The 144,179-nt window shown below is 42.1% G+C and overlaps 1 protein-coding gene across 1 annotated transcript; it reads left to right on the forward strand.

Moving 5' to 3' along the window:
- The first annotated feature begins 10,128 nt into the window (after positions 1-10,128).
- Positions 10,129-82,367, forward strand: LOC145403632 (uncharacterized). The gene is made up of 15 exons (XM_080275311.1): positions 10,129-10,266; positions 29,821-30,001; positions 30,135-30,263; positions 30,861-31,045; positions 43,936-44,064; positions 44,957-45,112; positions 50,397-50,527; positions 51,620-51,725; positions 52,954-53,081; positions 53,448-53,640; positions 54,132-54,302; positions 73,006-73,147; positions 73,877-74,098; positions 74,338-74,468; positions 82,129-82,367. The coding sequence occupies exons 1-15, from the start codon at positions 10,132-10,134 to the stop codon at positions 82,291-82,293; spliced, it is 2,304 nt and encodes a 767-aa protein (XP_080131437.1). The 5' UTR covers positions 10,129-10,131; the 3' UTR covers positions 82,294-82,367.
- Positions 82,368-144,179: the final 61,812 nt, after the last annotated feature.

A 144,179-nucleotide genomic window follows, 5' to 3' on the forward strand; every position in this document is an offset into this window, starting at 1 on the left:
AATCCGATCCGTCAGCTTGGACGACAAAGACGCGGCTTAATTTTATTCAGGCCATCGCCAGAATATTTTCTTCAGCTGAGAAACCGTAGCAGTGAAATGGATGTCTTCAATGAATCTTGTCAAGAAGCTGAGTGTCGGCTGATCGTCCGTATACCAGAAAAATATATTCGATTATTCCATTGTTAATTTTAATTATTATGTGTCATAGTAGTAGGTGGGGGCACCCATTACCCACCCATTCGATGTACTCTCTCTCTCTCCACATGACAACACTGAACGGCCAGCCAAAATGCTTTCTTGTAACCCAGGAAACCATTTACTGTACTACGCTGGGTGGTACCCTAATAACCAGATGACACCTGGTGGCCCAGTGGGTTAAGGCGCTCCGGCCGGATGGAAACTGTTAGGATTTCCATCTGAGGGGCCACTGACATTTTGCTGGCATAATGCAACTCAAGGATGAGTGAAGCTGGTCATCCTTGCCTTAAATGTCGAGATTGATTAGCCTAGACCCGGACCCATGCGTTCCCGTTTATATTGGGCAACCTGGGCTTGGGTGATTAAAAAATTGTCCCTTTCATACAATGGCGTACTCCATTTTATTATTGCTATTCCCAGACGACTCTATTCACTTTAGGAGAGACTTTTCGATGCTAGAATTACATATCGCATCCATTTACTAATTTGATACTAGAAATCTTGCCAGAGCTGAATAATAATCATCAGATATTATTATTGTTATTATTATTATTATTATTATATTGTTTTTATTATTATTGTTTTTATTATTATTATTATTATTATTATTATTATTGTTTTATTATTATTATTATTATTATTATTATTTTTATTATTATTATTATTATTATTATTATTATTAGTAGTAGTAGTAGTAGTAGCAGCAGTAATAGTAGTAGTAGCCTTAGGTTGATCTAAAATGTGAACCCAGTGGAATGCAGCCACAAGTTGTCCTCCTCCTGCAGTCCACCACCCTCCTATTGAATGATAGGGAGAGAATTGAGGGTATTTTGTATAACCGGGCAGCTCCGCAGCCCAGCATATCAGTGCCACCACATGAAGGCTTCCCTCTGCAGCACCCCTTTCCGACACGAGACTGAAGGGTTAATCTTGAATCTGATGATGGGCAGTCTTACTTGCTATGTCCATCGCGGACGTTTTTTGCAGCGTTATTATGAGAAGCCTGGAGCATCAATTTGTCAAAAAATCTCAAGCATATCAATTTCGTTTATCTGATTTAATAGTAGTCGATTTTTTAAAATCTCGTACTTGCTACATAGAGATTCGTTTCTTTACCATAAGATTAAATTTTATTTTGTTTATATATCTATTTTTTGAGGGGGATACAGGTGTTAGATCCAGCCTTCACTGTTAGAGATTCATCCTAAGTGTAATGAAATTATTTGGAGTTGGCATAATATAAAAAAAAAATCCATCATCAGATTGAAGGGATTCATGATACAGCCATTAATAATAATTTATCAAGCGTTTGTTCTTCAAATCATCATTGCCGGGTTTGTCGATGTTGTGAGCCCGGTGGACTGCAGGCTGAAGTTCCCGTTCTCTGGCAGTTCACCATCCTCATTCCGGGGTTAGGGAGGGAGCTGAGAGAAGTTTGTATAACCGGGCAGAGGCGGCACCCGCCTATATCGCTGACACCACGTGAAGGCGTCTCTCTTCAGTGCAATCAGATGGGTTATATAAGAAACAATACCCGATTTTTTTTTTTTTACCTCATCACACTTGACAATGTCCGTTAATCACTTCAATCCGGTGACACATTTTTATACTTTCATCTTGCTACTATCGGACGGTTTTATTCAAGTTAGGAAAGACCTCCTGTATTGAAGAGATTAATGAACTCCGTATCAAACCCCCCCCCCCCAGTTGGGATAGACACCGCTAAGTTTAAAAATTTCGTTTGGGGAGAGCAAGATTAACCAGTTCAGTCTCGTGACATGATCTGTCACTGCTACCATCACACGATTTTATTGAGCTTTGAAGAAACTAACTGCAGGAGCTAGACAGAATATTCATTAACCCATTCATTGCTAGAAGTCTTCCAAACTGAACAACACCGTTAAAATTAAAGAATACGTCATTGGAGTGCAGTGGTTCATGTGATGGTCAAGGTTACAGCCGCTAAGTAGTGGCCATGGGAGCTTGGTGTACGGAGCTGGAACAACCGGATGAATAAGATAATCGTTCTGTGTAAGGGCAGCTCAAGGCCATCCCCTTGTTGTGATCTGTACCTGATGTTAGTTAATGCTGTCCTCCTCCCATCTCTCTCTCTCTCTCTCTCTCTCTCTCTCTCACACACACACACACACACACACACACACACACACACACACACACACACACACACACACACACACACACCGACGGCATTTGAGCTTGGCACTTGAGCCACCAGTTTTTTATTTCGTTTTATCCGCCAATCAATCATTCCTCCCTCCCTCCCATAAATTATCATCATCATTACGAACCCGGCTAATGACCATATCTTGTCGGTTTCCACACACACCTATTCCAATCCACTTGATAACGGAAACCACGAAGAAGAAATGGAGAGAATACGTTGATAATAACACAGCCTTCACCATCTGGGTATGTCATTTTTTTTTTTTTTCAATGTGACCGACTCTGGGCATAGGCTTCACAGCCTGCTTTTAAGGCCCAGTAGTCCTCCTACGTACCGTACATCTCTACATGTTAAGAGTACCGTATAACAATAATATTGTTCATTATGGAATAGTTATCAGTTTTTATGGTGGTGGATTTTGATGGCAGGAATGGTGGTGGTGGATTTGATTTTGTTTTCGGCATGCAAGAGAACCAAAGCTGGTAGTCTGCATGCTGTTTATGTAAGGAAAGCTAAACAAAAGGGAGCCAAATTCAACACCAGTTCACTTTCAGGTGCTTGGAAGCACTGCGTTTAAGACTGGAGGTCACAGTTAGAAGGAAATACAGAGTGGGGACGACAATTCGAGGCTTGACCTGTTGCATACATGAAGGACCTAGAGCACCGGTTAACTCTTGCTTTAGGGAGCTGGGCAGACAAGGGATGAGGGTGAGATATCAGACGGGAGCTATGGGCCCACTGTAATGGAGAAGGAGGGATAGTGGTAGTTGCTGTGTGATGAGAAAGGGGTCTGGAAGGGAGTGGAGATAGGTGGGAAAGGGGGTGGGTGTAGATAGGAGAGGAGGGGGAGGAAGGGAGGAAAGTGGTAGGGTTGAGACCAGTGGTGACGTAAGATTCGACCGTATCACAGTCTGGTCACACCTACACACGTGGAACAGTTATGGTTGTTCAGATGCTTAAAAAAAAAAAAATGAAGACCGCCACAACACAATAGTATTATCTAACAATTGGTAAAGTTCTAGCTTAACTTAAAAATTCTTTCCTAAACTCATAAAAGACGAATACACACACACACACACACGCACACACACACACACACACACACACACACACATCTAGTATGCCGAGATATAAACAAATTTATAAAGTTGCAAAAAACTCTCACCCCTAACACTGACATTAACGGAGTGTTACTACACCACATAGCAGTACAGATTGGCTGTTTTCTGTTTCACCTAAAGTGCAGTACTTTCTTGACCAAACATCTCTTGTTCATAATCTACTGTACACTTTTACTCCTAATACCATTCTCTGTTTCACCTAAAGTACCATTGACCAATAACAAGCACCTTTCTATATAATAAACAGGAGTGATACGGAAGGATGAATATCTTTGTTGGTTAGTGGAGTGAGGTGTGGTTAGGAAAGGGCTTTGAAAGGGCGGCAGATGGGTGGGTATACAGAAAAAAGGGGTGGGGAAGGAAGGGGCTGTGTGTGGGTGGAGGAAGAGGGGTGGGAGGAAAAGGGATAGGGAAGAGAGAGGAGAGGAGTGGGGTAAGGAGGAATAAGATGGACAAGGGAAATGATAGGAATGGGGAAGGAAGATGTGTGCGGGTGGGAAAGAAATGAGATGTGCGAGGAGAAGAGGTGGGAAGGAAGATGTGTGAGTGGGGGATGAGGTATGGGGATAGAAGATATGTGGGGGAGGGGAAGAGAGATGTGGAAGGAAGGAGATGTGTGGGATAGGGGAAGGGGTGAGTGGAAGGATGATCTGGGGAGGCGGGGAGAGGTTTAGAATAAAGGAGATGGGTGTGGGTGGGGAAAGAGGGGTGGGAAGGAAGGAGACGAGTGGGAAAATGGGAAAAGAAGGAGATGGGTGTGAGGGAAGAGGGATAGGGAAGTAAGATGTGTAGGTTTGGGTTTGAGCGCAGAGAAGTGGGGAAGAAGGGTGTGTAGCTGTGGGTGTGAGGAAAGAGCGGTGGGGAAGGAAAATGTGAGGGTTTGAGGAGGGATGGGGAAGGAAGATGTGTTAGTGTGGGGGAAGAGTGGTGGGGGAGGAAGGTGTGTGGGCGTGGGTGAGGGAATATGGGTCGGGAAGGAAGGTGTGTGGGTGCGAGTCAAGAGGGGTGGGAAAGGAAGATGCGAGGGTGTGAATGTGAGGAAAGAGGTGTGGAGAAGAAAAATGTGTGTGTGTGTGTGTGTGTGTGTGTGTGTGTGTGTGTGTGTGTGTGTGTGTGTGTGTGTGTGTGTGTGTGTGAGGGAAAAGGGGTAGTGAAGGATGATGTGTGGGTCTGATGGAAGAGGGGTGTGGAAGGAAGATGTGTGGGTGTGAGAGAAGAGGTATAAAGAAGGCAGACATGCAGGTGAGAGGGAAGAGAACTGGAGAAGGAAGATGTGTAGGTGTGAGGGAAGATGGGTGGGAAAGGAAGATGTGTCTGTGAGGGAAGAGGGGTGGGGAAAGAAAATGTGTAGGTGTGAGGGAAAAGGGGTAGGGGGAGACGTGTGTGAATGGGTGGAAGATCGGTGAAGATGGTAGATGTGAGTGTGTGTGTGTAATTTCACCGGGTCGGTCAGGATTACTTGATGGTCGTGATCGTCAGCTTTTGCCCTCCCGGAAGGGAGCTGAGAGCTCATATAGTCCGATCTAAGGGCAAGGCTGTGACCTTCACACACGCACACACCCGTCTCCTTACTTAAGGGGGACAGTGACCACCCACTTCGTCAGTGAAACTTTTCACAACCTGAGCGAGGCGCGAACTCCCGTTTACCAGATGGCAAGCGAGAACGTTACCACTGCGCCAGCGAGCGGTGTGTGTGTGTGTGTGTGTGTGTGTGTGAGAGAGAGAAATGGTGTTGAGAAGCGAGGGAATGTGTTGGAGGGGGAGGGGATGGGAAGGGAGGAGCCATTAGCTGAGATGATGAAAAGGCGGTATTTGGTAACTGGAATGAATCATGTCATTTTTATTTGGTCTCATCCAAGACAGCGAGAGACAAGTTTTCATTGAGTGCACTGCTGTGAGTAAGCTTGTAATATTTGATTATGACGGAAGGCAAGCTGGCAGAATGACTCAGCAGAAGTGCAGTATTGCTAGGAAAAACGCGGTGATGAAGTAGCTAAGATGATCTGTAGGTAGGAAAACATGTGGGTATTTTGCACGACAGAGCTGTGGCTGGGGGAGGAGAGGTGGGAAAGAAAGATGTGTGGGGGAGGGGCAAAGGGGTTGGTAAAGAAGATGATGTGTCGGGGGCGGGGGAAGGGAAGAGAAGGGGAAGGAAGGATGATTTATGAGGAGGTGTGGAGAAGGAAGATGCATGGGGGAAGGTGTGGGGGAAGGAAGGTGTGGGGAAGGAAGATGTGTGGTTGAAGATGTGAGGAAGGAAGATGTGTGGGGGAAGTGTGGGGAAGGAAGATGTGTGGGGGAAGTGTGGGGAAGGAAGATGTGTGGGGGAAGTGTGGGGAAGGAAGATGTGTGGGGGAAGTGTGGGGAAGGAAGATGTGTGGGGGAAGTGTGGGGAAGGAAGATGTGTGGGGGAAGATGTGGGGAAGGAAGTTTTGTGTGGGAAAGTGTGGGAAAGGAAGATGTGTAGGAGTTAAAGGCTTGGGGAAGGGAGAAGAGAAGTGGGTGGGGAAGGAGGGGGATGTGTGTGGGTAGGCGAAGAGGTGGGAAAGGAAGGAAAAATGCAATTCCTCCATAAAGACGGCTGTTTTCATTGTTGTGGAGTTTGTATGCTTCTGTGTTTACGTGTTTTTATTCTAGGTTTTGTGTTTTGTAGATATTAGTCCATGTCTGTCTACCCATGTCTGTCTCTCTGCCTTTCTCTGTTCATCTGTGTCTATCTATCTGTCTACGAGTATCAGCTTAGTCGACCTGTCTATCAGTCTGTCTGTTTATCTGTCTGTCGGTCTGTATCTGTCTGTCTGTCTTTTTGTCTTTCTTACTGTCTGTTTATCTATGTGTCTATTGTTAGGTCTCGCCCGAGGTCATACATGTAAATGCAAAGTCTAGGGATTAGGAACAGTAAAATGAACGAAGATAAACTAAACAATTATAATGATGATACAGTGATAACACTGACTCAAAATAATCTCTGCTTATTAGGCAGTTTTCACGAAAATATCGTAAATAACACTTGGTACATAAACAAAGTTGTACTTAGAATTAACCCATATACACAAACATGATAATAGCTTAATCAGTAATAATATGGAGAAGGCAGTGCACGTAAACATGTATTTATACACACACACACACACACACACACACACACACACACACACACACACACACACACACACACACACACACACACACACACACACACACACACACATATTTTTATATATGTACTGTATAAAAATTTAACGTGTCCGACTCTGGGAAAAGGCTTCAGGGTCTATCCCAAGCCCCAGTAGTCCACTTACACACCTCCACATGTCCCCATTTCGGCGCTAACACCCACCGTCCATATAGAATACATGCTATGGCTGTCTCATACAGGACTGGTGTACTGGTATTAGCGGGGTCTTCTGGTAGAGCAGTTAAGTCTGGTTTTGTGAAAATCAAATCCTTAAGCTGTTCCAAGCCCCTGCCGGGATTCGATCCTGGGCCCATTAGTACTGCAGGCCGCCTCTCTCTCTCTCTCTCTCTCTCTCTCTCTCTCTCTCTCTATATATATATATATATATATATATATATATATATATATATATATATATATATATATGAGGTGCGGCACGTCAGGAGGGGGCAAAGTACCATTTTGGGCGAAATCCATTTTTCTGCATATATCACTTTATTCACCCTTCTTCTTTACCTTGGTAGTGATTTGGTACCCATCCGGCACGATTCGTAAGGTCGAAAGTCCTGTTAGTGAAAGTATTTTTTTTTTTTTTTTTACTTTTCCGCCTCCAGTTCAGAGGCTATGAGAATGCCGGACAAATCATAAAGGGGTAATATCACGCTATAAGCAGGGCCACATGTTTTCTCGCTATGTTATTGTGTGCCACTGGCGCACGGGCCAATGAAAACTTGCGGAAGCATCCGCTTGCCAGCCCCGCATTCCCATTGTCTGCTCAGGTCTTGTCTGCGCAGATAAGCCATAGAGATTCCTAGTACACTAACTTATACTGCACTCCACCCACCACTCTGTTGCCCTATGTCTGGATCCACCTGCCCTGGATTACTAAGGATTACATCTTTTGCTTACTTCACAGTCACCTGTGGACATCCTGGATCAACCTTACCTGCAGAGTGAGTTTGGTACAATGTTCTACCTACTATCTTCCTTCTTAACCTTCTTACCTTCACTAGTAACTCCATACTTGTGCCCAGTTACCGGTCTTGTTAGTATTACACCTAATCTACCTCCAGTCTACTTTATCTACCTCCTATCTACCCTATTTATCTTCTGCCTAAAGTGCTTCATCATGTCTTCTGATTTTTTATATTAATATTCAATGTGTACACATTCATTGTTTTGTACTTGCCTGTTTTCAGATACTTATCTGTTGATTGCATACTTACCTGACTTTCCTGGAATATGACTTGGGGTGAGAGATAGGTGGGATTCATGCACAATTCCTTTTATTCTTGTTCTATAGTGAGTTAAATGAAAAACTTGCATCAAAAGTGCTGGCAGTGTCACTTCTTTTTAACTTGTTACACTACTGAACCTGGAAATTTTTGGAAAATTGGTCCTGTACAAAAAACATGACTGATACCGTCAATTACAGTATGTGGGATGAAAGAGTAGTCCTTGAATAAGCTTCAGTGCAAATATGAACATTAAACTCCATTGGGTTTGGAAATGGCACATGTTAAACACTGCCAAACTTTGGATGCGATTTTCTTGAAACGTAAAAAATGGCACTTGAGCCCCCTTCTGACGTGCCGCGCCTCTTTTATATATATATATATATATATATATATATATATATATATATATATATATATATATACATACACATATAAATATATATATATATTTATATATATAAATATATATATATATAAATACACACATACACATACATATATATATATATATATATATATATATATATATACACACACACACACACACACACACACACACACATACAATTATACATACGCGAGATCTGTTCAGAAACTATTCTACCTTAGGCCCTAAAAAAAAAAAAAAAATAGCTAACCCGCTGAGCTACGACACTAATCCCCCGCAAAGTAATTGATGCACGTACCCCAGCGTTCTTTCCACTGCCAGAAACATTTTTTAAAAGTTAGTTTTTGGTATCTCCTGCAGGTGCTTCGTCGCATTTGTCATGATCTTTTCACTCGGATGACCGTTGCACAAGACATGTTGGAGTGTGCAAACCGCAATCCAAACCTTCTGAAGACTGTTATCACTGGAGATGAGACTTAGGTGTATGGGTACGACCAAGAATCCGAAGCACAGTCATCCCAGTGGAGGCATGCAGGGTACCCTCGGTCAAAAAAGGCACAACAAGTCCGTGGCAACTCAAAGTTGAAATGCATGTTGACATTTTTTTTTTTTCGACGCACCAGGACAGACTTTTAACAAACATGACAACCTCAGCGTTATCTGCAGGCTTCGGGATGCAGTTCTGCAGAAGAAACCAGACCTTTGGAAAGCGGCAAGTTGGTAGCTACGCCACGACAATGTCCCTACCCATTCTTCTCAAATCATTCAGGAATTTTTGGCCAAGCACAACATCCTGCAGGTCTGGCAAGTTCCCTGCTCACCAGACATGGCTCCATGCGACTTTTGGTTATTCCTCAAGCTCAAAACTCCGTTGAAGGGTTCTTAGTTTGAGATTAGAGAGATCATGACGAATGTGACGAAGCACTTGCACGAGATACTGTGAAAAATGTTTCAGGCTGTGGAAAGAACACTGGGCTACGTGTGTCAAATCAGAAGGATACCTATTTGCTATTTTAGAGCATAAGATCTGATACTTTCTGAACAGACATCGTGCATATACTGTTTATATACATACATACACACACACACACACACACACACACACACACACACACATATATATATATATATATATATATATATATATATATATATATATATGTGTGTGTGTGTGTGTGTGTGTGTGTGTGTGTGTGTGTGTGTGTGTGTATTAAAACAGAGGGAGATGACACATCTAACCTCTCCATTTTGAAACTTTTCCCCCAAACTGAAGAAAATAGTCCGCATATTGCAAGAATTAATTTCAAGGGTAGGTCACCGGATTTAGGGCGATTGTTCAAACCCAGTTTGGCCATGTATATACGGGTCATGCTTTAACATACAGTGCTCCCAGTACTGACATTTGTCTTTCATTGTTTTCTGAATTCCATCTTTGTGTGATGGTCTTGTTGGTGATGATGATGATGATGGAGATGAATCTCCGACTTTTGTCCTTCACTTTCTTGTTTCTCAATCCTTCTCCTTTCCATCTGTATGAGATGGGAACATAATCATAGTTATGGTAGTGATGATGATGATTCACTGTTTAATTAATTACTAAATTTCAATGTCTCCCATGTTGCAGACGATGTGTGGGGGGTAACAGATTTGCCAAGGATGATGTGAGATCAACATAATGATGATGATGATAGTGCTAATTGTGATGCTGATGCCCCTGCTGCTGCTGATGATGATGATGATAATTGACGGCATAATAATTGCTAAATTCTTGTATCTTCCATGCTACAGGTATTTAGTGTGAGGTGTAATACACCCTGCCAAGGATGAAGAAGTGGGGCCGCGGAGAATACTGGGGTGTAGGCTCTGACTACGACCCTGACTGGCTCCTGACACCGACGCAGAAGAAGCTGCGGGATGACCTGATGGAGTTGTGCAGGGTTAAGATAAAGCCTCACGCGGTAAGTGACTCGAGGGAGGCAACCGTCTGTCCATTTTTACTTGGTCTGTAATTCTTACTACACATTGATAACTGTAGCTTGGTTTGATGGAGGTGTGATGAGGAAAGGCAAGACCTCACAAGGGTAGTGGCTCTGGGACTCCTATGGTCTGTCTGCTTTAACTTGGCCTGAACGTGTCCCATACTCCATGCATATTATATTGGTCTTAAATTATCCCTATATTATATCCACATCAACTTGGCGCAATATTGTCACTATACTCTGTCCACCTTAACTTCATTTAAACTTGCCAGTACTCTCAATTCACTTCTACCCCATTCCCCCACTCTCATTTATTTTTCTATCACAGTCTCCCAATTTTATTCACCTTTTTTTCAGTAACACTCAAACTCTCACTTATACACACACTTGTATTCTCCCAGTCACACCTTTCCACTTACTCTCACCTTCTCGCTCACTTTTCGCTCTAACTTTTACATACTCGTACTTTTCCCCACCTTCACGACCTCCCATTCCCACTCGATTATTCGCTCTCAAGCGTACTTAGTCTCACATTCAGTCAGACTAATTCTCCCTCACACTTACACTTGCTTATTTTCACATATACGAGTAAGAGTACTCACTCATAGTCAGTCACTCTCATGCTCTTTCACACATGTTTACTGTAATCACATGCTCACACATCTTTCAAGCCTCCTCTTTTCTTAATACTAGATGGAGCCTATTAAGTTATTGTGGCCTCCGGCTCATGCGAAACGCGAACCGGGTGGACTGCAGACTGAAGTTGTCCTCCTGCAATCCTCCACACTCCTTTTGGGGGATAGACAGGGAGTTGCTGCACGTTTTTGTAACCAGCTTGGAGTTACCTGATCTAACCCGAGACCTGCTGCCTACCTTATATGATAAAGCTGCAAGCACCTGTGGCCTACCTCATATGAGCGGGAATTACGAAGTTTCTGGAAGTAACAGCGTCATAGATATTTTATGGGTCCTTTGGGTGACTCTTATCACCCATATCCACCTCATTGCTTATTACCAGATGTTCAGTAACATCAGTTGCCATGAGCAGAAGTTACTCACTTCATAACAAGCTTACCACGATATAATCATCTCCAAAAGGGCAGCCTTAGTTCAGTGCTGTATAGGATAACGTAAAATCATGTACAAAGTCACTAAGAGATGTTGGAAATGAAATATGATGGTAAAAGAAGCATGTAAAAGTAGTGTACCATTCACGTATGGAAGAAAACTATGCTAACTGGCAAACATCCGTCACAAGGGGTGGGCACCCACCACCTCTCTTAGCCACTAATTTGTTAAGTAACACCAAAACAAAACGTGTCATTTTGAGTGATCCATCTCGCTCGTCTTTTCCTCACCAACCTTCTCACTACCATACCCTCGGGGAGTGCATTAGGAGCTACCATGAGCTTCAGAACTTCTAGACCGTTGATAAACAGATAAACAAGCAGAGCAGAGAGGACAGACAAAGTGACTGACGGATGTACAGACTAAATATTATATATATATAATTGATCCCCTTACCAAGTTAGAAATTAGAATTAGGATCCTTGATTGTAGTATGGTAATAAGTATAGTTTTCATAGCAAGCATAAATAGTTCAGTTAGGGAACTGGATAATTAGTTTAAATTTTCATTTATGTAAGTAAGTAGCTAATTTTTAGTCTCAGGTAAGGACCACACCAAAGAAAATGTAGTACAGAGGTGTAGAAATGCTAAAGTAATAAGATTTGAGAATAAGTGTACAAACAAGCTGGTAGATGGCGATGGCCAGCTCTAAGCAGACCAAGCGTTGTCAGCAACAGGAAGTAAGTTTCAACACTAAAAGACCTTTCTATATGGAGGTGCTCCGGTGCAACATTCCACCCTGGCTTAATGATATTCAGAGCCTTAGGATTTTGTGCGAGCAAGGTTGTAATTTTAGCACTTTTCATATTTTCTGCACTTGATGACCTTTGACCCCTGACCTCTCGGATATAGGTCATGCCGGTACGAAGCACACTTGTAGTACTCATGAACGTCTATAAGCATGTAAAGTTTAATTTGATTCCATCCACACATTGTGGAGCTAGGGAACTTGAAATTCGCAGAATAGCCCACCAGAGATACAACCTCTAAGTGGTGCTGCCAGTGACTAAAAGTGACTTTCGACTGTTATTTTTGTTTGGAGGTACTCCAGTGCAACATTCCACCCGAGAATCATGTCCATGGCTTAATTATCTTTTGAGCCTTAGCACTTTGTGCGAGAAAAGTCGTGCTTTTAGCTGTTCTCACTGTTTTCACGTTTGATGACCTTTGCCCCCTGACCTGGCCAATGTAGCACTTACGTCTACCATAGAAAGTTGTAGTACTAGTCAATATCATATAAGCATGCAAAACTTTCATTCAGTTCCATCAGGCCACTGAGGAACTAGGGGGGCAGTTTTGAAAACCGGCACTGGATGCTAGAGACTCTGAGGCCAATCTTCGCAGAGTTGCCACTTGTAAACTAGAGAAGAGGGAGGAAAAATGGAAGGAACACTTCCGATAGGCAATGACCTCAAGATTACGCTAAAGACGTCAGAGCTTTCTGCGCCCGTTAGTAAAGCTTCTACAGCTCAAAACGTGAAGAGTACGAAAAAAAAAGCGGGTCTTCGGCCGTTGCTAGGCAACGAGTAGTTGCCTAGCAACCAAAACCTTGCGGACACAGCTAGGTCATCGGCTGGTCAGTGTGTTCAAATTTGGTCGGAATCGGTTAATACTGAAGGGTAGAAGTGCCTGCCACAATTAATCAAGAAAAAAACAATGCAAGGAAAAAAGAAAACGCGACTAACAATAAGGGCAGCATGGAGCTGGCCAGTAGGTTAAGTATTGTACTTAGGGGAAAAATACTATTATCAGTGACAAGTTACTGACTCTTGTCTCCCACCTTCGCCTGAGAACAGTGTAGCCTATGAGGATTGCTTTATGTAGGTACAGTAGATAGGTAAATATGTTTACCAGATTAAGTAAAATGCAGTAGAAAGTAACAAGTGAGTAATAGAAACCTCACTAGGTTTTGGAAAAAAAAAAAAAAACATTTAAGTGGCAGTACTAGACTCACACTTGCCCCCTTCACCCAGGCGAGTAATAGATGCAGGCATATTTCAGGTAGGCTGGTGAATAACGTGGCTGTTATACCAAGAAAAAACAGTAACCACATCAAGTGGAACTAATAACTTAACACCGAGTAAGTAGGAAGATTTTTAAAAAAATATGAAAGAGGTGGCAATCCCAGTCTGACCCACCCTCCGTCATTGCCCAATTTCTCTCTTCCTACTTTCCTCCAATTTCTCAGCCTTCATATCTGTTTTAGGTTGATGATGTGATTAGCAGACTAAAGAAAACAGTAGACACATCGTGTGGTATTAACAAGTTCGGCTTTGTATGAAGAGAAAAAATATGAAGGTCATGGTAAAGAAGAGAGAGAAAAAAATATAAAGTTGGTGGCAGTGGCAATTTCAAACCTTAACCTGTTTCCTTGACGCCGTTTTCCTCCACCGTTCCTCCAATCTATTTCCCTTCCTTTCTTCTTCCTTTTTCTCCCTAATTTATCATCATGTCCGGTGGTGTGGCTAGACTGTTGCGTGCACGGATGAACGGTGTGGAAGAAAAGGAGAGGCGGGGATGATATGGCTTGGCAGGTGTAAACATAGGGTAGACAACAAGGGGATGTAAAGTGGGTGCGAGGTGGCAAGTGGTGGTGTGGCGGTTCTTTGTCGTGGCCTTGACTGGCTTCGAGCGGTAGTGGGCAAAAAGAGAGAGGACTGTAGTGGTGTCATATGGATAATAATGGTGAGCACAAACTCTTGGGCTTAGTAGGTATATCTGTGGTAGCTTGGTGAATAATGTGGTTACCAGACTTTAAAAAACGCATTAGACATATACATCATGTGGTAATGATAATTTAGTAAAGAAGTGGTTGGTGGGGGAGGTTCACTATCCACTCACTCGATGTAGTGTAGCTCTCGGGTGCCTGCCCTTTCCTCTCTTCCTTCCCTCTTTCTATCCTTCCCCTTCTGTCTTTCTTTCCTTCATTCTTTCCTCTTCTTTCTGTCTACGGATGACTCTACACCAGCGTTTCTTAACCTGGGGTGCTTTCACCCCCAAGGGTGCTGAAATAAATTTTGGGGGGTGCCGGAAAATGATGCATTATTTTTTTTTAATTGTTTTTGCTTAGTATTGGCATCCTTTATGTTTTTTTTTTTTTTTCGAGAATGTATAAAATAAACTGTTAGGCAGTACTTCACTTCACTTTAACCCTGCAGTAGTGTAACAACTGCAGTCCCAGTAACCAGATGTAAAGGGGTGCTGGACTGAGACCTTATTACAGGGGGGGGGTACTGAGGTCGGAAAAGGTTAAGAAACGCTGCTCCACACTAAATGACAATCCAAATGGTTTCCTGTACACCAGGAAACCATTTACTATGGTCGATGGTAACCATATAACCAAATTATGGCACCAGGTGGTTTAGTGGGCAATTATAGCGCTCCAATCGGATTGAGCCAATGCTGTTTTATATCCAAGGGAGGGTTGGGGTTTATTGCTCACTTAATGCCACTCAGGGATGAGTGAGGCTGGTCACTCTCATCTTAAATGTCAGGACCAGTTTGCCTAGCCCTGGGCTCCTACGCTGCTCATGGGGCAACATTGGATTATATGATGTTGATGATGATGATGATGAGATAAAGAAACAATATGAAGGAGGTGGCACTCCTATCCCCAACCATACCCTCCATCCTTGACACTTTTCCCGTCCTCCTCCTTTCCTTCACTCTCTCATCCTTCCTCCTCCTCCTCCTCCTCCTACCCTCTTTATCTCCGTGACCTCGTGACCTTCATGGTGTCTCTTGACGAGCGGTGTGTGGTAAAGAAAATAGTAAAGTGGGAACACAGTGCCCGTTGGGGGAAGGTCGGTGGGAATGGTGACGGAGCGAGAAGTGGCGGGTGCTGGGTAGCGGTAGTCAAGGCCTAAAGAATATTACGTGGTGCGGCATGATGTGGCCGAGAAAAGAGATGCGAGGTAAATAGTACGGATAGAGGATGGTAAAGTCGTCATAGGGATAATTAGTCATTGTGCACGAACGTTAGGGCTTAGTTCAGCACTCACTGTAGGGAGAGTTTTTTGCCCCTATACCCTGTTTCCCTTCCTCTCCTTCCTTCCACTGCCAATCGTACTTTTATTTCTCAAGTTTAGTGAATACTGTAATACGGTTTTTCGAACATAAAAAAAAAAAAAAAAAGATGTTGCAGCTACTGTACACACACAGAAAAATCAAATTATATCAAGGTTGGGGACCACGTCCTTTACCCAGCCAATATCTCGGCATCCGTGCTAACGTAGCTTTTTTTTTTTTTTTTTTTTTTTTTTTTTTTTTACCGCAGCTAAGTAAATAATTGTTGTCACAATGTTAACAAGGAATTAGGATGTCACTGTAAGGATTGAATCCTACTAAGGTGCAATTAGCATGTCACTGTAATGATTAAATCCAACTAAGGTTCTGTTATGTGAAAAATGAAATATTAATGGAGCACACAAACACACCTTATCACTACGGTGAGGGACCACATCCTCAACCCAGCTTGTCTCTTAACTTCCGAAGCAAATTATGTTTTTGTAATAGCTAGATAAATAATGCAGACGCCACACTAAAGACAACAAATTATGCTGCCATCGGCATGATTACATCAAACGTAAATGTAGTATAAGGTGAAAAAAAAAATCAATAATAAAAAAATTTACGATTTCACGTCCTCCAGGTCAAGCACCATTCCCAAACTTCACCGCATCGCGGGAGGTGAATCGTCGGTTTCCCTCCATAACTGCAATTTCCGACCATAATATCTCCGGGATTGTGTAAAAATAATCATGGGTAGATGTGCCTATCATTTGCCAACCGATGATGTACACACAACAAAAAACCTATCGTTACACCTTCTGCGCGATATAAAATGACACTACGAAATGAAGGTTTTTGATAACAGCCTCCTCCTTTGGTATCCCTGCGTGTGTTTGTTGCATATTTATTATAAGCTATATCCATTGCTTCTCCCATGCATATTTCTACCTCGTCCTATTTGGCAGCTCACCCACTGTCAGGCTTACCAACCCTAGCGAGACAGCCAGGTTGTTCAGTATGAAACACATCGGACCCCCCTGTAACGATAGTTTTTCTGCTGTGTGTACAGTTGCGAGCAGATGACTCGAGGCCACCTAGTTCACCAACATGTTGGTGTTTTATCTGGCAACGGTGGTAGCTGTGAACTTGACCGAGATTCAGTCAGCTGTTCGGGCGAAACAAACCCAGTGATAATTTGTCAATATGCAGTTCTAACTAGTCTCCGATCAATACCATGCAAGTAAACGTATTATACTGATAATAATTAACGTGTCATACACGTGGTAGATATATTTATAATCATAGTTTTACAACACAGGCATCCAAATAGTGCTGCGATCATTCATGTGAAACACACGGGTATCCCGAGCGTGCAGCTCCATCACCACCTTGGTTTGTGACGTAGGCACCACGTGACGTTACGTATGGGGGTGGAACTAGCTGACCGTTCATGATAATAAACATTTATAGAGAATAATCGTTCGACTTTATCACTCGAATATTAAAGAAACATTGGTTTTCTATGTCAAAACAAACCTATTAGAACTTCTAATCTAACATGCGTTAAATACCGCAGCCAACCAGTTGCCCCCTCACCCCCCTCACATCACACGTCACACCTCGTCCCGCCCTTCCTCATCCACCACCCTCCATATAACTCCCACACCCCCCTCCCCTTGTTCCGCCTACTGTGGTGTGAACCTTTAACTGTCCCACCTGCTTTGGAGTCAGAGGTCGACGAAAATGAGGTTCACGGTGAGGGATGACTGGCGTAACAGTATTTTTTGTGATGATAATGCTAGGTTGCTTGGAAACTAATAACCTTGCGGCATATCTCTTGAAAACTGGTAAAGTTTGTTTGGTTCGTGACGATAGTCGAACAAAATAAATCACTACCGATAACCGTGTGTGTCTCACATGAATGATCGCAACATTATTTGGATCCATGTTTTTTTTTTTTTATGTGGGGAAGAAGGAACCAAAGGCAATGAGCCCGCAAAACTGTTCCTTCCAAGAGAAAAACAAAATACAAGAGAGAGCCAAATTCAAGATCCATTCATTTCGAGATGCCTGGACACACTGCGTTTGAAAGACTGGAGATCATAGGAAGCAGGAAATACAGACAGAGGGAGACAGTTCCAGAGTTGACCTGTTGCATAAATGAAGGACTGGGAGTAACGGTTAACTCTTGCATTAGAGAGTTGGACAGAAAAGGGGTGAAAGTTTGCTGCTAGACGGGTGCTACGCGCCCGTCGTAGAAGTGGAGGAATGCATGCAGACAGTTCAGAGGAACAGTGACCATTGAAGTAGCGATAGAAAAGAGATAAAGATGCAACATTGCGGCGAAGAGACAGAGGCTGAAGGGAGTCAGTAAGAGGGGGAGAGTTAATGAGACGAAAAGCCTTTGACTCCACCCTATTGAGAAGAGCTGTATGTGGGGAACCTCCCCACACATGAGAGTTGTACTCCACACAGGGGTGGATAAAACCCCTGTATAGAGTCAACAATTGTGCAGGGGCAAAGAAGAAATGGAGTCGGCTTAGCACACCCAATCTTTTGGAAGCAGATTTTAAAAGAGATGTAATATGATCTTTCCAAGACAAGTCCCGAGCAAATGAAACCCCTAGCATGTTCAACGATGATGCGGGATTAAGTCGAGTATTGTTAACCATAAGTGGGTATACCTGCAGAAGATTTTGTCGGGTTGATAGGTGCAAAAACTGAGTCTTTGATGCATTAAAAACAACCAGATTATTTTTACCCCAGTCAGAGATACGAGCCAAGTCACACATTAGGTTTGCCATAGCCTCATCCCTTGCCTGTTGAAGTAACTGCTGAGATGGACGTTGTGGGAATCGAATGGAAAGGTGAAGAGTGGTTCATCAGCGTATGAGTGGATAGTGTTAGATGTACTGCTTAGAAGGTCATTGATGAATAAAAGGAAGAGAGTTGGTGATAGGACAGAGCCATGAGGAACACCAATGTTAATAGATCTAGGAGAAGAACGATAGCCGTCTGCAACAGCTGCTATAGAACGACCAGAAAGGAAGCTAGAGATGAAGGCACAGATAGAAGGATAGAAACCGTAAGAGGGCAGTTTGGAAATTAAAGATTTATGCCAGACTCGATCGAAAGCCTTTGAGATGTCAAGTGCAATGGCAAAGCTTTCGCCAAAATCCCGAAAGGAGGATGACCAGGAGTCTGAAAGGTAGGTGAGAAGATCGCCTGTGGAGCGTCCCTGACGGAACCCATACTGACGATCAGAAAGAAGGTTGTGATAGGAATGATGCTTTAAAATTTTTCTATTAAGAATAGACTCAAAAACTTTTGAGATACAGGATGTTAAAGCAATTGGACGATAGTTAGAGGGTTGGGAATGGTCACCCTTCTTTTGGACCGGCTGAATGAGAGCAAACTTCCAGCAAGAAGGAAAGGTACAAGTTGACAGACAAAGGCGAAAGAGTTTGCCTAGGCAGGGTGTAAGCACAGAAGCACAGTTCTTGAGAACAACAGGAGGGACTCCATCAGGCCCATATGCCTTATTAGTACTGAGGCCAGCAATGGCAGAAAATACATCAGCTGAAGAAACTTTAATGTTAGCCATGAGGAAGTCAGAGGGGGGAAGTGATGGAGGAACAGCACCGGAATCGTCTGAGGTGGAATTGGAGGAGAAAGTCTGAGCGAAGAGATCTGCTTTATCAGTAGAAGAAATAGCTACAGAGCCATCAGAGTAGAAAAGAGGAGGGAAGGATGATGAGGTAAAGTTGTTAGAAAGGTTTTTGGCAAGGTGCCAGAAGGAGCGAGAAGAGTTCTAGTTAGAGAGTTGCGAGCATTTTGTACGGATGAAATCATTTTTAGCAGAGTGAAGAACAGACTTAGCACGATTCCGGGCAGAAATGTATGAAAGATGTGATTCAGGGGTGGTTGGCTCCGGTACCTTTTGTAGGCCCTTTCCTTGTTGCAGACAGCATTAGAACAAGCGTGATTAAACCAAGGCTTTCGTGCATTAGTCAAAGGATATGAGAAAGGAATGTATGCTTCCATGCCCGAGAGAATAACCTCCGTAATGCGCAAGGCACACCCAGATGGCTCCCGGCCATGGAAGCAATAATCATTCCAGGGAAAATTAAAGAAGTACTGCCTGAGGGCCTCCCAATCCGCAGCTCCAAAGTGCCAGAGACGACGTTTTTTTGGAGGATCCGCAGGCCGCACTGGAGCGATAGGACAGGTTAAGGTGATGAGGTTGTGATCAGAGGAGCCCAATGGAGAGAAAAGATTAACAGTGTAAGCAGAAGGATTAGTTATAAGGAAGAGATCAAGTATGTTGGCGCTCTCTCCAAGGCGGTCAGGGATACGGGTAGGGTGCTGTACAAGCTGCTCTAAGTCTTTAAGGATAGAAAAGGTGTAGGCTTGTTCACCAGGTGGATCAGTGAAAGGAGAGGAGAGCCAAAGGTGGTGGTGAACATTGAAATCTCCAAGAATGGAGATTTCAGAGAAAGGAGAAATGGATAGAATGTGTTCCATCGTATAAGTAAGATAGTCAAAGAATTTTTGATAGTCAGTAGAATTAGGAGATAAGTAAACAGCACAGATATATTTAGTCAGAGAATGACAGGAAAGCCGAAGCCAGAGTGTAGAGAATTCAGAAGAATCGAGTTCAGGAACACGAGAGCAAGATAAGTTGTGTATATATACACAACAGCCACCTTTGGCTTTGAAATGACTATAGAGAAAGTAGGAGGATACAGAAAAGGGTTTGCTGTCAGTTGCCTCAGACAGCTGAGTCTCAGTTAGGAAAAGAAGGTGAGGTTTAGAGAAGGAGAGGTGGTGCTCAACAGAGCGAAAGTTAGAGGAAAGGCCACGAATGTTGCAGAAATGAAGAAGAGGAGAGTCAGACAGTGGTTCCAGGCACTTGAGTCGTCACCGGGAGAGGGGTTAAGGTGGGGGCATTTATGGTCCCCCCTCCCTGGGGACTCCGAGGCTATGCTATTTGACGCCATTTTTTCTGAAAATTTTGAAAAGGAAGTGTGGTGTGTACTGTGCATGTAGTTTGGTGTTGATAGTTGGAGAAACTTGTATTGGAGAGCATGCTGGCCTACTCTCTGTGTTACTGAGACACTGAAAAAGTTCAGCAAAGGGGGATGGTCGGGACCTAGTCCCGAGCGCTGATGAAACGGGAGCTGCAGCTCTCCCTGTCATCAGCTTTCCATCCACCTTGGGAGTACTGCCCTGCTCGACTGGTGCTACAGTCTACTCCTCACAGCTACTACGGTTATAAATATATCTACCACGTGTATGACACGTTAATCATTATCAGTATAATACGTTTACTTGCATGGTGTTGATGGGAGACCAGTTAGAGCTGCACATTGACAAATTGTACTGGGTTTGTTTGGCCCGAACAGCTGACTGAATCTCAGTCAAGTTCACAGGTACCACTGTTGACAGATAAAACACCAACATGTTGGTGAACTAGGTGGCCTCGAGTCATCTGCTCGCAATTGTACACTTCGTCGATATTCCCGCAGGTCGCTTACTACCATACTGCCGCATCCCAGAGCCTCTTCTGCACACCCCCTACCACAGTTACCGGGTTAATAGGCTCAACCACGTGATGGAGTACTCCTCCAGCACCACACACTTGGTTATGAAATAGACTTGCACCGGCGTTTATTTCCCGCGTGCCTCTAACTACATCAAACAGTCTGTGAATTAAGATGAAAATACCTCCCCCCCCCAAAAAAAAAGGTTACACATAAGGACTATTGCATCATCAGCTGTTTAGTGGCGGACATAAATAGACAAACTCCATTATGATAAACAACGAAACAGTGAGCAAGGACTTACGAAATCCAATAATGCAATATTGGTAGCCAGTTATTCTGAATCTTGTGCAAGTAGAGGGTACAGTACATCGGGGATAGGTCTCCAGCCCCTGCCACGTCATGGGTTTCAAAACATGATGAACTCTATGATGTTATTACCTCCAGGCAGTCCCTCCTACCTTGTCCTCTTTCACCTGTGCTCTAAACCTGTGACCTTGACCCACTACCTCCCGCATCATTCATTTGCTTAATTCTTTCTTTAGCACTCATATCTAACTTAACTTAGGTAACCAATAGCCTTCTGTTATTCCAAGTTTTTCTCCCTTTGCCCTGTTTCATTTGTGTTTATCCTTCTTTAAACCACATCGCCAAAAACGACTTTAACAGGTCACCCCACCCCCACCCTCCAACCCACATCACTCCCCTCCGTACCGGACGTAAAACAACTAAACTTTCCCTGTTATTCTTCTCCTTGATCATCCCTCCTTCCTCTCTCTTTCCCTTCCTCACCAACTCTGATTTATCTTTTCCTGGCTATCTGATTTTTTACTTAGTTATTCTTCTGCCATCTGTAACCTCCTTTCCTCCCTTCTTCTATTTTATATCCCCATCCTTTTCGTTCCTTTGTTTTCATTTATTAGTCAGATACCACATCACCGTTGGGGCACAAATCAACCCGTGACCTGGACTCATGCCTCTTGTTGACTTGATTCCTAATTTATTCACTTAACTTGAGTGTAATGCTGTATGGTAGTGAGACCTGGGCAGTAAAGGAAAAGGATATTTGGGAGGCTCAAACGTACAGAAATGACAATGATTAGGTGGATGTGCAGTGCGTCCTTGAATGAGAGGCCTGGGGGGAGAAGGAACTAGGTTTACAATGGAAGAGTTGACATGAAGGATGGGACTGGAGTGTATTTGTGTCGTGATGAGGAGGGGTAGATTGACATGATTTGGGCATGGGGAGAGGATGAGGGATGACATTTGGGTGCAGAAAGTGAATAGTGTGGACGTTGGGGATGGGGTTGCGAGATGCAGACTGAAAATGACTTGGGGCGAGGTCATAGACTGTGACCTCAAGGATAAGGAACTGAATAGGGGGCTGCCTGAGATCGAGCAGCATAAAGAGCTGCCATTGTGTGACCAAGGCCAACGTAAGAAAGCATGTTGAAGCCTTTATAAACGAATCGAAACGAACATCTTACCTTCCGTACACCCTGAACCCATCCTATCCCAACCAAATAACTCTATGCCACATCACCTCATCACAATTTATCTATCTATCTATCTATTGCCAGACGCCTTAATCCCGTAAGGGGTGGCCACAAACAAATCGCCTCCATGTCGCCCTGTCCTCCGCCATTTCACTGCCCTGCTTCCAGCTCAAACTCCCCTCTCTCATGTACCTCTCCACTCCATCCCTCCATCTCTTCCTCGGCCTCCCCCTCCCTCTCCTCCCCTCCACCTCACTCACATACACTCTCCTCGTCAGTTTCTCGCTCTCCATCCTCTCCACATGGCCAAACCATCTCAGTGGGTTTCTCCTAACGTTTCCTGTCACAACCACATCCACACCACAACGCTCCTTCACATCCTCATTTGTCAGTCTGTCTCTCCATGTGGCTCCACAGGCTCTTCTCAAATAACTCATTTCCACTGCTCTCACTCTTGACTTGTGTCCCTCCAGCAAGGTCCAAGCTTTACTTCCATACGTTAGAGATGGTATCACAATACTGTCATGTAGTAACTTTTTCACTTCCATGCTCACTTCCTTGTTTCTTATCACTGCTTTCAAGGGACCAGCAACCTTTCTTCCTTGCTGTACTCTTTCAAGCACTTCACCCTCTGAACTTCATCCCTTCTCATCACACTATCGAAGTACTTAAACGCACTCACATTTTCCATTTCCTCCTCATCCAACCTCACTGTACATTCACTGACTTCATTTCTCTCGAAGACCATAACTGTATTCTCCCTTACGTTCACCTTTAGATTCCGTTTCTTACACACTCTCCCAAACTCATCCACCAAGCCTTGCAGCTCCCCTTCGTCTTCATATAACAACAAAGTATCATCTTCAGTTACTTCAACAGACAAGGGATGAGGCTATGGCACACCTAATGTCTGACTTGGCTCGTATCTCTGACTGGGGTAAAAATAATCTTTTTGTTTTTAATGCATCAGAGACTCAGTTCTTACGCCTATCCATCCATCCATCCGTCATCCAATCCTACGTTGCCCCATGAGGAGCGTAGGAGCCCTGGGCTAGGAAAGTTGGTCCTGACATTCAAGATGAGAGTGACCAGCCTCACTCATCCCTGAGTGACATTACGTGAGCAATAAACCTCAACCATCCCTTGGATATAAACCTTCATCGGCTCAATCCGACTGGAGCGCCGCAGTTACCCACTAAACCACTAGGCGTCATAATTTGGTTATATGGTTACCACCCAGCGTAGTAAATGGTTTCCTGGTGTACAGGAAACCATTCGGCTTGTCACTCGGTGTAGAGTCACCCATAAGAAGGAAGATCAAAGAATGAAGGAAAGAAAGATGAAAGAGGGAGTGTAAAGTCACCCGTAGGAAGAAGGACGAGGAAAGAATGAAGTAAAGAAAGAGGAGGAAGGAAGGAAAGGAGGGAGGAAAGGAAAGGGTAGACACCCGAGAGCAGCATTATATCGAGTGATTGGATGGTGAGCGCCCCCACCTACCACAATCTTACACCTATCAAAATCTTCCACAGGAGTACCCACAAATGTTTGATAATATCCAGCTTAATCCTGCATCATCCTTGAACATGCTTGGGGTTTCATTCTCTCGGGCCTTATCTTGGAGAGATCATATTACATCTCTTGTAAAATCTGCTTCCAAGAGATTAGGTGTGCTTAGCCGACTTCGTACCTTCTTTACCCCTGCACAGTTGTTGACTTTGTACATGGGTTTTATTTGCCCCTCTGCAGAGTACAACTCTTATGTGTGGGAAGGCTCACCACATACAGCTCATCTCAATAGGATGGAGTCAAAGGCTTCTCGTCTCATTAACTCTCCTCCTCTTACTGGTTCCCTTCAACCTCTGACACTTCGCTGCACTGTTGCATCATTATCTCTTTTCTATCGTTACTTCAGTGGTAGCGTAGCACCCTTCTAGCAACAAACTCTCATCCCTTTTCTGTCCAACTCTCTAATGCAAGAGTTAACTATTACTCCCAGTCCTTCATTTATGTAACAGATCAACTCTGGAACTGTCTCCCTCTGTCTGTATTTCCTTCTTCCTGTTATCTCCAGTCTTTCAAACGCAGTGTATCCAGGTATCTCGAAGTGAACTGATCTTGAATTTGGTCTCTTTTGTATTTTTTTTCTTGGAATGAACGGTTTGTGGGCCTTTGGCCTTTGATTCCTTCTTTCTTGCTTAAAAAAAAAAAAAAATCAGCAAACAACAGTACAGGGACTCTGGGCATAGGCTTCATTGCCTGATCCCAAGGCCTGTAGTTCTCCTGCATACGATACACCTCTACATGTCACACTTCAGCTGTAACAACCACCGTCCATATTGAATACATGCTAGGGCTGTCTCATACAGGACTGGTGTATTGGTATTAGCGGGGGTATTTTACGACATGGCTGTGGGTCCTCTGGTAAATCAGTAAAGTTTCATTTTATAACATTCAAATCCTTAAACTGTTCCCTGCCCCAGAGGGGCTTTGCACCTGCGTCCGATAGGACTGCAGGCCTCCTCTTTACCGACTGAGCCAACGCCTGTGTGTGTGTGTGTGTGTGTGTGTGTGTGTGTGTGCCAGAATGTTTTATAATAAAACAGATGTGCAGTTTCTTCCTGTGCATTCAGAGAAATGGAAACCGCTTACCCAATCCTGCGATATGTATGCCGATTTCGTTGATATGCGCATATTCTTTCCCGCCATTTCTGATCGCTTTAATTTTTGGGAGGGGGTGCTGACTCCTCCAAGAATCACTGGGAGGATCACGCTCCCCAAATATCGCATTAAGGATCGGAGTTCGTTGTACAACATGTACTCAGATATCACAGCCGTATTTGCCCTCTTGGCTGGAAAATTGTATGTAGTGGAAGACCATCTGTCTTAGAAAACACACGGCAGCCATGCAAGTTAGCGTGAAAATCCTGGATCTCTGGGAGAGGATATATGTTGGTCTGTGTACTCGTAATGATTTTAAGTGCCCTACAGTCACCACAAGCTCGCCTCCCACATAAGTTTTTCTTAGGCACTATAAGCATGGGGGATGACCAAGGACTATCTGAGGGCCTAATAACTCCCTGATGTAATAATTTCCTGAATTCTTTCTTTATTGCCTGTAAGCACTCAGGGGACAGATGACGAGGACGGGCATGCACTGGCAGGCAAGATGTGCAGATGTGATGCTGTATGTCATGTCGAATCCTGGGAGATGCTGCCTCTGAAGTGGCAGGGTCAGGGAACTCTTGTAATAACTGGTGATTATCTGTTATTGGTGATACCAATGTGATGTTCAGTCTGTTATCATTGGTTTTACCACCCTGAATTCTGTCATTCGTGGGAGAGTGCCTAGGACAGTGATGTTAGATATCAACAACTATTTTTTTTTTTTTTTTTTTCATAGCTAAGACAGTCATAACCTAAAAAAAGGCTCATTAACTTCAGCAGTTACCAAGGACCATGCAAGTTGTTTATGCAGTCCTAAATTTAATGAAAGTTCCCGATTACCATGAGACAATTGGTGTTCCATTTGCAACAGTTAAGTCATTGGCATGTTTTCAACTTCCCTGGTTGCACTTCTTGGTGGAATGAGACCCACAAACACTCTTGTATCCATTAACAGCTTCAACCAGACAACCGATCAGCAACACGTAGGAGCATAGATAGGTTTCTTCGTTGCAAGGGTAGCTGCTCCTAGAACCGTCAGCTCTTTACGTTTCCCGACATTTGGCAAAGCTGTCGGCACTTGCGGACTCTACCTTCATAAGTGGCGTGATACCAGGAGAGGTCGTTGGCTGAACACCGTGAAACTGGCTTGTGTTGTCCAGGGACTTTTATGGCTTGCTCTAGCTTGTCCAATAGTTCAAGTAATTTTTCCTAAAATGATTCATCCTTATAAACTTTTGCACATGAATCCATAGTTGATGCACCCACTGACTGACTCGAAATCTAAATTTTTCCCACTCACCGTTGCTTAACTCCAGGTTGCACCAATCACGATAAACGCCCATACCTGTGTCGAAGTCTGTTGTCGCAAATGCTCTCCGCGACTGTTATAAATGCCTTGATATCACCAGTAAGACTTACCGTAGGATGTGCAACCATTGCCCCCACGGGAAGCTTACAACAGAGAAACTGACACAACAATGACTCAGGCAGTGGCGTACTGCAGTGAGAGTTGACGGGAGTCATCTTCTCCCATAACGATGTTGCAGTATAGTCTCCTAGAAGAATATAATCTGGCTATCTATAAAGGGAATTATATAATGATTGCTTGAGATGATCAAGTGAGTTTTCTTTTGGTAGATTTACTACAGCATTAAGTGGGGGCTGGTGCCCACCAACGTCCACTCACTTGATATAGTGCTGCCTACTTCTTCCTTCACCTTTATAATTCTATTTCTTTATGTGCCCTCGTCTCCTCCTACCTCTCCCTTTCCTTCTCGTCACTTTTCATTCTTCTTCTTCCTACCACAGGTACACTGAGTGACAAGTCTAATGGTTTTCTGTAACCCAGGAAATCATTTACACTGCTAGGTGGTAACAGTATAACCTGATCACTGGGTAAAGTGGAGCCTTCTGTGGTGCCCCTGTTAACTGGATGGAGAGATGCAAATGTGGGGTCCTTTCCCCAGGCCTCGCCACAGCGAGGTGCTGTCATCTGCAAGGGAACATCGATTCTTTGCATGGGATGACCCGGCAGGGGTGGTTGTTTTTCTGTGGTTGATGGGTCTGTTTGGCCAGACAGATTAGGACTAATCTACAACAATAACTATAGCGTCTCGAACCTTCAAAGCTATATTTGTTGGACGTACCGAGACTAGTGCATGGTGTCGTTGTTGTGTGAGATCGTGGTGAACAACATCGCCTCAGTGTGAGTTTACCAGGACTACTTCAATGGTGAATGGGGGTAGCTTAATTTCCGCAGCCATGCCTTTTTGAGGGATAATTTCGGAGACAGCGATTTAATGATTCTCAAGATAATCAAATAGGAAGGCTAAAAACACAACAGATTTATTAAAAGAAACAACAAAATAAACTGGAAACCAAAGTTAAAGAAAACATCAAAGCAACTGTAGTTCACCAAGATGACAGAAATGTTATCATAGAAACACAGCAGTTATGCATATACGGTAATATGTTCTAGCACTTGTGGTGGCAGTCGTAACTCTTTCTGGTTGTTGTTATCCGGTATAGGTTGGACGGTCATCTTCTCGGATCCCAGATTTGTTTGCCTGACAAGGACTGGTGATGAGGATCGTAGTTAGCGATGAAGCAAGGCGGTATGTAGCAGAACTGTAGTATGGAATGATAAAGAGTCGGGACCAGCAACAGATAAATAAGGGCCAGGTATTTCTGTATTGTCGTGTTGAATGAGAAGGTACAGAGTAGGAGTGAGCTCACTTTTCTCTAGCCTTGTTGTTAGTTCTATAATTGCTGGGTTCATGCTAGTTACCAACATAGTTCATGGCTTTGTGTGCCCAGCCTGGCCAATCAACCTTGGACTGCGTTGCAACAGCTGTAGAGCCACGGGGCGTGATGGAGCTTTCAAGAGCGAAAATGTCAGGGGTATTAGGAGGATTAAAGGGGGCTTGTCAAGCCCTCCGTCGTGGTTGGAACTACTTGGAGAGGTGGGTCTCTCTGACAACATCTGACAGCTGTAAGTGGCTTAGACCATGGTTGTGTAAAGGATAACAAAATTCTACATCTCAGAGTATTTTTCTGTGTATTTTGGGAAACTGAATGGATTTTGAATACTAATATGTCATACATGAAAAGATTTGTTACAATACCCTCTTCATTTCAATTAATTAATAATTTATTGCTTAATGAAAGTTAAGGCTATGCGGATCTAAAGAGTAATTATCGAGGGTTTGTTTTCAGTCATTCCCGTGAAGATATACTTCCGTGACGTACCTCCTCAACTCCTCACAATCATCATGTTTTCGAAAGTCATCTTTATCCACTGCATTCTTGCACTGCAGGGTCCATTTCGTCTTCAGAATTGGAGGAAATCACAGGAGGAAGCAGCTGTGATGAAGGCAGAATTTGTTATGGTTTTTCGATAATGTTTACATAGTGGTTATATATTTCCAAAGTATTTCAGACATATAAATTAACGATTATATGTTGCAGAAAAATATTCAGGTAACCTGTTAATATTGTTGTCAATAATGCACAAATATAGCCTACATAATTATTAACCCGCCACATGCTGGCTATTATTTCCCCTATGGGTCACCCCATTGTCGGCCATTTTTCGACCTTTTTTTTTTTTTTTTTGGCTAAAATGATAGATTTTGATGTGGAAACAACGAATTTCGTCATTAAAATGCTCACCGAGGCTCGGAAACAGGTTTTATTGAGTCCTGCATACTCGTGTACAAGTATAGCCAGTCTCTCACGCTCACACCGTACGTGAGAGAAAGCCGTTTTCTATGTAAGGTATACTCAGGTATTTATGCTGGGAAGGTAGAGCAATATTCAGTACACTTTTCTGATTATTTATTACTTCAGCATCTGTCACAATTTGCATGTCTTTCTCACTGTGATTGCATTATCTTGAAGATAGGTACTACCTGACTTCATTATCTACAGCCCTGGCACTTACAAGAAGGTATTTACAACTTGACTTCACTATATAGTCCTTACACTTACAAGAAAATATTTACAACTTACGCTTACATGAAAATATTTACAAAATGCCCTCACTATGTACAGCACTGGGTGAGGCACACAGGCAGAGTGAGGCAGAGGGAGCGTGAGGAGGGAAGCGAGAGAGTGTATGGCCTTGACAGCCTGGGGGATGGTAGAGGAACAGTTACCTTACATCCCTGCCAATTTTTACTCGCGAATCTTGAAAAATGCGGTCACAGTGAAGAATTTTATTTTAAATAGTTTTAAAACGGCACTGGCACTGGCTGCGGAATTATGTCAGACCGTTTTAAAACGGCACTGGCATGCAGTGGGTTAAGGTATTATTCCAATAATTGAATTAAAAAACAAGAATATCTAGAGTAAAAGCTAATTTGCCCTCCAAGTATTTGGTGATTTCACTGCTGCCCCCACTACCCCAGGACTGTTCTGTGATGCTAAGGCTTGGTACAACACAGCCCTGGTGTTGTGCTTCTGGCAGCAAACTGCTACTCTGCAAACAAGGCGGCAAACTCTGCGGGTGTACATACAGTACACATTGTTACTACTCCAGTCCATATGATTTATTTTACACTCCAGTTTAACTTTGTAATAGCCAAATCACACACAATAAAATTGCACAACCCCCCCCCCCCACACACTCTCTCTCTTTCCTCTCTAACTGCCGCACCACCAACTTCATCCTACTGTATTTTCCCCAACAGATCCACTGCGATCGAGAGTACGTGTTCCCTCGCGAAAGTCTGAATGCCATGGCTGACTTGAAGCTGCTGAGTCTGATAGTGCCAAAGGAGCTGGGTGGGCTCGGGGAGAATCATATCTGCTGTGCCATGATTGTGGAGACTTTGGCACGCTATGGTTGCCCGTCTACCGCAATGGTTTATAGTAAGTTGGGCCTTTACAGATTTTTTTTTTTGGGTACGAGACTCATCAGAATGGCTGTAATAATTACAATTAATGATGATGATGATAATGATGATAACGAGGACCTGTGTCATTCATGTAAGACTTCATTCAGCAATGCACCTTGGGGCTGTTTCAAGCCTTCTGTTCCGCCACCACAATAACGCTCTCGTCATGGACCTCCTCTCTCGCCTCGACAGCGACAAGCTGGTCGGCAGCTTGTCCTACTCCGACCCGGCCACAGGTGAGCCTTATGGGGTGGGAGTCTCATGTACTATCACGATCCAAAGTTTCTTTACCCCCCTGAGTGGAGGAAGGTCGAACCCAAGGTTGAAGAAATGACGGGCCACCGAACACAGGCCAGTTCATGATGGAGGGGTTCACTAACCTGAAGCTTAGGATAATAAGAATCACCCGGATGAAACACACGAGCCTATTTATGAATCACAGTATCATGAACCATTATTAGTCTTGTATACTGGCAGTGTCCGATCATCTGTTCTTGCTTCAACCTTGGCTTCGACCTGCTTCCACTCAGGGGGGTAAAGAAACTTTGGATCGTGATAGTACATTAAGTGTCCCTGGAAATGTTTGAGGAACTTCAGGATGTTAGTTTTGGGTTAATTTTGAGTAACAAAGGTTTTATCAATACGAGTATAGTTCTCAGCCGATACGAATCTTGTGCTGTGGTCAACATTGTGTTAGTCAACCACACTGATGGAAGAAGTGGCTGTGACTATTATTAAAACTTGCAAGCAAGTGCGCACACACACACACACACACACACACACACAACCTTACATCATGTGTGTAACCAGAAGTACTCTGCAACTTTTCCCAGGTGGTCATTTTTGGTTCCCGTTGTCGTCCAAGGTGAAGCAGCTTGATGATAACTCGATCAAGCTGCTGAAATACGGTTCGTGGGCTACCAGTGCAGGTCACGCCGACTATTACACCATACAGACGATCAGCCCTGGACACAAACCAGGGGACTACTCGGATCTCTCTTGCTTCTTGGTGTTTAAGGTAAGAGTTGCAGCTTGCCATTGCTATACTCTGTCCACTTTAGCTGTCCACCCATAGCCACGGGGAGGCCATCAACATATTGCCTATAATGTCACTCTGTCCTCCGCCATCAGGCTGTCTTGCTTTCAGTCCACCACACCTCCCTACCCAGTCGCTCCACCTCATCCCCTATCTCACCCTTCCCCTTTTCCCTTCCACTTCACTCACAAGTCAGTATTTGATTCTCCATTCTCTCCACACGGCCAGGCCTCTAAAACGTGGCCTAAAATTGCCGTCTCCACCTTGATGCCTGAACTGTAACAAGTGAATAACACTAGAATCCACTATAATCTGTCCACTTTAGCTTGGTCTAAAACTTTCAGCTGTCAAGGTTGAATGCTGAGATGCAGCAAAACATTATCGGTAGAATATGTCCGTCCTGAAGAAGTTTTATGGTAAGGATGGTTAACTGTAATATTATTCTGTCCTGTAGTTGATCTACGGGCAATTACCTGCAAGAGGACGATAATCCCAGCCATTTTAAAGTGAACGTACAATAACTTGCAGTCCGTCTTGGGAAATATCTTTGCTTAATTCCATCTAGTTTTTGATTTTCAACTGTAAATGCAATTAATTGGGACATTTAGTATACCCTCTTAGTTCGGAAACATGTTATTTTGCTTTATTCTTATCGTCTCCAAATGAACAAAGATCTGTTGTAGTTGAGGGGTTACTTAAGGGTGCATCAAACATCTCCAATTTGGAAAAAGAAAAAAAAAATGTAATAAAATCGCCTTGAGTGAGAAATAATAAATAGTTGGACTGGAGGGAGTAGATAAATCCTTGTCTTAATATCCGGAATTTGCATATTTTCTATGTCCTCCCCACAAATTTTACACATGATTTTCTTGAACTGTACTTTCCTCCTTCTCTTAGCTTTCAGACAATTGCGACTGATTCCACGTGAAAATATTATTTACTCAGAAAAAAATGCACTCTGTATCTACTTGGCCGTCTTCACTCAACGACATCCAGTAGTTTTATGGAAATATTTGACGGACATATGATTTCCAGCCGCGGTAGCGAAGCTGGTATCGTTTTCAATTTTTCTGTGTGTGTGTCTGTGTGTCTGTCAGCACGATAACTTCACAACCGCTCAAGACATCATCACAAAATTTTACAGGTGTGTAGTAGTGGGGAAAAAAAAAATTAGATTAAGTGTTCGAAATCTGTGAAAGTAGATCAAAGTCTGTGTGTCTTGTTACCACGGTAACCTTGCAACCGCAAAGATATCATTACAAAATTTTACAGGTGTGTAATAGGGATGAAAATCTCTTACGAGTATTGTTTTCAGCTTGTCTGTGTGTCTGTTAGTACAATAACTTTACAACCACTCAAGATATCATTACAAAATTTTATAGATGTGTAGTAGGGATGAAAATCTTCTACGAATTCGAAGTTAGTGAAAGTATGTCAAAGTTTGTGTGTCTGTTACAACGAGAACTTCGCAACCGCTCCAGGTATCATCACAAAAATTTACAGGTGTGTAGTAGGGATGAAAATCTCCGCGAGTTCGAAATTGTTAAAAGTAAGTCAAGGTCAAATTCCGACCCGCGCTAGATATGTATCAGCTCGCGGCTGTTTTGATTCTCTCCTCGGGGGGGCCTCTAAGTATTATTATTTTTATTATTATTTTGACATGGCGATTCGTTTGTGACCACCGCCTCCGGGATTCAGGCGTCTGGCTAGAGACAGACAGACAGACAGACAGATAGACAGACAGACAGACAGATAGAGAGACAGATAAACAGACATAAAGAAGGTCAATTCAACTACTCTAGAAGTAGGCCAGGATTATGAAATACAGATTAACAAAAAGGCCATACATTATTTTACCTCTGTTTCTCCCTCTATCAAAAGATTTATACGTAGAGAGAATCGAAAAAAAATAATATATTATTTGCGTTTACATTTTCTGCTAAATACATGAATAAAGAGACAAACGCAAAACTTTGTATTATGTTTGTTTATATTTTATTTTAATTTTTCTTGGCCTGTCAAAGGGCCAAACAAAAATGACTCAAGGGCCAGATTTGGCCCGCGCACCGCAGCTGAATAGCCCTGATACAAACACCGAGAACGTCATAGTGACTGTGATTAGGTTCCTCCATAAGCTCACCACGTTGGTTGGTTATATGACAGTAAATTACAAATTGGATTGAATACCTAAACTCATTTTACTCCAACCTTCTATTCAGCTTGGATGCTGAGGTATAACGTGAGATTAACACTAGAATATGATGCTAGTCACCAAGAAGTGGTACGAAAAAACTGTAAAGCCATAGTATAATCTTTTCTCACCGCTGAGCTACTTGGAATATGCTGAAAGAAAATGAAAGGAAATCAACCAAGTTAAGGTGAAAGAACTATACAGTAGTAGTCTTTGTTATCCCCTTCAATCCAATGGCCCATTTTTTCGTATATTTCTTGTCTCCAGACGATTTTGTTAACCTCAGGAGAGACATTTCAACAGGATGCGTTTGATACAGATTTCATAACCCCTTCTCAGCACAACGTCTCTCCTGACCTGAATAAAATCGTCCTGAGATTGAAAAATAAAATAATGCAAGATGCATGGCCCAGGTTCTGATGACGTCACGTACATACAGTAAGGCGGGGCCCAGGCAGGAAATGTCTGTAAAGCGCAGTTTTATGCATACAGACTTAAAAGACGTGAAAGGCTACTAGCAAATCTTGCCAACCTTCGTAGGAGTTGAAAACTCGGGTAGTAAAATTATTCATTTTTTTCTTACTTCTTCTCTATTTCTTTCCTCCTTCATTAGTTATAAGTCCAAAACGAGAAGTCGTATCCGAGAGAGTTACACACAAAATGCTTAATAACAACTGAGGTTGTTTCCTACATATAAGCAACATTCAAGCTACTGTACTTGTGCCACGGACAAAAAAAACATCTATAGCACTCGGATATCTGATCATTATATAGGTAAAACTCCACGAAGTAGTGTTACCCTATTCCATGTAAGAGCAGTGGCGGAAAAAGTAAATCCGTGGTGGAACATGGATCCATTGTAGCAAATTGATTCATGAGAAAAGTTGATACATGGTTAAAATAGGTTCCAGTGGCAAAATAGGTCCATTGACAAAATAGGTCCACGGTGTTAATAATGGCCATGGGAAAACTGATCTACTGAGGAAAGTAGATCCATGTGGAAAAATAAGCATATGTGGAGAACTATATCCATGTGGAAAAATAGGTCCAAGGGGGAAATAGGTCCATGAGAATAGGAGGTCCCTGGGGAAAAGCTGATCCATTGGGATAACAAATCCACTGTGGATAATAGATCCATTAGGGATAATAGGTGCATTAAGGAAAAAAGGTCCTTTGGGGAAATAGGTCCATGGGAATAAGAGGTCCCTGGGGAAAAGCTGATCCACTGGGATAACAAATCCAATGGGGATAATAGGTGCATTAAGGAAAAAAAGTTCCTTTGGAGAAATAGGTCCACTTGCGAAAATGGTCCAAGGAGAGAACTAAATCCATGGGAAAAATACATTTATGAGTGACAAAGGTCCATTGGGAGAAATAGGTCTATGGGGGAACAAAAAGAGACTATTTTCATGAACCTGCAGCTAAACCATGCATCAGTTGGTGCAGCAGTTGACATGTCAAATCAATCCAAAATTTCAAGCTGAGCAACTTTGTATTTCAATGGAAGTCGCTAAAATGCCTCCTTCCTTATAGCTGAAATTGAAAATTGCCTAGCAGTTAGCTGATGCATCAGCTGACGCAACAGATGGCATGTTAAATCAACTCAGAATTTCAAGCTGAGCAACTTTGTTCAAAATTTCAACCTGAGCAACTTTGTATTTCATACGAAACTCGCTCAGAGCTCTCCAGGGGCAGATATTCGAACCTTCTTTGAAGGAGAAACAAAACAAGATCCTGTCGGCCTTGTCGCAGGTAAAAAAAAAAAAAGTTTCCCCAAGCGTACCGTTTATAGACCTGTCGGCTTTGCCACAGGTAGAAATGTCAAGGCAGGAACAGATCCATGGGGAAAACAGATGGGTGGTAATTATCACCTAGAGAGTGTAGCCAGACACACGTTTATGTATTAGTAGTACATTTGTATTTGGTAGCAAGCTTCCATGAAAAAGGTCATAAACCAGAAAAATTTAAAATGATTATTAAGATGTAAAGATTAAAATTAATGTGCAGAAACAAGAGGTGCAAAAAGTGCAGAAACAAGGGAGCATTTACGACGGTAGGAGATTCGAAGTTCTACATGTTACTGCATTCCACCAGCTAAAAACGTTTTATGAGTAGTGCGGAATGTACAGTAGTACTGGGAACAAAACTCTGAATCTCTCCCATCCGTATTTCCGTCGTCTCTGTATGCTTTTAACATCTCTTGTTTCGGCACTTTTTTCATACCTGTATCATAACAATCATTTTAGAATAAAATTTCTATTTTGTAGCACAGATCTGTTGCAGTGCGTTTGTTCTAGCCTACTGAAGATCCTTATTTCATGTCAGCTCACTTGATAGTCATTTGTAGTCAGATTGGAGGAGCATTTTGAACGGTGGTTAAGGAAACATTCCTAGCGCGTAACAAAGGCTAACCGAATTTCATGGAGCCATTCATGTTGTGAGAGAGGCCCAGTTCCTTTAGGTGAAAACAAACCAATTTAAATGCAAGACAATAGCACGAAGTAGAATGTGCATAACTCAAAAATGCATATTTGATTGAGTTTACAATGTTGACAAGGAATTGTGTTATTGTGTTTTGAATTAAAAAAAAAAAGTGAATAGATATCCTCTTTGACAAATTAACTGTTGAAAAGGGATGCCTTCACGTGGAGGCTCTGAGGTAGCCGGACAGCATTATACAGGCATCTCTCTGCTCCCTCAGTATCCCATGAAAGCACTAGTGTGAATTGTAGAAGGAAGGTGCTTCAGCCCGTCGTCCACCGGTTCATGTCGATATAAGCGTAGGGGTACAACAACAAAAACAACAAATTTAGTCAGATGCGTGACCTCAGGCATTTCAGAATTGACTTTTTCTGCAAATGTAAAGAGCGGACAACTTAAATCAGTCTTCTGTACCAAAACGTAGGTTACCAGTACATACTATTCTTTTTGTCCATACATTATGGTCTTCTGTTGTCAAAGCAGTCTCAGTAAATGAAGCAAATGATGAATACAGGGGCAAATGAACGCCTAACAATAAGGAATGGAAACAAGATACTGGACTGATCAACGTAGGAGTTTGCTGAGTTGACATGGGTGGAATACAAAGGTATAAATAGGAGGGTTTGATGCTTGATTTCACCTCTTTTTTTTTTTTTTTTTTTTTTTTTTTCCAGGCATGGAGTGAGAGTCTAATTCTGGAGAAAGAGTCTGATTCAAAGGGAGCAGATTAAAAATTAAAAAAAAAAAAAAAAAAAAAAGCAGTTGTACTGTAGGTACGAGTGTCTTGGATCCCGTTGTTAAAATATCAGATACCAGTAATTCATGGTAACTTATAACAGTATCTCTTACTAGAACAGGTAAGTTATATATTCGAATGCGTAAAAAAAAAGCCTGCTAAAATTAATAAATCAAAGTGATGGAACACTGCTATTAAGCACTGTCTGTTAGAAAAAAAAACTTGTGCACAAAAAGTGTACTGCCACAGTGAATTAAAGTGATTAAATGCAGATATGATGCTCTTTGTCGAAATGCTAAAAGAGATAATCAGGGTAAATAAGAAAAACCCCGAAGGTCATTTTTGCTAGTCTCAGTAAATTAAACCCAGATCAGAAACATGAAGGAAATAACACCAACAATAGTCACCCCAGTCACAGAAAACAGACAGCATACTGATGATGAAACTGGAATAGTAAGATTTGTGAACACTTTATTTGCATCAGTATTTGCAACAGAAAATGCAAGTATTGTAAAGCTCCTGCAGCTTCCCCATTCCTTGTAAAGGTTATATAATTAATGATACTACAATTAGGGGGAGAGCTGTATGGTTGCAGTTAGTAAACTTAAGATGAATAAAACACTGGGGCCAGACAAAGTTTCTTCATGCGTAAGAAAGGATATTCATGATGAAATATCAAAATCTTTAACTAAACTTTTGAACATATCAGTAAAGAGCATTAAGGTACCACATGAGTGAAGGGTAGCAAATGAAACTCCACTATTAAAAGAAATAAATGCAGCAAAGCACAACAACAAAATTACCCCCAAACTAGCTTAATGTGAGGGAATTGCAGATTATTAGAAACTATTATCATAAACGAAGTTTGTCAAACTCTTTGAAACAAACGATCTTATCAGTGGTTCACTGCATGGTTTTCCAGATAATTGCTAATGCCTTATGAATTTCTTATATTTTTTCAACGATGTATTAAAGATATATGACGAAACTAAATCTGTTGACATTGTCTATCTTGATTTTCAAAAAATATTTGGAAAAGCTCTATACAGAAGGCTTTTTCAGAAATTAGAGGCACATGCTTTCAGAGGAACCGTGCACACGTGGAAAGCAAAGAATTGTAATGTATGGTGAAAAAATTAGACTGGATAAATATTACAAATTACAAATGGAGTGTCACAGGGTTCAGTGTTGGGGCCTATCATGTTTTACAGCATGTATACATATACATTAGGGTGGCCGAGAAATGTATAAAAAAACTTTTTTTCAAATGTATTATTCTCCACAAGGCTACTTCTGTTCCATATCATTTATGGAGCTCTCATGCAAAAAAATTGGCTCATATTTAGAAGTCACTTCCTAGAGGAAAAACATGTCATCCCGATAATATTATGTTTCATCACAAAATCGGTAGATATACTTAACTGTAACATGCGTCTACCACTGCTGCATGCTGCAGCCATCTGTTAGAAACTCCGGCGCAAACAGAAAAGCACCACGTCCACACCGCAGCGCATGCTGGGTGGCTCGTCAATAACTCAGTGGTCACTCAGTCACTCAGTGGATGACCATTTCTCCACACAATAGGATGTACATGGGTAGGCTCTTGATGACTAGCATGTCGTGACACCGAGCAGTGAATTACCCTGATCTGGTAAGTAAAATTCATATCATTTTGTTAGCTACCAATAATGACACATTAAAAAGTAGCTTTGATATATTAGGCTTTTACGCTCCTCATACGAGGCACTTGTTGATGAATATTTGATTCATTAATAATGGAATATTTCTAATACCAAACACAGTGCTTAATAATCATTGTATCCAGCATATGATCATAATTATCCAGATATGTGGAGTGAATTGAAGCTAATATGTCAAAATAATGTTCTGATGAGTATTATTATTGGTTGTAATAAAGCTTTGTGTATCAGTGTGTTCCATTCACAAGTCATGCCTATGACAAGAAGCAGTCCAAAAGAATGGCTTCTCGGCAAGCCCGAGAAAGATATATTGGGTGCTCGCCTGCCAATTAATGCCAATGTCCTCAAGAACTTTGTTTCACCATCAGAACGGTCTTAAAATCAGTTGCAGCACTAAGAGTACCGTTGAGAAGTTAATGGTGATCTGGGATAAAACACGCATCCCAACCGAAAGGGTAGACTCGAGTATTTGCAAGCTCCAGAAGCTTCACAAAGAGTACTCTGTATTGAGGAACAACGGATCATTACCGAAACCAGGGTACCGGGTCAAATAGTAAAACTTCAAGAAAAAACTCACAAAACTGTGTGACATTTCTCGAAAGGACGCTTTGCTCACTATGACAAACGAAGAGGATAAGCAGTTCCTGCGACTACAGCAACAGAATTCCTCCAGTGGGGGTATGTCCAGGGTGGACAGAATGTTTGCAAACAAGGAGGCTCATATGCAGCATAGAAGTGATCAAGCCAACACTTGAAAAGAAAGATGCAAGCTCATTGCACAGCAGATGGAAATGACTGTACCATCAAGTTCTATTTATGCTGAAGGTTGTAGCGCTTCCTCATCAGCAGAGTCTGAGGATGAATTTCAAGGGCCATCGATGTCCAAACAAATTACACGGCTAAGTAAAGCTAAGAAAACTATTGTAACTAAGGAAGTAGCTGCTATGCTTGATCGTGTCAAACTGTTTAATCGTTCAGCCATGTTTGTCGTGGGTACTGTTGCACAGGCACTTGGTCATAACCTTGAGTCGGTAGTACTGTCCCGAAATACTTTACAGTGAGCATGAGCTACCACTCGCGAAGAAGCAACTGATTCATGGGCTGCTTTCACACCAGACATTCCACTTTTCCTACAATGGGATGGTAAACTGTTCCTAGATATCGCTGGAAACAGTAAACTGCAATGGACCAAGTTGCCATTTTGGTGACTGGCAATGAGACAGAGCAACTTCTCAGGGTTCCCAAGATAAACCGCAGCACTGGGCAAGCGCAGTGCAATGCATGCGTCAAAACATTGGATGAATGGAATAAAAAAAACAACAATGATTTAGGAGCTTGTTTTTGATACAACAACAGCTAACACAAGCTCGAAGACGGGAGCATGCGGTCTAATAAAAAAAAAAAACTTTGGACAAAGAGCTCATCTGGATTGCCTACCATCATCATGTGTCTGAGATGATGCTGTCTACTGTCTTCAATGTTTCTCTAAGGCCAAGCAGTGGACATGAAGTGGGAATCTTCAAGTGCTTCCAAAAACTTTGGCCAGGTATGGATAAAACTAATTTATAACCTGCTGGAGACGAGTTGTTTGTTGGGATGGTCTATGCGAAGAAATGATTTTGTTCTGCACTAATGCCATGAACAGCCAGCTCCCAAAAGATGATTATAGAGAGTTACTACAGCTCTCTTGTATGTTCTTGAGATATTTTCCAGATGATAAGCAGAGAGTTCGTGCTCCAAGCTCTGTGCACAATGTGCGCTGGATAGCAAAAGCAATATACTCGCTAAAGATTTTCCTATTCAGGAAACAAATGAACTTGATGGCAAGGGAGACAGCTGGTTTCACAAAAGTAAGTCTGTTTGTCTCGTTCATATACACATGCTATTGGCATGAGTCACCACATCCAGAGTGGGCCCTCTTCAATGACAAGAAGCTGATTTCTCTGTTCCGAGTACCCCGATCGTGGAGGCAGTTGCCAAGTCGTTGTGCCGCCTTTTATTGTACTTCTTTGAGCATCTGGCGCCTCTCGCTTTTTTTTTATCATCGTGTTGACGATGCCACTAAAGCAGCTATAGTGGAAAACCTTGACCGTCCTTCTCAACAGAAACTGGCACGACGTTTCGATGGTGATGCATTCGACCACCGTGCCTCACTGGCAACTTACATCACCAGAATTCATTGAAGTTCATCCACCTACTATCTGTGACAGGACAAGATGATGCCAGGGCGTTCAGGCGATATCACCCAACCTTTGGCTGACAGACCCCAGGTATATGTCACTTTTAGCCATGTGCAAACATTTGAAGGCTGTGAACGACTGTGTTAACAGAGATGTAGCTCTCATCCAGTCGTATAACCATGTCCTAACGAGAGATGAGACTCAAAAGCAGTACATACTGCAGCTTGTTGCTGACCACCGGAAGAGACTGCTTGTTCCGATGAAAGCTGCTTTTTAGAAGACAAAGTGATGCATTATTCCTATAGGCCTACTTAGTATTTTAAGTGTTCTTTTAACACTCAAATAATGTCTATGTCTGGAAACGTTGAAAATACATATTTCGTTTTTTGTTGAGAAACCGTCGATGTAGTGTTTTCAGATCTTTTATTCGGAATTTCGGCATCGGGAGTGACCTCTAAAAATTGTGCATTTCACCAAATTTTTCACATAGTGCCTTCAGTGATGATAAGGAAAATATATAGCCTTTTGGAGGTGAACAGTTTCTACTTTGTTTTTTTAGGCCACCCTCATATATATATATATATATATATATATATATATATATATATATATATATATATATGGGGCCTGTGTGGTAAAGTGTGCGTTTTCGTACACTGAAGAACGAGGGTTCGCGCCCAGCCAGGGTAATAAACTTTGAGAGCGTTCTTCAGGCCACGTACTACATTGGTGGACACAAGGGGTGCTGTGGTCGAACCAGTGTCGCATACTATAATGTATGCTTGCACCCAGTCGGCTTGCACGGGCCGATTCCACTTGGTTCACAGACTACACACACATCCAAAGCCACTCCAACACTACAGTTACACTTACAAGCACTTCTCGCCCTACATACAATCTCTACCAGGCAGTCTAAGCCACTTGGTAGAGATACATTGACTGGAACGTCCCCACTTCGGTTGGGATAGGCCAGTCCTGCAGTGGACACACAAACGGCTGAGATGATATATATATATATATATATATATATATATATATATATATATATATATATATATATATATATATATATATATATATATATGCTGTACATACGGGGAAGAAAGGTTGCTGGTTCCTTGAAAGCAGTGATAAGAAACAGGGAAGTGAGCATGGAAGTGAAAAAGTTACTACATGACAGTATTGTGATACCAACTCTAACGTACGGAAGTGAAGCTTGGACATTGTTGGAAGGACACAAGTCAAGAGTGAGAGCAGTGGAAATGAGTTATTTAAGAGGAGCCTGTGGGGTCACGTGGAGAGACAGGCTGACGAATGAGGATATAAAGGAGCGTTGTGGTGTGGATGTGGATGTGATAGGAAGCGTTATGAGGAACACACTGAGGTGGTTTGGCCATGTGGAGAGGATGGAGGGTGAAAGACTGACGAAGAGAGTGTATGTGAGTGAGGTGGAGGGAGGAAGAGGGAGGGGGAGGCCGAGGATGAGATGGAGGGATGGGGTGGAGAGGTATATGAGAGAGGGGGGTGTGAGTTGGGAGCAGGGCAGTGAAATGGCGGGGGACAGGGCGACTTGGAGGCGATTTGTTTGTGGCCACCCCAAACGGGATTGAGGCGTCTGGCAATAGATAGCTAGACATACGGTATACAGTATATACATCTAATCTACAAGTCGTGTCGTGAAATTTGGTGAAAATATCTGCTGGAAGACTAAAGTTTTGGTGCGGTCTGCTGTGTGTCGAACGGACGGTTGGTAGCACTGACTTGAGTTGCCATTTGCTCAAGGGGACCAGCCTGTGGATGCCAGCATATTATTATTTTTTTTTTAAAATAAACAAAACTAATCCATATATTAATTCTTTCTGACTTTTGTTTTTATTCAGTACACATGAAGCGTTTCTCATCTTTTATTATCACGTCCACACGGTTACAGTTCAATTAGCTAAATAAGTATTCGGAAATCAGTTCTCCATCTTTATTAACTGTAAAATAGCTAATGACCTGGGGCTGACATTATTTAACAGTGCTGTAAAACAAAATTGACTATATTATTCAACACATGAGAAGAGAGTTACTGTATTATGATTATCGATTTTTTTTTTTTTTTTTTTTTTTAAGAATGGCTGGCTAACTGAATCCCACATACGAGTTCGAACACAAAAACCTGACGACCAAAGTCTACGCACAACTGTTCGTGTGCTTCATTCTAGATGTAGTTCGTTTCTTACGGCGTTAGCACTGTTTGCAGATGCAGCTTCCATCCTTGTGATTATCTACTGGTCCTGTGGTGGTGTGGTAACAGGAGGACGACAACGATGACGGTTCTCCGTTGTGCCTTCCTCCTGAATTCACCCAATCCATCTTTCTATGGCTATGCTTATACTAAAATTATGTTTAAGCCGTCTGTTAAGGATTCACTTCTTGTAAATAAAGCAAGATCATGCCATCTCTCATCTCCCTAATAGTTGGATGCATGTTGCTTTCCCTTTCCATATCAAGGTACAGCATAGTAGCTTGACGTTTTGTGTTTTGTTGCAAGATGAAATGTCCAGGTGATCATTACCTAACCGTTAGCATTTCGTCTCTCATATGAAATTAGAACTCAGTAATTCTCCCGGAATTTTATGGGCTCATTTAACCTTCATCCCATCAGCAGCTGATATGGAGCTTGAGGATGTCAGGCTAGCCAACCACAAATATGTAACTGTCGTAGAGCTGTCAGAATGTTTCAAATGTTGCGCTTAATCTTAGGACAAAACCGCGACACGACTTTTGTCTTTGTGAATGTGTACAGTATATGGTATATATATATATATATATATATATATATATATATATATATATATATATATATATATATATATAGATAGATAGATAGATAGATAGATATAAGGTATATACATATATATTTTATGTATATATATATGTATATGTATCGGGTATATATCTATATCAAAATCTCTCTCTCTCTCTCTCTCTCTCTCTCTCTCTCTCTCTCTCTCTCCAGTATATACATTTTTTTCGTTATTTTTTTTTTTTTAAATGTGCATCAAAAAGACTACACCAGCCAGATAAACAGTTGGTCGACTGTGTTGGATAAAGGTTGTCAAACACTCGTCATATGCTCCTTCGTACATAATTCATACAACCATCTTTTCCATAACACTGTTGCGTGATTAACAGTGTTTAATCTAATATTAATCTCTTGTTACGGTTCAGTAGTTCCATAACACTCCTTCGTGACTAGGATCAATTTTTGGTATTATCCTCTTATTACTCTTCAGTGGCAGCATCACACAGCTGCTCTGCTTCTTTTCCATGGCACTTCTCCGTGACTACCAACATACTTCAATGTTAATCTCCTATTACAGCCAAGGTGGAGGGATAACCAACTTAGGCCAGGCTAATATGCAGAGATAACAACAATGACTTACTACACCGCAAATTTATATCATCTCCTCGGACTTTTCATCATCACCACGACCACTATGGAAACTATTTCTCCACATACGAGTATACATTAATACAGAAGCAGTCTGCCGAAACTGTCTTGTGCCTTTCTTATCGTTTCCATAATTTTTTCTCAGGACGAGGTCCGAGCCAACACTGAGGACTGGAGTGCCCTGGGGATGCATGGCAATATGTCTGGCCCGCTGGTAGTCGAGGGAACCTTCAGTATGGACAGGATGATTGGACCCCCAGGTGATGGCAAGCTGGTGAGTAGTAGGCTATAGCATTTGCTTTAGCCTGACGAAAAATTCATAACTACTTTCAACTCAGATGATGGCAAGCTGGTTAGTAGTGCCAAATTAATATACCGGTATATTAGTCAGACAAAGATCCCTCGCTCACTTTCACTTCAGTTGGCGGCAGGCTAGTGAGTAGTACGGCATTTGTTTTAACATGACAAAGATTTCTAACCCCTTTCAGCTCAGCTGATGGCCAAGTGTAGTCAGACTGGAAGGTTGATTTGAGTAATAACAGTGAGATTAATTCCTACCTCATAACTAAGTCTCATCGAATTTCATGAAACCACGAATTAGTATTCAATGAATGGGAAAGTGAAAACAAACCGACTACAATTCATTTTTCGAACCTCAGGTGACAGCTTATCACGTGACCATGACCAAAGACAGAGTGATAGCATTTCATCAAAACCCAAGAGTTGTTATGGCCAAGGAGTGACTCTCTCCACTCAGTCAAACATTACTGTTCACTATAAAACATAGCACGGGTAAAACAAGAAAATGTTATATAGAATTGATTATGGATGATTCATAAACTGTAATAAAATTAAAATAACATTCTGTACATTGCAGCATACTTAGTGTTTGAATATACCGTTCTAACTGTAATTATTCACTTTTGAGAACAAAATATATTTGCCCTTCTTCATTTACTGTAAGAACAGACTACAGTATATTGACTCTGAGATCAAACCACAATTCTCTTTTCTTCAGTTTGTCGAAGTACAGATGAGTAGGCTACTCAGTTCCCTACTGAATTGATCCGTGGTGATTCTTGCTCCGATGAGATACTATTTTATCATTTCATAATTTACTTTGAGTAAATGCTATATGGCAATTCTTCCTCCTTTGTTATAACCAGAGCAACGATGAATGCGTGGACCATTTCTTCCTGGTGAACACGTCTGCCTGCTGGAATGGCATAGCCCTGGGCTCAATGGACGTGGCACGCAAACACGTCACTCGCAAAGCACACGCAGACGTTGGCATGCGAGTGTGTGACTACCCCACCATCCAGGTCGGTGGACAGGCGATTGTATTTTTATCTGAATGAAATAGTTGATAGGTAATATGCAGCGCGTTTGTGTGGATGTTAATGCCTGTGAGATGGGGTCAGGATTCCGATGGTTTGAGTGGTGAATGAATGAGTGTGACCTTTTTTTTATTAGACTTACTAATTCTCCTGTCAGTTTTTTCCTCGAGCTCTGGACCTTATCTCACACCATCCTTAGGTGGGAAACGTCTGGATGATGATGATGATGATAACGATGCAATATTTTTGCTTTGGGGCATGGTGGCTCAGTGGTAGAGCACCTGACTCGAGACCGAAGAGTCTTGCGTGCTCGCCGCGTCCTGGTAGGCTGCCCTGCCGGGAGGCATATTTCCGAACTGTATTGCAGTTGAGACAGGGGGCGGGGCATGGACTGTGACGTCACTACGCGCCCGCCTTTAGCGCAACTTAGATTAAGGTTTCTCTCGGTTTCATTGCTTCGGGCCTGCGATTGTGATGAACAATATTCCCATATTCCTATATATTTTATATGCCATTACATTTAAAACGTACAATATATGTATCCATATACATTTCATAAATGAATACAGAATATTTGTCATTGCTTTATAGCGTATCTTAGTTTATCATCATTGTATTATTTTGTCCCAGTTTCTTATTTACAAGCTTAACACGACATAAAGTATTTCTGCGCTGAAACCATTAGTACTCAGCAGTGCAAAATTTTAGGTATTTTGGCGAAAGTTTAGGTATTCTGATCTACAACCGACGCTGGTCTAGAATGCGAGCTGTTTGCGGAATCGTTTAATCTCACCCAGTTGGTAAAGCAACCAACCAGAATATCTGATAATCCTGACCATAATGCCCATCTCTTGGATTTATTCTTGACAAATAATCCAGATCAATACAGGATAGAGGTACTGTCACCACTTGGATCCTCTGACCACAATCTCATCAAAGCCTCATTAGTTAACCCTCCAACACCTCCCCATTCCGAACCTGTCAGGGTGACCCGATGGCACTTTGACAGGGCAGACTGGGATGGATTTAGAAATTATCTTGCTGATGTTCCATGGCAGTCTTTCTTCTCTAGTGATCCCAATTCTACCCAGTCCCACATTTGCGACTTAATACTAGCTGGTATGGATTTATTCATACCAAGTCAACAATTCACTAAAAGATCAAACTCTCCAAAATGGTTTGATGGCAATTGTGCCAGAGCAACAGCCCAAAAGTCATTAGCATATAACTCTTACTTAAAATCAAAAACATCTGAATCACTCTCCCAATTTAAAATTGCTAGGAATCATGCAAAAGCTGTATTAAATCTATCTAAATCAACCTTTCTTCAAAAGCAAGCATCAAAACTACTTAACAACCCTAATGACAATAGAATATTCTGGTCAACTCTTAATTCTTTCAATAATAACTTTAACAAGTCATCTTCCACTCCCCCACTAAAATCTTCAGATGGCAATATTACAAATGACCCACGTGGGAAAGCAGATATCTTTGCTAGTACCTTTGCAAGAAACTCTACCATAGATGATACCAGCCAGAATGTCTCAGTACTGGAACTTGATTCTCCCGAAATTGCCCCACTTAAAATACAGACAAGATTCGTAAAATCCATCCTAGACAATTTACTTACCAACAAAGCTCCAGGCCCAGATGGAATTCCGCCAATTGTTTTGAAAAAGCGTTCCCCTGAACTTGCCTCTGTCCTAGCTAAATTATTCAGACTATGCATACGTACTTCTTTATTCCCAAATTCATGGAAAGAAGCCAATATCCACCCAGTTCCGAAGAAAGGAAGTTCGTCTGACCCCCCCAATTACAGACCAATAGCTGCCACATCTTCTCTTGGTAAGGTATTTGAAACTTTAATTAATAAGCATATTGTTAAATATCGTGAATCCAACAACTTAATTAGTGATAGACAATATGGTTTTCGCCGCGAAAGATCCACCATTGACATACTCAATCTCTTAACTCATACCATCCATCAATCAATTGATCTTTTTGGAGAAACTCATGCAGTAGCTCTTGATATCTCTAAAGCTTTCGACAGAGTATGGCACCGTTCCCTGCTGTCCAAACTCCCTTGCTATGGACTAACGTCTTTTGTTCCTTTGATTTCTTCTTATCTTAGTGACAGGAAAATAAGAGTAAAAGTAGATGATGTATATTAAAATTTCCACTCAATTAACGCCGGCGTGCCGCAGGGATCAGTTCTGGCGCCAACCCTATTTCTGGTTCATATTAATGATCTCTTATCTGTCACTCACAATCCCATTCACTCATATGCAGATGACTCAACACTACATAGTTCATTCACACTCAGACATTCAATTACAAAGTCTAATATCTCTACCTCTCAACTCAGTACAGCCATCTCCATAAATCAAGATCTATCTACAATCAGTGAATTGGGACAAAACAACCTTGTCTCTTTTAATGCTAGTAAAACTAAATATATACAGTTTACTAATAGACAGATATTACCAGATTCGTACATTACCTTCAGTGCTACTAATATTCCCATCTCCAAAAGTATTGAAATTCTTGGTGTCTCACTTAACAGTGCCCTCAGCTGAACCTCTCATGTCAGATCACTTGCTAAAACCGCCTCAAAGAAACTTGGATTATTGTACAGAGTCCGTAACTTCTTCGCCGATGAGCAGTTAGCTATAATTTATAAGAGTCATGTGCGCTTTCAGCTTGAATATTGTTCACCCTTGTGGAATGGTTGTGGAGAGGTTGCATTAAGACAACTAGACAAAATTCAAAATAAAGCTGTTAGAATCATTAACAACCCTGCCATTACATATAAACTACCTCCCCTGCAAGTAAGAAGGAATGTTGCCTCCCTTGCATTATTTTACAGATATTTCTTTGGCAAATGCTCAGACGAAGTTGCGTCCATGGTGCCACCTCTCCATGCCTTCCCTCGTGCTTCACGGGCATCTGGTAGCGCTCATGACTGGAATGTCACTCAACCATATTGCAGAACTTCTGCCTATCAGAATTCTTTCATTCCCCGAACTGCATCTCTCTGGAACTCGCTTCCCCAGAGTTGTTTTCCTCCAAATTTCAACCTACAACTGTTCAAGTCTGTTACAGATATTTTATGAACAGAGGACACCAGTAATCTGGTGTATGGATTTTTTTTTTTTTTCCCCATTTGTTTTTCCTTCCTCCGTTTTATTAAAAAAAAAAAAATAATAATGGTGGTATGGGTGACTGGTATTGTAATATCGACAGGAATGTTCACTGCTTGCCGCCAACAAGATATGTATTGAACAAAATTATCTTACTCAAGATCACTCAGTGAGCGTTGCACGTACATAAAAAAAAAAAAAAAAGGAAAATTCAGTGACAATGCAAACATAAAACAAGATGTATATTTAACAAAGACACCCTACTCAAGATGAATGAGCGTTGCACATAAAAACAGACAAAAAACAAAAAATCAAAAATACAATAAAAATACAGAAAACAAAAATGCTAGTGTCGTAAAAAATATATATATCACTTCACTCATGAAGTTAAGTTGCGCTGAGGCGGGTGCATAGTGACGTCACAGTCCAAGCCCCGCCCCTTGTCTCTACTGCAGTACAGTTCGGAATAATGCTGCCGGGAGAGGTAGCTCTCTCATGTCACTTAGCTGGTTGTAGCAGCCTTGGCTCAGTGGGTTATAGCGTTCTGACCCAAGGGTCGGAGGTTCGAATCCACCCAAGGGTCACTGGTGGACACCAGGAAGGGCATCCGGTCATAAAGCAGTACACGCTCCAAAAAGTGCTCTACCCAGGGGCAACGCCTTAGCCCTTATCGAAAAAAGGGGACACGACGTAAAACTCAAAAAAAGGAAAAAAAATCGACTGCTCAAGGGTCATCAACCCCTTGCATTTGGGTAATGTCCTTGTTAGTTTACTTTTGCTTCTAACATTCAGTTTTATTCGACGTACGAAAAACCTGTCGTACTGAAGGTTGTTTGTCACGACAATATCTGATCCATCCAGCTCGAAAAGTCACTCCTGAGTTGATTAAAATCATTACCAGACCGCAAGAGAGAAGATTCTAAAGAGGGTTCACATCGAGCCGAAACTGTTGATGTTGCTGTTGTTGCTGCTGCTGCTGTTACTGCTGCTGCTGCTACTGTTGTTGTTGTTGTTGTTGTTGTTATGACCGTAGTCTTGTCGGAAACGTAAACACGGTGGACTGCAGGCTAAAGTTGCCCTTTGCAGTCCACGATCTTACTTTCGGGGGACAGGGCAGTAGATGAGATACTTTTGTTCCTGGCTCATTTGAAACGTGAACCCGTTGGGCTGCAGGATTAAGATGCCCTTCTGAAGTTCACTATCCTCCTTGAGGGGAATAGTTGGTACTTGTGGGATGTTAATATGACCAGGCAGTTGAGTAGCCCAGTTATATTAATGCCTTCTCCAGCACCAAACAGTTGGATCTTGTCAGTAAATAAGATTTTAAATGGGTATCATTCTTCCAATGAATGGCATCACCCGATTGAAGGAGTTAGGGCTGTGTTGTAGGGACCATTAGAGACCTCATAACACCTCTTCCTTAGTGATCTAACTTGCATAATACATCTTACACATTCTCTTGCATGTTAGTTATTATAATTCTGTTGTCAACATAGCTGCTTCAGACATATGCAAGTGGATAATAAAGACGTTATGTGCAGAATAAGTCAAGGAAGATGTATAACAAAACTCCGAATCAGTATAGACTTCTGAAGGTTACTGAGGTATAAGCAAAATAACTCGTCATGGAAGAGGTGTTACAGAGTATCTAGAGCCACTTGATATCGGTCCTTAATTCCCTTCAGTCTGATGACATAAATGTAGTTTATTCTTGCTGCCTTCGGTCAAAGTGATTAACTTTAGAGAAATCATCTGTAGTCACTGGGTTAGAAAGTCTCCAGCAACCTCTTCACAACCTTATCTCTCTCTCTCCCTCTCTCTCTCTCTCAGTGAAATAAAAGAGCTTGAAGGTAGCAAAATAAGCCTCCGGATTGAGGGATAATTGCCTTCTCGCAGAATTGTTGAAGTATAATGTGCAAACTAATTCGATAAGGAAGGAATGTTACAGACTCTTCAAAACTACACAGAATGCAACTCCTAGTCTCTCTCTCTCTCTCTCTCTCTCTCTCTCTCTCTCTCTCTCAAGATTACTTGCTTTTATTAGTAACAAACAATTGAATAAGTTGCTGGGGAAAATGTGTCAACGAAATTTCCAAAGTAACGTCTAACCCAAAATTTTTTCCTCCCAGGATTACTTTGGTGAGGCCATGTGCGATGTGACCGCCTCTCGTGCGATGACCTTCATGGTGGCCGATGCGCTGGACCAAGTCACAAACAACAACGACTGGTCCATATATAAAGACCTAGAGAAGACGGCCAGGCAAGTGACAGTTATAATCAGAGTAGCCACGCATTACCTACTTATCTTTTCATCTATACCCTTTTCACTTAACTTGACCTAAATTTACTAGTGTTAGTCAGAGTGACGGACCAACTCACAAACAATAACGATTAATCCATATTTAAAGACCTCAAGAAACAAGCCAGGCGAGAAACAGTTATTCGAGTTGTACCGTTTCTGTCTATGTATTAATTTGGCCTTTCTGTACTCTGTCCACTGTAAGTTGGCCTATAGATTTGCCATCCCGCCATCTCAGTCCATCTCCAAAGACATTAAAAAACAAGCGAGGCCAGAAAGAGTTTGAATAAGTTCTGCGAATCCTCACCTTTGTCTATTCCATTTTCACTTGAACTTGACCGTGTTTACCAGTGCAAGGGACCAACTCACGTTCACCAACGAATGGATCGTATTCAAAGACAAGAAACAAGCCGGGCAAGTATAGAGAGACTGTCATTTCTGTCAGTTTTTAACTGTTTGTGCGTTTATACTCTGTCCACTTTAACTTCCCTTAAATTTCTCTTGATCGCCAATTAGAGAATATTATGTGGTAGGTGGGGGCGCTCACCATCCACTCAGTGTAGTGCTGCTCTCGGGTGTCTGCCCTGTCCTGTCCTCCATCCTTATTTTCTTCTGTCTTTCTTTCCATCATTCTTTCCTCGTCTTTCTGCCTACGGGAGACTTTACACTCCCTCTTCTGTCTTTCATTCCTTCATTCTTTCCTCATCCTTCTGCCTGTGGGTGACTACACTGAATGACGAAGCCAAATGGTTTCCTATACACCAGGAAACCATTTACTACGCTGGGTGGTAACCATATAACCAAATTTTGGCGCCTGGTGGTTTAGTGGGTAATTATTGTGCTCCAGTCGGATTAAGCCTTTGAAGGTTTATATCCCAGGGGTGATTGGGGTTTATTGCTCACGTATTGCCACTCAGGGATGAGTGAGGTTGGTCACTCTCATCTTAAATATCAGGACAACTGCCTAACCCCGGGCTCCTACGCTCCTCATGGGGCAACGTAGGATTGAATAATGGATGGATGGATGCAATAATTTTTAACGTCTGTACCCAGGACGCCTCTGCTGCACTGGGCAATGCAGATTAAGTTCACGGCAGCAAAGGTGGTGTCTCATGTGAGTGATATGATGATGCAGGCCACTGGTGGATCTGGATACAAGGTGAGGATGTGTTGTAGTTGTTTAATGAATGGTTCTCAACGTGGCACCCCAGGGAGCCTTGCCATATTCTATGAGGTCATATTGGAAAAATAGAACATTAGAGGGGCACAGTAAGCTTCTGAGGGGGTCTCCTAGAACAGTCTGCTAAGCGTGTGATCAGTTTTTCATAATCCTTACATTTCATTCTCTGTGCTAATTTCAGCATCATAAATATTGAAAACTGCTATAATTTACAATACATAAAAAAAAAGACAGTTTGTATTACGTTAAATTTTATGTTCACGAGAAGCAAACCTTAATTTTAAAAACACTTTGAGGTGGCAAAGCCTGGCAACTCAAACACATTCAAATCAACGTAAGGTTAGTCGCTATACTGCCTCCAACGTGGACACTCCATTGCATTTGATTACTATTGTCTAACACAAGGTATGATTTGAAGGTTAGATTCACATTTCACCATTGCTTATCCATCTAGCAGTGGCCATGAGGGGAGCCACAGAGGTAAATAAAGCACAGAAGCGGACCATGAGCGAAAAAAGATTGAGAAACCCTTGTTTAGATTATTATACGTACATTACCACCTTGTTCTACTCTCTAATGCAAGTTAAGTGATACTCTCAGTCCTTCATGTATGCATTAGGGCAGCGTTTCTTAACCATTTCCGATCTCAGCACCCCCTGTGGTGAGGTCTCACAGTCCGGCACCCCCTTACAACTGGTTACTGGGACTATGGTTGCCACACTACTACAGTTGCTATACTACTACAAGGATAATGTAACGTCAAGTATTGCTTGGCAATTTTTTTAATACATTCTCCTAATATACAACTTCAAGGATGCCAATACTTAACAAAACCAGTAAGAAAAACTAGTAATGCAGCATTTTCCAGCACCCCCTACAGTTGATTTCAGCACCCCCTGGGGTGCTAGCACCCCAGATTAAGAAACGCTGCATTAGGGCATCTCTAAGTGTCTTCTTTAGTCTGTATTTCCCTCTGTCTGTGACCTCTGGGCTTTTAAATACAATGTGTCCAGATATCTCAAAGTGAACGGAGCTTGAATTAGGTTCTCTTTTGTTTACCTTTCCCTGGAAATAATAACTTTCAGGCCTGCAGCCTTTTTTTTTCTTTGCATATAATATCGTTTATCCCTCAAAATGAGGGGAAGCAGTATATGGACCACCCCTTTATACTACAGCATTGTAATTACTCCCCCGCCCCTCTTGCCAGACCGATCTGGGTATAGAGCGGCTGCTGAGGGACGGGAAGGCAGGCTGGGTGATGGGGCCGTCCAATGAGGTGATACGCCAGATGGTGGGCAAGACGGTGCTCTGTGGCATGGATGTCTTTGACATGTGGTAAGATTTTATAGTCAAACATTTTTCGCTTGAATTTTTGGACGTTTTATATCCCATACTGAACTCTGGTGAGCTTTCTTCTGCCATTTATCGTTAAAGATGTCCGTGAGCTTTCCTTTAGCCATTTATTGCTGGAATTTGCCTCTAGTTGACATCATTCAAACGTTTGATTGATTGAATTAGTACCGGTAGCAGCTTTGTTCTCCATAATTGTTATAATTATGCTCGGTGAGTGTTTAGTCGCTCTCGCCTTCGCTGAAATTGCATTTGTGTACTACACTGCACCACAAACAAGAGAATCTCACTTGCTCTGTGTGTGCTTATATATTTAATATACACATCTCTGAATCTCCTCAATATTGACAGGGAACAACGAGCTAATGAGCGAGTTATTCACCATGAGGTAAATAAATTAAGTGTAGCCGAGAAGAAGAAGCTGGCACAGATTCTATTGGAAGATGTGGAAAATGAGGAAAACGGTGGAGGAGCCAAACATCCTTTCCAGGAAACTGACTTTGAAAATCCCTTCAACACAAGCCCACCAGCTGTGAACGACAAAGTATGCACTGACGAATTGTGAGCTTGTATGCAGTAAGCACTCCTTTAGCACAGACCTCATAGTTTCTTGTACCTGATAGTGTTATACACTTTACTTGACTGTGCACAGCTGTGACAAATACTGAGTGTGTGTACGAAATGAATAATGCACTGCGTTACTCTAAAGTTGTTAGTGCTTCATTACTGATAATATCTTGTAAATACTTGAAGTCTCACTGTGAAACAGTTATAGCATTTTCCAACGACTTTCTCGTACAATGACATACTATGATAACTAAGTGATATAGTAACTGATGAATCCATAAACACATATGTAAATCATCGAATCCTCTAAATGCAAAATGAGCTGATTGATGACGTAGATTGCTTCACTTGCTGAGAAACAGATGATTAACACATGATGTAAATTATATTAGTCACTGGCCAACAGGTGATAAATGGTGGGAAATAGGTGAATAAGACATGGTGTAATTGTTATTCACTGGCCAACAGGTGATAAAAACGAATGATGGGATAAGTCACGCACCTGCCCTGAAGCCTGACAAATTGTTGCCTTTGAAGCTGCAGTCGTACCATGATGTGAGTGACAAGATGGGATCCTTCGTCTTCGCGCTGCCCAATGCTACGGATCACACGGGCTGTTATGCTGGACAGTATGTTTTGGTGCGTACACTGCCTAACTATAATGCGTTTATTTTAACTTGACAAAGATCTATAACCACAGCAGATTCGATGAGCACAGTATCAAACCATGGTGGATTGACTCTAACCTCAAAAAGATTCCTAACACGTTTCATCTCGGGTGTTGGCCAAGTGTAATCAGACTGGAAGGGCTATGAGGACTTAGCTCATGGCTGAGTGATGTAAAACTGGATGGTGGATTGAACTAGTATTCAGTGAAATTCATTTCTACTCTGTACATACAGTAGCTAGAGTATACAATTCCACATTAGTAAAGATGAACTGTACTTTATAGTGTACACACAAGTGATTCTAAAGTGCGCCCCCCCCCCCACACACACACACCAAACTCTTAATCTGTCACATAATATTTTGTTCACCACAACCATTTTTAAATCCCTCTGACAGTTTCAAGATGGGACGCAGGTCATGTGGTCGACGAATCTGGTTGTTAGACTCTCAAAAGAAACAGGATCTAAAATGTCCGTAGTGCTTTATATATACCCATTTCTAGCCACCTTCAGCATAGGAAGAGATGTCATTTGGCATAAAATGGCTTTCACTTTAAAGCTGGAATTCTTGTGGCGGCAGTATACATCCCCACCTTATCATCCTCAAGTACCTGGAGACTTTACTTGCAGGATTTGAGGCTTGCCAGTATACATCAGAATTAATAATGTCAGTATTAAGTTTACTACCATTACCTAATAATCGCTGATGCAGTATTTGCTAAGACTGACCGCCAGATGAGAGAGAGAGAGAGAGAGAGAGAGAGAGAGAGAGAGAGAGAGAGAGAGAGAGAGAGAGAGAGAGAGAGAGAGAGAGAGAGAGAGAGAGAGAGAGCAACTTATCGGCATACACTGGCTTTTCTCAATGGGCTTATTTTTCTCATGAACCTATTTCATCACATGGGACTAATTTCGCCATGGACTTATTTCGTATGTATCTAGGTTACCCACAGGGATCTGGGTAGATCCATGGACCCATTTTCCCCGTGGACCTATTTTTCCACATGGACATAATTTATCTCCATGGAGAAGCCCGACCTATTATGCTCATTAAAATTATGTAGCTGCGACAATAATGACTTATATAAGATTCATTGCCGTGAAAGAGAACACGTTTTATAATTGCGAGCACATAAGTCCATTTCCGGCTTCATCTATGGGTAATCTCCTCCACCGGTGTATTTTCCCCCTTGGACCTATTTTCACCTGCTGGACCTAGTTTTCTCAATGGCCATAATATTATTTCCCCTGCCTGGACCAGATTCCCCTCTGGACCTGTTCTTCCTCACGACCTAATTTTCCAAATGCACCTACTTTCCTACATAAACTTATTACTCCCTTGCACCTCTTGTATACCACTGATCTGTTTTTTCCCCATAGGCCAGTTTTCCCCACAGACATAACGTCTCTGAATGGACGTAGGTTTCTATCATGAATGCATACTCGTACACCCATGGATATATTTCCTTCAATGAGCCTATTTTCTCTGTGGGGCAGTTTTTACGCAAGGACGTGTACTCCACACTGATAAGCGTGCATTTCAAACACAGATATCTTAACCACTGGACGTATTTCACTATGAACCTACTGCAAACCCACTGAACCTATATATCTAATTCAGCATGATTCCTGAGTAATATCTCTTATGGACCTATTTTCCACACACTGAGCTATTCCCAGTTTGCACCTATTCATTCAAATGGCCTATTTCTATGAGTCTGTATTCTCGCTACCGCCCATTCACCTACACACCCACCCATCAACGCAACCACAGTCTCACTCACTGTACTTTGTCTGAGAATTAGGACGACATAAACACATCTTCTGCCTTTGTCTTCCAAGTAGACGTCCTTCCACCCTATTTAAGCAATACACCAACCTAGTCCAATCCCACATCTCTTAACCAACCCAACAACCCAACTTAACCAGCCCAACGACCTCAGCTAAACCACGCACTCACCCCAACCCTCCTGTCAAACCACCATCCTACATCAGCCTACGCACCCACCCGGCCACCAGCCTACGAACCAACTTACAGTTTCCACCAGACGAATAACTCGCAATTGTTGAGCGTAAGCGCGCGCACAGAGAGAGAGAGAGAGAGAGAGAGAGAGAGAGAGAGAGAGAGAGAGAGGCTTACTAGGTAGTATGACAATTAGTCCTAAGATTATGGGTGTGGGAATGATAGGAAGAGAAGACAGTAATTGTGAGACAAGGGAAAAAAAAAAATAAAAATCACGTATGCACAGTGAATAAGTCAGTTAATGGTTGTAAATACATGGATACTTGTGATCAGTTGTGGCCAGCAGAACTGACTGTAGTCTTTACGTTAACCTATAGAGATATTCAGCATCCGACTACTGGAACCGTATTTCGCGGGTTATTGACCATATTATGGGCGGTTTTATGATTTACTCAATGGAAAAAGTTTAACTTTTGTGTAATTATGATAAGTTACACTAAATCCACTTTGATGTCTACACCTTTACTCATAGGTGGTATGTAGCGCATTAATGTGTTTGACATCTAAACCATTGGTATTTTGTAGAGAAGCACTCATTCAGCACTACTGTAATTTTAGACACTGATTACATATAAGACTAGATAGGATCAGGATATGAGAAATCTTAATCTGTTCATATACTTTTCTTTATTCTCATGTGGTTTATATTATGGGTGTTATAAAAAACACTTGTGCAGCAACAGTTATTATAACAGCATGCATTGATAAGGAAAACAAATTGTGTGTCAAAGTATACCATATCATTATATACAGGCATAGTAAGATGTCCACCCTCCCCCAGCACCAATGACATAATTTGGTCCCTTCCTCATGGATGTTACAAGGTTGGGACAAATATCTGGGCAGCGACGGATGCTCTCCCACACTTCTTGCGCATTTTGCACAGTAGCAGCAGCAGTACACTTCTGTCCGACATCCCAGTCCCTCACCAAAATAGCCAGTAAATGCTCAATGGGGTTTAAATCGCATCCCTTTGGAGGCCAGTCCAGGAAGTTGATCTCAGGATGTGCCCACACTCTCACATACTGAGTCATATGGACAGGACTCATATCATGGACAACAGTGACTGTCTGAGGAGCAGGAATGGCTATCACTCGCACGGTGGGTAGCAGCACCTCCTCTAGTATACGGACATAATCATTACCGGTTAGTCTGTCCTCAGTCTGTATCAACTCACCTGGGCCAGAAGCATTCAACCATCCCCAAAGGGCTGTGGTTACACGACCACTATGCGCATTCTGAACTATGTGCTGCTGCATATGTTGAGTATTTTTTGGCCTCCAGCACACCCTTGTCCTTACCTTCATAGACAAAAAATACTTATCTGTAAAGATCACATTCTCCCCAAAATCATCACTTACTATATGGTGTTGAAGTGCAAAACCAAGCCGAGCCTCTTTATTTGCAAGAGACAGCTCTCCTTTCACAGCTGAGACACACCAGGAAATGTCTGCTTCGTGCAGGCGTCGTCTTGCTGTGGAATCACTGCTGGTCAAGCAGAGGTCACACCAAATCTGTGCTGCTGGTGTCAGTGGACATTGTCGTGCTGTCTTTACGACAGCCTCGTCCTTTTCTCGCGTTGTCACCCTTGGTCGTCCACTATGAGGTCTTGTCCTTAATGACCCTTCCTGTTGCCACTGTGTAATTCACTTGTTAGTGGTGGACCTGTGTATACCAATTTCATTTGAAATTTCCCGTGAAGTCATACCAACCTCCCATACTCCAATAATTCGTCCACGGTCTGTTATTACAGTGGGGGAAATCTGATGGTGCTCAGCCATGATATCTGATAAGGGGACAATATCGGTATTAGGCTGAAAGTAAATGATATGGATGCAATTTTATTATGACTAAATATAATTATTACAATAATGTATTACAAACATTGCACATAACATGTTGGGGTATGAAATTATGCGATGCAAATCACTGCAAGTTATTAAAGGACAAAATGTTATCATATTAGGTTATCACCAAACCTATAACTACAAACCATCCACAATCTTACCTGATACCTTGATGATCGTTGGCTGTGAGAGCAAGACTTTACCCTCATGACCTTTGTTTTAACCCGCCGTGTCCCGTTGATGTATATATACTTTCACACATTTTGTCACTGTCAGTCCCATTAACGTATATAAATGCGAATCAATTGCAAGGTCCCTAATTTGCACAATTATCAATTTTCGTGCATGATTTTTGGTACGTATACACAGGACACCTTCCTCTACAAGATGCCAGGCAGGGACAATGTCTTACCCCAAATGACCTCCCCCCCCTTGCACGCCATTGTCTCTGCAATTCAACTGTAACCAGAGTAAAGACATGTCGTGCCATGGTATGAAATTAAGGGCCAGAGTGATTCCCCAATCGATGACAATGTGGAGGACAAAGTTTACATAGCATTAGAGGAAGAAACAGTCAGATATGATGATCAAGTAATGTTGCCAAAAAAGGTCAGGTATGTTGATGTGTTTGGTGAGTGAAACAATGCTTATATTGCCTATATTACTGTGTGAAACCAATATACTCTCATACTGCTCATAAATTCGTATCAAATAAATAAATAAATACCATTTATGAGTGGTGTGGAAAAGTTACCCTCCCACAGAACTCATTATCTTTGAAGCCAGCCTGATAGAAAACCCAGTAAGGTAAGGAGTACTGCTACCTGTAACGAGTATTTTAAATCTCAGGTGAGCGATTTTTCTATGAATTTTCGATGTTTCTCACCAAAAGCAGAGGTTTGAGCCAAAATTTTTTTTTTCCAAAATTGGTCGGGATTGGGGGGAGTCAGTGGTGGAAAATCGGTTGGGACGGGGCGGGTTAATGAGACTTATGAAGTGATTAACACACTGGTTTGATAATTAGTTTCTCACTTGGGATTGCAGTCATGTGTAGTTTGTTACCACATGCCACCGTTTCTCCTGGCGAGACACCTTTTGATATAAGAACTAACCCACAAAACACGTTTCCAATAGTCGGATGCTTAATATCTATATAGGCTTACGTAAAGACTACAGTCAGTGTCTGCTGGCCACATCTGATCACAAGTATCCATATATTAACAACCATTAACTGATTTATTCACTGTGTATATGAGATTTTCATTTTTTTCCTTTTCTCACAATTACTGTGTCTTCTCTTTCTACAGTACCTTCCCTTCACCCATAATCTTATGACCAATTGTCAAATTATCTAGTAAGGCCCTCTCTCTCTCTCTCTCTCTCTCTCTCTCTCTCTCTCTCTCTCTCTCGCTTAATGACTAATGTTTATTATTGTCTTAGCCATATTTCTCACACCAAAACACAGGATATTCTCTTCCTTGTCTGTAAGGTTCTGTTAGCTGTTTATTAATACATTCCCCATCTCTTATATCATTTTCACGTGAAGCCCTTCCTTTCCATTACCACCTCCACCCCACAATCTCCTCGCTCTCTCTCTTCCCCAGCCTGGCATAGAGAGAGACATCTGTGTGTTGGGTTCTGAAACACACTGCTGGTAGAGGACTGTCGGCGAACTTTTGCTCACGATAGTGCAGTGGAGGTACACTTGCAAAACACTTCTCTCTCACACGTTAACTCTGTCCTTCACTCACTACTACTTGTTCACTGGCTTACTCTCTGTAATTCTTTGCTTAATTGTGTCATACTTCACTGATTACTCTCATTGTTTGACTCACTAAGTCTGTTACTGATTCACTGACAAAAAACACAACTCACTCTATCTGTCTGCCATGGCTAGGGTAACTGACATAGGGTCCAGCCACACTACCGCGTTTTCGCGACATTTTCAAGTCAAGATCATCTTGATATCTCCATTTTGACTGATATTGAGTTTCAAGTGAGTGTTGCAAAAACGGTTTGACAAGATTATATTGCTTTTACATCAGAGCCATCTAGGCTATAAACATTCGTTCGTGTGTCATATGGCTGCCTTGGGAGATTTTCTGCAAGCAGAGGAATTAAATGATGTTATTCGTCATATGACCAACTAGACAGGGCTTTTGCTTGAAATTTTGGAGTCAGATGAAAAGGCAGCTTTACCACTGTTGTTGGACACAAAGTAAAATTGTCAAAATCCTCAATGCCCTCACGTTGTGGTAGCATCAGGGAAAAACAAAAGTAAAATTGCTCTGGGACCTGTGGCGATGCTCTTCTTTCCAACAGTTTGCTGCAACCGTAACTAGCCATGTCAAGTAACCTTATAGGGACCACTTTTATGCCTCGGTGGGCCTAAATGAGAAACTTTTTACTAAAGCTGCTGCTAGATGGTGCCACCACAGGTAGAAGCTGACAACAAATTTGGATTTTTCATTTCAGATAAACTTATATGGGACCACATTTACGTCTCAATAGGCCACAAGCTCTTTCTTCTTCTTGCGCGAGTTTGGCTCGACTTTGGTAGCACTGGGTTTGTTTACAAAATGGAAAGTCAATATCAGTCAAAATACCTCGGGGGGGAACATTAACTAATCTTGACTAGTCATGCTCAAAATTCAAAACTGTCTTGACTTTTGATGGTCACGAAAACGGCTATCAGCATGATAGTCAGTATGCGATATCAAGATTAGTCAAAATATCTTTACTTTTAAGGTAGCGAAACCGCAGCTCAGACTCAAAACATGTGATCGATAAGATGAAGTGAAACGCTGGGTTGGAGCTATGTCAATATCTGAGTCTGAACACTAGCCTGACACCTCAACCTCATTTCCTCTTGCCGATCACATGGGGTTAGTGTGGCCGCTGCCTAAAACTCAACTATATGGCACATTCTTGGCCACCACACACACACTTCCTTGTCTGCCATACTTGGTTGACTGACTCTCAGCCGGGAGAGTTGCGTAATATACCCCTTGGCTCTCCCTACTACCACAGCCCAAAATATTCTAGTAAAGAATCCATATTTTCAGATGCAAAAATGCACATTCTAGATCCTAGGAGAGAACTCGCATTTTCTCACACAATAATACAATTTAATTAACTCTTTCGTGTGCAGATAAGTTAATAAGTTTTGTGGAGCATGACGCACCGCCTTTTCTCCCCTCCCCCCACCCACCGCGCACTCCAAAAAAGTGTATTCTCGGCTTATTTTCACCACCCAAAAATATATATTTTGCCACAAAACCCACATATTCCTATTCATCGATGTTTATTCTACACGATAAGAAAAAAAAAAAAAACACTACGTACGTTAGGACCCTCGGAAAAATCATTTGGGATCATAGATTTCACTTCCCAACATCATAAGTCGAATGTTTACTAATCAATCTCTACATGTTATACCATCATTCAAGAGAGAATTTCATTAGCTTTCGAGTGCCGGAGGTCCCAGTTTGATATGAGGTATGATGTTCGAGTAATAAGTGAAAAAGTAAAACCCATTTCCAACAGACAACAGATTTTTTTTCAGGGAGCTCTAGCGAAAAACTTGCCTCGCCACTGTTATGTTTTTATTTTATCATCCTATGCAGAATTTCATTGGCTTTCATATGAGCCCACAACGGTGATCCTAGACCTCATAGTTTTCGAGAAAAATGCAAAAAACTACAATGTACCCACGACCAGGATTGCTTCACAAACATCAAATTTCCTATTGCAAACACCAAATCTAATCACAATAGTGCCCAAACACTATACACAAGCACTACTGGTATAGTGAAATATTATAGCCGGGACGAGGGTAAGAGTGGAAATTTAAAGGGACAGAACCGCGCAGTACCTTACCCACTTACAGCTCATTTGGTACTGAATAACCTGGCCGCTCTCTTGCTGGTATCGGGACCCTCAGTTGCCAACTCTTTACTTTTGACGAGGAGCAGGGAAGCTACAATGCCTCCAAAAATGATGCAGATCAGCCGAAAACTTTTCCTCTGACGAAAGTTTTTATGCTTTAATGACACCGAAAGCATCAACGAGTATAGTCGCAGCCACACCCATATGACATCAAATGCATCATCATGTGCGAAGGGGTTAATAATGTACAATAACAGCTATAACAAGAACTAGTTCCTACTGTAAGATAGAAAGAAAACAAAACAAATTTCTAAATCTCCAGAATGTTTCTCACATCTTCATAAAATACAAATATCACCCTACTCTTACCAGCATAACACTTAATTTCTAAAATGTTCCTCACATGTTCAGATATAAAACACTACCCTAATTCTACTGGTATAGCAATATTATTTACCTAAAGCCTATGGGAGTCCTCAAGCACTGCTCTCAGGTGAGGGAGGGAGACAAGAGTTAATGACTCCGACACTGACGATGGGATTATTTTTTACTTACACACTATACCTAATTTAACAATGTTTATTCTCGAGTCATTACATTAGAATATGTGCACCTTTGTTCTTCATTTTCATAGGTGTTGTCTTTACCTGAGAGAAATTTAACTTGGCTACTTATTTACATAAATGAAGGACATGTAATTAGTTAGTTACCTAAATGAACTATTTTTCTTACTTACAGTGAAAATTATACTTATTACCTTACTGCAACAATGAAGGATCCTAATTCTATTTCCTACCCAGGTAAGGGGATCAGTTTATTCAGAAATATATATACATTTCTTTACATATTTAGTCTGTCAGTCTGACTGTCATTTTGGCTTCACACCACTCTCTCACTGTTTCCTACTCCTTACAAACTGCATTACATCTTTTCTCCCTCACTGGGTGATGATTGCTCCTGAGGGCCATAGGTACAATCTCCCGCAAAAATCGAGCGACCGGCTTGACGAGCAGGTTGGTATATGTGGCACCGCTGCACCCCCAGTTTCACTCCCCCCCTCCCTCATTCCCATTCATTTAACCTCCATCCTCCCCACATTCAAGGGCAAGATAGTAAGCCCTACTTGCATTGTCTCAACCACTCTTCCATCATCCATTTGTCTTGGTGAAATAATGGTTTTGTTATGATAACTAATAAAAACACATTACACAGTGTTTTACTCCATAGTATAGTTATTTATACATCATGATCTGAACGCAGGGTGATATAGTAATATATTCGTATGATAGTGAGGTCTGTAATCATACAGTTTATCATTCTAACGGTTGTATCCAGTCAGTGTGTAATATTAAACATTCGGAAGTTATAAGCAGATGTTTGTAGTGGTCCGTGGTGTGTGTGGGGGGGTTAGCTGGCCGTCACACGGTGTGGTGGGGTCATGGGGAGAGAGAAATAGGCCCTGGGTCGACGGCTCTGCTCGAGGTGGTGTGTGTGTGTGTGTGTGTGTGTGTGTGTGTGTGTTTTCCACCAATGCTCATAAACACGTCTTTAATATCACCATGAAGTGTGCATTACAATATTGTCCACTGCGCCATGTAATAGCGATATTTATAGTTTAACGATATGACAAATACGCATTTTTTTTTTTTTTTTTTTTTTTTTTAAATAACAGAACGGAGGAAGGAAAAACAAATGGAGAAAAAAAAATAATCCATACACCAGATTACTGGTGTCCTCTGTTCATAAAATATCTGTAACAGTTAGACTTGAAGAGTTGTAGGTTGAAATTTGGAGGAAAACAACTCTGGGGAAGCGAGTTCCAGAGAGATGCAGTTCGGGGAATGAAAGAATTCTGATAGGCAGAAGTTCTGCAATATGGTTGAGTGACATTCCAGTCATGAGCGCTACCAGATGCCCGTGTAGCACGAGGGAAGGCATGGAGAGGTGGCACCATGGACGCAACTTCGTCTGAGCATTTGCCAAAAAATATCTGTAAAATAATGCAAGGGAGGCAACATTCCTTCTTACTTGCAGGGAGGTAGTTTATATGTAATGGCAGGGTTGTTAATGATTCTAACAGCTTTATTCTGAATTTTGTCTAGTTGCCTTAATGCAACCTCTCCACAACCATTCCACAAGGGTGAGCAATATTCAAGCTGAGAGCGCACATGACTCTTATAAATTATAGCTAACTGCTCATCGGCGAAGAAGTTAATGGACTCTGTACAATAATCCAAGTTTCTTTGAGGCGGTTTTAGCAAGTGATCTGACATGAGAGGTCCAGCTGAGGGCACTGTTAAGTGAGACACCAAGAACTTCAATACTTTTGGAGATGGGAATATTAGTAGCACTGAAGGTAATGTACGAGTCTGGCAATATCTGTCTATTGGTAAACTGTATATATTTAGTTTTACTAGCATTAAAAGAGACAAGGTTGTTTTGTCCCCATTCACTGATTGTAGATAGATCTTCATTTATGGAGATGGCTGTATTGAGTTGAGAGGTAGAGATATTAGACTTTGTAAATGGATGTCTGAGTGTGAATGAACTATGTAGTGTTGAGTCATCTGCATATGAGTGAATGGGATTGTGAGTGACAGATAAGAGATCATTAATATGAACCAGAAATAGGGTTGGCGCCAGAACTGATCCCATGGCACGCCGGCGTTAATTGAGTGGAAATTCGAATATACATCATCTACTTTTACTCTTATTTTCCTGTCACTAAGATAAGAAGAAATCAAAGGAACAAAAGACGTTAGTCCATAGCAAGGGAGTTTGGACAGCAGGAACGGTGCCATACTCTGTCGTAAAAGCTTTAGAGATATCAAGAGCTACTGCATGAGTTTCTCCAAAAGATCTATTGATTGATGGATGGTATGAGTTAAGAGATTGAGTATGTCAATGGTGGATCTTTCGTGGCGAAAACCGTATTGTCTATCATTAATTAAGTTGTTGGATTCAAGATGTTTAACAATATGCTTATTAATTAAAGTTTCAAATACCTTACCAAGAGAAGATGTGATAGCTATTGGTCTGTAATTGGAGGGGTCAGACGAACTTCCTTTCTTCGGAACTGGGTGGATATTGGCTTCTTTCCATGAATTTGGGAATAAAGAAGTACGTATGCATAGTCTGAATAATTTAGCTAGGACAGAGGCAAGTTCAGGGGAACACTTTTTCAAAACAATTGGCGGAATTCCATCTGGACCTGGAGCTTTGTTGGTAGGTAAATTGTTCTAGGATGGATTTTACAAATCTTGTCTGTATTTTAAGGGGGCAATTTCGGGAGAATCAAGTTCCAGTACTGAGACATTCTGGCTGGTATCATCTATGGTAGAGTTTCTTGCAAAGGTACTAGCAAAGATATCTGCTTTCCCAAGTGGGTCATTTGTAATATTGCCATCTGAAGATTTTAGTGGGGGAATGGAAGATGACTTGTTAAAGTTATTATTGAAAGAATTAAGAGTTGACCAGAATATTCTATTGTCATTAGGGTTGTTAAGTAGTTTTGATGCTTGCTTTTGAAGAAAGTTTGATTTAGATAGATTTAATACAGCTTTTGCATGATTTCTAGCAATTTTAAATTGGGAGAGTGATTCAGGTGTTTTTGATTTTAAGTAAGAGTTATATGCTAATGACTTTTGGGCTGTTGCTCTGGCACAATTGCCATCAAACCATTTTGGAGAGTTTGATCTTTTAGTGAATTGTTGACTTGGTATGAATAAATCCATACCAGCTAGTATTAAGTCACAAATGTGGGACTGGGTAGAATTGGGATCACTAGAGAAGAAAGACTGCCATGGAACATCAGCAAGATAATTTCTAAATCCATCCCAGTCTGCCCTGTCAAAGTGCCATCGGGTCACCCTGACAGGTTCGGAATGGGGAGGCGTAGGAGGGTTAACTAATGAGGCTTTGATGAGATTGTGGTCAGAGGATCCAAGTGGTGACAGTATCTCTATCCTGTATTGATCTGGATTATTTGTCAAGAATAAATCCAAGAGATGGGCATTATGGTCAGGGTTATCAGGTATTCTGGTTGGTTGCTTTACCAACTGGGTGAGATTAAACGATTCCGCAAATAGCTCGCATTCTAGACCAGCGTCGTCAGTCCGGGCAGAATGCAATAGCCATTCAACATTGTGTATGTTAAAATCACCCAAAATGGTAATTTCATTGCCAAGGGCAAGGTCAAGGTTACTCAACTGAGTGGATATGGAATCAAATACACTGGGTTCCGAAGAAGCATTGGGGGAACGATAAACTACACAGATATATTTGGTAATGTTTTGGCAATTTAATTTATATAATGAGTAATCAAAACTGGATGAAGTGAAGTTTAAAATAGTATCAACTGCATATTGGGATTTGATATAACAACAGGTGCCGCCCTTGTTTCGAAAGTTTGTAAGGAGATGGTAACCGGGAAAACAAAATGATCAGTACACAGTACACAGTAAGACCTTATTTTCTAAATGTTATTCAGTCAGATATGCAGTGCAATAGTGGATTATAATACATTACTTTGAACGTAGCCTTTAACTCTGCAGGGTCACCAGATCTCTAGTAAAACATTTGATTTTGTCACCATACTACACTTTATTTTAGGGCAACTGGAACAAGGCGATAGCAAAGGTGGTGGGTGGTCCTACTCGGTGTTGACAGGGTTACCTTATCACTCCCCCAGTTACCCACAACATTTCATTATCATATAAATCCAATGTCTGACCCCACTGTTTCATATCGTTTTAAAATGTGTTCTTAAATATACTGGTAGTCCGTTAGTCTTCCTTATTAAGTATTTGCGTAACCAAAACCGTTTGTCCATTTTAACATCCTTCCCTCTCTGAGGCAATTGACGTTTCAGCTGACGATAGTTAATGGGAAAAACCATGGCCACGCAGAGCTAGAGGAAAGTAGTAACAGATATGGGACACAAGTTGAAGTGCAAATAATCATAAGGTTAACCTGACTGCTACGTCTATTACGTTGCTATAAGTAACACTGACCAGTGTGAACTGTAACTCGTCAAACCTTTGTTGAAAATGTTCCCACTGAAAATGAATAAACTGAATTATCTGTTGAATGGCACGATAATGTTGATTAGCGTAAGCTGCAATCAAGACAAGTTTGTTTGGTTACTATGCAGATCATCCATTTGGCCAATTTAGTTATTGGTTACCTTCTTCAAAATATGTCGTGTTATAATCATGCGAATTGCAAATTACACCCTATTGCAGTTTTAACTATATAAGGCAAGGTTATATTCCTGATATTATCAGGTGGTGGCGGGTTTCTTGCTGGAGTGAGTGGCGATAAACGGCTGAGGCAAGGGGGTGGAGGGGGTTGGTTGTATGCAGCGCCGGATTAACCATGCTGTGGTTGGTTGTATGCAGCGCCGGAATAACCATGCTGTGGCTTGGTAGGCAATGCAGACTGTTGGCCTGCAACATATAGATCTCTTTTTTCCGTTATTTCCAGTGAAATGTTGGCATGGCCCATAATGGCCCTTTTTGATGGCCTGATGGGTGATGACACTTATTTGGATGTCCAAAGCATATATTTATTCCGCTCTGGAAGTCTGGATGGCCTGTGACAGGCCGCGGCCTGATAGGCACTTGCCCGATTTGCCTATACCTGTAATCCGGTTCTGGTTTTATGGTGTGCGCGAGGTCAGCACACCATGCTGCTCACTCTACTGTTGGCTGTCCTTTGTATGAAATTGACCTTGATACTTATAATACTGTCAGCAGCAATGAATGGCGTCTAAATATTGACTGACCTTTGGTAATGCCAGCAACCACGTCATGGCCTCGGCTTGACCAGCTTATGCGGTTTAACCACCAGACAAGCAGTCTTCCAGTCCCTGTCACCCAACGTTATCCGATATCATATATTAAGACATCAATAACCAAGATAAAACTGATCCTGTGTTTTACTTATCAGCAACACTTTGCTATTATCACACATGGGGTATTAGTAGTAACTAATGGCAATGATGTATAATAGAGTTTGTAAAGTAACAGTGATTATGTCAAGTAAGGGAAGGAGCACACCACCGACAACTACAAACATTTACTTATGGCTTCCGACTGTTTAATGTTACACACTGACTGGATACAACCATCAAAATGAATATATTACAATTTTATATCACCCTGCATTCAGATCATGGTGTATAAATAACCGTACTATTGAGTAAACACTGTGTAAAGTGTTTTTATTCGTTATCATAACAAAACCATTATTTCCCAAGACAAATGGATGATGGAAGGGTGGTTGAGACAACGCAAATAGGCCTTACTCTCTTGCCCTTGAATGTGGGGAGGGTGGAGGGTTGACGAATGAATGGGAATGAGTGAGGGGGAGGAGGGGTTGAAACTAGGAGTGCGTATGTGCCACATATACCAACCTGCTCGTCAAGCTGGTCGCTCGACTTTTGCTGGAGACTGTACATTTCCTCGAGTTCTGACGGCATGGTAGTGGGTAGGGTGATGAGTAGATGACGAGTGAGATGTATCACACGTTATAACAAGCTTTGTTCTGTTGAGTATGCGACAAATAAGTTGTGGGAGGGGTGGCAACCCACCCCTTGCAGGGGATGGGCTTCCAATTAGTATGATAACACTGCCATTCACACTTGATGCTACTATTACTAGCTTTCTTACCACCATGTTTCTTTTTTTTATCAGCTCTTAATGACCGGTGACAATGCATTTGATTGTAGGTTCTTCTAAACAGCTTTGAACCATGGCTGCCCTTTCTGGGATGATTATGCCATGGTAAACTGGTTACGAAGAGAGTAACTTTGGCTCATGGTAGTTTGTATTACTGTACATATGGCATCAAGCCTGGGGGCTGAGATAGGAGATAAGAGTCACCGTAAGGAGCCATAAAATATCCATGATATTGCTACTTCCAGGTACATTGTTTGATTCCCACTCGTATTAGGTAGACCGCAGGTCCTCAGAACTAGATCGTATGAGGTAGGCTGTAGTTTCTCGGGTTAAGCCAATGGCCAGCTAGCAGGATGGGTGGGGCACGTTAGCTTCAGGCGGAAGTTCATCCAGGAAAAGGAAAACTCTGAATTAGACCTGGATAACTTTTATCAGGGATCCCGTATCCCTGATCCACAGGCCAGTGGTCAGGCCTCCTCTGATGTGGGAGGTTGGGGTGGGGTTTGCATCCTCTCCATGTAAAAATTTATATCGCATGCAACATAAGGAAAGAAAGATGGATCTGGGTAATTCTGTGTACCTGATACTGACCCAGTTTTGTTGGGAACTCCACACCCTGGTGCCAGCCTGACAAGGCTTTTTGGTACCAGTCATGATGGTTGCTGGGTAAAGCCAATGGGACCCCCAGCAGCCAGATGATGGAGGGACGACCCCCTAGCCGAACTTTGTTTTTAACTCTTGTTGTGGTGGCACGGAAAACACATGAACCTGTAGAACCACATGCGGGTTTAAACTTTGATAAGCACTCCAAGAGGGGATTTGGAAGGTTCTAAGCCTTTCAAAGGATGATTACTTGCCTTTGTCATGAGAGATGGGGCAACTGGGCGTTCGTATGGCTGCACTGTCTGAAGTAAGGCGATCCGAACATGGCAAGATCATTAGCGATGGCTACATATACTACTGGTCTGTATGTGATGATGATGTCCAGCTGTGGCAGTTGCTGCTCACTTTGTCTCTTGTGTCGACAGAGTTACTCTGGTTGATGGGCATATCATGCTGTTGTGGCTTCATATCTCTTATTCCAGTCTATGCTGCAACTGGGATAAGCTATCTTGAAGACAAAGAGCTGTTCTACATCAAACTTGACTCGGTTGTGGAACAGTGCCCCTTGTGAAATAAACTCTTGGTCCTGGGTGACTTCAGTGTGGCTAGTGGCACTGACAGGGAAGGTTTCAAGGAATGCGTAGGTCCCCATGGCTGTGGAACAAATAATTCTAATAGTTCATGCCTTTTGGAATTTGCAAAGTCCCGTGTGTTCAAAATTGCTGGATCCTGGTTCCAAGAGCCAGATCTTCACCAGTGGAGATGGTATTCCAATTCCGGAAGGGTTGCAAAGGAGACTGACCACATCTTTGTTAGTACTCACAGGGTTTTCAGGAGTGTTGTTACTCTAAGGCTACAAATCAAAACAGAAAAGCTCAAGCTATTACCAAAAACAGTTCCATCTTGAGTAACTCAGGGATGAGGGATGTGCTTATGAGTATGCAGTGACACTCTCAGATCAGCTTTAGGTACTCAGTACTGCTGAGAACGTAGGTGGGATACCTTTAAGCATGCCACCCTGGCAGTAGCTGATAAGTATGCTGGAGAGTGCCCAAGATCAGAGATGGCTTTTGTACCCCAGGGACACTGGCCATAATTGAGGAGAATCACGTTGCCAGACTGGCTGGGGATTGGAAGCAGCACAGACTTCTGTCTCAGTGGGCATGAGTTTTACTGAGAAGGGACAAGGAGAAGTATGTCAGGGAAATCACTGAGGAGGTAGAAGGGCTTTCTGTAATCAGCCTTCGACCTGCTTACCAAACTACAAAAAAGCTCTATTCCAGATCTGTCCCCTAGGCGGACAGCAGATGGATAGCTTGTGTTGGGGGAGAATGGGTATAGGGGCTCATTAGGCTGAATACTTTGAGCAGCTGTGTATAGCTGAACCTCCCGGTGGAGAGCTTCTGTCAGCCGGTGTACAGTCATTGACTGTTTTCCCATCAGTTGATGATTCTGTACCTTCTCTAGACGAAATCAAGGAGGCAGTGGATCGGTTGAAAAGTTGTAGAGCACCTGACATTTGTGGCATCCCAGTGAAAGTGATCAGAGCTGGGGGTGAAGCCATGATCAGGGCAATATGTGCAATCATACAAGCCATCTGGTGGACTGGACAAGGGGTCTGGTCACCCCTATCTGGAAATGGAATGCAGCCCAGGGTGACTAGTAATTACTGTGATATAACAGTGATCAGTGTCCAGGCAAGGTTCTTGCTTACATTTTCCTGATGCTTATTCGAGACCATCTATCAAAGTGTTAGAGGCCTGAGAAATCTAGATTCACACCCAAGATGTCTACAATTGACAATATCTTAGCTCTGAATTCTTGTGGAATGCCAGCTTGAGTGCTGACAAGGTCTGCTTGGAGCCTGTATGGATCTCAAGAAGGCTTGTAACTCGGTTAAGTGTGAGGAACGTTGGTAACTTCTACAATTCCGTGGGATCCCCACAGAGATAATCGGACTGATTGCTGGCCTGTACTCAAATGCTTAAAGTACTGTAAAGTGTGGAGAGGGAACATCCATCTTCTTCCCAGTAAGTATTGCTGTAAGACAGGGATGTATTCTTGTCCCACCATTTTCAATATGTGCATGGATAGGGTACTTAGCCAGGCTGCGAGTTGAAGTCAGTGTAGAATATCAGTTGGTAGTTTCAGGATTACTGGCCTTGACCTTGCTGATGATGTAGGTATCCTAGCAGAGTCTTTGGAGATACTACTGAGCGTACTCGAGGAATTTCATGAGAATGCGAAGCCATTGAGATTAAAGGTCTTTTGGCCAAGATTAAGGTTCAGTCATTTGGTGACTTGTTGGATGAAGCAGTTCGGTCTGTCCAAGCATGTGGTGATGACGTAGAAGTCTTGGAAAGATTCACTTATCTTGATAATGTGGTCCAGAATAATGGTAGGTCAAACTACGAGATTTCTCGTTGCATCGGTCTAGCCTATTGGGTTATGAATTCACTATGCTCAGGTTATTGACATTGTCGCTATTCGTGCTGAAGGACGAAAATTCGCATCTGCAAGGAACTGGAGATCGCTTTCTTACTGTACGGTTGTAAGACATGGATAGTAAGCAGTGACCTGAAGGGATGATTGACTCCTTTTGTACTAAGTGTCTTTGCGGGATTATGAGATATTGCTAGTACAACCGGATACCTAACGAGCAACTACTCCACGACATTGAAGTGAGAAATATTAGTCATAAAACATCAGCACCAACTCTAGTTATACGGGCACGTGGTCTGCTTTTCCCGAGGTTGATCCTTTTCAAAGGGTACTCTCTGAGAGAGTTAACCAGGGATGGAGGAGACCAAAGGGAAGGCCATGGAACTCTTGGCTGAATCAGGTTGATGTTTCCTGTCAAGAGATACTGTACTTAGAGGGTGAAGAGTCGCTGACTGGCGGATTTCACAGAGGGACCCCATGGGCAGATGAGACTGTGTGCCCCACGGCGTTTTCTCTTAACTTGGCGATAATGATGATGATTTACAGCTAAACTGCATCAAAGTTCATGTAACCGCAGCATCATGAATTAACATACAGATATATTATTTCATGAGAACGCAGTGGGAATCACTGGTACGGTTTTTGTTTTGGCTGTGATCATTATCAGACCATCTGTCTCAAGAAAGTCTGAGGGATGGGTGTAAATACAGGACATTCAGTTATGTCAGCCATTCCTCTTTTGCTTCTGTAATTATCATCCATTATTAATTTTAAATGGGGGTAAATGAAAGGCAGAGTTATATCAACCCTTCCTCTCTCGCTTGTATATAACCTTTTTTTTTAAACTAAACTTTACTGGCATTATTTGTTAGAAAACAAAATGTATCTAGCACTTTTTAAACGAATGCCACATGGTCCTGTGCATTTACTTGGGAGGAAAATGTTGATGAGGAAGTATGAATGAACGATTAAGCGGCCATCTTGAAGAAATAGTGAGTTGCTTCCCCATAAGTTCTTCCATTCGTAAGTTGCCACTAGAATGCAAAATTCAGAAATATGGGATATGTTGTTCTTGTGTGTGTGTGTGTGTGTGTATGTGTGTGTGTGTGTGTGTGTGTGTGTGTGTGTGTGTGTGTGTGTGTGTGTGTGTGTGTGTGTGTTTTAGGTATCATGAACCTCCTTTCTCCTTCACAGGCCCGAGTAAAAAGTGATGGCAGGGAACATGTGCGCTATTTCTCACCTGTGTCTCTACCCTGTGATTTTGGCAAGATTGAGCTGGTGCTGAGGTTTGAAAAGCAAGGAATCATGTCACAGCAATTCAAGGCACTTAAAATAGGTGAGTCATAGTTAATGTTAGCTGTTTATTTATTGTCACCCTCATTCATATTGTGATTATTAGTTCTACAGATTTGTAATACATGAATTGTTCTCTCATTTCAATATTAAATTTACTCAAGTAGATTTTCTGTATACTGTAGTTTGTACCATAGCTTAACCCCTACATCCCTCCCCTCTCGTGGGACATCATATCACATGGAGAGCAGCTTTCCAGTGGATGTCATATGAAGAGAGTTATTTTCCGATTAGGGAAGTGATATCTGGTGGTTCAGGCATCAGTTACAACTCTAGACCACCCGGAGCTAACTGAGTCTGTTCCAGCTACCACGATGGGTGTACATACTTAATTCCCTTCCAGCTCATCCGTATTTATGCCACTGCTTTTTGCCTGGAGGGATGTTCGCAAAAAATTACTAGGATTTTTCATGTTCCCTAAGTTTTAATATGCAAGCAAATGACGAATTCTCTCTTGAATCTTGGAGGAAGGACTGAATATGTTGGGCAGCTTACTTTTCTGAACAAACTTTTCTTTCATGTAGTATTTGCAAGCTAAAAAGAGCATTTTTTTTATATATCCGTATGGGAGGGAACACTTGTATCCCACACCTAGGGTACAGGGGTTAAACCTCAGGCTTGATGAACATGCCACAGAGTGTGTAGTCCAGTGGTGTGAATGAGACTGAGACTGGAACATCAGCTGAACGTGGTTTTGATGTCGTTGTGACAGGGGATACGGTGGAGTTCCAAGGACCGTGTGGAGGATTTGAATACGAGTCGGGCGTGCTGGAGGAACTAACGCTGCTGGCATCTGGTGGGGGGATCACACCCTGCTTGCAGCTGGTCAGGCAGGTGCTGGCAGACCCTAATGATAAAACCAAAGTCACACTTCTCTACTTCTCCGAGAACTACAACGAAATTCTTTACAGGGAGGAACTGGACAAGTACCAAGGTGAGAGTATTTTAAAACGGAGTGCGTAAAGCTGTAGCTCCTCAGAATAAAGCACTCATCAGCAAAATCTGTTTCCCCCTTTGTCCCTGTTCACACGGCAGTACATCTGGGAATCTGGATTTAAGTTAGGTGCTTATGTGTCATATTCTAGAGAAAGATTGACCCTAAGAAAGTTTCCACTCTGCCTTAATGATCCTTCGTGCAGTCGATAGGTATTAATACAAAGCTTTGGTCTTCAGCTGCTGACAAGCGACTGAAGCTGGTGTACACGCTGGGAGAGACACCGGAGAACTGGGAGGGAGAGGAAGGCTTCATAGACACTCAGATGATTGATAAGCACGTCTCTAAGTCCAATGGCATTAAGAACAGGGTAAGCATTGTGTTATTTTATTCTGCTGATTTGCAAATACTCTGACTAGGAGTCATACTGACCCTCTCATGGTGGGGATTACTTTATTAGTCTACTTCAGCTAGCTCCAGATTATTTTATTCAGATAAGAGTTATTGGAGCCTGAAAATTAAGTACCATTACGGATTTTGCTATTGTTGTGGTTGTGTCCCCTTTCTCATCTGAACGTGAAGCCGTTGTACTGCAGGCTACAGATACTTTTATCTCCTTTCTCCTTTGAGAGGATGGACTGGGGATCGACAGACGTTTGAACTAAGTGATTCACTGCTCTGAGGCCCTAAATTAGCCAGCATTTTTTTTTTTTTTTATAATTAATCATTTTAAGTCAAACCAGGCACTTACTTCCTTCACATCATTACAGTCTGTCCACAATTATCTCAGATTCTGAAAGCTACTTTATTCGACATTGAAACATAAAAGAGCCCTGGTTCCAAAGTTATAAATTTTCAGTGCAACTTTATCTGCAGGGATGACTGCATCTTCCCTAATAACGTTTTATATATATATATATATATATATATATATATATATATATATATATATATATATATATATATATATAAATTATGGCCTATGATTTCATCATCCTTTGTATAATTCTAACGTACAGTATGCTGCATGTTTGATCACGATTCGCCTCGTGGCTTCCATAGTGACCAAGCTTGCGTGTTCTACCTCACTTCCCCCTTCTCCCCTTATAGTAGAGTAAGTTGTTCTTTCTGTTGTTCAGAGCAGGAGTGTCAACTCTTCGTCCTCTGTGCCCTCATTTGCGCGTCCTTATTGCAAGTTGAATCAAGCTCTGCCGGCCCCAATATAATGAGCTCAGTCTCTGCATTATTGCCATTTAGATCTACTCCTCATTTTGTTCACATCTCTGTCCTCCCCTGTATAGTGTATTGTTATTTTTATGAGTGCTCAGGAAGTCTCCAACCATCTAGCTGCTGTATAATTTGAGTATAAGTGTTGTTACCATTTTTCTTGTACTGTATGGCCTAAGGTGTTAATTCGTAGGCCAGGTAAGGTTTTTGTGATTCATGTGGAGTTTTTGATGTCAGCCATTATTAATAATATTTTGTATCTGTAATAATATATCTTGCATTAACTGAGCGTTATCCGGTTTTCTCATTTTATCAGGGCTAACTTAGATAAATCTACTCTTGCTAATTTCGTGTTAATAGAGGCTATTGGAGTTAACCATATATTTAACCTGTTTTTACCATTACATTATCCTTATGAGTCCTGAATGTTTAGTTGTTAGTTTGAGCATTAAACTTTAACTTGTAATTTTACCTAACTCTTTCGTTTTGAACCTGGAACTTTGCGGGACAGTAGTGATTTTAGTATTCTCACTTGAAGTGTTCATTATCTCTCTCTGTTCCGTAACATAAATTTGGCGACCTCTTATCAGGATATTCAGGATATTATCATAAGGATATTGCTTGATATTTTGTGACTGTGATTTATTCATGATTTCTACTATTACTACTCTTGATGAAGCCAAAGATTTTTTGTCAAATGTGCAAACAGTATGTGATGTAGAAAACAGAACAAAGAATGAACTTAAGCTTGTTGCTCAACAATTGGGAATTGCTGTTCACTCTCATCATTCTAAAGATCAAATTGTTGGCATGATTAATAAAAGCTTGTTTGATGTAACCCCTCCAGATGAGCAAACGCAGATTGAAATAGCTAAGTTACAGCTAGCCCTGCAGGAGGCTCGTGCTAAGGAGGCTGAGTTTCAGGCACGTGCTAAGGAGGCTGAGTCTCAGGCTCGTATTCAGGAGGCACAGGCACAGGCTGAGTCTCAGGCTCGTATTCAGGAGGCACAAATTGAACTTGCTAGGATTCAGGCAGACCATGAGTATCGTATGAAACAAGGTGGAACTGGATCATCTAGCTCTGATGATTTTGATGTGGCTAAAAATGTTAAACTTGTCCCTCCTTTTAATGAATCTGATTTAACAAAGTATTTTCAGTTGTTTGAGAGGGTAGCTACAGGTTTTAATTGGCCCAAAAAGTATTGGCCAGTACTCCTTCAGAGTGTTCTCACCGGTAAAGCTCAAGTAACTTATGCATCTTTGCCTCAGGATCAATCTGATAATTATGATGTAGTTAAGAGCTTGATTCTTAAGGCCTATGAGCTTGTTCCTGAAGCCTATAGAGTAAAATTTAGGACAACTTATAAGCAAGATAAGCAATCCCATGTTGAGTATGCAAAAATCAAAGAAGATCTGTTAGAGCAGTGGTTAAATTCTAAGAATGTAAATTCTGATTTTCATAAATTTAAGAAGATGATTTTGCTGGAGGACTTCAAAAGGTGTATTAATAAAGATGTAAGCCTATATCTTGATGAGAAAAGAATAGATAATTTGTCTGATGCTGCAGTTTTAGCTGATGAATATGTTCTCACTCACAAGAGATATTCTAGAGAAAAAAGAAAGACTGAGAGTAAGTACGTTGCTTCTACTCAGAGTACAGGTAACAGGAAAGAGAATAAAGATGATGTTTCTCAGGAAGTAAATACCAGCTTCACCTCTAGATTTCAGAAAAGTAAATGTACTTATTGTAGTAAGCTTGGTCATACTACGGAGAAATGTTTCAGGAGACAGCGTGATGTGAACAAAAAGGAGTCTTTAAATATTCAGTCAGTTGGTCTAGTGTCCACCCTTGAGAGTTCCCAGAATTCTTTAACTGAGTTAACTGAACCTGCTTTGAGGGGTAAATTAAATTCTCATGATGAAGCTCCTCTTTTGAGCAGTAACGTGGGTGACACTCTCAAGAGTTCATGTGCTAATTTCCTGTCTGATGGTTTTGTCAGTCCTCTGGACAATAATGACAGGAAATCAGTTAAAATATATCGTGATACAGGTGCTTGCCAATCCCTTATGCTGACCAGTGTTTTAGGCTCTAATGTTAATTCCTCTGATGAAACTGTAATCTTACAAGGCGTAGGGAATAATTACTTCTCTGTCCCTCTGTGCAGAGTGAATTTAGAGTCTGGTTTTGTTAATGGTTCCGTTATGGTTGGGTTGGTTGAGACACTCCCAATGTCAGGTGTAACTTTCTTACTTGGAAATGATATTGGTGGAAGTCAAGTGTGTCCAGCTCCTCAGTTGTCTAGTGAGCCAGTGACTGCGACCCAGGATTGTGATATCCCTGATGTGTTCTCTGCATGTGCTGTCACTATGGCTAAGTCTAAAGTTACTGGTGAGTTAGAGGGTAATGATGATGATGATGTTATCCTAGCTGACACTTTTCTTGCTAATTTGGACCACTCACCAGATGAGGCAGTACCCCGTAGTGTTGATAATTTGTCTCGTCAAGAGTTGGTTGAGTTGCAGGTTGCTGACCCTGAGTTGAAAGGTCTAGCTAACTCTGCTTGCAGTGAGGAAGAGTCAGCTGGTGCTTCTGCTTGTTATTATATAAAGTCAGGAGTACTTATGAGAAAGTGGAGACCCCCAGCAGCATCAGCCGACTGTGAATGGGAGGTTGTAAATCAAGTTGTCATCCCTCGTGTTTGTAGGCAGGATGTCATTAGAGTGGCTCATGATTCCAGTTTGGCAGGACACCTTGGAGTGAGGAGGACTGTGGCACGCATTTTGAAACACTTCTACTGGCCAGGTATCTTCAGAGATGTTTCCTGGTATCGTAAGTCTTGTCATACCTGTCAAGTATTGGGGAAGTGTAATCAGACCGAAAAGATTGCACCTCTAGTTCCCATTCCTCCTTTTGAGGCGCCATTCACCAGTGTGTTGGTGGATATTGTGGGCCCTCTTCCTAAGACTTCTTCAGGATTTTCTTACGTGTTGACCCTGACTGATATGGCTACTCGTTATCCTGAAGCCATTCCACTTAGAAATATCTCAGCAAAGAACGTGGTTAAGGAAATGCTAGGGTGCTTCACCAAGTTTGGTCTGCCCAAGGAGGTACAGTCAGACCGGGGAAGTAATTTCATGTCAAATGTTTTCAAGCTGTCTCTGAAAGAGTTGGGCATCACCCAGATCACGTCTTCAGCTTACCATCCCCAGACCCAAGGAGCGTTGGAGAGATATCATCAAACACTCAAATCGATGCTCAGGAAATACTGTTTGGAACATCAGAAAGACTGGGATAAAGGTCTTCCATTCGTTGTATTTGCTGCAAGAGAATCTCCAAATGAATCACTGGGCTTCTCACCCTTTGAACTACTGTTTGGCCATGAAGTAAGAGGACCCCTTAAGCTAGTCAAGGAATGCTGGCTGTTGGAGGAAGATGACGTCAACCTGCTGAAGTATGTGATGAAGTTCAAAGAACGGCTGTCCACTGCTTTACAGCTGGCGAGAGAGAATTTAGGAGCTGCTTAGGAGAAGATGAAGACTTGGTATGATAAGAAGTCCAGGTTACGCCACTTTCAGCCAGGAGATCAGGTTTTGATTCTGCTACCAGTGCATGGGCAACCTCTTCAAGCCAAGTTTAGTGGTCCTTATTTCGTGGAGAAGAAACTCAGTGATGTCAACTATGTCATCACCACACCAGATCGTAGAAAGAACAAGCAACTTTGTCTCATCAACATGCTAAAGTTATATCACAGGCGGGACGAAAATAACCCAGTCTGCACTGTAGCTGTTCCACCCGAGTCTGCAAGTGAAGTTCTCCCATGCAGTATGAGCCTGAGTGATAGTTTGAGGAAGAATCCTGATATCATGAATGATCTCCAGACTAAGCTTTCTCATCTAGCTCCCGAGGAAAGGCAGGAGTTTTCGGCATTACTGCAGGAGTACCCGGAAGTGTTCCGTGCCACTCCAGGAAGAACCACTGTGTTAATGCATGATGTCGATGTTGGAGACGCAAAGGCAATTAAACTGCCTCCTTACCGTGTGAACCCAGTGAAAGTTTCTCTCATCCAGAAGGAGCTTGGCTACGTGTTGGACCACAAGATGATTGAGCCCTGTCAGAGCGAGTGGAGTTCTCCTGTCACTCTAGTCCCTAAGCCAGGTGGGTCACAGCGGCTTTGCATCGACTACAGATGTGTTAATCAGATAACCAAAACAGACACTTACCCTCTCCCTCGCTTGGAAGATTGCATAGACAAGATCGGAAAGGCTAGGTACATAAGTAAGTCTGATTTGTTAAAGGGATACTGGCAAGTACCTATGACTGAACGTACTAGGGAGATCTCATGTTTTGTAACACTAGGAAAGACTTTTGCATGTTCTGTAATGCCATATGGTATGAAGAATGCACCAGCCACTTTTCAGAAGCTCATGAATGTTGTAACAGAGGGTTTGGCAGGGTGTGTTGTTTATATTGATGATGTATTAATCTTCAGTGACAACTGGAAAGATCACCTATGCCATGTCAGTAAATTTCTTGAGCGTTTGGTTCATGCTAATCTTGTAGCTAATTTATCAAAGTGTGAGTTTGGTCAAGCTGAAGTTCAGTGCCTTGGGTGCGTAATTGGTTATGGACACGTTGCACCACCGGGAGCTAAGGTTCAGGTTATAAGTGATCTTCCCAGACCTAAAAGTGGGAAAGAGCTAAAAAAGATTTTTGGGAATGGTAGGTTATTACAGGAGATTTGTTCTTAACTTTTCAATTCTTGTATCACCACTTACAGACCTACTGAAAAAGGGAGTTAAATTTGTCTGGACCGATAACTGTGAATCCTCTTTCAGCAAACTTAAAGCTATCCTATTAAGTCAGCCAGTGCTCGCTACTCCAAATTTTGCTAAGCCTTTTAAGATGGTTGTTGACGCAAGTGGTATAGGAGCTGGGGCTGTTTTGCTGCAAGAGGATGACCAGGATATTGAACACCCTGTATCTTATTACAGTAAGAAGTTCACTCCACCTCAAAAGAACTACTCAACTATTGAGAAAGAGCTTTTGGCCTTGATTTTGGGTTTACAGAATTTTTCATTTTATTTGTGTTCTGGTTTTGACCCCATAGTCATTTATACCGATCATAACCCACTGAAATTCCTTAGTAAGTTTAAAGATAAAAATCAGAGATTGACAAGATGGAGTCTACTTCTTCAGGAGTATTCATTAGACATACAGCATGTCAAGGGGAAAGAAAATGTTATTGCAGATTGCTTATCTAGACTTTAGACAGATTGTTTTAGAGTAATAAGAAAATTCCTTTGTAAATTTCTTTTTCTTTGTGGGGAGGTGTTACATAGCCTATGATTTCATCATCCTTTGTATAATTCTAACGTACAGTATGCTGCATGTTTGATCACGATTCGCCTCGTGGCTTCCATAGTGACCAGGCTTGCATGTTCTACCTCACTCCCCCCTTCTCCCCTTATAGTAAAGTCGTTCTTTCTGTTGTTCAGAGCACGAGTGTCAACTCTTCGTCCTCTGTGCCCTCTTTTGCGCGTCCTTCTTGCAAGTTGAATCAAGCTCTGCCGGCCCCTATGTAGTGAGCTCAGTCTCTGCATTATTGCCACTTATATCTACTCCTCATTTTGTTCACATCTCTGTCCTCCCCTGTACAGTGTATTATTATTTTTGTGAGTGCTCAGGAAGTCTCCAACCATCTAGCTGCTGTATAATTTGAGTATAAGTGTTGTTACCATTTTTCTTGTACTGTATGGCCTAAGGTGTTAATTCGTAGGCCGGGTAAGGTTTTTGTGATTCATGTGGAGTTTTTGATGTCAGCCATTATTATTAATATTTTGTATCTGTAATAATATATCTTGCCTTAACTGAGCATTATCTGGTTTTCTCATTTTATCAGGGCTGACTTAGATAAATCTACTCTTGCTAATTTCGTGTTAATAGAGGCTATTGGAGTTAACCATATATTTAACCTGTTTTTGCCACTACATTATCCTTATGAGTCCTGAATGTTTAGTTGTTAGTTTGATCATTAAACTTTAACTTGTAATTTTACCTAACTCTTTTGTTTGAACCTGGAACACTGCGGGACAGTAGTGATTTTAGTATTCTCACTTGAAGTGTTCATTATCTCTCTCTGTTCCGTAACAATATATATATATATATATATATATATATATATATATATATATATATATATATATATATATATATATATATATATATATATATATATATATATATATATATATATATATATATATATATATATATATATATATATATATATATATATGAGCAAGTGTACAAGGCTTTTGTTTAAATAGTTTTCCCTTAAGTTGACCCACTGTCAGGAAAAAAGATACTCTTGACTTAAATCAAGGAGAATAAAAGAAATAGGCGGTTAGTAATTGGGTACGGTATGTTCACTTGATAACTGCAGTTGACCAACTGATGGTACTCAGCGCCGCGCTGGTGAAAGAACAGCATATACTTTCCGTCATATGTCTCTTTTATTTCAAATGTTTGAAAATTCCTCGGATGCAGTCTATGACTGACATAGAATGAAGTCTGTATGCACGGAATTTCATTGAAGTCCGTTTATTAATAATGGATACACAGTATTGGTGTTATTCTGGGGTCTCAGAGTGGTAAATCACCTTGCAGTAATAGGCATCGGGGACACCAGATTATATTTGTGCCACCACGTGAGGGCGTCCCTCTCCAGTACGTCAACTGCTGTAAGATGCCTTATCATATTGTGTTTTCCGCTTGGCTTATAATTTGCTTTTTAACATCACAGGTAGTGATGTGTGGAGGTCCTGTCATGACCATCTCCTGCCTCCACTCGCTACGCACCCTCGGCTTCCCCTCCCAGTGCGTCTTCGTCTACGGGCAGTTCGGCACGGAGCAAGTGAAAACTGTGTATGGGAGGAAAGCGCCACTTGCCTCTCACCGCTGTGACTAGGGCTATTTGGACATGACAAAGAGAGAGGCCTCTTAGCATTTCTTCCTTGGTGATTTATTTTGCAGCTGATTGTTTGATACTGTATGTATTCTATATCTTTTTAATAGCGACATAGTTTGCTTCAGTAAAATGAAGAGAATATCGATGCGTAATGAATAAGTCGCTGTATAATTGGTGTTACGAAATTGCAAAAAGAATATGGGTCCCTTTTTATTAATCCATTAAAAGCAATTATTATCATTATTATAGTTTTGGCACCTGGTGGTTTAGTTGGTAATTACGGCGCTCCAATCGGATTGAGCCAGTGAAGGTTTATATCCTAGGAGTGGTTGGGGTTTATTGCTCACGTAATGCCAGTCAAGGATGAGTGAGGCTGGTCACTTTCATCTTAAATGTTTGGACCAACTTGCCTAGCTCCGGGCTCCTACGCTCCTCATGGGGCAACGTAGGATTGGATGAATGAATTATTATTATTATTATTATTATTATTATTATTATTATTATTGTTGTTATTATTATTGTTATTATTATTATTATTGATCCCCACCTGTTACCACAGGTAGAGTTCATTGTATCGGTCATTATTTTTGTTATTACGGATCTCCACCTATTACCATAAGTGGAAATCTTTGTTTCCATCATTGTTACTATTACACTGACCAAGTTTCATTAACCTTGACCTGATTTTCAAAGTCACAGTCCAAAAATTTTAAGAAGTCATGAATTTTCAACCTCGGTTTACCTCAGAACTATTAATAAATACATGAACATGGAAGAAAATCCCGTGACAAAATTATTTTCCAAACATTTGTATGGAGAAAACATTAAGGTTATTCAGGCATGAAATTACGGCATTTGAGACACCCCACTTTTCAGCAGTTTTCAGTTGCTCTTCCATATAGGAAAGCAAAACGTAAATGAGGCGCTGCTTAGTCCTACAAGTTTTATCTGGTCATAGACCAGGTCTGTATACTTTTCGGTGGCAGTTTGACCAACGGTTTTGGCGTTATTACAAAAAACAATATTCCCATGGGTAGAGATTAGTAACTGTCTCAGACATTTAGTCTTCTAATTATTATTCTGTTACTTTTCATCTCCGATTTTCATCATCCAAAGTTAGTACATCACCATGACCCTATTACACTGACCCATTTTCAGTGACCTTGATCTAATTTTCAAGATCACAAGTCCAAAAATAATGAATATTCAGACTCAGGTAACTCTAAATCTATTACAGATACATGAACACGGAAGGAAATCCCGTGATAAAATTATTTTCCAAACATTTGCATGGAGAAAGTTTGAAGGTCATTCATGCGTGACATTACAATATTTCGGTCACCCCAGTTTTCTATTGTTCTTCCATACAGGAGAAAACAAAACAAATATGAGGCACTTCATGGAACTAAATGTTTGGCTGGTCCTGGACCAGGTCTGTTTACCTTTTGGTGGGAGTTTAACCAACTGTTTTTGAGTTATTACAAAAAACCAGTTTCACTGACCATCAGCTACTGTTCAAAGTCACAGGTCCAAAAATCACGAACTTTCAATCTCAATTTACTCCAAAACTATTATAGATATATTAACATGGAAGGAAACCCCGTAATAATATTACTTTCCAGAGATTGGTATGGAAAAAATTTGAAGATCTTTCTTGCGTAACATATTTCGGACACCCCACCCTTTCCATACAGGAAAAAGCAAAACGTAAATGAGACACTTCTTGACACTAGAAGCTTTGTCTGGCCTTGGACCAGGATTGTATACTGTTTGGTGGCAGTTTGGCCAACGATTTTTGAGTTATTAAAAAAATAACTAGTTTCAGTGACCAAGTTCACAGGTCCAGTAATGTCCAAAAATCACGAATTTTCAACATCATTTTACTGCTAAACTATTATAGATATATGAACATGGAAGGAAATCCCGTGATAAAAGTAATTTCTAAACATTTGCTTGGAAAGAAAGTTTGAAGATCGTTCATGCATGACATTACGATATTTCATACACCCCACTTTTCAATTGCTTCTCCATATGGGGAAAAACAAAATAAATGAGGCATCTTTTGGCATAGAGGATATGTCTGGTACCAACTCTAACGTACGGAAGTGAAACTTGGACGTTGTTGGAAGGACACAAGTCAAGAGTGAGAGCAGTGGAAATGAGTTATTTAAGAGGAGCCTGTGGAGTCACATGGAGAGAAAGGCTGACGAATGAGGATATAAAGGAGAGTTGTGGTGTTGATGTGGATGTGATAGGAAGCGTTATGAGGAACACACTGAGGTGGTTTGGCCATGTGGAGAGGATGGAGGGTGAAAGACTGACGAAGAGAGTGTATGTGAGTGAGGTGGAGGGGGGAAGAGGGAGGGGGAGGCCGAGGATGAGATGGAGGGATGGGGTGGAGATATATGAGAGAGGGGTGTGTGAGTTGGGAGCAGGGCAGTGAAACGGCGGGGGACAGGGCGACTTGGAGGCGATTTGTTTGTGGCCACCCCAAACGGGATTGAGGCGTCTGGCAATAGATAGATAGATAGATTTGTCTGGTCCTGCACCAGGTCTGTATACTTTTTGGTGGCAGTTTGACAAATGGTTTTTGAGTTACTTAAAAAAAATAAGTTAAGTTGTGCCTGTCAGGAATTTTCTCAAATATGGAGATCAGCAACTGTCTGACAGTTTCAGTCTTGTAGTTACTATTATTATTATTATTATTATTATTATTATTATTATTATTATTTGCCTTGGCTACTTTCAGCCGATCTTCTTTAGCTAATGGAGAGAAATGAGGTGTGGAGCGGTTAATGAAGACGGTCCCTAAACCTGTCACTGCAAATTTCTCTTATCCTTAACAAAATCGTTTAGAGTTTGCAGGAATATCTATCTAACTCTCTCTCTCTCTCTCTCTCTCTCTCTCTCTCTATATATATATATATATATATATATATATATATATATATATATATATATAATAGCAGGTAATCAGTAATAATGTTTGATAAGAGATATAACTAAGAAACAGCAGAACTTTATCCATTCAAAAACCCAAATTAAGTACATATATGGGGTGTCTCTTTCAGGACTAGTGTAATGATCATTGTTTTTTGTTTTGTTTTTTTAAGTTGTAGCTTGAAGCACTGTAGTGTTTTAAGTATGTAGACAGAATATGAGAATTAATATATGTGTTAGTAATATAGACACAGGGACAGTTATATGCACTACAGTTAAGTCAGGAATAGAATTCCAAGGTAGGTCTTATATGAATATGAATGTGGAATAAAAATTAAGCAACTTATATTCCCCAGAAATAATCTGAGTTTGATTTTTGAATACCCCCCCATTTTTAAAAAAATCAGTATTACATGAGCAGTGCGGGAGAGGGACGCGGTCATGTGGTGCTATCGATATGACCTGGCGGCTCACCTGCCTAGCCACCTATATTAATGTCCCTCACCTGGAATCGCTCTTGGGACGACCAGACTGTCTCAGTTAATCAGTAAGGTGTACTTTGCTATTATCAAACAGCAGTTAGGGCAAAGGGCATGTGTATAGTTACACTCATGTAAACTGGTGCTAGGCTCAGGACACTGGAGGCTTGTGTGCTCGCAGGCTATGAGTGACCGAGGGCAGAGGTTTAGGACATGACATTCAACACACCCTTCATGAAGGCTTAGAAATCTGACTTTCCCTCGAGGGGAAACGAGAGTGGAAGTAGCATGAACATATCGTCAACACTGCCCCCATCTGGTGAAAAAGATCATATGATTATATGACTGTGTGTCAGCAAGTGGGTTGGTGGAGGATTAGTGCCCCTCCCTGTAAAACAAATAACTCAAAGTCAAATGGCCACCCCTTATGGGATTGTGGCATCTGGCAGTAGAGGGTAGATAGTGTGTGTGTGTGTGTGTGTGTGTGTGTGTGTGTGTGTGTGTGTCAAACTATAGCCTTGTAGCCCTGACACCTCTCAACGGGGAGAGGGTAGCCCAAGGAGGTCACCGCAAATTCATTATGCACGACCATAGCTTTTAACCTTGGAACACGAAATTTTTCATATTAGTTGACGTTTACCCGGCCATGTTTTTGGTTGGGAACGATCACTGATGACCTCTCGTCATGGCAGGGAAGCAAGGGTGGCCACCAGGGGGGACAATGTCGTAGCCTTTTACCTAAAGAGTATGAAATTTTGAACAATGATAGATCTTTACTGGGGCCTCATTTTAGGCACGGTGTGACCCCAAAGGCCACCCATCATGGCCCCTGGGATTCCAGGACAAAGTCATTATGTTCAGTCATGGTTTTTAACTTAGAAATACAAAATTCATTTTTTTTCTCCTGGTAGACGTTTACCCCTGTCACTTTTTAGGCCGCTTGGCAACCCCGATTTTTTTTTCCAAAAAATCTTTCAAATTTCTTTTTCTCTTATGGTTAATGTTTTTATGCTTTCTTAATCATTCATTATTTTTCGCCGGTTATGTTTTAACCTTTTTAATGTTTTTCATACTATCCTGTCTCTCTTTTCTTCCCCTCATGGGTACGAAGTATGTTAAGAAAATTAACACCCTTTTTGTATGTTTTCTCATATTTTCTTATTTGTACACATAGCTTCCTATTGATCACTCAGATGAATAACATCGTCTGACGTAAACCGGAATAGTACAATGGAATTGTTCATTCTATGAGAGGGATAATGGTGACAATATTGACACTGTCAGGTTCTTCTGATTCACTGTCGTCTGAATACAGCAGGCGACGTGTCCGCCCGGCACCCACTAAGTCGTGTAGGACAATGACAGGACATTCAGGAGCTACATGCTTGACGAGATATTCAGGGAGCTTTCTTGTGCGATGTAATGCATCATGGACTTAAAATATATGACCCTAAACAGTCCCTCAGAGGTCGGGGTGGTGATGATGGTAGGATAGTTCCTGTCGACTTATATGGCTCGAGAAGTAGGAGACATCTGATGAAGGGCGCCATGAGGATGCTGAGTAGTTGTTGTTGTTGTTGATTAGCTTCAGTCTTTCTGGCCGAACAAACCCATCAACCCCAGGCAAGCAACTGCCCCTGTAGGGCAGACCCATGCAGTGAACCAGCGTTCCCTTGCAACCAGCGGCGTCTCATCACAACAAGGCTCAGGGAAAAATGTGGAAGTTTGGTTCCTGGGTGGTCGCCGCATTTAAGTCTCCACACAGTTAACTGGGGCACCATGTAGACTCCACTTCACTCTGTACTTTAGCTGTGGGATTACCTCCCAGCACTGTGAATGGTTTCCTGGGCTACAGGAAAGCATTAAGCTTATTGCTCAGTGCAGGGCCACCTGAAGTGGAAAAAAGAATAGTTAATAGTGTCAGGAAAGAAACGGAGAAGTTGGAAGAGAGAAGGGCAGATACAGTGACAGAATGAGAGACAGGAAGGAAGAAGTAGGCAGCATTACATCAAGTGAGTGGTTGATTTTTTTTTTAATGCAAGGAAGAAGGAACCAAAGGCCAGAAGCCGGCAACATTGTTCCCTCCAAGCAAAAACAGAAACAAGATAAATGAAAGCCAAGTTCAAGAGCCGTTTATTTCGAGATGCCTGGACACACTATCTGAAAGACTGGAGGTCACAGACAGTAGGAAATACTTCAGAGGGAGCAGTTCCAGAGTTGACCTGTTGCAAACATGAAGGACTGGGATTATTGTTAACTCTTGCATTAGAGAGTTGGACAGAAAAGGGATGAGAGTTTGTTGCCAGACGGGTGCTACGTGCCCGCCGTAGTGGTGGAGAGATAAAAGATAGACAGTTCAAAGCAGCAGTGACCACTGAAGTAGCGATAGAAAAGAGATAAAGATGGAACAGTTGAACAAAGAGACAGAGACTGAAGGGAGCCAGCAAGAGGAGGAGAGTTAATGAGAGGAAATGCCTTTGACTCCACCTTGTTGAGAAGAGCTGTATGTGGAGAGCCTCCCCATACATGAAAATTGTACTCTGCACAGGGACGGGTAAAACCCGTGCATAATGTCGATAACTGTGCATAGGCAAAGAAGACACGGAGTCGGCTTACTAATTTCTTGGAAGCAGATTTACAAGAGAGGTAATACTTATGATCTTTCCATCTAATTCCGAAGAAAGGAAATTTCTCTAACCCCTCTGATTACAGACCAATAGCTGTCACATCTTCTCTTGGTAAGGTATTTGAAACTTTAATTAATATGCACATTGTTAAACATCTTGAATCCAACAACTTAATTAGTGATGGACAATATGGTTTTCACCACGAAAGATCTACCATTGACATACTATCTATCTATCTATTGCCAGACGCCTCAATCCCGTTTGGGGTGGCCACAAACAAATCGCCTCCAAGTCGCCCTGTCCCCCGCCATTTCACTACCCTGCTCCCAACTCACACCCCCCTCTCTCATATACCTCTCCACCCCATCCCTCCATCTCATCCTCGGTCTCCCCCTCCCTCTTCCACCCTCCACCTCACTCACATACACTCTCTTCGTCAGTCTTTCACCCTCCATCCTCTCCACATGGCCAAACCACCTCAGTGTGTTCCTCACAACGCTTCCTATCACATCCACATCAACACCACAACGCTCCTTTATATCCTCATTCGTCAGCCTGTCTCTCCACGTGACTCCACAAGCTCCTCTTAAATAACTCATTTCCACTGCTCTCACTCTTGACTTGTGTCCTTCCAACAACGTCCAAGCTTCACTTCCGTACGTTAGAGTTGGTATCACAATACTGTCATGTAGTAACTTTTTTACTTCCATGCTCACTTCCCTGTTTCTTATCACTGCTTTCAAGGAACCAGCAACCTTTCTTCCCTGCTGTACCCTTTCAAGCACTTCACCCTCCAAACCTCCATCCTTACTCATCACACTACCCAAATACTTAAACGTACTCACATTTTCCAATTCCTCACCATCCAACCTCGCTATACATTCACTGACTTCACCTCTCTCAAAGACCATCACTTTACTCTTCCCTACATTCACCTTTAGGTTCCGTTTCTTACACACTCTCTCAAACTCATCCACCAAGCCTTGCAGCTCCCCTTCATCTTCACTCAACAACACAGTATCATCTGCAAACAACAGTACAGGGAGTTTCCAAACACTATCCTCTCTCACCAGGGCCACTCCAACATCCACTACCCTACCTTGTACCTCTTTTATTACCCCATCCATGTACAGATTGAACAACCATGGAGACATGACACATCCCTGTTTCAAACCAACTTTCAAAGAGAAAAATTCACTTAGTTCACCATCCACACGCACTGCAGCCTTAGCACCATCATACATACTCTTCACAGCATTCAACAACTTCCCATCTACTCCATATATTCTTAACACTTTCCACAATCCTTGTCTATCCACCCTGTCATATGCTTTCTCCAAATCCATGAAAGCCGCATACAACTTCTTTCCCTTCTCTAGAAACTTTTCCACTAAAGATCTAAGAATGAATATCTGATCTACACAACCTCTTCCCTTCCTAAAGCCTCCCTGTTCTTCTCCAACTAATTTCTCTGTTCTTTCTCTAACTCTGTCTATAAGTATCCTACCATACACTTTTCCTATTATACTAAGAAGACAAATGCCCCTATGATTACCACACACTTCTTTTTCCCCTTTTCCTTTGTACAAGGGAATAATTATACCTGACTTCCAATCCTCCGGGACTCTACCTTCCTCCCAGGCCAATCTGCACATCTTCCACATCCATTCTACTACTATCTCTCCCCCATGCTTCAGCATCTCACCACACACTCCATCAATTCCTGGGGCTTTCCCCGATTTAACTTTCTTCATTGCTTCCACAACCTCTATCCTACTGATTTCTACCTGTCTTCTCACCTCCCTCCTTCTCCCAGCCATTCCCCAGCCACTTATACTCGCATTACTTCCATCCTCTACGTTCAACAATTCCTTAAAGTGTTCTCTCCATCTGCTCACTTTTTCTCCCTTCTCCACTAGTAATCTACCATGTTTATCTTTCACTCCCCTGCTAACTTCACTTCATTCTCCTAAATCATACCATCCATCAATCAGTTGATCTACATGGAGAAACTCATGCAGTAACTCTTGATATTTCTAAAGCTTTTGACAAAATATGGCACCGTTCCCTGCTGTCCAAACTCTCTTGCTCTGGACTAACATCTTTTGTTCCTTTGATTTCTTTATATCTTAGTGACAGGAGAACAAGAGTAAAAGTAGATGATGTGTATTCCAATTTTCACTCAATTAACGCCGGCGTGCCGCAGGGGTCAGTTCTAGTGCCAAGCCTATTACTGGTTCATGTTAATGATCTCTTATCTGTCACCCACAATCCCAGCCACTCATACGCAGATGACTCTACACTGTTCATTCACATTCAGACACCCACTTACAAAGTCTAATATCTCTACCTCTCAACTCAGTACAGCCATCTCCATAAATCAAGACCTATCTACGATCAGTGAGTGAGGACAAAACAACCTTGTCTCATTTAATGTTAGTAAAACTAAATATATACAATTTACTAACAGACAGATATTGCCAGATTCATACATTACCTTCAGTGCTACTAATATTCCCATCTCCAAACGTATTGAAATTCTTGGCGTCTCACTTAACAATGCCCTCAGCTGGACCTCTCATGTTAGATCACTTGCTAAAACTGCCTTAAAAAATCTTGGATTATTGTACAGAGTCCGTAACTTCTTCACTGATGAGCAGTTAGCTATAATTTTTATGAGTCATGTGCACTCTCAGCTTGAATATTGCTCACCCTTGTGGAATGGATGTGGAGAGGTTGCATTAATATATTTTCAGAGAACTCGTCCGAGACTTTGACTTCGCCTACAACTGGCGTCAAGGGACATTAACAAGCATTAACATTTGGTGGAAAGCGAGTGGGATAATAGTGATTTCACGTCTTCTGTGGGCAATCTTGGCTGTGTCTGTTTTCCCACGCTGCTGTTCTTCCCACGACGACACACAGTCTATCTCCGCCCCAACCTCCAGCCCTTTTTGTAGTCTTGGTGTGGAATCGTCCTAGCAGCTTTGATGTGGTTTTGGGATTTTCCTCCACACCAACACCCCACCTACCACCACGCCACTACAGCCACGTAAGCCTCGTGCTCCTATCAACCTACAACCTGCCTTCGCCTGTCAGTCCTATATGACCTGTTGTATGGGTTAGTTTCAGCCCCCACAAACTCCAACCCAGACCCCACTTCAGGAATTAGCCCCCAACCGCCGCCCGACGCCGTTACGTCATCGTTTCCCCACCCACCACACAAACCGACGTCACCCAGGGAGAATGTCCACTCACACCGAGCTACGTCACAGTCTCCTACTCCTATCAGCTTCTCGTTCAGCCCACTGCTTAGCCGCCGCCCAGTGACGTCACGAACACCTCCGCCCAATCAACGCTGGCAGGGGGAGGAGACACTACGACATTACGATATGAGAGTTCAATCAACACACATATAACTACGAGTATTTTTCTATCTGTATTTTCAAGCATTTTCTCATTCCATCACATTAATCGATCCGTTTCTACAGAGAAGCCAAGCTGTCTCTATAGATTGTGATATTTTCACCATTTACTCTTATCCATTCATTGCTTTTTTGTCCCTCATTTTTCATTCATTCAGAATTTTTCGCTCACTCACTCCTGCTTCATCCCATTTTCTCCCAATTATACTCATGCTCAGCTGCAAATAACACATTCATTTTCACTCGTATATAAATCATTTCTTTGCTTTTTTGTCCCTCATTTTTCATTCATTCAGAATTTTTCGCTCATTCACTCCTGCTTCATCCCATTTTCTCCCAATTATACTCATGCTCAGCTGCAAATAATACATTCATTTTCACTCGTATATAAATCATTTCTTCATATATTATAAATATTTAATTATTCATTCTTTCATTTATTCATCCATTTGTTCATTTATTTTCATTTACTTACTTCCTATTCTATTAATGTCCTTTTTTAAAAGGGTAGATCTCTCCCCTATTGAATCTGATTGTGACACAGATGACCCTGTATGTGGTGATAATATAACTCTTCGTAGCGGCAGATCTTATAGTAAACCAGCCGTAAGTTCCCTACCTGTTTCCACTACGACCACTTTTGTATCTCCCTACCACACCTCCAACCACCTATATTAACCCTACTACTCCTACCCTAAATCCAGATAGGCTATATCAACACCAGATACTCTATCAGCTTCTCCAACTGATTCTCTTGAAGCCACTCAGCCTTCTCCACAGCCTTTATCCTTCCCTTCTACTACACATGGCAGGTCACCAATAGGAGCCGCTATTCGTGCGGGTCTCTTCAAAGATTGCCAAACGTTTGACACGTGTCGCTAACAGTTAATTCAACTTTGTTGCCAACATTCCAATGCTGCATCTCTTATAGGGTTGACAAACCATCTCAAGCAAATGGAGGAGGACATGAAGGTACCTCCCCAACATGCAAAGGTAATTGAGGCAGCTGCTACTACGAGGGCAACGAGTTCAGAGCTGCGCCAATTGTTCCGTGGTACTCAATGGGTAGCCGAAATTAATTGGAGAGCTTATGGTTTCACTAAATAATTTTGCAGATTTGTTCGGTTACTTTAGATTTCTTAACTGGCTTTCTGACAACCAAAAACAAATGGCACTACAACTTGGCTTTAACCTTGGAGACAAAATAGTCAACATCTCCAAGACCATAATAGAAAAGTCAGGATCAGACTTCACTCGCCAGGTCGGTTCTTACACCTCAGCCTCTCACTCTGCTGGTGGTACTGCGAGAGTACTACACACCAGCATTACTTCGTCTGATTCCTCTCGTTCACGGCCAACTACAAAAACCAAACCTAGTAATCGGTCTCACTCACACTATTGCTTACCTTCTTGCAGTCGTGACAAATCAACTGTGCGACGAAGCAAACAATCCTCAATTGTTTGCTGGCACTGCGGTAATGTAGGTCATCGAGAGTCTAGCTGTGCACAAGAAAGACGTTTCAGCTCACGGGAACGACAGCGCACACCCTCGCGGTCCCGTCGTCTAACATGCAAATATCACAAGAATAGCACAACTCACTCCACTGACGAGTGTCGTTACCTTAAGAGCCGTCAGTCGGGAGAAGAAGGGTGCTCGGATTGGAGAAATGTAACCTAATAGCAGAAGATCCGCCGGTGTCTGAAAATAAGGTAACAGATAACTCCCCATTTGCCAGGTAGGACCTATAACATCTTTAGGCCTAGTCATTCTAGGATGGAGTGAAGGGGTACAAAGGTCTTTCTTTATGGACACCGGATCTATGGTAAACCTGATCTCAGATACCTCTTTAAACAACATTAGGGAAATAACTAAAAGAGTTGGGCTCCTCGAACCACCTGACATTCGCCTGTGCGGCGTGGATGGATCAGAATTTCATGTCAAAAGAAAGATCACACTAGAAGTACAACTTGATAAGGCCTTAAGACCTTTTGACGTGGAGTTTCATGTCACTAATGATCTTAAATATCCAGCAGACACTCTTATTGGCTTTTTGACAATGGCTCAACAAGCTATTCTCTCCTCCTTGCTTCTTGTACCATGGATATCAATGGTTTCCCAATATCTGGTATGGAATATCCATGTCCGGTACTTTCCCAATTAAACTCAGTTATTCACTCTCACGTGATTCCAACATTACTCGAGAGAAAACAGGTACACACACCGTTACCTGAACAGCCAAGTACACTATCATCTAGTACTACACCCTCTGAGCATTCGGCTGTGGATCGTATGAACCCCTCTAACAGTGGCACATTTGCCGACTCAGACACGTCTCATTTAACTACCTCACATAGTGTGAATGATGTTTTACAACACGCAGAGACAAGGCGTGCAGTAACAAATCAGTGCACAATTTTGTTGCCGCACAAATTTACCAAAGTTTCTGTTCGTGTTGTGGGTGCGAAAGCAGGAGTGGATGTACCTTACCTGAGACATGTTGTGTGAATGGCTTAGCTTATGAGTCGGCTTTGTGTACGGTGCTAGAGGATGGTTTATGCTACTTGTACTTAGCCAACTGTAATGCTCCACTTAAATTACGAACGGGAACACAGATTGGTGACTTCTTGGTATACCCAGTGGCCGTACGTGTGCGCCAAGATTTCCCACGCTCTGTTGCCGATGTGTGCTCAGTTACTCAGTCCACCGACATTCCATCTAATCTTGAATCTCATGTGAAACAGAGTGATTACCCAGAATACAGAAGTCACTTACTTAATCTCTTGCGAGACTATCACGAAGTCGTAGCCCTACCCAGTGAGAATATGGGCAAGACAGATTTAATAAAGTGTCAAATTACATTACAGCCCGGATCTCCGTCAGTATATATACCTGCCTACTGTATACCACACAGCCAGTGTCAACAAGCTGATCGTCTTATTCAGGACATGTTGGATAATGAGGTCATTGAACACTCTGATAGTCCGTGGAACAGCCCACTATTTCTGGTTCCAAAGATAGGTGGTGAGTTATGACCAGCGATAGATTATAGACGCGTGAATGCGCTGACTGTCCCAGACAGATTTCCAATTCCTGTACTCACTAATTTGCTGGAATCCTTAGGCGAAAACAATTGTGTTTTCTCCTCCCTAGATCTTTTAAGTGGTTACTGGCAAGTGGAAATGGAGAAATCATCTCGTCCTATCACTCCCTTCACTACTCCATCCGGGCTTTACCAATTCCGTAGACTTCCATTCGGTTTGAGAAATGCGCCATCAGCGTTCACACGGCTAATTCATACAGTTTTCGCCGGCATGATAGGTCATTCAGTTTTTGCTTATCTACTGTAGATGATGTCATAATCGCTAGTCACTCGGTGGAGGAACACTTTAAAAAATTGGCCGAAGTATTCACTAAACTCAAACAAGCTGGACTTAAGATCAAACTATCAAAGTGTGATTTTTTACGTAAGAAACTCCAGTTCCTAGGACATGTTGTTGACGTTCACGGAATCCATACATCAGATGACAAGGTCAAAGCCGTGACAAATTTCCCAACTCCAACCAACACTGATGCTGTACCCAATTTCCTCGGTCTTAGTGGCTATTACAGAAGATTCATTAAGGGGTACGCCCAGATAGCTGCGCCTTTAACAAAATTGCTAAAGAAGGATGCGTCTTTTGTGTGGGCTGATGAACAGGCAACCGCATTTACAACACTGAAAAATGCCCTGGCACATTCCCCGGTTTTGGCATTCTCTGATTATTCAAAACAATTTCTTCTCCATACTGATGCTTCAGGAGTAGGCCTAGGTGCCGTTCTCATGCAAAATGACTCCGAAGGGAAGAAACGTGTCATTGCCTATGCCAGCCGTGTGCTAAACTCCGCGGAAAAGAATTACAGTGTAACTCACTGGGAAGCCCTTGCCGTGGTCTGGTCTCTAAAACATTTCTGCGACATCATCTACGGTTATCCTGTTCACATACAAACAGACCATCTTCCCTTATGTGACCTGTTTTGGGGACGTAACCTTACCAGTGGACCTGCACGTTGGGCAGTCACTGTGAATGACTATAATCCGACATTTGAATATGTTCCTGGGAAGTCCAATGTCGTAGCCGATGCCCTCTCACGGCATATAGCCACAGTCTCAACTGGTTGAGATGTAAACTTGGCGTTCAAATATGACACTCTACATAGGTTCCAGCATGGTCACAGGTCATATATTCTCTAGAGTCAGGCAATGATTCTTCCCTGCCAAAGTTACCAGTCCCTGTATCTGATTTCTTCCTTAACAATGCATTACTCTATAAACACTCAGTACTAAAAGGTAACAACGTCCCTCATCGCGAAGTTAAGCAACTAGTCATTCCAACAGACTTAATTCCTGCTGCTCTTCATTTAATCCACGACTCCCCTCATGCATCACACCCTGTCAAAGACAGAAGCTTACGGCAAGCACGTCTGTCATATTATTGGCCCACTATGCGAAAGGATATAGAAGCGCACTGCGATGCATGTCTATCATGTGCCCGTCATAAGGGGACAACCTGTCAACCTGCTCCTATATTGCAGTACCCAGTACCATCAAAACCTTGGGAAACTGTCTCTCTTGATCTTCTGAAGCTGCCTCGTACAGAGTCTGGCTTCGTCTGTCTATTAGTGGTAGTCGATCATTTCTCTAGATTTGTTATCTTAGTTCCATTGCGTGAAAAATCTGGTAACGCAGTGGCACATGCCTTTATTAATTCAATCTGTAAATGGATGGGGTAATAAAAGAGGTACAAGGTAGGGTAGTGGATGTTGGAGTGGCCCTGGTGAGAAAGGATAGTGTTTGGAAACTCCCTGTACTGTTGTTTGCAGATGATACTGTGTTGTTGAGTGAAGACGAAGGGGAGCTGCAAGGCTTGGTGGATGAGTTTGAGAGAGTGTGTAAGAAACGGAATCTAAAGATGAATGTAGGGAAGAGTAAAGTTATGGTCTTTGAGAGAGGTGAAGTCAGTGAATGTACAGCGAGGTTGGATGGTGAGGAATTGGAAAATGTGAGTACGTTTAAGTACTTGGGTAGTGTGATGAGTAAGGATGGAGGTTTGGAGGGTGAAGTGCTTGAAAGGGTACAGCAGGGAAGAAAGGTTGCTGGTTCTTTGAAGGCAGTGATAAGAAACAGGGAAGTGAGCATGGAAGTGAAAAAGTTACTACACGACAGTATTGTGATACCAACTCTAACGTACGGAAGTGAAGCTTGGACATTGTTGGAGGGACACAAGTCAAGAGTGAAAGCAGTGGAAATGAGTTATTTAAGAGGAGCCTGTGGAGTCACGTGGAGAGACAGGCTGACGAATGAGGATATAAAGGAGCGTTGTGGTGGATATGGATGTGATAGGAAGCGTTATGAGGAACACACTGAGGTGGTTTGGCCATGTGGAGAGGATGGAGGGTGAAAGACTGACGAAGAGAGTGTATGTGAGTGAGATGGAGGGGGGAAGAGGGAGGGGGAGGCCGAGGATGAGATGGAGGGATGGGGTGGAGAGGGGTGGAGAGGTATATGAGAGAGGGGGGTGTGAGTTGGGAGCAGGGGAGTGAAATGGCGGGGAACAGGGCGACTTGGAGGCGATTTGTTTGTGGCCACCCCAAACGGGATTGAGGCGTCTGGCAATAGATAGATAGATAGAATTTGCCCTTTCATAACACCAGAAGTAATTTTAACTGATAACGGGTCAGAGCTCAATAATTCAATACTGGAAGAAATTTGTTTTCGATACGGAAGTAAGAAATGCAATATAGTGGCCCATCATCCAGCCTCGAATGGCCTAGTAGAGCGCCAGAATAGAAAGATACTGGAGAGTCTGCGTCACATAGTGGGAGATCAGACTTCCACCTGGGACGAGTGGATTCCGCAGGTAGCTGCTTCAATTACTTCATCCATCAATAAGTCAATTGGTGAAACACCATTCTTTGTCATCTATGGCATTGACAAAAGACTGCCTTATTCATTGTTGCAATCCAAACCTGATCCGATCTACAACTACGATAACTACGTGCGAGTCCACTTATCCAACTTCCAGAAAATTCATAAATACGTTCAAGATAATCTGGCCCTTACAAATGAGGAGTTGGTACGTAACCAACATGCCGCTGCCACAGATGTTACCATCCAAGTAGGTGACTTAGTTTTTGCCCTAGATCATGACAGAGATTCAAAACTAAAGAGTAAATTCTTGGGTCCCTTCCGTGTCATATCTCGTAAAGGTAATAAATTCGAATTCAGAGATCCGTACAAGGCAGAGACGACATGGGTGCATGCAGATGATCTCAAACGTGCATCAAAACGCATAGTCTTGGAGGAGCCACTAAGAGAGACCACATCTCCACAACAAACTCCTACTCAACCTTCTTCCTCTTCTCTAAGTCCTCCTTCAGACACTACTATTCAACCTTCCCCTGCTGTTAATAACTATCGTGCCAGATTGCGTTCTGCCACTAAGTCTCCTGCATAACGCTACCATCTCACACTGTCGTTACCATCTGCATTAATATCACCTCTAACATCCTCATTTTATAGGAAAGATGCTGTGGGTCTACGTGCTGGCAGTGCTGACTCTAGGCGGGTCTGGATCGGGTGAGGACGATGGTGCCGTACGGCCCGGGGCCTTGGTTGGCGCAGGAGGTGAAGGATGTTGTCTCTTTGCGCTATGACCTAGAGCCGCTGGCCGCCGTGGCCATCGCCCTGCCTGACTTTGCACGTCAGCTAGAGGACCTGCAGGGACTCCTGTCAGATATTAAAAATCGACATCCCACAGACACATTTTTGTACCCACTCTACCTACCCATCTGCTGGAAGTTAGATTATATTCATTATCATTTCAACCATTTCCAAGATTCCTTCCCTTACCAAATCCCTGTGGGTCGCTCACGAGTGAAACGTGGACTTTTTGATTTTGGAAGAGAAATTCTGAGCGGATTATTTGGTGTAGCGACTGCCCGTGACCTCTCTGGATTTAAAAAAGACATATTTCAATTAGCAAATGCTCTAAATTCCCAGGAAAAGGGGTTAAGTGTTCAACATTCTATGCTACAAGAGATCACACAGCATTTAAATGATGTTACAAATACCCTAAATAATTTTACATCAATTCTTAAGCATGACGTATCGAAGGTAACTATTGTATCAGAGTTGATGTATATAAAATTAAATGTAGATAATTTGCAGGTTTCTCTGGACTCTCTTGTTTCCCAAGTTTCTAGCCTCATTCGTATTTTAGTCAATGCTGTTGATGGTGGTGTCACCCTAGATTTAGTACCTTTCTCTGACCTTTGCTCTATCCTGGAATGGGCTCACTCAGCCTTCGGCTTGTCTCCTGTGATTTCATTTTCCTCTTTAGAACACTACTACCCTATCCTGGAGGCCACATTCTTTACTAAAGATATAATTGTTCATATTCCTCTTCGTTCTTCCATCACATTCGATCTCTTCCACACCATTCCTTTTTCCCTTCTGGTACAATAACTCCCTGGTACAAGCCTCTGTCTCTTCAGAATACCTTCTTCTCTCCCATGATCATCTCTATTTTGCCTTCATCTCCTCAAGTGACCTCGGCAGATGTGCCTTTCTCACACACAACTCTCGAGTTTGTGCTGCGTACCTCATAACAATTTTTCCTGGCAGCGTTGCTTCTTGCGAATCTGCCTTAGTCCGTAACTTCTCAGTACAACCGTCTGTACCTTTGTTCCGGCCCCCAATAGCCTGGTACACCATGCTCGTCTAAATCACATCTGCTATTTCTTCTTTAGTGTCTCAACTCCTGTCAGTATTACTTGTCCAGGAACCCCTGTCCGTTCACTATCCGCATTAGGTGTATATAAGTCCCCTGATTACTGTACAGTAAAGTCTGAGTCTGTAATAGCCCATGCTACACATTATCACTTCGGTCTTCGCTCCCACAAATGACATCTTCAGACCTATTAATACTACCTTTCATCTACCAACAGACAATCTTTCCATCACATCAGACAACCTACGTGTGTTGAACTTTCTGAATCAGTCTAATTTCATTATGAACCAGTTCTCTTCAGTTTTTAACCTCTCCTGGGTACATCCAGTCTTTGTATTTCCTCCAGTGGTCTTATGTCTTCTAGGTTTTATTGCAATTGTATGTATCCTGTACTGTTGTGTCAAGCGAATGGACAAAAGGTTGCATGAGGTCCGTGTAGCAACAAGTTTAGTGCGACAACCAAAAGACCTGGAAACTGGTAGTTCTAAGTAACACTCATTATGGTCGGTGAAGACGTGAAGATCATACTGAAGAAAAGAAAAGACAAGAACATCCCTGGGCAAAATTGAAAGTTGAGCTACTTGAATGTAATAATATCCCTATATAATTACTATACAGTGAGTAAAGGACATGAAAACTAGTGAAATAAAAATGAGATAAGGGAAGTGAATATCTGCGCACCCTCAGACAGTGCCTTCTATGTAATATAAACTGGAGTACAGTATAGCAAGTGGTGCATTCTGTTACTATATTTTTCATAAATATATAGCAAGTTGTTCAATCTGTACATGGATGGGGTAATAAAAGAGGTACAAGGTAGGGTAGTGGATGTTGGAGTGGCCCTGGTGAGAGAGGATAGTGTTTGGAAACTCCCTGTACTGTTGTTTGCAGATGATACTGTGTTGTTGAGTGAAGACGAAGGGGAGCTGCAAGGCTTGGTGGATGAGTTTGAGAGAGTGTGTAAGAAACGGAACCTAAAGGTGAATGTAGGGAAGAGTAAAGTGATGGTCTTTGAGAGAGGTGAAGTCAGTGAATGTACAGCGAGGTTGGATGGTGAGGAATTGGAAAATGTGAGTACGTTTAAGTATTTGGGTAGTGTGATGAGTAAGGATGGAGGTTTGGAGGGTGAAGTGCTTGAAAGGGTACAGCAGGGAAGAACGGTTGCTGGTTCCTTGAAAGCAGTGATAGGAAACAGGGAAGTGAGCATGGAAGTAAAAAAGTTACTACATGACAGTATTGTGATACCAACTCTAACGTACGGAAGTGAAGCTTGGACATTGTTGGAAGGACACAAGTCAAGAGTGAGAGCAGTGGAAATGAGTTATTTAAGAGGAGCCTGTGGAGTCACGTGGAGAGACAGGCTGACGAATGAGGATATAAAGGAACGTTGTGGTGTGGATGTGGATGTGATAGGAAGCGTTGTGAGGAACACACTGAGGTGGTTTGGCCATGTGGAGAGGATGGAGGGTGAAAGACTGACAAAGAGAGTGTATGTGAGTGAGGTGGAGGGTGGAAGAGGGAGGGGGAGACCGAGGATGAGATGGAGGGATGGGGTGGAGAGGTATATGAGAGAGGGGGGTGTGAGTTGGGAGCAGGGCAGTGAAATGGCGGGGGACAGGGCGACTTGGAGGCGATTTGTTTGTGGCCACCCCAAACGGGATTGAGGCGTCAGGCAATAGATAGATAGATAGATAGTAACTACTAATACTTACTATATCTATCTATCTATCTATCTATATATATATATATATATATATATATATATATATATATATATATATATATTGTTACGGAACAGAGAAAGATAATGTACACTTTAAGTGAGAATACTAATAATCACTACTGTCACGGAAAGTTCCAGGTTCAAAACAAAGGAGTTAGGTAAAATTACAAGTTAAAGTTTAATGGTCAAACTAACAACAAAACATTCAGGACTCATAAGGATAAAGTAATGGCAAAAAACAGGTTAAATATATGGTTAACTGCAATAGCCTCTATTAACACGAAATTAGCAAGAGTAAATTTATCTAAGTCAGCCCTGATAAAATGAAAATACACTGGGTAATGCTCAGTGAATGCCAGATATTAACGATACAAAATATTATTAATGATGTCTAACATCCACTCACATGAATCACAAAATATCACTAGGCCTACGAATTAACAACTTATGCTATACAGTAGAAGAACAAAATGCAATAACACTTATACTCAAATTACACAGCTGCTAGATGGTTGGAGACTTCCTGAGCACTCAATAATAACTGTACAGGGGAGGACAGAGATGTGAACAAAATGAGGAGTAGATCTAAGTGGCAATGATGCAAAGACTGAGCTCATTATATAGGGGCCAGCAGAACTTGATACAACTTGTAAGAAGGACGGGCAAATGAAGCCATGGGGACAAAGAGTTGACAATCCCGCTCTGAACAACAGAAAGGACGACTCACTCCACTATAACGGTAGAATGGGGGGACTGAGGCAGAACACGCTCGTGATCAAACATGCAGCATACTGTGCGTTAAAATTACACAAAGGATGATGAAATCATAGGCTATGTAACACCTCCCCACAAAGAAAAAGAAATTTACAAAGGAAATTTTTTATTACTCTACAACAATCTGTCTAAAGTCTAGATAAGCAATCTGCAATGACATTTTCTTTCCCCTTGACATGTTGTATGTCTAATGAATACTCCTGAAGAAGTAGACTCCATCTTGTCAATCTCTGATTTTTATCTTTAAACTTACTAAGGAATTTCAGTGGGTTATGATCGGTATAAATGACCATGGGGTCAATACCAGAACACAAATAAAATGAAAAATGCTGTAAACCCAAAATCAAGGCCAAAAGCTCTTTCTCAATAGTTGAGTAGTTCTTTTGAGGTGGAGTGAACTTCTTACTGTAATAAGATACAGGGTGTTCAATACCCTGATCATCCTCTTGCAGCAAAACAGCCCCAGCTCCTGTATCACTTGCATCAACGGACATCTTAAAAGGCTTAGCAAAATTTGGAGTAGCGAGCACTGGCTGACTTAATAGGATAGCTTTAAGTTTGTTGAAAGAGGATTCACAGTTATCGGTCCAGACAAATTTAACTCCCTTTTTCAGTAGGTCTGTAAGTGGTGATACAAGAATAGAGAAGTTAAGAACAAATCTCCTGTAATAACCTACCATTCCCAAAAATCTTTGTAGCTCTTTCCTACTTTTAGGTCTGGGAAGATCACTTATAACCTGAACCTTAGCTCCTGGTGGTGCAACATGTCCATCACCAATTACATACCCAAGGTACTGAACTTTAGCTTGACCAAACTCACACTTTGATAAATTAGCTACAAGATTAGCCTGAACTAAACGCTCAAGAAATTTACTGACATGGCATAGGTGATCTTTCCAGTTGTCACTGAAGATTAATACATCATCAATATAAACAACACACCCTGCCAAACTCTCTGTTACAACATTCATGAGCTTCTGAAATGTGGCTGGTGCATTCTTCATACCATACGGCATTACAGAACATGTAAAAGCCTTTCCTAGTGTTACAAAACATGAGATCTCCCTAGCACGTTCAATCATAGGTACTTGCCAGTATCCCTTTAACAAATCAAACTTACTTATGTACCTAGCCTTTCCGATCTTGTCTATGCAATCTTCCACACGAGGGAGAGGGTAAGTGTCTGTTTTGGTTATCTGATTAACACGTCTGTAATCAATGCAAAGCCGCTGTGACCCACCTGGCTTAGAGACTAGAGTGACAGGAGAACTCCACTCGCTCTGACAGGGCTCAATCATCTTGTGGTCCAACAGGTAGCCAAGCTCCTTCTGGATGAGAGGAACTTTCACCGGGTTCACACGGTAAGGAGGCAGTTTAATTGGCTTTGCGTCTCCAACATCGACATCATGCATCAACACAGTGGTTCTTCCTGGAGTGGCACGGAACACTTCCGGGTACTCCTGCAGTAATGCCGAAAACTCCTGCCTTTCCTCGGGAGGTAGATGAGAAAGCTTAGTCTGGAGATCATTCATGATATCAGGATTCTTCCCCAAACTATCACTCAGGCTCATGCTGCATGGGAGAGCTTCACTTGCAGACTCGGGTGGAACAGCTACAGTGCAGACTGGATTATTTTCGTCCCGCCTGTGATATAACTTTAGCATGTTGATGTGACAAAGTTGCTTGATCTTTCTACGATCTGGTGTGGCGATGACATAGTTGACATCACTGAGTTTCTTCTCCACGAAATAAGGACCACTAAACTTGGCTTGAAGAGGCTGCCCATGAACCGGTAGCAGAATCAAAACCTGATCTGGCTGAAAGTGGCATAACCTGGACTTCTTATCATACCAAGTCTTCATCTTCTCCTGAGCAGCTCCTAAATTCTCTCTCGCCAGCTGTAAAGCAGTGGACAGCCGTTCTTTGAACTTCATCACATACTCCAGCAGGTTGACATCATCTTCCTCCGACAGCCAGCATTCCTTGAGTAGCTTAAGGGGTCCTCTTACTTCGTGGCCAAACAGTAGTTCAAAAGGTGAGAAGCCCAGTGATTCATTTGGAGATTCTCTTGCAGCAAACACAACGAATGGAAGACCTTTATCCCAGTCTTTCTGATGTTCCAAAGAGTATTTCTTGAGCATCGATTTAAGTGTTTGATGATATCTCTCCAACGCTCCTTGGGTCTGGGGATGGTAAGCTGAAGACGTGATCTGGGTGATGCCCAACTCTTTCAGAGACTGCTTGAAAACATTCGACATGAAATTACTTTCCCGGTCTGACTGTACCTCCTTGGGCAGACCAAACTTTGTGAAGAACCCTAGCATTTCCTTAACCACGTTCTTTGCTGAGATATTTCTAAGTGGAATGGCTTCAGGATAACGAGTAGCCATATCAATCAGGGTCAACACATAAGAAAATCCTGAAGAAGTCTTAGGAAGAGGGCCCACAATATCCACCAACACACGGGTGAAAGGCGCCTCAAAAGGAGGAATGGGAACTAGAGGTGCAATCTTTTCGGTCTGATTACACTTCCCTACAACTTGACAGGTGTGACAAGACTTACAATACCAGGAAACATCCCTGAAGATACCTGGGCAGTAGAAGTGTTTCAAAATGCGTGCCACAGTCTTCCTCACTCCAAGGTGTCCTGCCAAACTGGAATCATGAGCCACTCTAATGATATCCTGCCTACAAACACGAGGGATGACAACTTGATGTACAACCTCCCATTCACAGTCGGCTGGTACTGTTGGGGGTCTCCACTTCCTCATAAGTACTCCTGACTTTACATAATAACAAGTAGAAGCACCGGCTGACTCTTCTTCACTGTAAGCAGAGTTAGCTAGACCTTTCAACTCAGGGTCAGCAACCTGCAACTCAACCAACTCTTGACGAGACAAATTATCAACACTACGCGGTACTGCCTCAACTGGTGAGTGGTCCAAATTATCAAGAAAAGTGTCAGCTAGGATAACATCATCATCATCATTATCCTCTAAATCACCAGTAACTTTAGACTTAGCCCTAGTGACAGCACATGCAGGGAACACATCAGGGACATCACAATCCTGGGACGCAGCCACTGGCTCACTAGACAACTGAGGAGCTGGACACACTTGACTTCCACCAATATCATTTCCAAGTAAGAAAGTTACACCTGACATTGGGAGTGTCTCAACCAACCCAACCATAACGGAACCATTAACAAAACCAGACTCTAAATTCACTCTGCACAGAGGGACAGATAAGTAATTATTCCCTACACCTTGTAAGATTACAGTTTCATCAGAGGAATTAACATTAGAGCCTAGAACACTGGTCAGCATAAGGGATTGGGAAGCACCTGTATCACGATATATTTTAACTGATTCCCTGTCATTACTGTCCAGAGGACTGACAAAACCATCAGACAGGAAATTAGCACATGAACTCTTGAGAGTGTCACCCACGTTACTGCTCAAAAGAAGAGCTCCATCATGAAAATTTAAGTTACCCCTCAAAGCAGGTTCAGTTAACTCAGTTAAAGAATTATGGGAACTCTCAAGGGTGGACACTAGACCAATTGACTGAATATTTAAAGACTCCTTTTTGTTCACATCACGCTGTCTCCTGAAACATTTCTCCGTAGTATGACCAAGCTTACTACAATAAGTACATTTACTTTCCTGAAACCTAGAGGTGAAGCTGGTATTTACTTCCTGAGAAACATCATCTTTACTCTCTTTCCTGTTACCTGTACTCTGAGTAGAGGCAACGTACTTACTCTCAGCTTTCCCTTTTTCTCTAGAATATCTCTTGTGAGTGAGAACATATTCATCAGCTAAAACTGCAGCATCAGACAAATTATCTATTCTTTTCTCATCAAGATATAGGCTTACATCTTTATAAATACACCTCTTGAAGTCCTCCAGCAAAATCATCTGCTTAAATTTACCAAAATCAGAATCCACATTCTTAGAATTTAACCACTGCTCTAACAGATCTTCTTTGATTTTTACATACTCAACATGGGATTGCTTATCTTGTTTATAAGTTGTCCTAAATTTTACTCTATAGGCTTCAGGAACAAGCTCATAGGCCTTAAGAATCAAGCTCTTAACTACATCATAATTATCAGATTGATCCTGAGGCAAAGATGCATAAGTTACTTGAGCTTTACTGGTGAGAACAGTTTGAAGGAGTACTGGCCAATACTTTTTGGGCCAATTAAAACCTGTAGCTACCCTCTCAAACAACTGAAAATACTTTGTTAAATCAGATTCATTAAAAGGAGGGACAAGTTTAACATTTTTAGCCACATCAAAATCATCAGAGCTAGATGATCCAGTTCCACCTTGTTTCATGCGATACTCATGGTCTGCCTGAATCCTAGCAATTTCAACTTGTGCCTCAGCCTAAATTCAGCCTCCTTAGCACTTGCTTGAAATTCAGCCTCCTTAGCACGAGACTCCGCCTCCTTAGCCTGAGCCTCCTGCAGGGCTAGCTGTAAGTTAGCTAATTCAATCTGCGTTCGCTCATTTGGAGGAGTTACATTAAACAAGCTTTCATTAATCATGTCAACAATTTGATCTTTAGAATGATGAGAGCGAACAGCAATTCCCATTTGTTGAGCAACAAGCTTAAGTTCATTCTTTGTTCTGTTTTCTACATCACACACTGTTTGCACATTTGACAAAAAATCTTTGGCTTCATCAAGTGTAGTAATAGTAGACATCATGAATAAGTAACAGTCACAAAATATCAAGCAATATCCTTATGTTAATATCCTGAATATCCTGATATGAGGTCGCCAAATTTATGTTACGGAACAGAGAAAGATAATGTACACTTTAAGTGAGAATACTAATAATCACTACTGTCACGGAAAGTTCCAGGTTCAAAACAAAGGAGTTAGGTAAAATTACAAGTTAAAGTTTAATGGTCAAACTAACAACAAAACATTCAGGACTCATAAGGATAAAGTAATGGCAAAAAACAGGTTAAATATATGGTTAACTGCAATAGCCTCTATTAACACGAAATTAGCAAGAGTAAATTTATCTAAGTCAGCCCTGATAAAATGAAAATACACTGGGTAATGCTCAGTGAATACCAGATATTAAAGATACAAAATATTATTAATGATGGCTAACATCCACTCACATGAACCACAAAATATCACTAGGCCTACGAATTAACAACTTATGCTATACAGTAGAAGAACAAAATGCAATAACACTTATACTCAAATTACACAGCTGCTAGATGGTTGGAGACTTCCTGAGCACTCAATAATAACTGTACAGGGGAGGACAGAGATGTGAACAAAATGAGGAGTAGATCTAAGTGGCAATGATGCAGAGACTGAGCTCATTATACAGGGGCCAGCAGAGCTTGATACAACTTGTAAGAAGGACGCGCAAATGAAGCCATGGAGACAAAGAGTTGACAATCCCGCTCTGAACAACAGAAAGGACGACTCACTCCACTATAACGGTAGAAGGGGGGGACTGAGGCAGAACACGCTCGTGATCAAACATGCAGCATACTGTGCGTTAAAATTACACAAAGGATGATGAAATCATAGGCTATGTAACAATATATATATATATATATATATATATATATATATATATATATATATATATATTAAGACATTCATTTGTAAGTTGACCAAACCTATATGTATGCTATCACTACGCTTGTCATATACCTTGTGCCTGGTTAATTGGTGGCCTATACCACGATAGTGCATTATTTACATTCTACTTTTGTATTTACTAGTACTTATAACCTTCTCTACCTTTCCAACATGGCCATGTACTGTAAATATGTTAATCCTTTCTTACATTCAACTTCTTGAATTATATTATATCCCATTTATTATTAAACTCCTATGTAGTCCCGGTTGACTGTATGCTCTGTCCACTTGCATTCTTGCCATATTATGACTTAATCCCTCCACCACTGTGTCAGGAGACACACTTTTGTGATGAAGGGGAAAATTGTTTGTAACCATTTATAATATGTAGCGTGTAAGAATAGTATGTAAGTAGTTGTAAGTAGGATCCAAGTAGGGCGCCACTGAGCGCTTGCTATCGCTTGCTATGTCTGGCTCGATTCAAACTTTGCTGAATCATGAGTTTCTGGCCGCACCACCCGCCTAGCCGGAGAGAGTCGAGCAGTAGCAGTTAGCGACGGGCTGGGTTGGACACGGGTGGTGTCAACGGATGCTGTGTGAAGACATAAGGCGGTTCTTAATATATTATAAGAAAACTCGTCCGAGACTTTGACTTCACCTACGACTGGCGTCAAGGGGCATTAACAAGCATTAACATGACACCAGTTATCTGGTGTATGGATTATTTGTTTTTTATTCATTTGTTTTTCCTTCCTCCGTTCTGTTATTAAAAAAAAAAAAAGACATCCTGAAAGAATGAAACCCGAGGTATGTCTAAAGATGATGCAAGTTTGAGTTGGATATTGTTAAAAAATTAGTGGATACTACTGCGGATGATTTTGACAGGATGTTGAATGATGGGATGTTCAGCTACAGTTGAGGCAGCACCACTCCATGCACTAATACAGGCTTTACTGTAGATTGCAAGGTGACAGAGAGACTAGCTTGACAAACTGGTCCCGTGCTATAACAGGCGGGAGGCAGAGCCAAGGAGGACATTGTGGGTTCATAGGAGTTGTATAGGGTTCATAGGACTTTGGTAGGGACGGATCTGTCAGGACTGGAGAGGCGAGAAGTAATGGCAGGGGTTTGGTCCAGGTGGCTGGCGCAGGGCATTGACTGGCGGTCCCCTACCATGGAGTTTGAAGCACCCTCATCAGCATTAGCACCACCATCAAGTCGGAATCGTCTGGAGGTGCTTGACGCGTCATTCAGGGCAGCAGCAACACCAAAGGTAGTGGCTGATGAGGGGCAGTTGCTGTGCCAAAGTCAGTGGGCATATCCGACCCTATGTTAACCCCCTTCCACTCTAGGGGTCATTCTGTGCGCTCTATTGTGTGCTATGTTGCCAGACTCAGGTTTTTGTGCTGCGGAGGGTCTATGCCGCACCCTTCTGGCAAATCTGGCCGAAGAGCATTTCATGGTGACAATGCACGCCGTATGAATCCATGATGCCCTCAGCAACTGTTTGGCTTCCGTTGAAAGCAGTTTTGTTGTTGCCGCTCGATTTATTTTATTTATTTATTTACTTTTTCTTTATTCAGTAGGTACTGTAGCAATGGTAGAAAATGTACAAATATTGAATGATCAAGGGGCAAAACTCGATATTTTACTGAGCTAATGGATCCATGTATCTGGCTGGTGGAAAACACGCAATACATAAACAAGAACTTAAGAAGTGCACGAGTTTAAGAAGAGCTCCTCCTTAGATGCTGTCACGTAAACAAGTATCCTCTTTGGAAGTGTGTTATTCCATTTTACTAAGTAAACCATAAAATGCACTTATCGGTGTTCTGGTGTAATTTTCAGTCTTTCTCCACTTTCTGTCTCGAGCTCTGAGAAAATTTGATTGAAGCTTCCTCTGAAGTTACGTCGAGACAGCCACTGCTAGCACCACATCAACTTTTTCCTATTCTGCTTGGCACAGCATAGTGTCAAAATTCTCAGCATCACAGTCTCTTGAACTGCTGAAGTTTGGGTATATATCCTTCCTCCTCCTCTCGCAGCTCAGTGGTTACTAGCACGCGCTGCCCATTGTACTATACACAACAGCCTTAGCAACACGAGCTGGGCAAAATGACGTGCAACAAAGCGCATTGCATGACCTCTAGCGAGGTGGGGACTTTAGTGGGAAAGTGTGTGCGACGGCGAGTGACAGGCGGGGTGGCACTGTGAGGCGTGGCATCATCTGTGGTGCCACGGAATTTGCCTTTTTTTTTTTTTTTTTTTAATTTAGGTTCTTTATTTATCCTTCAGTACAAGCCCCAACACTCTGGGGAACACTGTCCCTGAAGGCCAAGCAGGGAGGGGTGCATGAGGAAAACAAAATCGGTATCATAGGGCATAGAAGGTATAGAAGTAATTATCATTACAAGCACAATAATGAACCAAGACATACAATGATACATGCATGGTACAAAGTTGTCACAGTAATTATCATTACATGTTTTGAAATGAGTAAAATGGTACATAGATACACATGTACGTACATACATATGCATACTGAGAGGCACATATGCACACATACATAATATACGTATATATCTATACATATATGTATATATTCATGCACATGTAGCCGTAGACATACTGCATGTACAGGATAGGCACGCATGTATAGAGATATGGGTATGTGTACAGGCATGCATACATACATACGCAACATGCACGTATATATAATATATTCATATATACATAGAGAGGGAGACATATCTGTCTATCTATCTATAAATATATATATATATAATTGCTAGACGCCATGTATCCCAAACGGGGTGGCCAAGGGCTTAGCGTTAATTGTTTTACAGGGAGGGGCACTAATTCTCCACCAACCCCACTTGACACGTAGGGAGAACGTTATGCCAACAGCATCTGGTGTTCCCAGGCGGTCACCCATCCAAGTACTAACCAGACCCAACGTTGCTTAACTTCGCTGATCGGACGGGAAGCGGTATATATATATATATATATATATATATATATATATATATATACAGCCTAAGTGGATTCATATACATAGTCATATACACATGTAGGTACAGTAGATAGAAAAAAAAATGATTTGCATTAGAAAATTACCTCTTGATTCAAAATCCCAGCACTAGGACAATACAAGCATACACACCTGATGTGTGCGTGTGTGCGCGTGTGCGTGGACAAAACACACACACACAAACACACACACACACACACACACACACACACACACACACACACACACACACACACACACACACACACACACACACACACACACACACACACACACACACACACACCAAAATGTCCGATCACTGTCCTAGTGCCAGGGCATTACAATGAATGGAAGTCAGGGTGAAGGGTGAGAATGTCTTCGAGTACATCAAGATGTGAGATGAAGTAGGTACACAAAGCAGAAAACAAGAGTCCAGGGGGTCTGAAGGGGACAATAACTGGGCAGTTAATGATATGATGGGATAATGCTTCATCCATTGCATTGTGACAGAGTTTACATGGCCAGTTGGCGGTCGGTTGTCCGGTGATTTCCCCTGGGGAGCGATACCCCAGGAGAATGCGGGCGACGGCCACATCATAGCGGCGGGTGTAGGTGGGGTGCTTGCCATAGATATGTCTCACGCCACGGTGGGTATCATAGTGCTGGATGGTGACATTAGTGGTATGTTAGCATCGGTACACAGGGTTAGGTCCTCCCTGGACTCCTCGAGAAGGATTCTCTGGATAATTGTCGTGGTCACAGGGAGGCGGATGGCAGCTAGGGGGAGGTTACAGGCAGCTCGGGCCAGGCAATCTGCCTGGCCGTGGCGGATGTGACCAACATGGGCTGGGATCCAAATAAAAGACACCCTGAGACCAAGAGCATGAGCCTAATGGAGGCGAGAGTAGAAGGAGGCAAAGAGGGGGGAGGGGCGTTGGGGGGGTTGCGAAGTAAGGCAAGGGCAGCTTGGTAATCGCTGATGATTAGACCTGGTAGGTGATGAGAGAGAAGGAAGAGAGAAGGAAGTCAAGGACAGAGCATATAGCAAATAGTTCACACTAAGTACTGCTGGCCCAGCTGGGAAGGCGGTGAGAGGTGGAGTAGATGGGGGAAGCACAGTTAGTAAAGGCAATGAAAGCAGCTCCCGCTTGGCCGTTAGCGAGGACAGTACCGTCAGTGTAGACGTGAATAGGAGGGGGGGAAGGGTAGATGCGGGCTATGGAGTTAAGGGTTTCAGTGATGGAGAGCTGTGAGGGGATTGGTAAACAGTCAGATGCAGTGGCAGAAGGTGTGTAGTGCAGAGGAGTCGTACATGTCCAGGTAGGGGGCAAAGGGTCAGTAAGGATGGGAGTGACAAGATCAGCACGGATGCTGGCGGGATCATGGCCAGAAAGCTGGAGAGGACAGTTGAGTGCTGAACAAGTTCGTCTTAGCCAGGATGCCAGGCCTGGCATGTGAGTGTTCCGGATCCGATCTAGGTGAGTGGAATCTGAGAGATCGTCAACCAGTCGGGAGGGAAAGGATGAAGCAGGAGACGGAAATGTGGTCAGACACTGTGTGGCAAAGCAGATTCCAAGCATATGAATGCAATCGGTGATGGGACACAGATTGAGTTCATGAGGCATGTTAACTACTCTGGTAGACCTGGGACAGCAAAGAATGAGGTGGATCACCCAATTTTGTACCACTTCAAGTGGTCGGAGCTGTGCTGGGGGGACAAGGGAGAGAGGGATAGCATGATAATCAAGAAGGGAGCAAATATATAACAAGTAAAATGATCGAGCGACGGGGATGCTAACCACATGCGAGTCACAAGTGAGTGTGCGAAGGAGTTTAAGTCTGCGGTGAAGGTGGGTGCAGATAGTGGAGAGATACTGGGAGGGGTTAAAGAGGGAAGAGAGGGGAATTCCAAGATATGTATAATCCTGCACTACCTCAAGATGACAGCCGAGGAGGATTATGGTTGTGCAAGCAAGCCTATGAGTGAGGGATCGTGTAAACAGTTTGGTTTGGCAGTGCTGATTTTCAACCCAAAAGCAGATGCAGCCTGGCCGAACTTAACTAGGAGACGTTGAAGAGTGACAGGAGAAGAGGAGTGGATGTGGATATCATCAGTATAGGTTAGGATCAGAGAGGAATCAGGGATAGGACCTAAAAGACGGAGGAGTCTATTCATGAGAAGATTGAAGAGAAAGGGGCTAAGTACCCCACCCTGAGGTATGCTAAGACTGAAGGGTCAATAATCACTAACCGCCCCGCAAAACAGAACCCGAGAGTGGCGATTGGATAGGTAGCTTTCCAACCAGCAGAACGGGTGGCCAGATACAGGTGGCCTTGTAACGTGAACCACGATACAGGTCGAGTTGTGATCCAGAAACAGAGGGCAAGTTCATCCAGAAATGGCGCGATGTAGGGGGAAGGGGGAAGTAGGGAGTGATCGGCCAACAGTTATAATATATTCTTAATCATTACAGTATAGTTATTAAGGTGTCAATGATATCCTGTATCCTAAATAATAATAAACCTATTAATTTTAATTGTCTTTATATAGTCCTAATTACACAGTAGGATACCCCCTCCCTCGTTATATGCAGCCTGTTCCACCGCCTTGACTCTCTCTCTCTCTCTCTCTAAAACTCCTTAGCTGGCTATCAGTACACACACACACACACACACACACACACACACACACACACACACACACACACACACATTATCAGTTTGTGCTAATGAGAAATGACGTTGCATTTAGTATGTTTAAGTAAAATTTAATACTGTCAAAATAATACTGTGTCAAAATACAAGTGCAATACATAACCACCGCACATTACAGATTACGTTAACCAGTAATCAACCCTTACTTGCATAGTTTATGTTTCAGTAATGGTCATGGGGTAGCCATACACACAGTGATATTTTCGTTAATGCTAAAAGTAATCATGTGTTCATTGGTGGATACAAGTTAGAGGGAAGGTGGCCGCTGACACCTCCAATCCTCATACTTACGGCGGTGAGTTGTAGTGTCAGTGTAGAGGTTCCTGTTAATCCAGCTATGACAATAACAATATAAAAGTTAACATACTGATGAACAGCCATGTCTTATGAAAAATACGAACATCCTATATGGAACTCTCAAAATACATTTATGAAGCACGCTTTGGGAGCTTTCCAGCTCTCACACACCAGTCACAGTCTTGGTCCTTCGTTTCGGTATTGCTAGCCTGACAGTGTGCAATGTTAATGAACATGCTATTAATGTTAGTTCTATATGCTTATTTACCTTTGGAACAACAGAATTCAGAGCAGGATTTCATTCAGTACACAGAATGCCAAATCCAGTATGTGTGTGTGTGTGGGGGGGGGGGGTGCGTGTGGGTGTGGGACAATACGTGTGGTGGGGGTGGGGAGAGTATAGTGAGTATGAAATGTGTGTCATAATAGTAATATGGGTGTGTGCATACGTGGCTAAGGACGTCCAAGACTGATATGTAATCTCTGCCTTTAACCCGTCACGTCCCGAGGCTTTCCGCACCTCCGACATCCCCCAGTCCCGAGGTATTTTCGAAATTTTTTTTTTTGGCTAAAACCTTCGCTTTTGGTGAGAAACATCGAAAATTCATAGAGAAATCGCTCACCTGAGGTTTAAAGTGCCCAATCCAGGTAGGAGTTCCTCCTTACCTGAGTGGGTTTTCTAACATGCTGGCACCAAAGAAAACGAGTTCTTTGGGAGGGTAACTATTTTATCCACTCATAAACGGTACTTATTTATTTACTTGGTACGAATGTATATGTAGTATGACAGTATATTGGTTTTCAAGCAGTAATAAAGGCATTATAAGCATTGTTTCACTCACTAACTAATCACCATACCTGACCTATTTTTGCCACACTACCTGATCATTATTTCTGGCTGTTTCTTCTTCTAATGCTATGTAAACATTGTCCTCCACATTGTCATCGATTGGGGAATCACTCTGGCCCTGAATAACTTTACTAGCCAGGTCACTGGTAACAGGTCCTTTGCCAAGACAATGTCGTGAGGGGGGGAGGGGGGAGGTTATGCAGTGTAAGGCATTGTCCCTGCTTGGTATCTTGTACAGGAATAGAGGAAGGTGTCCCGTGTATACATACGAAAAATCACGTGCGAAAATTGAAAATTGTGCAAATTAGCGACCTTGCAATTGCACGACGTACTGGTACGTCGCCGGGACTGGCAAATGCAAATCGTGGTGACGTACCCATACGTCGTCGGGACGGGGCGGGTTAACACTTGATGACACATACCTCAGTATTTATTTAGGTTCTACTGATAAGTTTGTAGCATGTTATATTATAATATTATTATGATTACATTTCGGGGGTGAAACCTGAAACACCATATAAAGGCAAACACTGAAATATTAAAAAAAAAATGCATTATGTGTGTCAAAATGTAAGAATAACAATATTTCAGGAAGAAATATTACCGTATTATAACATCTATTTCAATACGTTGTAGGTGCAGCGTTTCTTAAGCTTAGATTATCTCATTTCCTTTGATCAGTATGTTACGTTATGCTGTAGCTTTAAGTAATATGTTATGTATTGTATTAACCCGTCGCGTACCGACCGATTTCGCAACTCCGAAACCCTCTGATCCCGAGCTATTTTGGAAAAAAATTTTTTTGGCTGAAACCTCCGCTTTTGGTGAGAAACATCGAAAATTCAAAGAGAAATCGCTCACCTGAGGTTTAAAATATTCGATACAGGTAGCAGTACCTCCTTACCTTACTGTGTTTTCTATAAGGCTGGCTCCAAAGAAAACGAGTTCTATGGGAGGGTTACTATTCTACACCACTCATAAACAGTATTTATTTATTTATTTGGTACAAATTTATATGTAGTACGAGAGTATATTGATTTTCAAACAGTAATACTGTATAGGCTTTATAAGCATTCACTCACTAACTCATCAACATACCAGACCTTTTTTGGTGACATTACCTGATCATTATTTCTGACTGTTTCTTCCTCTAATACTATGTAAACTTTGTCCTCCACATTGTCATCAATTGGGGAACCACTCTGGCCCTGAATGTCTTTCCTGGCCAGGTCACTGGTAACAGGTGAATTGCCAAGACAATGGCGTGCGGGAGGGGGGGAGGTTATGCGGTGTAAGGCATTGTCCCTGCCTGGCACCTTGCAGAGGAATAGAGGAAGGTGTCCCATGTATACGTACGAAAAATCACGCATGAAAATTGAAAATTGTGCAAATTATGAACCTTGCAATCGCGCAACTACCAGTACGATGACAGGACTAGCTGTGACAAAACGTTGCGACGTACCGATATGTCGATGGGATGCCTCGGGACGTTCACTTAAAACTACATCGAACAGGCAGCAAGTGCAGTTGTTAGTAGTTTACCGGTATTGGTTATTGATCTCACATTGACCAACTTATTCTTGAGTAATTTTTTAAAATCTTTATCATGATTAGCAAACAGCACCTTAGGCATGTCAACAGGTGCCAAGATGTCTAGCAAGTTGGAAAAATGTCTAGAGAGTTGTGATTGTGCCAATCAAGAAAGCATCATAATTTAACTGAAAAAAACTGCCATTGAAACACAGAAGTTGCGTTAATAAATGCACATAAATGTCACTAATTCCTGTATAAGTGCCACGTAATAAAAACACGTCAGTGAGCATAATATTTAAGATAGTGTCATATCATTTATATTGTCAGGTAAGTTATATTAAGTTATTAAAGATACTGTTAGATTGTTATACTGCCTGGAGTAATATCCATTATAATCAGAGGATAGTAAAAAAAAAAAAAGTACATAAGATTTGCATGGAACTCATTCATTAGCTGGAAGTAACCCACCCTCCTTCTTGTTCACCTCTCGCAGTGTGTTTGCATAGAGGCGACATGGTTCCATATGAGCTGTTTCTGGCTTCTGAATTGTTCTTACTAGGCATGGATGTGGGCCAGTAGCTCATCTGGTGTCCGTTTACTCTCAGGCTCCCCACAGTTAATCATATTCCCCCATACATTTTCGATGGGGTTCATGTCTGCTTCCTTACTGAGCCAGTCGAGCAGCTGCGAGTCCTCTAGACCTCCATACCATTCCTAGACTCTTCTCACCGTGTGGATGGGACAGCGGTCCGGAAGGAAGCGGATAGTTCCGCTCATGAACTAAGGGGAGGAAAAAATCTTACAAAATTTCAATGTATTTTTTTGCAGTGAAGCTCCCTTCTATCCTGGTGACGTCACCCATGCCGTGAATGCACACCCTTCCCCAGACAATGACGGTGACGTGTCCACTTCTGGCCTTCTCGTAGAGGTTCCTACAGTCGTAACTGCACGTGAATAGAATATTTATACATCGCTCATATAGTTTCATTTCTAATGCCTTTGACGCTTCGGGAAAAGCCACCGTTTTTCATGTTATGGTAAATTATCCACCATTTGTTTGGTATATTTTATTGGGATTGTAAGGCTTAATAAACAGTGGTGCAAGTGTTGGTAATACGTATTCATCTAGACATATTATTACTATGAATATCAATTGATCCCTAAATGTTTCTTTTTTTAATATTAAAATTATTTAGTGATACAGTATAAAAATATGTTTGTTATACATATCGTCAATAGTTTTATACATGTGCATTAGAGTACTGTCGCCTCTAGAAATCTTTTCTCTATCATTAAATTATATGAATACAAAATATCCGGTAACAGTCATATGGAGAAGTGTCAGGCATACGATCAACGCATATCTATAATCTGGCCTTTATCTACCTACAGTTCTTCCACACTCTCCAGTTTTTCCTCAACATGTCTGTTTACCATAATTCTTACAATTCACTACCATATATATATATATATATATATATATATATATATATATATATATATATATATATCCCTGCTTGTCGTAAAAGGCGACTAAAAGGGTTGGCGGAGGGTTAGTGCCCCTCCCCGGAAAACAACTAACTAAAAAAACAAACAATAAGCCTCGCACAAGGACTGACCAAACGATGACGACCAAGGACCGGACAAAGGACACGGTTATCGGAACGTGGAATGTAAGAGGAGTGAATGATGAGGTGAAAGAGAGAGAGATTGTCCAGGTGCTTGAGGGTGCGAAAGTGGATGTATGTGGAATAACTGAAACAAAATGGAGAGGAGAAAGTGTGAGACAATGGGAGTATGGATGGGGTATATGTGCAGGAGTAGGTGAGAATGAGAGGGCAAAGGAAGGAGTATGTATAGTTGTGAGTAAAAGATTGAAGAAGAGCATAAGACAGTATGGATCAGTTGGGTCAAGGATTGTGTGGGTAAAGTTGAAAGTTGGATTTCAAATGTGGGTGATTGTGTGTGTGTATGCGCCAATGCAAGATTGTGCTAGAAGAGTGAGAGAAGAGTTCTGGACAAATGTAGAAGTGTGCATGGAAAAGTTTGGAAGGAATGAGAGAGTGTTTTTGATCGGTGATATGAATGGTAAAGTTGGGAATGTGAAGGTGGATGGAATAGTTGGTGAGTGGGGTGTGCCTGCTAAGATATATGAGAATGGGAGTGCGTTAGTGGACATTTGTGCTGGGAGGGGGTTGGTGATAGCCAATACCCTCTTCAGACATAAAATGATCCACAGGTATACATGGCGAGTGATGAGAAGGGTGGGTGGTGAACTGAATGAAAGGAAGGCAATGATTGATTATGTGTGTATGGATGAAAGGATGCGAAGATGTGTAATGGATGCAAGAACTTACAGAGGCTGGGGGAGTGGACTTTCTGACCACTACTTGGTGGTGGCCAGAATTAGGATTCAAGTAAGATGGAAGAATAGAAAAAGGGAAAGACGAGAGGAAGGAGTAGTTGCAAGGAGAGTGGAAAGGTTACAAGAGGATGAGAAAAAGGCAGAGTATAAGAGAAAAGTGGAGGAACGATTGGGCAAATATGAATTGGAGCAGATGGGAGACGTGGAAGGTGTGTGTAGGATATTTACAAAAGAAGTATGTGCAGCACGTGATGCGGTGTGTGGAAGGAAGAGAAGACGGAGGGGGGTGCAAGGAACAGTGTGGTGGACTGAAGAGGTGAGACAGGCTGTGGCACAAAGGAAGAAAGCATACAATGAATGGATGAGAAATAGGGGCGTGGAAGACGTTGAGAGGCGGAAGAGAGAGTTATATGTAGAAAGAAAGAGAGAGGTGAAAAGATTAGTAAGAGAGAGTAAGAAGAGAGTGGATGAGGAATTTGGAAGGAATTTGAGTGTAAAGTGGAGGGACTGTAAGAAAATGTTCTGGAAAGAGGTGAAAAGAGTAAGACAGGGTGGAAGTGAAGTTAGCAGGGGAGTGAAAGATAAAAATGGTAGATTACTAGTGGAGAAGGGAGAAAAAGTTAGCAGATGGAGAGAACACTCTAAGGAATTGTTGAACATAGAGGATGGAAGTAAAGCCAGTATAAGTGGCTGGGGAATGGCTGGGAGAAGGAGGGAGGTGAGAAGACAGGAAGAAATCAGTAGGATAGAAGTTGTGGAAGCAATGAAGAAAGTTAAATCGGGGAAAGCCCCAGGAATTGATGGAGTGTGTGGTGAAATGCTGAAGCATGGGGGAGAGATAGTAGTAGAATGCATGTGGAAGATGTGCAGATTGGCCTGGGAGGAAGGTAGAGTCCCGGAGGATTGGAAGTCAGGTATGATTATTCCATTGTACAAAGGAAAAGGGGAAAAAGAAATGTGTGGTAATCATAGGGGCATTTGTCTTCTTAGTATAATAGGAAAAGTGCATGGTAGGATACTTATTGACAGAGTTAGAGAAAGAACAGAGAAATTAGTTGGAGAAGAACAGGGAGGCTTCAGGAAGGGAAGAGACTGTGTAGATCAGATATTCATTCTTAGATCTTTAGTGGAAAAGTTTCTAGAGAAGGGAAAGAAGTTGTATGCGGCTTTCATGGATCTGGAGAAAGCATATGACACGGTGGATAGACAAGGATTGTGGAAAGTGTTAAGAATATATGGAGTAGATGGGAAGTTGTTGAATGCTGTGAAGAGTATTTACGATGGTGCGAAGGCTTCAGTGCGTGTGGATGGTGAACTAAGTGAATTTTTCTCTTTGAAAGTTGGGTTGAAACAGGGATGTGTCATGTCTCCATGGTTGTGCAATCTGTACATGGATGGGGTAATAAAAGAGGTACAAGGTAAGGTAGTGGATGTTGGAGTGGCCCTGGTGAGAGAGGATAGTGTTTGGAAACTCCCTGTACTGTTGTTTCCAGATGATACTGTGTTGTTGAGTGAAAACGAAGAGGAGCTGCAAGGCTTGGTGGATGAGTTTGGGAGAGTGTGTAAGAAACGGAATCTAAATGTGAATGTAGGGAAGAGTAAAGTGATGGTCTTTGAGAGGGGTGAAGTCAGTGAATGTACAGCGAGGTTGGATGGTGAGGAATTGGAAAATGTGAGCACGTTTAAGTACTTGGGCAGTGTGATGAGTAAGGATGGAGGTTTGGAGGGTGAAGTGCTTGAAAGGGTACAGCAGGGAAGAAAGGTTGCTGGTTCTTTGACAGCAATGATAAGAAACAGGGAAGTGAGCATGGAAGTGAAAAAGTTACTACATGACAGTTGTGATACCAACTCTAACGTATGGAAGTGAAGCTTGGACGTTGTTGGAAGGACACAAGTCAAGAGTGAGAGCAGTGGAAATCAGTTATTTAAGAGGAGCCTTTGGAGTCACATGGAGAGACAGGCTGACGAATGAGGATATAAACGAGCGTTGTGGTGTGGATGTGGATGTGATACGAAGAGTTATGAGGAACACACTGAGGTGGTTTGGCCATGTGGAGAGAATGGAGGGTGAAAGACTGACGAAGAGAGTGTATGTGAGTGAGGTGGAGGGGGGAAGAGGGAGGGGGAGGCCGAGGATGAGATGGAGGGATGGGGTGGAGAGGTATATGACAGCGGGGGTGAGTAGGGAGCAGGGCAGTGAAATGGCAGGGGACAGGGCGACTTGGAGGCGATTTGTTTGTGGCCACCCCAAACGGGATTGAGGTGTCTGGCAATATATATATATATATATATATATATATATATATATATATATATATATATATATATATATATACATATCCATCCATCATCCAATCCTACATTGCCCCATGAGGAGCGTAGGAGCCCGGGGCTAAGTAGTTGGTCCCGACATTTAAGATGAGAATGACCAGCCTCACTCATCCCTGAGTGGCATTACATGAGCAAACAACCCCAACCATCCCTTGGATATAAACCTTCACCGGCTCAATCCGATTGGAGCGCAATAATTACCCACTAAACCACCAGGTGTCATAATTTGGTTATATGGTTACCACCCAGCGTAGTAAATGGTTTTCTGGTGTACAGGAAACCATTTGGCTTGTCACTCAGTGCAGAGTCACCCACAGGCAGAAGGAAGAGGAAAGAATGAAGGAAAGAAAGACACAAGAGGAAGTGAAAAGTTACCCGTAGGCAGAAGGACAAGAAAAGAATGAAGTAAAGGAAGACAGAAGAGGATGGAAGGAATGGAGAGAGGAGAGGAAAGGGCAGACACCTGACAGCAGCACTACATTGAGTGAGTGGATGGTGAGCGCCCCCACCTACCACAATACAGTATATATATATATATATATATATATATATATATATATATGAACCTCTGTGGTACAGTGGTAGAGTGTGCGTTTCGTAAACATTTTCCTAGGGAAGAGAGAGGGCGAGAAGGAGGAGGAATGGGCACAAATGTTTGTTTAATTACGCCCACTGAAATAATAGCCACCGACTGCCGCCCTCATTTAAACACCAGTAAGGAACACATCACAAGAACGAGACCCCAGTGTTCCTATATCTCCTGGCTGGTGGCAGTGACAAAGCGTGGAGAAAAGAAAGACAACTGGAATAAATGGGAAGGAGACAGGGAGGGTGAGAATCGGACTCGACCACGAAGGAATATTGATAATTAGCCGTGGATATAGTTGGTAGAACTGCGAGCAGCTGGGAATAGGGCAACCTGGGTTTAGTTAACAGTCAAGAGAGAAATGCGATGCGCCAATGGAGTTACTGCCGTGGATAAAGGTAGAGAGGGTGGGGAAATGAGACAGTGGAGAGGTATGAAAGTGAGTGGGAGGTAGGAGGGAGAGGGAGGGGTTGGGGGCACATCAGGAGGAGTGAGGGGGAGAGAGGGGAAGGGAGCTTAGACATGGTTATAATAAGGGATACCAGAGTATTATGCTCATGCATCATTCCATTACATTCTTCAATCACCTCTTGTACTTTTTTATGCTAATCAAATATGGTATATAGAATATTGTACTCTAGGCAACCTATAGTACCACTTCTTAAAAACAGGTCTTTAATGTAAATAAGTCTGTGTGGCAACTAGTCCCCATACATTGTTGCCAGACAAAAGGACTCGCACCACACGAGTAGACTTGCTGCGAATTTATGCTGACGACTGTACATATTTTGTATATAGTATTAATTTTGTTTAAAAAAAAAGCCACATGATATAGAAGTATACCAGTAACATTATCTCTATATAAAATATTAATATCTCTTACTATACTGTAATCTTAACTTTGAACTGTTTTTTTTTTTTTTTTTTTTTTTTTACATATATGCATATGACTGTTACACTGTACATACACATCTTACAATATGTCATACAATATTCTATAGTCAATTTAACTATATTGCATTTGTTCAATTATGAATACAGCTTGTTTAAAATGTAATATTACTGGATCATTGCAATATTAACATGAATATTATATCTATGCAATATTATAATCAGTGTTATGTATTAACAGATTAGCATATGTCAATGATGATTGCTGTCGGAGGACTGCCAGCTGGCGTGACCGAGCGATGTCAGGACTCCATATTATAATAATACAACTCATAGATAGATAGATAGATAGATAGGTAGATAGACAGAAGCACCAGCCAGAGTGTGAGAATAGGAAATGTGTCAGCGAGAATCGACCAAAAGGAAATGAGTTCAGAAAAGACTTAATCAACAGTATGCCAGTGGGGACCGGAAGCACTACATACACACAGACACACACAAGTTTCTAGAACCCTTACCTATGGGTTATACAAGTGACCCAAAGCCCTCCTAGAGAAGTCAGGAAGGAGTAGAGAGTCAGAAAGGGACTAGTCATAAACGTGAAAGGTCGTGGAGAGAGGAAATAAGAAGAGGGGTCCGACGAAACTTAGTAAATTGCGTTCCTGTGTAATACATACACTGATCAACTTAGACTTTCCCAGAAGATAATATATCAAGATCAACTCCCAGTATTCATCTTTAACTTCTCCTGCCTTCGACTAGCACAATAACTTTAACCAAATCTCAAGATTAACATATTACAAGACCAAAGAGTCATATCTATCTACAGTATCTATCTATCTATATAAGAGCCAGTTTGTTTGTTTGTTTGTTTGTTTGTCCTTCAATCATGCCAAAAATATGGGCCAGAGATCCCCAGACCCGTACATATTCCAATTCAGGGTGACCCAAGGATGGTTTTAAGGGGGTAAGAATTCAGATCTGGGTCACTCGAGGTCACCGGTAGAGTGTTCGTCTTTTTGGCCCAAGCATCGCCGGGTACCCGCAGCCCAATTTTTGGCATAAAGACTCACCAGCTGGGGCAGGGAACAGTTTAAGGATTTGAATTTCATGAAAGCAGACTTTCCTGATCTACCAGATGACCCGCCGACATGTCATAAAAGTACCCCCGCTAATACCAATACACCAGTCCTGTATGAGACAGCCCTAGCATATATTCAATATGGACGGTGGGTGTTAGTGCCGAAGTGGTGACATGTAGAGAGGAGTATGGTATGTAGGAGGACTACTGGGCCTTGAGAGCAGGCTGTGGAGCCTATGCCCTGAGTCGGACACATAAAAAAAAAAAAAAAAAAAAAAAAATGACCTCCAGTTCGGACATAGGCTATGCGAGGTTGACTTCCTAAGTCATTTGAGGTCGCTGGTCAGAGGTTATTTGAGGTCACTAGTGATAGTATACAGTACAAGTGTGCGCAAATACTGTGTGTTAGTATGTGAAAGCTGAAATAAAAAGTTCCTGGACCTCTTATAATCCCTCTTCAAAAGCATAAAAGGTATATACATGTTCTTTCTGGAGTAGAAAGATTGAACTAGAACAAATAGGATTAGAGTGTTCTTTTTGACCCGGCAACACCGGGTACCCCTGCTAGTCCTTCATAAACAAAAGAAGCATCGGTTATCATTGTTTCTTAGCACACGATGGTTTATATACTGCATGCCCTTTGATGACAAACTCTAGTGAGATGTGAGAGCGGCTTAGTCATCGTTATCGGTGCCTGCCCTGCATCATGTTATGCTTCCCACAGCCTTTTTAATGTTTTCTAAGTGTGTACTTTACTACTTTCTCACGTCCATTATTACATGGTTTATTACGAGTGAACTAGAAAAGCGATCGAGTGATGTTTACTGTCAGCTACGTTTGGAAATGAGAGGCCTGGCCTGACTCGACTCGACAGTCACGTTAAGCAGAAGCTATGGTCTGACAAATCTAAACTGGCGGCTAGGGTGAGGTGCGAAGCTTTGTACAGTGCTGCCAAGTTTTCTGTACGGTACGCGCGATGTCCCCCCCCTCTCTCTCTCTCTCTCTCTCCTGGGGGAAAATTGCATCACCCTGGGGAATTTTGTTTCTTTTATGAGTGACTGTTATAAACTTATGTTTTCATTTCTTTATTTTGTTTTTATTATATCTAATTATATTTAAAAATATTTATTATTGTTTTACATAGGTCTCAGTCAAGGACACAAAGGAAAGTGAACCAAGACGCTCTGGCCGGGTTAGACTGGGGAGGTGTGAGTGTTGCCGCTCATGAGGGTTTAATATATTATTTTTATACTAAGAAAATGGCATATTTTTACTTATATTCTGCACATTATCTTAAAATCATAACTGTGACATTATTACCCACCCCAGGGATACGGTAAAAGCCAGTAAAAGTTACATTATTTTTTAGCAACACAGTAAAATATTTATGCCACGTTTCTGTATTGCCGTATAAATATTTTATGCAAAATAAGTTTACTGTTATTTTATATATTATAATACACACATTAACATTGTATTCATATGTGTTTATCTTATTTGTGCTGCCTTTTACATAAATAACAGCTGTTTCACATCGCGGCTTTATGAAACATAGCAACACTGTACAGAGGTTCGCGCCACACTCTAGCCGCCAGTTTAGATTTGTCAGACCATAGTAACTTTACTCCTAAGTGAGGTAGAATTGAAATTCTTTCTGCATGTGATAATAAATTTCGTTATCAACAAAAAAACTCACCTATAAAGGCGTAGGAATCCTTTGGAATCTTGGGTTTTCCAAGAGAGTATTCGGCTCTAATCGATGAACAGCTCAGTTACAAAATTATATTTAAAAAGATTTTCCGTCATAACACTGTGTTTCTTGGCATCAGCTCCAACAAATAAATATCGGAGATTTCGCCTATAATTTTACATAAATGTTTTTGCTGTTTTGGTGGTGAAGTCACCAAAGGAAAGCACTCCATTTCTGGCTTTAATCATCTTATCAATAACCAAGTCTTTATCGTTTCAGTTTCATCAACACGGCAGATGGCAGGAAAGATTGCGTGTGCTTGTGTGCTTTGTGTGTGTGTGTGTTAGACAGAGAGAGAGAGAGAGAGAGAGAGAGAGAGAGAGAGAGAGAGAGAGAGAGAGAGAGAGTGTCTTTCGTTCCAGTATATTTTTCACTCTTTAGCTACCATCATGAAGAAATCATATATCAGAGTGAAACTGCGATAACATGGAGCTCGCTCGCTCGTCAGGCGCTCACAAAGCGCAGTTTGCTGGTTACTGTTCTAATAACCAAAACGCCTGCCCTTCTCAAACAAGCGGACGGAGTTGCCCTGTCAACACACACGATAAAAGAGACAAGGAGAAGCAGTATTTTAATTTCCCTGTATATCAGAGGTGCCAGACAGAGAAAAGATAAGGGTGGTGGGAAAGGACATGCGGGGTGAAGGACAGTAAAAACACTGATATTGTACATCGTAAATGTTTCATAAGCCGTGTTTTGGCTGTTACTGTGGCAGATTTATAATATATTTCATATGCATTCAATCAGCAACGTCTGGTGGTCTAGTGGGTTTAGGGGCTCCAACGGTATGGGACCTGTATGGGATTCAATCCTAGGGTTCATTGGGGATTAATGCTCACAAAATGCTATTCAGGGACGAGTAGGTTCGCTACCTTCACCAAAATTGCCACACTGATAAGCCTAGCCAAGGGTCCCTACGCTTCTGATCTTGCTAAAACTACACACACACACACATATATATATATATCATCATCAGCGATTTGAGTATCCACTTATCCACTGCAGGACCGGCCTATCCTGACCGAAGTGGGAACGATACAGCCAATGTATCTCTACCAAGTGGCTTAGGCTGTCTGATAGAGATTGTATGCAGAGTGAGAAGTGCTTGTAAGTCTGAATGTAATGTTGGAGTGGCTCTGGATGTGTGTATTCTGTGAACCACGTGTAATCGGCCCGCGCAAGCCGACTGGGTGCAAGCATACTTTACAGTATGCAATACTGGTTCAACCACAGCACCTCTTATGTCTGTCAAAGCAGTACGTGGCTGGGTGAACACTCCCAAAGTTTACTACCATGGCGGGGCGCGAACCATGGTTCTCCAATGTACGAAAATGCACACTCTACCACTGTACCACAGAGGCTCTACACACAATATATATATATATATATATATATATATATATATATATATATATATATATATATATATATATATATATATATATATATATATATATATATATATATATATATATATATGTATACTGGTAAATATATTGTTTTCTCAATTCTATCACCCAAGCCTGCATTTCCCTAGCAGGAACTTACGTATCCGGGTCAAAGGTGCTCAGTCCAGACATCTGAGACGAAAAATGACCAGTCACCCTTCCCTGTTCGGTATTATGTGAGCAATAAACTTCAGCCATCCCTCGTAGCTTGCACAGTATAGCCTGGAAGTAGAAAAAAAAAAAAATACTCTCATTCTAACTTCGCATAAATTTGTCATCTCTCTATTTTGTAGGCTGAGCTGTAAGAAGAGCTTAACACTCTTGTTTAATGCTACTCGTGAAGATGCGCAATGCAAAGGCTGTAGGACCTTAGTACTGCTTTTTTTTTCTGCCACTGAACTAAGTAATATAAGCTCCTAAATGACAAAGATCTGGCCAAGGTGAAAAAAAGTATAGTCTGTTATACTGAAGGCGTCAGTGAAGACGCTCCAACATAAGGTGAATATCACCGTCTGGTGGCAGCAGGAACTAAAGATATTACTCACTCATAGTTAACCCCTTCAATACGGTGACTTTTATTTTTTATGTCATTATTACTATTTCCAGACGACTTACTCGGCTTAGGAAAGTTTTTTTTTTTTTTTTTTTTCTAACTTTAAGGGTTCGGGCGCGTCCACACGTGCCCTCGAATATATGCTGGCAACACAGCTGGCAACATGTTTGGGCAAATGTATGCAGCAGTATTTGGACAGACGTATGCAAACATGTTTCAGTGCAGCTTCGAACACTGGCAGCAGAGGCGATGGGATAAGTTGTGTCCATACCAGGCAGCTGAGACTTCATCATGATGTTGCCAACATGATCTGGACGCTGCTGTTCCCAACATGCTTGCAGCGTGTTCGTTACTGTGTTGCTTATGTTGCCAGCGCTTGTTCGAGCACACGTGTGGATGCGCCCTTAGATGCAGACTTTATTATCCTCTTCACTACTGGCCGTCGCTGAGGAAAATTGCCTACGGGTGATTTTAAACTTCCTCCTCTGTCTTTCATTCCTTCAGCCTTTCCTTCTCTTTCTGCCTATGGGTGACTGTACACTGATTGATAAGCCAAATGGTTTCCTGTACACCAGGAAACCATTTACTACGCTTGGTGGAAGCCATATAATCAAAATATGACGCCTTGTGGTTTAGCGGGTAATTGCAGTGCACTAATCGGATTGAGCCGGGGAACGTTTATATCCAAGGGGTGGTTGGGGTTTATTGCTCACTTAATGCCGCTCAGGGATGAGTGAGGCTGGTCACTCTCCTCTTAAATGGCAGGACCAACTTGCCTAGCCCCGGGCTCCTTCGCTCCTCATGGGGCAATGTAGGATTGGATGATGGATGTATATATATATATATATATATATATATATATATATATATATATATATATATATATATATTAGAGAGTTGGACAGAAAAAGGATGAGAGTTTGCTGCTAGACGGGTGCTTCGCACCCGTCATAGAGGTGGAGAAATGCAAGCAGACAGTTCAGAGGAGCAGTGACCACTGAAGTTGCAATAGAAAAGAGATAAATATGCAACAGTGCGGCAAGGAGACAGAAGTTGAAGGGAGCCAGTAAGAGGAAGAGAGTTAATGAGATGAAAAGCCTTTGACTCCACCCTATTGAGAAGAGCTGTATGTGGGGAACCTCCCCACACATGCGAGTTGTACTCCACACAGGAGCGGATAAAATCCGTGTATAGAGTCAACAGTTGTCCAGGAGTAAAGAAGGAATGGAGTCGGCTTAGCACACCTAATCTTTTGGAAGCAGATTTTACAAGAGATGTAATATGATCTTTCCAAAATAAGTCCCGAGTGAATGAAACTCCAAGCATGTTCAAGGATGATGCAGGACTAAACTGAATATTATTAAACATTAGTGGGTACACCTGTGGAAGATTTTGTCGGGTTGATAGGTGTAAGAACTAAGTCTTTGATGCATTAAAAACAACCAGATTATTTTTACCTGTCAGAGATACGAGCCAAGTCAGACATTAGGTGTGCCATAGCCTCATCCCTTGTTTGCTGAAGTAACCGCTGAGATGGACGTTGCAGGAACCGAATGGAAAGGTGAAGGGTGGAGTCATCAGTGTATGAGGGTTAGATGTACAGCTTAGAATCATTGATGAATAAAAGGAAGAGAGTTAATGATAGGACAGAGCCCTGAGGAACACCACTGTTGATAGATCTAGGAGAAGAACGATGGCCGTCCACAACAGCGGCTATAGAACGACTAGAAAGGAAGATATAGATAAAGGCACAGATAGAAGGATAGAAACCACAAGAGGGAAGTCTGGAAATTAAAGATTTATGCCAGACTCGATCGAAAGCCTTTGAGACAAGTGCAATGGCAAAGCTTTAGCCAAAGTCTCGAAAGGAGGATGACCAGGAGTTTGAATGGTAAGTGAGGAGATCGCCAGTGGAGTGTCCCTGATGGAACCCCTACTGACGATCAGAAAGAAGGTTGTGATAGGAAAGATGTTTTTAAATTTTTCTATTAAGAATTCAAAAACTTTTGAAATGCATGATATTAAAGCAATTGGACGATAGTTAGAGGGTTGGGAATGGTAACCTTTCTTTGGGACTGGCTGAATGAGAGCAAACTTCCAGCAAGAAGGAAAGGCACAAGTTGACAGACAAGACAAAAGAGTTTGTCTAGGCAGGGTGTAAGCACAGAAGCACAGTCCTCGAGAACAACAGAAGGGACTCCATCAAGCCCATATGCCTTGTTAGTATTGAGGCCTGTGATACCTGAAAATACATCAGCTGAAGAAATTTTAATGTCAGCCATGAGGAAGTCAGAGGGGGAAGTGATGGAGGAACAGCACCGGAATCATCTAAGGTGGAATTGGAGGAGAAAGTCTGAGCAAAAAGATCTGCTTTATCAGTAGAAATAGCTACAGAACCATCAGAGTAGAAAAAAAGAGGGAAGGATGATGAGGTAAAGTTGTTAGAAAGGTTTTCGGCAAGGTGGCAGAAGAAGCGGGAAGAATTCGAGTTGGAGAGCTGAGAGTCTTTAGTACGGATGAAATTATTTTTAGCAGAGCGAAGAACAGACTTAGCACGATTCCAGGCAGAAACTTAAAGATGATGTGATTCAGGGGTGGGTTGGCTCCGGTACCTTTTATAGGCCCTCTCCTTGTTGCAGACAGCATTAGAACAAGCATAATTAAACCAAGGCTTTCTTGCGTTAGACAAAGGATATGAGAAAGGAATGTATGCTTCCATGCGCGAGAGAATAACCGTAATGCACAAGGCAAACTCACATGGCTCCCGGCCATGGAAGCAATAATCATTCCATGGAAAATCAAAGAAGTACTGCCTGAAGGCCTCCCAATCCGCAGCTCCAGAGTGCCACAGACGACGTTTCTTTGGAGGGTCCACAGGCCGTACCAGAGCGATAGGACAGGTTAAGGTGATAAGGCTGTGATCGGAGGAGCCCAATGGAAAGAAAAGATTAATAGTGTAAGCAGATGCATTAGTTGTAAGGAAGAGAATATGTATGCTGGAGCTCTCTCAAAGGCAGTCAAGGTTACGGGTAGGGTGCAGTACAAGCTGCTCTAGGACATTAAGGACAGAAAAGATGTAGGCTTGTTCACCAGGTTGATTAGTGAAAGGAGAGGAGAGCCAAAGGTGGTGATGAACATTTAAATCTCCTAAAATGGAGATTTCAGAGAAAGGAAAAATGGATAGAATGTGTTCCATCGTAGAAGTAAGATAGTGGAAGAATTTTTCACAGTCATTTGAATTAGGGGATAAGTAAACAGCACAGATATATTTAGTCAGAGAATGACAGGAAAGCCGAAGCCAGAGTGTAGAGAATTCAGAAGAATCGAGTTCAGGAACACGAGAGCAAGATAAGTCGTTGCGTATATATACACAACAGCCACCTTTGACTTTGAGCTGAGTAGAGAGAAAGTAGGAGGATACAGAAAAGGGTTTGCTGTCAGTTGTCTCAGACAGCTGAGTCTCTGTTACAAAGAGAAGGTGAGGTTTAGAGGAGGAGAGGTGGTGCTCAACAGAGCGAAAATTGGAGGAAAGGCTGCAAATGTTGCAGAAATGAAGAAGAAGCGAGTCAGACAGTGGTTCCAGGCAGCTCATGTCGTCACCAGGAGAGGGGTGGAAGGTGGGAGCACTTATGGTCCCCCTCCCTGGGGACTCCGAGGCTGAGTGTTGAGTAGCCTTTTTTTTTTTTTTTTTTTTTTTTTTGAATTTAGGAACAGGAAGTGTAGTGTGTACTGTGCATGTAGTTTGGTGTAGATAGAGAAACTTGTATTGGAGAGCATGCTGGCCTACTCTCTGTGTTACTGAGACACTGAAAAAGTTCAGCAAAGGGGGATGGTCAGGAACTAGTCCTGAGGGCTGATGAAATGAGGAGAGCAAGAGGGTGGAAGTGGTGAATGTGCTCAAAAGTGCGAGATATGCCATGATGGCATTGTGTGAAACCAAGATGAAATGATGTGAAGTGGAGGAGTGAGAGGGTGTGAAATGTATAAGATCGGGCATGAATGGGCGAGGAAGATGCAAGGAACGAGTTGCTTTGTTGATGAATGAGGTGTGGCAGAGTGGAATGAGAGACTACAAATGTGTCAGCTCGAGGTGTATGTATGTCAAGCTCAAGTTTGAGAAGGTGAAAGTGGCGGTGATTGCAGCATATGCACCGTGTGAGGACAGGAGTGAGAGAGAGAAAGACAGGTTTTGTGATGAGCTGGATGAAGTAGTGGGAGAAGTGCCCAGGAGCTATAAAGTGATTGTAATGGCAGATGTGAATGGAAGAGTAGGCACTGGGTTGTTATGGAGTACCAGGAAAAAATGATAATGGGAAGCAACTAAAGGATATGTGTCAGGAGAGGAGTTTGTGCATTAGTAATTCGTACTTCAAACACAAAGATGCACATAAATATATATGGTATAAAAGGAACGGGGATCATGTTGAAAGAAGTCTGATCGATTACGTGCTCGTAGAGAGGTCAGTGCTGGGAATGGTTGCTGATACAAGGGCCGTGAAAGGACGATGTGGAGGTCTGTCAGAGCAGAGGGGAGGCGGAGGCTCAATTGGTAGAGAGGTGGCCTGCAGTCCTACCGGACCCAGGTTCAAATCCCTGCTGAGGCAGGGAACAGTTTAAGGATTTGAATTTCATTAAAGAAGACTTTACCGATCTGCCAGAAGACCCGCCGACATGTCGTAAAAATACCCCTGTTAATACCAATACATCAGTCCTGTATGAGACAGCCCTAGCATGTATTCAACATGGACGGTGCGTGTTAACGCCGAAGTGGTGACATGGAGAGGTGCATGGTATGTAGGAGGACTACTGGGCCTTGAGTGCAGGCTGTGAAACCTATGCCCAGAGTCGGACACATAAAAAAATATATATATATCTATATGATTCTGGTATGCAAGATCAAGCTGAGAGGAGTGAGGTGGATCAGGAGAGAGAGGTACAGTCAGGGAGAAAGAATGAAAGTTGAGAAGCTGAGGATCAAAGGAATGGCAGATAATTACAGGACCAAAGTAGAGGAGGAGTTAGAGTCAGCGAATTGGAATGAAATCGATCTGGACTGCCTGTGGAATGCATATAGGAATTGCTTAGATAGGAATGCTAAGGTGGTGTGTGGTGTGGCAAGATTAACAGCATGAGCAAAAGGTATGGCATGGTGGGATGATGAGGTTAAGAGAGCAGTGGAGGAAAAGAGGAAGAAGTGGCTAAAGTGGTTACAGGACAGGAGTTCAGTTGAAATAGCAACTGAATATACTGAGAGCAAGAAGCACATAAAGAGACTAGTGAAGAGGAAAAAGAAGGAGGTAAATAATGATCTAGGAAGAAAAATGAATGCGAACTACTCTGAAAATAGGAAGTTATTCTGGAAAGAGGTGCAGAAATGTAGAAGTGAAAGCAGAAAGAAATGTGATGGTGTGAAGGATGTAGGTGGTAGATTAGTAACCCATAGGGATGAAGTAAGGACCCAATGGGAATAATACCTGAAAGCCTGATGAATGGGAATAGAAACAGCAGAGCGACTGTATACATGATTGGTTTTGGGGGTGTGCAGAGAAGGAATGCAGTGCCAGGAGACGTGACACTTGCACAAGTGAAGAGTGCTGTGAAGCGGCATAAAAATGGGAAAGCAGCTGGAGTTGATGAAGTGTATGCTGAGCTAATTAAGTGTAGTGGAGAGAGTGGATTGAAGTGCTTGTTGGGGATATGTAATAAGGCATGGATGAGTGAAACTGTGCCAGCAGAGTGGAAAAAGACTGTGATTGTACCCCTGTACAGAAATAAAGGTGAGCGAAGTGAGTGCAAGAATTATTGTGGCATAAGTTTATTGAGTGTGGTAGGGAAGCTATATGAAAGAATTATTATAGAGAAAGTAAGAGAGATATCAGAAGTCCTAGTGAGTGATGAACAGGGTGTCTATAGGAGTGGCAAAGGATGCGTGGATCAAATATTTGCTGTGAGACAGATAGCAGAGAAGGCTTGTGAGAAGGACCATAAGGTGTTTGTGGCATTCATGGATCTGGAAAAAGCATACGACGAAGTGGACAGAGAAGGATTGTGGAAATTTTGCACATGTACTGTGTAGATGGTAAGCTGCAAGGTGCCGTCAAGAGTTTTTATGATGGTAGTGATGCATGTGTAAGGGTTAATAGGTATCTAAATGAATGGTTCACGATCGGTGTGGGCGTGCGACAAGGTTGTATGATGTCCCCATGGGTGTTCAGTCTATATACTGTATATGGATGGGGTGATGAGAGACGTAAAAACACGAGCAATGGAGAGGGGGTTGGCGTTGGTAATGAATGGTGATGGATGGAATATCTCACATTTGTTGTATGCTGATGATGAAATACTGCTTGCAAATGCCGGATAAGAACTTGGTAGGCTAGTGCAGAGGCTTGCTGATGTCAGTTAGCGTAGTGCCATGAGAAAATGTAGAAAAGGGTAAAGTGATGGTTATTGAGAAAGAAGGCGACTCCCAGTGCGATGTTACAGTGAATGGAAAGAGACTGGAATTGGCAAGAGAGTTCAAATGCCTGGGTACGGTGACAGAAAAGAGAGGAAAATGTGGAAAAGAAGTGGAAGGTAGAGTGACACAATGAAGAAAAGTAGCTGGTGCAATGAAAGCCTTGATAGGAAACAGAGGCTTGAGTGTTGCAGCAGCACAAGGCTTACATGAAGGAATGTTAGTGTCAACTTTATCATATGGATGTAAGACTATAGTGTGGCATGAAAATGAAAAGTCCAGAGTAAGAGCAGTGGAGATGGGACTGCTGAGGAATGTATGTGGAGTACAGAGGGTGGATAGGTTACAAAATAATGTGATTCGTGAAAGATGAGGAGTGAGGAAGTCTGTGGACACCAGAATCGAAGAGAGTGTACTGAGATTGTATGGTCATGTGGAGAGAATGAATAACAATAGTGATGAAAAAGATATATCTGAGCAAATTTGAAGGAGGGAGGAGGTGAAGTAGGCCAAGGAGAAGGTGGAGAAATATGGTGGATGAGTGTGTGTGGAAGTGAGGTTTGGAAGTCGGTGAGGCTAGGGAACTGGCAAGAGATCGAGCTGGCTGGATAAATGTTGTGAGGAGAGGTGCATGATCAGGGATTTGGCATCCCTTTGTAACGTGACAGCGTCCGGATTGACTTTATCGGATACATTTATGTGAAGCTACAGAACGTGGTGAATGTTTTTGGCATTTCCGATAGAGCCAGGATTCCGGGATCTTGAATGATGAGTGAATGGAGGCGTGGCCCATTGGATTGGGCAAATTTGGCCTGTCGGGACATTGCTACCCCTCACCCTGCCTTGGGTTGGGAAAGGAGGTTCGGATGATGATGATGATGATGATGATGATGGTAGATTATATATATATATATATATATATATATATATATATATATATATATATATATATACAGAGAGAGAGAGAGAGAGAGAGAGAGAGAGAGAGAGAGAGAGAGAGAGAGAGAGATATGTACACACACACGCACATTCATGTAAAAGAACCGCAGGGTTTGTTTATTTGTTTGTTTCATTGTCCTTCAATCAAGCTCAAGCCAAGGGTCAGAGACCCCAAAACCCATATATATTCTGAATCAAGGTGACCCAAGAATGGTTTTGGGGGAATCAAAATTCAGGTATGGGTCATTTGAGGTCAAAGGTGAGGTGTTCACCTTTTTGGGCCGGGCAACGTCGGGTACCCCTGCAGCCCAATTTTTGGCATGGAGACTCACATGACCTCCAGTTCGGACATAGTCTATGTGAGGTTGACCTCTGAGGTCACGAGATCACCGGTTGTAGGTCATTTGAGGTCACCAGTAATACACGCTCGAACAACTGGACCCAGCAGCCCAGATATTGGCATGGAGATTCACATGACCTTCAGTTCGGACATAGGCAATGTGAGGTTGACCTCCGAGGTCATTTTAGGTCACCAGTCGGAGGACATTTGAGGTCAACAGCAATAGTAAACAAATGCGAACAAATACTGTGCGTTAGTCTGCCAAAGCTGAAATAGTTCCTGGACCTCCTATAATTCCTCTTCAAAACCAGAGGAGTTACATGAACTTTCTGCAGTAGAATGAAAGATTGAACTAGAACAAACAGGCTTAGAGTGGTCGACTTTTTGGCCCGGTGACGTATGCACAGAGTAACTTATGCTGGAAGGTACCGTTCCGCTCAGTGCGCATGCGCCGAGTGCCCTTTTTAATTGCTGGCTGAATGTATCTGCTTGTTATCTCAAGTACTGTGCCATTTATCAACAATATTTTATGAAATATGTGTCAGGGAAATAGCTGGATGTCTTATCGACCTATAGGTAACTACAGGTCGATATATAGGTATATTTATATATGTACAGGTATGTCTGTTACGGGCAGATCGTGAAATCAGAATTTCGTGAATTAAGGTTAGTTTAATTTAGGTTTATTTAAGTTAGATTAGGTTTGGTTAGGTTAGGTTAATTTAGGCTGGAGAAGGGAACGGTAACTTCCTGCATAAAGTCACTCCGTGCATAGGATACCCGTGTCATATGCACGGAGTGACTTTATGCTGGAAGTTACCGTTCCCTTCTCTGTTAAGCCTAAATTAATCAAACCTAACCAAACCTAACCTAACCTAACCTTAACCTAACCTTATCCTAGATCAACCTAACCTAAATTAAACTAATCTTAATTCACGAAATGACTAATTTCATAATCTGCATGTAACATACATATATATCTTTATTTATATATATCCATATATCGACCTATAGTTACCTACAGGTCGATAAGACATCCAACTTCTCCCTGGCACATGTATTGCATACAATGTTGTTGATAAATGGCATAAAATTTGGGATAACATGCAGATACTTTCAAAACAGCAGACAAACGGCCACTCGGCGCATGCGCAGTGAACGGAACGGTGACTTCCAGCATAAGTCATTCCGTGCATACGACACTGGCAACGTCGGGTACTCCTGTGCCTATAATTATATATATATATATAGATATATAGATAGATAGATAGATAGATATAGATATAGATAGATATATAGATAGATAGATAGATAGATATAGATATAGATAGATAGATAGATAGACAGACATCTGTACATATATATACAGATAGATAAATATAGATTGATAAAGATAGATAGACATATCTGTACATATTTTTATATATACGACATACCTGTACATATATATAGATAGATAAATAGATATAGATAAAGATAGACAGACATCTATACATATATATATATATTTTTTTGCCTATCGACCATTGAGGTATATATACGAGTATCTTTATATATATATGATTATATATACTGCACATATAAAAGTTGCTTTGAACAAAGGAGTTGATATGACTGGGTGTTTGCAGGTGTTGTGGCAAGAAGGACTCTCACACTCAATGATAATAGATTTAAAAGTTCTAGAGCTGTCCATAAAGCTGAAAATTAATTGTTCATTGTAAACCTGGATATACTCTCTCTCTCTCTCTCTATATATATATATATATTATGTGTCCGTCTCTGGGCATAGGCTTCACAGCCTGCTCTCAAGGCCCAGTAGTCCTCCTACATACCATACACCTCTCTGCATGTCACCACTTCGGCGCTAACACCCACCGTCCATATTGAATACATGCTAGGGCTGTCTCATACAGGACTGGCGTTTTGGTATTAGCGGGGGTACTTTTATGACATGTCGGCGGGTCATCTGGTAGACCAGGAGAGTCTGCTTTTATGAAATTCAAATCCTTAAACTGTTCCCTACCCCAGCCAGGATTCGAACCTGGGTCCATCAGGACAGCAGGCCGCCTCTCTACCGATTCAGCCACCGCCTGTATATATATATATATATATATATATATATATATATATATATATATCGCTTTAAAGAGAATAATATGAGTAAACGTTGCTAAGATGTTCCTTTCAAAAACTCTCCCAGTCAAGCAAAAGAAACTCTACATGTGTTCACAAAGCTGAAAATCTGTTTACGACATTAGCAGGAGTGAAAATGGCGTCCCCTCTCTAGAAGGGCTAATGCGACGTAAAAGACTGCAGGTGGTGATACCGGATGAACTCCCACACCTCCAAGCAATATAATACCAACACCCCCTGACCTTGTCTCAATCAGGCTCTACGGGACAGACTCAAGTCACGGTGAGCTTCTCGCAACCCAGGGTGGGATTCACAAAAATTATTACAGTGGGCTGGACGTCGTTACTTACAACTGTTCTGGCAGGAGGAACAAGAGGTGAGGAAAGACCATGCACGTACAGTTGAGCAAGCAGAAAGTGCGAAAAAATATTGGGGTATATGGAGACATCTGGCAGTTCCCTGTAGTAAGTCCACGTATCTTTATGAATGAATCGCTCAGAACCTAGAGCCTGTGTAATGTGGACCGTGATTGTCTTAACTTTTGAGTGGTGGTGAAGCAGATATTCTCATCATATTATACATAAATCAAGGTTAATAACTAATAAGTGTCACAAAACAGTGTATAGTGAATATTACAGTATTTAATGATCGAACGTGGAGTATAATAGAGTAATAAGCGTCAGCAATCTGTAAAACGTAACTGGCAACATAGCACAGAAGAGCAGCATTTCAGCTGGTAGTTTCGTTTATTCATAATATTCGAAGCAGTGGAAACGAAGTCTAGTGAATCAGATTAATAGATGTTCACCTCTAACGAAGAAACCGACAATGCGTTCTTTAATGAATGTAATCTTGGTATTACATTTCATCAATTACCTCCGTCACTAACTCAAGAGTTGCCACTGATCGCCAGCTAGTTCAATATGGAAGTCGGGCTACTCATGCAGACCACCACAGAAATCGCATATCTTTAAAAATCTGTACCGTGATAGTTATTGATATACCGTACGTAAGTTCTTCATGACATTATTCTTTAGTAGTTATACTAATTTCCTAGATATGCTTTAATGCGGTAAATGCAGGAAAACGTTACTATAGAAGCCGTGAAAGCACACCGGGTGTGACAGCATTCATCACATGTTTACAAGTCTCTAGCTGCACCTTTTGTTTGAAACCCATATAATATAGCTTTCTAAAAGAACAATGCTTCATCTCCAAAATGCTGAAGAAAATCTACAAAGTTTTTCACATGAAAATTGGGTATAACTTTAGAAGTAACCAACGTTACCGATTTTCATTATATTACGTCCCTGAACTATTCTAACCAAGACTTACCTTTTAAGCCTAGTTTGAGGTGGAGGAGCTAATTTTGTAGGGGTCTTCATGTAGTGGCTTAGGTTAAGCTATCTCTCAGCAGCGGATGAATGTCACACCATATTGACTGGTGCAGGCGTTTGCACTCGGTCTATGTCGGCCCTAGGTTAGGTTAGGTTAGGTTAGGTTAGGTCAGGTTATGTTAGGTTAGGTTAGTTTGGGTTAGTTTAATGCAAAAATAGTGTGTTTTCAATTAATTTTGATCTTGCTTTGGGGGGATAAACTCACTTTTGGAAATCTTACTCAAAATTACAAAAGGGGTATTTTCCCCCCAAAATGAAGGTCAAAACTAATTAAAACACGGTATTTTGCATTGGCAACCATAAAAGTAATAATAAAAGAAAACGTTGGTTATTTCTAAAAATTTACCGAAAATTGTACAATGTTTAAAGCTGAAATCGTGCAGAGACGAGACCGCATAAAAGTAAAAACAACACGCCAGAGGTGTACCCTGAACGGGGTATTCTTCTAGACTTCAGGAAATACTTCAGTCTAGGCACTGACCATTTTTCTCTGCAACGGTTTTCCATGATCTTTCTAGAGTAGGTTCAGCGGGGCAGTATACACACGTGAGTTTGTTATTGTTTATAATTGTAACGTACGATCTTGAGTCATGTCATGCTAATATTTCTTAATGAAGAATCGTTACTTGTTTCTCATAATACTGTTTATTTTTGTTTTGGTTGACAAATACATGAAATGGATATAAAATAAAGGTTATCGATATTTAAGGAAGGAAGAATAATAACCATCCCCAAACCGAGATGGTAGACTCAGCCTACCATTTCTCTATTTTCTTTGACTATAATACAGCCTCTTCTCCTTGTACCAGTGACTAAAATAATGTCATTATAATTTTTCCCTTCCTTTTAGTGACACAAATGGCATATAAAATGAACGGAGTTTAGTAGACCGACTTTGATATCGAAAGTTAAATAATCTGGTGAAGAGTGGCAGTTTTCCCTTGGTTAGTGACATCGGGAATTTCAAGGGTTACTATGTTCTATGACACATGATATCTGTTAATATGTATAGGCAGTAAATAATATAAAATTATTTGTTGTCTTACTACCTATTATATTTCATCAAATATATTGAAATAAGAAGAGAGAAGACTGTACTAAGCCAGTAAGACCTTGTAGCACAAGGGAGCAGAAAACAGAGATGGACAGCAAGCACGAGGGAAAAAGAAAGAATCGAGGGACAGTTGAAGAGCTGAAAAGGATTGATTCGGGACTAAAGGGGTGCCAAAACTCTTTAAGTATCGCCCACGTCTCTGCAGACACTACCTCCTCACGGGGCTCATTCTCAGTATAAATGCATTGCATTAGAAATGCAAAAATATAGTAAGATAATCAGCAACATTCATACATTATGAGATGGTTACCTTAAAATTCTTCCTAGCAGCTCCACTTAATTACTTTCACGTCCATGAGGTGCAGAAGACATCGTTCTGTAACATCACAAAGGGACTAGGTAACCAAATATCCTGTTTTAATTTGCAGCACCTAATCAACACCGATCCCTCCCCCACAGTGTTTGGAGGAGATGGCAGGAAAGAGACAAAGGTGAAAACAGTGGAATGAAGAGGCTACCAAATGGGTAACTAGCGTCAATTAACACTGGCAGCCGTGGGGTTGTTCCCTCAATTTAATACATAATTATGTTGCTTCACGTTAGTCAGTCCCCGGATGTAGGCTAAGTTGTTAATCCCCGTCCACACTCTCACCTATCGGGCAGTAACTGGTGGACTGTGCCCGATGAGGGCACAGTCTGTCAGGCTTGACTGTGATGTTGTCCAAACTACTGAGTAGCTGGTCAGGCAGTAAAGTCGGCCAGTAGTCAGTAGGTGGTCAGCAGCGATTGAGTGCGATATGACCATGCGCAACGCAGTTGAAAAGAAAAAGCATATAAATTGTTGCAATTGTAAACAAAGAAAACAATGAAGAGTGCAGAAAAACAATATCGTTAAAGAGGCAACTTTTTGAGGATGGCAGGGTCCTTGGCTCATGCCCGGTGCCAGACCACCGGGAAATGTCTGATGATTTCCCTCAACTACGGGCACTGGCTGTCCGCTGGTTTGCCCATCAAATTTGCCACGAAGTGTTCGATGACGGGCTTTAAGATCACATGATTGCTTTGACCAAATTTGTGTATCGCTTGCAGGCACGACTATCGATTGCCAGGATGTTTACCGTGTGAAATATAGCTGCGAGATGATCACGGCGCTGATTCCAACACATATCTCACAACGGTTTTATCTCCATTTATCTTTACCAAGAAAATTCATCGCATTCATTAAATAGGACATGTTTTCTAATGTGGTGAAAATGAAATCAGGGACGGCATGGTAATCAATTATAAGGTGTTTTTCTTTGTCTAACATATATTTGTCACTAATGTTGATAATGTTTTAACTCTACTAGCCTATATCTCATCATCAGTAAGCATAGAACAAAATCATGATAATTTACAATATGTTTATTCTACTATATTTCATCATCGGTAGGCATGGAACAAAATCATAATAATTTACAGTAAGTTTGTTCCCTGACAAAATATTTAAAATGCCCGCCGTGCCCGCCGCCGGACCTCCCACCTCACCACCCCCCACACCACCACCGGGCCGCCACCGCACCACCACCCCAGACTGGTGAGGTTAGTGACCCCGGGCAAAAGGGTCATCAGGGCATCACGGCCCTGAGCCCCTATTCCCCGCAAGTGCCTCAACCCCAGGTGATCAGGGGAACTGAACTACTGTGCGGGCGGAGCAGTGATCGACAGAATAGGGGTGGGACTGAAATTAAATCAGTCCCAGGTAACACCGTATTGACGGCTTTGTTACACCCTCTAGGGCAGGAGGCCCAAGGCTATGGCCTAACAAAAAGTGAAAAGAGAAAGACAAACCTAGGCTACGGCCTAATAGAGTGTGTAAAGGGGAAGGCGACCCCAGGCTCTGGCCTTAACACACCAGGGAGAGAGAGTTGCCTAGTGCATCCCTCTCCTGCTGTTCTTTGGCAACGGCCAGAATACGGACCAGGGTAAGGAGCCCCTGCTGCCGTACGTGTGGTACTTCCCTATTACGGAAGTGAAACCCCGTGGACGGTACCCAGCCGCAGCGTGCGGGCGAACCAGTTCGCCCGGTAGTTGTCTTCCGTACGGGCAGACACTCGGCTCCGGCCGGGGCACGTACCAGGGTAGAGAATTCCCTGAAGGTAGGATCAGTCCGTATTGGAGAGAGTGCGGCCTCTGTGTCCCTCCCTCCGGCTTGTCTCCTACTACTGGAGGAACACCACGCCGGCAGTCCCGAGCCACGGCGAAAGGGCGACCCCGATCACCCTATAGGTGTCCCCCGTACGCCGGGCAAGTTCACGGCTACAGCCAAGGTGTGTAATAGGGGAAAGAGATCCCCGGCTCTGGCCTCCAGACACACTCGAGAGACCACGGGCAACGTGAGTCCTCCTCTAGCCTCTTTCCCTTCGGGGAGCCCGTCGTCGCCATCCGGGAATATAGCCCCGGAGGAGACATTAGAGTGGTGGCAAGGCCCGATAGTGGACTTACCGCCCACACCCGGGAGTTCCTTGTTCCTGCCGGAGCCCCGTAGGAGACGCTGCCGCAGTCCAGTCCTGACGGCGCCTCTCCCTCTTGGTACCCGCAGTCCCAGGACGCCCAGGCTCGACTCCACAACCCACGACGAAGGCGATCCAGGCTCCCTCACTCCCCGGAGTCGGAGGAAACAGGCCCGACTACTCCGGCTGTTCGGCCCCAGTCCTGAGGGCCACCTATCAGGTCGAGGCCCCCAGACCAAAGGGCCTCCCTGCACCCCACCGGCGCGGCCCTAAGACGAGGGCCGCCTCTCAGGTCGAGGCCCCCACACGGGAGAGCCTCCCTGTACCCTAAAGTGCAACAGTGACAGTGACCATACCCAGGAAACAGAGGGAAACAGTGACAGTGACAGTAACCAGGAAACAGAGGAAAACAGTGACAGTGACTACCCAATAGAATATAGTAAACAGTGGCCCACTAGAATCTAGTGTTACCAGGGCAGAAAGTGCATTTTGTGAATTGTCTTAGTCCCTCCCCATATTAAGGAACCAGGGAGTTTTCTGTGAGTCTAGAGGTAGGAGCGCGGGCGAGTCGAAAGTTAAATGTACGTGTCTCCGTGAGCAGGTGACAGTGTCTAGTGTCGCTATCCGCACCCTACCTCTTTTATAGTAATATCCCTAAACCAGGCTCCCAATCTCGTGTATTCTTAAAGTGAACAACCCCATTTATATATTACCTCCAAGTGACATAAGAACCCTATTAAAGAATACTCGCAATCTCCCTGTGTGATAATTGTAGTACATGTGATTATTCTGTGAAGCCAAGTGTTAACTCTGTATCTCTGTGTCTCTGTATCCTGAATATCATTCTATGTGTACTGTTATGAGTAGGACCTAGGTAATAGATGTGATACGGTATCCTGCCTGGTTTTTATGTCCTGTTCCTTTGTTAGTGCTTTACTTCCGGTCTAGAAAGAGGACCCCGCTTCAGTAGCTAGTGTTTTTACGACGAGAAGTCGCCTTAAAAACACAGCATTACAATATTCATTCCTCATAACATTATAAAATAAATAAATAAATCTTATGGAATATATTCATTCATTCATTCATTGCCAGACGCCATGTATCCCAGACGGGGTGGCCAATGGCTTAGAGTTAATTGTTTTACAGGGAGGGGCACTAATCCTCCACCAACCCCACTTGATCCCTTCTCAAGCTGTCTAAAACCATGGGGTGGTTATGGAATATATATTACAGTATAAAGATAGAAAATGAAGTCATTAATGTGTATTATTTATCAAAATTGACAAGGACATAATGTTTTATAGTTATGTTCTGGAGCACATCTACGCATAGGCACGGAGTGGTCACGTAACGTGTAACATGTAGGGGTGGATTGGTCTCCATGGTGTTGGTGAGGTCACAGAGATAGAGGGAAGATCCAGGGCTGAGCAGAATCTGGAGATACTAGAGGAGTTGATGCTGCCTACTCTTCGTGCATTCATCCTTCCGTATCCCAAGAACATAATTTTCATGCACGATAATTGTCCCGTGCACACAGCGAGAGTTGTGCGAACATGGTTTGAGGATCAGCACCACCCAGAACTTTTGTCTTGGCCTAGCAACAGCACCGACCTAAATCCCACTGAGAACGTTTGGGCCAATATTGTTAACGTTTAGGAGCCCAAAGAGGAAGGGACACCCAGCAACTGTTGTGTCACATGATGAGGGAGTGGGAGGTCCTCAGGAGAAAGCCTTATATTATTCACAATCATGTGGCGTCACTACCTGACCACCTTCACGATGTGATTACCACCACTGGTCTCTGGACAAAATACTGAGTGTAATTAAAGTTGCAGCTACCGACGATGTGTTATGGTAGAATAAACTTACTATACATTATTATGATTTTGTTCTATGCTTACTGATGATGAGATATAGGCTAGTAGATCTGAAACATTATCAACATTAGTAACCGTAATGCTAGGTGTTTTGGGGTTGGCTTCCCGTCCCTCTAATGCCTAGTGTGTAGCTGGGCCCTCTTTCTAGACCAGAGCTTAGACAAATAGGAGAGAGGCAGGACACAAAAACTTAGGGCAACAACCTTACACGTGTATTACTAAAATCTACAGTGGAATGGGGAGATGCCACAAATACAGAGATACTGGACAATTATAATTCTTAGGCCTAGATATGGGTTGCTAATATCGCACAGGATACTACTCAGGTCAAGGTCGGGTAAGGTGAATAGCACTTAGGGCAGAGGGGTTAGGCACTGTTATTGCAGGAAGTCCAAGTTTTATATAATGGTGGAATTGATGGTACTA

The sequence above is a fragment of the Coenobita brevimanus genome, chromosome 61 (genome assembly GCF_032717465.1).
Source record: "Coenobita brevimanus isolate Jiangsu-jjx chromosome 61, ASM3271746v2, whole genome shotgun sequence".
In the NCBI taxonomy this organism is placed as follows: domain Eukaryota; kingdom Metazoa; phylum Arthropoda; class Malacostraca; order Decapoda; family Coenobitidae; genus Coenobita; species Coenobita brevimanus.

Coding starts and splice junctions, on each gene's coding strand:
- LOC145403632 (XM_080275311.1), top strand. CDS start 10,132: ATGAAGAAGTGGGGCCGCGGAGAATACTGGGGTGTAGGCTCTGACTAC. Junction 53,082..53,447: donor ATGGATGTCTTTGACATGTG/GTAAGATTTTAT, acceptor CAATATTGACAG/GGAACAACGAGCTAATGAGC. Junction 53,641..54,131: donor CACCAGCTGTGAACGACAAA/GTATGCACTGAC, acceptor ACTGGCCAACAG/GTGATAAAAACGAATGATGG.